The following is a 144,179-nucleotide window of genomic DNA, read 5'->3' on the forward strand; positions in this document are numbered from 1 at the left end:
CTGGGTGTGTACTATCACTTCCTAAAATTTTTCCCATCTTTTTAGAATCACCCTGTATAAGGATGCGAAATATTCGAGAATTTACAAGAAGTTCGGTGACTTTACCACAACAAAAATGGTACGTGATGGGCTATTTTGTTTTTAATATGATGAATCAAGAACTTTTGATACAGAATCACATAAGTTCATCTAGAAGGCTGAAATACATTCTAATTTGTTGAACAATGTAGTCTATTTGCTAATAACTATTTTAACAGCTGATTAATTGAAATAGAATTTTAGTTATTCTCTACCAATTTAGGGACATTAAATTGTTTTAATAATTGAGTAAAATACCTGCAATGGTTTCATTAGTTACAGAAAGTAAAAATTTTATTAATTTGAAGTATTAAAGGTAGAAAATAAATTATTAAATTATATTTTTTAAAGTAATAGTAATGCTTGCAAGGTGAACAAAAATATCAAGGTGCTGCAGAGAACAGTAAATTATTGAAGTAATAATCTATTTACTAATAAATTTTTCTTTAACCACCAATAAATTACAATAAACATTGGCTACAACTTGAAAATAAAACCAAGCATAAAACGAATTATTATACTTTTTATTTAACTGTACACAAATACATTAAAAAAATTATCTTGTTTAAATTTATACACCCTTAAATAACATATATTACATGAAAATATCACAAACATAAAACACTTTATGCAGAAATTTTATTCTTTACATAAAGCAAAAACAATAACAGGTTAGGTTTCTTTTATACAAATGTAACCCAAATGTCTTAAGAAAATTTTTTTATTTCACCAAAATAACAGAAAAAAAAGTAAAGCAAAGATGAAAATCTATGGATTTTAAATCCAAATAAACGAATAATATTTGATAACCCAAGAACATGAAACATGAATGCTATTTTTAAATTTAAAAAATAAATGAAAAATAATTAATAAAAATTCATTTCATTTAAGAACAACTTTCAACAAGGCTACACAAACAAAAAATACTTAGAACACAGTGTCATATTTTAAAAGGTATTAACTTCTAACAAACTTTATTTATTTTAATAAAACACACTGATTGGTTCTTAGTTAGATTTCATCTATTTAAAAAAAAAAAAGAATTTTTTTTTTTATTTTCATCTTTTTTTTTACAATCAATAACTTCAAAACACTTTTGTCTCTAAATTTCACTTAAGAAACTTTGAATATAAAAATTATGTACAATCTAACATATTTAAAGACAAGTTATGTATGCACGTTTAATAAGGCACAAGTGTGCTTACAGCTTCTTTCTTTTTTCTTTCATTAAGAAAAAAAAAGTATTTCTAACTTTTCACTGATAAATTAATTATTTCTATAATTGGTCTGGATACAGATGTCAGTTAATTTTTTTTTAAACAAGAGGGTTCTATTAAAAGGCAGAGAAAAGAACAGTCAATGATTGATTTTTATGAGTTTCAAAATTACAAATTCATTTGTTTTTACTCCTAAACAGCAAAGAAATAGAATTAAAGCATTCCCTTTTTTAACTTTTCATTCTCAGTTTCTTTTCATTTATGAGCTAATGATCCCTTTTTGAAAATTTAAGTTTTCATAAAGTGAATATTAAAATACGTTTCATTTTATACTCTTATCCTCAGTTCTCTTAATTTTTAAAATTTTTTTTTAAAATATGTTTCTGCACAAACAACTTCACACTGATTTTAATATGTTGGATTCCTTATATTTATTGCACTGCCAAAAAAACAAATATGAAGATGATAATAAACGAATGCTGAAGGACTGTCTTTTTTCGATATTAACAGTAACATAAAGCGGGCAAAAGAGCTAACTGGTGAAGAAATTATTACTTAAGTACAACAAAGCTATGCTAAGAAAATCAGAATACATGCAGTATATGGCAAAAAATATACTTAAAACATTTTATGAATGAAAGTTACTCAAGTTTGCCCCAATTTTTTAATTAGACAACAACAATAAAAGGCTACATTTCATAAATTTTATAGGGTGTTATTCGTACAGGAATGACACATGGGTGGTTATTTTCCTTAAAACTTATAATAAATTTTAAAAACCTTAGCATCATTTTATCCTATTGCTTACTTATAAGTTAATAGTTGCAGTCATTCTGAGTTCAATCAATCATAAGATAAATTAGACTTTACATATTCAAATCTGATTTATCAACTTCTGTACACCTTGCAGGAAAAAATAATTTTAACACAAATATTTAAGGCTGTCTCTCAATAAAAATTATAAATTAATAAAAAATATTTCTTTTCATTTAAATTTGGATATTTATTTTTTTGAAAAAAAGAAAACTGAGATTTGTGATTGTCTTATCACTTTAGTGTTCAAGAATGCTGGCAAATTTGGAAGAAAGCTTTACTGTGACTATGCAGCTTAAATCAGGGATGAGATTAGCCAAAAGGCAAAAAAGCTGAATTTCCACGATAGTAAATTTTACGCAAGCGCAACCCTTTAATAATAAATTCCAGACAGTTTAAGGTAATAAATAATGTGTTGACATACAAGTGCGTACTAATCTATTATTATAAAAACGATTACATTGATACTTAACATTTAGTGAAAATAAAAATTACCAATTGAAAAAATAAAGCTGGAAATTATATTTTTCCTCAGTTCACATAAGAGACAATTCTTACTTGAAAAACTACCTGGTTTAGCAAATTAAAACTACTGAGAATATACATTAATATTTCATATCTTTTAATAAATACTGTTATGTGATTTATAGCAAATATATCAGTAATATTACTTTTTAAATTATATTGGGAAAAAAAAACTTTAACAATGGACCAAATCATTATGTTCATGTTATAGTTTAATCTAACTAGAGCCCTTTGAAACATATCAATAACAGTGAAGTAGAAATATATAGTACTAACTCCATAACATACAAAAATTGCTATTTTAGTTTGAAAAATTACATGACCATCAGCAACTGTTTAGATAATTGTTTTTTATTTCATAAGAATTTTGTTAATTAACTCCTTAATTGAGTTAATTAACTCTTTTCCAAAAAAAAAAAATTAAATTAAATCCCTTTTTAAGTTATTGCTTTTGTTTCCTATATCTTTTATGTTTGCTATATTTAGTCGTTAGTCCATCTTCAAACATCTTGTGACAAATCCTATTTTTTCTTCTTTGCAAGCACAGAATGTAAGTTTTGAATATATTCCCTTCCAGTTTCTCTGATGTTGTAACACTTACATATACTAATAATCGTCGTTAGAAAAACAGTCACCTTTATAGTATCTAATCAAAAAAAAAAAATTTACTTCTTACAAGAATCGCGATAGTTGATCTTAAAATTGCATGAATATGAATAACAATTATGGATTTTGAAATCACATGAATATGAAACTAGATATACGGTTTTGAAAATGAGAAAATACAAACTGGGATATAGAATTTTTAAAACGCGTAAATACAAATCACGATTCATAATTTATAGATCGCGTAAATACGAATCATGATGCATAATTTTTAGATTGCATAAATAAGAATTATGATGCATAATTTTTAGAATGCGTGAATGCGAATCCCAATGCCTTATTTTAAAATCACGTATAAATACGAAAATCAATGTTTGATATTATAAACAGCATGAGCAAATCAAGACATTGAATTTTAAACTTGCGTGAATACGAATCGCTTCATAGGTTTTTAAAAAGGCGTAAATACGAATCACAACGTACAATATTCAAATCGCGTGAATAAGAATCTCAACACACAAATATGAAAAGCTATGTTAGATACTAAAATCGTGTGAATAAGAATCGAGATATTAGCAGATTCCAGGCATGGAACCTCTAAAAGGCTTGTCAGAAACAGCGTCGTTTGAACTACAAAAATCGGATCTATCTGGAGGGCGGGTAAAAAATTCGGAAAATCTTATCTGCTGCGAGTAAAAGGGGAGAAAATAGCTAAAATAAGTAAAAATTAGAAAGGATTGGTAACTATGTAGTTTGAATTTTCTGTTTTTCTTTGAAAATGGGTGAATTTTCTGAAAAAGCAGAATACTTATAAAAAAAAAGTGAAATTCTTAGAAAAATCTGAATTTTTGATAAAAAAGCTGAAATTCAAGAGATAAAAGGGAAAAAAGCGGAAATCAGCTAAAAAATCTCATCCCTGTTAAATGTGACTTTATATGAACATGACTACTTGAAGATTAGGTAAGATTTCACAGACAGATATTTCAGTTTTTAAGTAAATAAAAGTACTTCAATTAAAACTGGAAACTTGCTGTAAAATTTTAGTAAAAAAAAATTAATAATTACATGTCTAATTTTAATGAGCAAGCTGCATTTTTTTACAAAAATATTTTCATAACAAAAAAGTTGAAGAAATTTTTCAATCGGCATTTATATTTTGCTCCTAAAATAATGAATTTTAATACTGATATATTTTTTGTTTCTGAAATGCCAAGTTTGATAAGCGAAAAATAAAGATGGGAAAGAGATATTTTTTCACTTATCAGACATAAATTTAAAAAAAATAACTTTGAAATATAAAGCAGCGTGAGTTGATTTTTTAAAGAAAACTCGTTAAATAAAAATTAGGTCATGATTATCTTATGAGGAAACTTATTTCAAGCTTGAACACAAATTTTTTAAATTTTGCCCTAAGGCAATAAGAGAAATGTATTTCTTTTAAGAGCTTATCCTGCTTTTAAACACTTACCATCAGAAACTTGATATGACTGCTAGAGTAAAAATGGAGAGGGAAAGAGTAAATGCAATTTTTGGCACCATTTTTTTTTTAGTTATACATATTGAAGCAATTAAAATATTCAAATTATTACACATACCTTTGAAATCATACATCTTAAAGAAAATAGTAAAATAAATCATGCATATATGAAAATTCATAATTTGTTAAAAAAATACATATATAACTACCATTTTGTGTCTGATTTATAATACTAGAAGTACCAAAGTGATCCTCGTGTACTATTTTTTAGATAGTAGGAATTTAGAATAGCATACAATCGGACCCCGATTTAACGAACCTCTATTTAACGAATTTCGCGATTTAAAAATTTTTTTTCAGCCCCAGCAAAAACAGAGTCAAAAACCCCTAATTAACGAATAATTAACCCCGAATTAACGAATTATTTCAGCATCCGGAAAAATATTTTTCATTAATTTTGATCAGAAAAATATTGCATTTTTTTTGTAATTGGCAGATTCTAAAGGAAAAAAATCTTTCTTGGGAGGAATAAAATAGAAAAAGTGCATATTCATCTCAAACAAAAGCCCACAACAGGGAAAAACAAAATTCGTCGTGGGTAGGTAGGCGGAGTCAATAACACATTACACTTGCAAGGTCATGTTCCGGGTGTTTGTCACGTGGGCTATGAGTCAAACAGGAAATTCCTTTCTTATCTTATCTCTAGTTGCCGCATAATGCAAAGGGGAGAATTTTGAAACTCGTTACTCCAATTTAAAAAGCGAGCTGTACGGAACGATTAGAATTTTCAAATCATTGTCCATTATGGCAGATGCCAGTAGAAAACGAAAACGTTTTTCATTAAGTGAAAAGATTTCAATTTCAAGAGAATTTGATAATAACGTCGGACCGCAAAATGCTTTAGCAGAGCGTCTTGGGACCTCAGCGTCGACATTAGCAACAATTGTGAAACAGCGCAAAGAAATCGAAAAAGGATCAGCTGAAGTCGGGAAAAAGTCGTCGAAAATCATTGAAAGATACCCCTCTTACTGCTCTTGAATCGGAACTGGTAGAATGGTTTAGTATCGTTCGTTCCAAGAATATTGCTGTCAGCGGTCCTTTAATGAAAGAAAAGGCTCTTCAATTAGCCAAAAAGTAAGGAGTGACAAACTTTACTGCATCGAATGGTTGAATTGACCGATTTAAGAACCGACATAATTTATGTCAGAAGAAGATATGCGGCGAAAAGGCAGATGTGGACGAAAATGTTGTAAAGGAATGGAAAGAAAAGCTGCAAAAGTTGATTGAAGGATATTCACCATCAGACATCTACAATGCAGACGAAACTGGACTGTTTTATGATTTACAACCAGACAAGACGCTTTGCTATAAAAATGAAAAATGCTTTGGAGGATAGAAAAGCAAAATGAGAGTAACTGTTTTGCTTACAGCCAATGCAGATGGAACTGACAAGTTAAAACCACTCGTCATTGGCAGATCGGCAAAACCGCGTTGCTTCAAAAACGTCAAGAGTTCACCTACCACTTATGCTGCTAACAAAAAGTCGTGGATGACTTCCTCTCTATTCACGGAATATTTGAGGGCCCTTCACAAATCTAAGAGGATGCAGAAGAAAAAAATTATTTTGTTTATCGATCGTTGTCCTGCTCATCCTCTAGTTTCCAACTTAACTAACATCAAGGTGCTGTTTTTCCCAGCGAATTGCACGAGTGTTCTGCAACCACTAGACCTTGGCATTATTTGATCTGTTAAGGTTAATTACAGAAAGTTACTCATGAGAAAGATAACAGAATCTTTAGATGAAAGTGAGGATAAAAAATACAGGATCAATGTTTTGGATGTACTCTGTCTAGTGCGACAATCTTGGGATCAAGTTCCTAAGAGTACGATAGAAAAGTGTTTTCGGAATGAGGGATTTTTCGGCTCTCAAGTAGAAAATGGTGAAGTCGACGTTGATGTCCCCATTTCAGAAGTAGTTGCTCCTGGGATAGACTTCAATGATTACGCTACATGCTATGACGAATTGGTTGTCTGTGCAACTGAAGTTATCGAAAGTGTTGACTCGTCGGAAACTATGAACAGTGATTCGGATGAAAACGATGATGAAGCTCCTGCTAAAATTGTTCCATTTTCTCAAGCCTTAAGTAGCTTAGAAACTGTTAAAACATACCTTATGCAGCAGGAAGTGAACGATGTAGTTTTTGATAATCTTCATAAAGTTGAAAAGGAACTTTTTCGGGTAAAAGATCAGGGAAGTCATCAAACTGCCATAACTCAGTTTTTTGTCAAAATGTAACCAATAATTGTAATAATATTTTCATCTGAGGAATAAAAGTTCATGATTTATAGATTATATTTAGATAGTCGTTTATTACTAGTAATTTTTAATAATACATATGTTCAAAAAAAATGTTTTTGAGCCCCGATTTTACGAATAAAATTTCCGGTCCCGATGAATTCGTTAAATCGGGGTCCGACTGTATATACTGGTACTTTAAATAATAAAATAACAAGTTTTGAGACAGTAATAAGACAACATTACCCTTAACAACTAATACTGTGTGGGGTTGAAGTTACGGTCCACCACAACTGTTTAAAAAGACTGAGTATTACATTTATTATGTCTCTATTATATAATCATTATTTTAGTAAGAATATAAAAATATATCACAGTGAAAAATAGTGTCTCAATAAAAGAGTTATCTTAAATTAGTGGCCACTTTTAATTTCTTAATTGATAACACATAGAATTCATACTTAGACAAAGTTAATTTTAAATAGAAAAGACACAAAAAAACTTTTTTTGTTTTTCCATAGATAAATAAGTCTAATAAACCTAAGAAACTAATGTATAGAAATTAGTAATTACTATAGATCTAATAAAAAGCAGTTTATATAAATGAAAGATACATATTTGTTCACATGGGTATAAAATTAAAAAAAAAAAAAAAAGAATAGTTAAATATTGATCACAAGAGATACTTATGTTAGAAAATGATCATGGGTAGATATGGAAAACATTTCAAACATAAATATTAAGATTTATAAATCTGTGATGATACATAGTTGAAAAATATTAAATACATTTTGCTTTAACATATCAAACTTGTGTATAAAATTATAATTAATGTTTAACCCACTGGCGGTTTAACAAAAAGGCAAGATTAGGAGAATGTTTCTCCCCAATTAATCCCCCTATCTAATAACATAGAGAAACCGGTTTTCCGATGCGGTGAAGACTGCAGGTTAAAATACGACTTTTTACATGCAGATGTCAGTGGGTTAAGACACTCATATATTCAGTTGTTAAACATGCGGGGTTCATATGTCATAATTTCTTTTTCAATTAACTAAAGTTTTTTTTTTTATTGCAATAACTAAACATTGTAAAGAAATGTAATTTTTTTCTTTCTATTTTTACACTAAAGTATTTAAAAATACATTTAACTATATTTTCAGAAATGTCTTATAATAACTAAATAACTATTTTATAACATTATAATTACAAAATAACTATTTTATAACATTTTATTACCACGTTTAATTAATAATGAGTGGGGTTTGGTAAATGGGAAGTTTAAGTGGTCACAGTGAAAAAGAAAATGAACCTAAAATCTTTTTTGCTTGAAGACAATATTTTATTAAATTACATTTAAAAATAATAAATCCAACTATCTATCATCTAACTTTAGTTGATTACTGAGCAATAAAGTTAATAGTACTTTTCCTTTATCTTTATATTTCAAAGAAAAAAATAGAATGGACAATATATTTCTTAATTAAATAATGCATTTTTTAATCACTAAATATCTTCTTAGTATCATACTTCTTAAATTTAACTTTTAAATTTATAACTATTATAAGAAAATATTTAAATTAGCTTTTGAATTCTATTTTATTACAAATATTAATATCAAAATTGAGAAAAAGAGTGAATTTCTATAAATTGGTTGACAGTTCTTTTAGATTTTCTTTATTTATTTAATATCTAAACTAGTTTGAGTTCATGTGTTTAAGATTTAAAATTAAAATCTGCCTAAGAAATTATTTTTTTAATGTATTCAGTGGGCAAAAATTTTGTGTATGATTTAATATGTACTAGTGAAAAAATGATGAAATGCCATTTCAATATTTAAAGATATTTTATATTACTGCTCAATTCTAAATAACTCCATTTGTTTAAAAATTATACATTTTAGTAATAAATATAAATTAACTAACACAAAATGATTAAATGACATCGGGCTTAAAAATCAAGCTGAAGTATCATTGAAACACGTTTTCGTAATAAGTCTAACACTAAAACCACTTAACTCAACCTTTCCACCTTATATATTAAAAAACTGATAATAGCTAAAAGTCAGAAGATAATAAGAAAACATTCTTGATCAATGTATGAAACTATCTGTATAATTATTGTAATGAAAATTTGATTAAACAAAATGTTTGAGAAAAGTTTTATGAGATGTTACATTATGAGACTGTAGCATAAACAAATACAAAATCTGTTTTGGGTTTGAAAAAGGTTGTTTTAAGTTTTACCACAAGAGCAGTTAAAAATTTTGATTCTTATGACCAATTAATATTTATTATTTATAGCTTTAAGATATGTTCAGAAGCCACAGTTGATATAATGAAGACTTTTAAAGCTAAAAAACATTCATTTTTTTACATGTTTACTTTGAGAACAAAAAAAAAACACGATCAACAAAGAATACTTTAAAAAATGATACTTTTGATATTCCTTGAAAGATACATATCTAACTATTTTCATTTTAACCCTCAAATCCTCCTTTTAGTTGAAAACAGTCAGTCTTCTTACCTAAATACTTTCTCACAGAGCAAACCAATATGTCACTTTTTATTCTTTATATGGAACAGCGCGCAATTGAAAACATTCTTTATGTGCCATTTGAGAAAAGCATCAGACGGTAAAAAGATTTTAAAGCATTAACATAACAAAAAAATGAATTGAAAATCACAAAGGTATATATTTGAGACATTTCATGTTTGAAATGGTATTTAATATTTTGTGCATTGTATTTTGATTCTAAGGTCCAAAAAAATATTTCAGATGTGCTAGTAAAAAATATTAAATACTTCATTTATAAAACAATAAATTAAAAAAGTAATATGAAATTAACTCAAGTTTTACATTTGGTAACCAAATTCTGCTCTCCTGAGATTTTGAACTAGGGTTAAAAAGTGATGTACAATTATAACATTTTAAAAATGAAAATCCTATGAAAAAAAAAAGAAGAGTCAAATGCAAACTGACATGAAACAAAAATTAAACAAATAAATGAAAATAAAATATTTAAATGTTACAAGAAAAAAAAAGAAAGATCAGAAAACAATCTTATGTTTTAAATAATTTTTGCTTAAAATAAGTTTATTTTCAGAACATTTTAAAAATATTCATAATAATTTAATATTTAATAAAAAGATAATTCTAAAAAAATATTATAGTATTATCTTAATAAAAAAATTACAAAGAGAGAGCAAAAGCTTGAGGACAAAAATTCAGCATATTCTTGTTTATATTAATCCTTAGTAAAAAAAATATTAATTAAGCTCCATAAATCTTTAAAAAAAAGTATGAAAAAAAAAAAGCTTTGAAGAGTTTTTCTTAGAATTGCATGCTTAGAAATCAAAGCAAAATCCATCATTTCACGATCACAGAAAAAGCTTTTCAAGTTCATAGTTATACTTAAAAGAATCATTTGCTGTTATTCATCCATTTAGTTACAATTTCCACAAACATAAAATAGCAAAAGCAATTTCTCTTCTTATTATCACATTAACCAAATAAAACTGCTTTATAGACCGTTGTATGAAAAGAGGTGAAAGGCGTGTGTTTTGGAACAAAAATAGTGTATTTTCAGCAAAAATTTGGCTATTGGGTGAAGAATGACAAAAGTATTTTTAATTGCCATTTTTTACATTGAGTCGCCCTTTGGCTCTTGGAGGATCATTAATTTTGCCTTATAGTAATGCCCTCAAGTCCTTTTGCGACCATGATTTTTCCATCTCCAGCAATAACAACGCATTGCCTGGTAAAGTAAGTTGCACAATTTTAACAACATTGGTACATTAGTTCTGAGAAATTGTGTCCACTGCTTTAAAAGTAGTGTATGAGGAAACTTTATTTTTCTATTTTAGTTTTAGACCAGTTAAATCCTATGAGAGAATTCTTAAGTATATTTTAAATAAATTCATTCAATTTAATTTAAAACTTTGAAAAAGTATTCTTGATAGTTAGTACATTCAATAAAAAGTTTAAAACTGAATTTTTTTGAAATTTGTATAACCTTTTAACGAGTATGAATTATGAAATATATAAATATATAGTTATAGCAAGTATCACTTACAAATATCAAACATTTACCAAACAAATCAAGTTTTTATGTTTTTTATTTCCGAAAGAGATCCGAAATTCAGAAAATTCCGAAATATGGAATTCCGTCGGTCCCGTGAGTGCCGGATTTTGGGTCCTACACTGTATAATAACTTATACATCAGAAAGTTTTCAGCAAAATTTGTTTCATCATAAAAAAATTTTAAGGTATTTTTACTGAAAATTTATATTAAAAAGATAGTTCTTGCCTCTAAATTTAATTTTAATCTTGACGATATCTAAAACTTCTTCATGTGTTCCCCTCCTCGTACAAAACATTTTAATATGAACTAGAATACAATGAAATTCTTTTAAAAATGCATAGATCAAATTTAAAAAAAAAAAAAAAAAAAAAAAAAAAAAAAAAAAAAAAACTTCTTGCAAACAATTATGAAATTAACATTGGAATATACATGCAAAACTAAAAGCAAAGAATAAATTCTAACAATGGAAATAAGTGAAACAAACATATTCTTGATATATATATATGACATTTGAATAAAAAATTGCAAAATTGACTAATTAGAATAAATTTGGGTTTGTTTTGATAAAGTAAAATTGTATTCTGAGAACAAAAATGAACAGAAAAGTGAATATAATACGATTATAAAAAATCTTTGATATTTTTTCAAATAACTTAGCACAAAAGCAATTACCAACATTGGTTAAATTGAAATATTGTAAAAGACAAGGGGAAATTTTTTTATAGGAATTCTTTTAGCATGTATAAAAATAAATCAGTAAAGATTAATAGCATACATTGGTAAATAGTTTTCTTAGGATATATTTTAAAAGTTGCAGTATTGAATCCTTTTTTGTAAAGAAATCTTATTTTATTGAGTAACACAGTATTAAATACATTCACAAATTTTAATGGATATTTATTTTTTTTAATTTTTAACAAAGAGCCTTTAAAACAACCTCTCAAATTACATGCAAAATTTTAATAAGATTAAATAACAATTTAAATATGGTAGTAAAGACTATAAAACAAAGCTAATAAAATAATGAATGCTATTTAAAATGGAAATTCATTTCTGAATAAGAAATAATTTATGAAATGGAGTACAATAAAAAAAATGAGTTAACATAACTTTTATGATGTGTATGAAACACAAACCAAAAAATGAAAAGTTAATAAATAATTTATGAAGAATTCAGAACAATTCATTTAAAGGTTACATAGAAACATTTCACAAAAAAATGTATTATTGAGCACCACCAACTGTAAAATTTGATTTTATACTATGGCATGGAACTGGAACAACTTTAACAGAGAAATGGAACCAACACAATTTATTCCCCCTAAAAAATTAAGAAAAATTGTGACAAATGCATTTTTAATAAAATATATAGGGTTTGTCCAGAAATGCCAGTGGAGTTACACTGCAGCAAATACATATCACTACAGTCTCAGATCCGGTTCAGATTATATGTGCACAGTCACTAAGTCTTCTTCAATCATCCTGTTAGTAAGAATGCTATTTGCAGAATATGTTATTCAAGCTCCCATGCAGAACTTAATGAGTCAAAATTATTACTATCAACTGTTATGGCAATCTTGGTAAGTTCACAGAAAATTTTCACAGGATATAAATGACATTTGATGATGATTGCTATAAGAATGGCAGGTCCATAGTGCCACACAAAGGGCATAAAGATGTCAGCAGTGGATTGTGCTCTGGAAAGCTTTCAGTGACAACTGCTAACAAAAACGTTATACAAGCAACTGAACATGATTTCGAACAAAGACAATTGTTTAAGTGTTTCAGAGACAAAAAACATTACAAAAAGGACTTTTAACTAGAATTTGCAGATAAATAAAGTGTGTGAAGAAAAGCTTCGCTACTCCGCCTTTTTTGTGATTAGCTTTCTAGCTGATTCAAAGAAGCTAACGGTCTAAGTAAAAAAGGTTTGCTCTGAATAACATTCAGTTAAAAGTCTACCATACCAATTGTGATGCCTAGAAATTTGGTAGCATTTTAATGATGCAGGATGAGCCTATTTGAAACTTTTTTACTTGCTGTACTCATCAGATCAATAAATGTTTTTTAACTGACTCATTGACATTACTGTGACAAACCCTTTATACATACATATTTCTGCTATAGCTAACAATTAAAATTTTCAGAAAGCATTACTGAACAATTTTCATATGTATATTAGTAAGTTTAAAAGTAAATAGCCTTTAAACATTTTTCTGGGATGACAAATTTGGCATATTTTTTGCTTAAATAACAAAGTTGTCCTTCTCAACAAATTATTCTTTTCTTCAAGAAAAAATTTTGAAGCTATCAAAATCCTATAAAGAATAGCACTGCTTTAATAGATAAGTTCCTTAACAAGAGTTTCTACCCTGGAGATAATTACTCCATATAGAATAATATAGTTTTAAGAAAGGAATGATGCCAGTCTGATTACATTCTTTTCGGCAGGCTTCACTACAGTGAAAGCTTTTATGAGTAAACAAAAAAAGTTGAACAGAAAAGATAAAATAAAAAACGTTGCAATGTTTGATATGGTTTCTCACGAGAACAAGAAAGGGAAAACCAACACAAAATATAATATTTTATAACAAGTGTGATTAAAATTTATTTTGGTTTTAATGTTAGTGTGTGAATATAGATAAAATAATTAAGACGTTAGTATTCACTACAGCTTTCTGCACTTTTGTTGCTTAAATTCTAAAATATGTTAAGATATGATCTAAATATTTATACAGTGAAACCTCCTGTTATGGACACTCCTGCAAAACAGACGTCTCTCAATATAGACACATTTTTAATTCCTTGTGAATCCTCTATGAATAAACCATTATGTACATTCTCCGCAGAGCAGACAATCATTTTTGCCCTGAAAAGTTATTTTCGATCTCTTCAAACCAGATGCTAATTTTTCTAAATTTGAAAAAAAGAAAAAAAAAGAAAAGGAAAAAACTATATCTGCTTTGAGTTGCAAGGAAAAAAATGCAACTCTTCACCATTTTTAAAGCATGTAAATTTTTTGCCTTATCCATAACTAATAATATTTTTAAGCTATTTCACTACTACAGAATCAATCTTTCTCCTGTCACCTCGCCTTATCTTTGCAAAGAAAGGGGAGAAAATGATACTACTCTTGTGAAACAATTTGGACAGCGGCATCTTTTGATCTTTTCATCAGGACAACAGTCATGAGACCCCTCAATTTGAAATGATGTCTTCAATGCTCTAAATGCCTCTTTGCCACTGAAAATTTCTTTCATTTTCTTACCAATTTGAAGACTGTATTTTACACAGCTGGGGTAAAAAAAGAGAACAGAAACATAATCTTTGAGTTGCTCATATAATTGAAACACCCATTCAGACACTTGATAGATGATCAGTTGTGAATACTCAACTCCATAGGTCCTCATGCCTCTCAGGTATGCAGTGTTTTTTTCCTGTGCATCGAGGGAGGTATATTTTCAAGGAGGTATTAACATTTCCTATCAAGTCATAGATAGGTGTTAGGGGGTGTAAATCTAAAAAGTGAAACCAACTGAGAACTAAAAGCTCCCATTCCGTATCATATGACTAACTTGAATGTCTGTATAAATTGGAAAATTATATTTGTTTATCTGTAGCTACATCTAGAATTATGTATTTATATCAAACTTTTTCAAATATTCCTTTTTCGTATATAAAAGAATATTTTTTAAAGTTTAAATAAATATCCATGTAGATAGTTATTGCAGATTATTTAATTATTTATATATCCTTTAAAATATTCTAAATAATTTTACGGTGTTAAACTTTGTTATCGGGGTACCCTTCCTGTAAATAGACAATTTTTATGGTTCCAAGAATGCCCACCTAAACAAGGTTTCACTGTAATACTGTGAAACCTTGGTTAAGCGCACACTTTTGGGATCGAAAAAACGGACTGCTTAGGAGAGTTGTCGTTTACAGGAAGGGTACACTAATAACAAAGTATATTGTTAATTACTTTTAGAATAATTGCAGGAGAATAATAGATTTTTCAGTAGTGAAATAGCTAAACAATATTTATAGCTATGGATAAAGCAAAAATATTTTTTTTTTCTTCGAAATTTAGAAAAATTGTCCAGTTGAAAAGATAGAAAATCACCTTTTGCAGCATAATTGATGTTTGGTAAGAGAGTGTCCACTCTGTGGAAAGGCTACATAATGGTTTATTCATAGAAGATTTACAGGAAATAAAAAATATGTCTATAATGAGAGGTGTCCATTTTGTAGGAGTGTCTGTAACATAAGGTTTTACTGTATACAGTTTTGGAAGGATAGGAATGAACTTTGAGCAATAGTAAAAATGGGAAATAAACTTTAGCAATAGTGAAGAAAGGAAATGGGTTGAAATAGATTAGTAACTGCTGTTCTAAGATTTTATTTGTTTATGTTAGGTTTTTAAATTTAGGACTCAGTTTAAGATAAGCTTTTGAAATTTTAAAGAAAGATAACCAGTGACACTAAAATCACTTAAAAGTTATGCTACTTATTATATTGATGGTTACAACTGAATATGATGTTATGTATGATATAAATTTTAAACTGCAGTATATAAATAATAAACTTTATAAAAGAAAAGCAACCATTGCATTAATGGTTTTAAAAAAATCATACACAAAAAGGAAAGAAAAATTCAAGAGAGAAGTTCGAAAAATGTCTTAATTACTTAGTATATACAAGAAATATAAAATACGAATATGAAATTTGAAATCAAAAAAGTAAGAAAAAGTTTTAAAAACAAACAATAACAAAAAAAAATTTGCTGCATTCAAGCCTCTAATATAGTTAGTTGGATTCAATTACTTAAATACCATTGGAGCAAAAAAAAGTTTAAAATTTTATAAAAGAGTTCCTAACTTAATTTCATATTCTAAATGTCCAAACTAAAGCTATATTTTGTTTTATTCCTCAACAACATTCAACATTTGTCAAAGCACATTGCACTTTCTTTTATTCACTTGCACTGCAATGCACCTTCTCAAAAATATCAACATTTCGCTAGCAAGAAGCTACTCATAAATTAAATTATCAATATGAATGCAATTGCTATGCATTGCATCAAAGTCACTATGTTACACCCAGTAAAATTAATGTTTCTAAGGTTGCCACAAAACTTCAACAATGTATTATTTTAAAAACATTTTGTATGAAGGAATGAAACTCACTTTTGGCCTGGCCTTAGTAAAACTATACTTTAAAAAATAATTTAATTTAAAGAGAAGAGTGAGTTTATTACATGTTGATTCAACTACATTACTATATCTACGTTTCACTTTACAAACTATGTTAAATTTTACACACTTTATGTTTCATATAAACCATACATCTAGTTATTTAGGTGGCTACAGTCTGGTTAATTTTGAATTTTCAGATTTTTTGAGCCATCTAATCTAGAAAATTATACCAGCGTTAAATGTGGCTCACACCAACTTAGAGAGTTAATATAAATATTAAAAGTAAAATCACACAAAAATATAAGAGCAGAAAATAGTCTATTGACTTTTACATACCAGTATTAGAGAAGAATTTTATCTACTTGATAGGCTCAATTTCCACCAACACCCAAGTGTAAAGCTTTTTAAATACTATTTCTAATCGTTTATATTTTAAATTACTCAGGCCATCTTTAGTATATCGATATTTTCCTTTATAAAGTTTATTGTACCTGCGAAAAAAACATTTTATTAAAATATTAACAATGAAATTAACAATTACAAATACATTGAATTAAAATACAATAAAGGTAGTTAAAAAAGCTTTATATGTTTAACCAAGTCAACATTGAACTCTTTCTTTTAGAAAATAAAAGAGTTCTCTCTTCTAAAAATGATATTAACTATTTTGAGCACCTGCTATTTCCTTCTCCACAGTATAACCAGACCTATTAAATTAGTTTAATTTTCAGTCCAGAAATATTTTAGCCACAACACGGTGCGCCTTAACCAAAGTTAAATAAAATGTTCTTACACCTGGAAAATTAGAAGAGATTCTGAATTTACAATGTTAACAGATAATAAAAATCAAAATAATCTGTGGAGAGATACTTAAAAAAATCCACTTTGAACATTCTTGCGCACGAAGTATGATATTTTGGAAAATCTGGCGTTGTTTTATAGCAATAGAAAGGAAAAAAAATGATATAATAATGATTTTTTAGTTGTAATTATATTGAACTTTTATTATTTAAACATTTTACTGCTGATAAAATATGAAAATGTAACATAATTTAATTATAATTACATCAATTTAAACATGTGAAGCATTATATCTACAAACAGCTCTCGAAAGGTGTTTAGAATAATCCGAGTGATTTGCAGCAACCTTATTAATTTCCCAGGAAGACTTTAAGAAATCAAAATGTACGGACTCCATCGCCTACTCCCCAAAAAATGCGAATCTTTCACCGTTTTTGTCACGTTTTGTTCAATGTGGAAAAAAACTGCATGAACCTTTGGTGTAACACTGACACCTAAGTCCATGTAGCTCTTTTTGAATACTTTTATACATGCTTTGGAATTTTGGTCAAGATTATTTCCGAAGCATGCAGAAACCACTTTTTTTAAGTCGTCAAATACTTTAACGTACTTCAATATTGCTACATTTTTAAACTGGTGCAGAAGTTCTTCTTTATCCAAAAGTGTTTTGCATGCATTTCCTTTAAACACAGAACATCCTCGTCTGATTTCACGCTAAACATTACAAGCTTTTGTCCATGTTAGCGATTCATTTTCACACTCTTTCAACATATGCGTGAAAACAGTGTTAACAACACCAAGCATAAGGTGTAATTCTGGCGGTGGAATAATGTCCAGGAATGTTTTGCCTCCAACAGTTGCAATTAGCGGTGGATGAATGCAATTGAAATAATCTTTCGCTTTGTTTTTTTAACCTTTTTCTTCAGTTAGCCAACTTGTATAATACGATGAAACATTTTCGGGGGATCTCAATTCGCCACAGCTGCTTAGCTCATCTTTCTTGGCATAACAATAAGTGCATGGGTATGCGCTGCTGTGTGACTACCTGCTAAGATATTCGCTAACTTCAAATCGGTTGCAATTGTGCCGTGGAAAGGACTTATATTCAGTGTTGAAATGAGTTGATCTACATTCTTATAATTTTCTTGTGCACTCAGAACGGCTGCTAGAATGAATAGTCGTTTAACTCCAGAATCCTTAAATTTCCTTGCAGCTATCCCCTCATCATACTTAGCACACTTACAGCTGCACTCGAAGTCCAACTCATTTGATTGTACAGAAAGACATATTTTTAAAAATCCACCTCCTCCATTAATATCCAAGTGAACATCCAGTAAATCTCGTTTATTTTTCACATACTGAACAAAAGCAGGAACATCTTTGCAGTTAACTCCAAGCGCAGGAGCATTCGAGACTTCATCGCCTTTTATACAAACGAAAGGAAATTCCTTAAAATCAAAATAATCGTCGAAATAATGAGCTGTGGTATTAAGTTTTGTTTTTTATCCTGGTTCAATTGCTTTTCTACTTCATGTGCACACACGAATGGAAGCTGCCATTTTTAAGGTCACAGTGCTAGTGCTACTTTCACAGTGCTTGTGTCGCTAAAGTTGATTTAAGTTTTTATTATTTGTTTTTAAAATAGTGGTTCATCGACTATTTAATACAAATATGTTATTTTTTTTCTATTTATAAGCATAAAATGATGCTAACATTTTTGAAATATCGTACTTCGTGAACAAAGATGTTCAAAGTGGATTTTTTTAAAAATCTCTCCACAGATTATTTTAATTTTTAGATTTTTATTATCTAAGAACATTGTAAATTCAGAATCTCTTCTAATTTTCTAGGTGTAAGAGCATTTTTATTTAATTTTAGTTAAGGTGTACCGTGATAATTGAAAATTTTTACAATTTTCTCTTTAAAATCTGAACTTAACTATTGAACAAAACATTTTTACTTATACATTCTAGTATAACATAATAAAAGTTTCACATGGCAACTATTGAGCTTGTTAATTTATAGAGATCTCCAGCCACGGCAGTTTTGTATTATATTATGCAACCCCCTATGTACTCTTTACACAATGCTATATCAGCATACCCTCCAACTTTGCCCACCTAGCCACCAGTAGCACTCACGCAACTCACATTTACAGCATCCCGCAATATTTGCTATGCTCATATTGATACTTAATTATATTCACTTATAATTTCAAAAAGCAGCTGAAGCATATAAGAAAAGATTTTGAAACGCGTAAAATGCTATTTCACATTGAGAAATTTTTAAAAAAATTAAAATGCTATAGACATTTAAAAAATCATGTTATTTAGATACAATTTTAATTCACATACAGGAAGGTACACTTTTCTAAGGACATAAAATTAATAAATTGCAAATGAAAGTAAAAGTTTTATTGTATATTTATAAAAATTTCAAAGAAAAATAAGATGTCTAAGATGTTTCCTATTAAATATTTTTTACACCAAGTTTTAAAGCAATTAAATCAAGAAAACAATACCAATTTATTGAAAGAAAAATGGATTATATAAATGAGTTTCTTCCTAATAAAGCTTTCAGAATTAGAAAACAATATTTAAAAACTTATATCATATAAAGCTTACACATTAAAATTTATTCTTTAAGAGGAATGAATTTGTATAGACATTAACCAATAGCTAAATTGTTTCAAATCTTTGAATTATCTATTATAATTAAGGAGTAAAAGCATTAATTAAGAAATCTAATCTATAAGCAAATCTGATTTTAATTAAAAATACCCTTAATTACAGAAACATAGTATTTAAACCGCCATATGCTCAGACTCAGACTTGATATGCTCGTACTCAGACTTGAGCGATTATCAGTTTGATTTTTAGGAATCATGTTAAAAATTCTCTTAGATCCAGCATTACTATTTGGAACTGAGAAAATTGAAAGCATTATTTTTGGCAAGCCACATATCTCTTTATTCCATTGTTATCCTTTAACTGGCTAATTTTATGCCATGCCTCATCTACTCTGGTATGATTTAAAATTTCAGAAGGAAAATTGCCTGCCTGATAAAAGGCAAATTCTAACTCAGGTTGATCAATGTCAATACCACAATTAAACAAATCATACAAATATTTAAGAGATGCAAAATTTGTATTCTGCCTCTTCAAAATGTTTGCCACAGAAGCATGCTTAAGAAAATCGTCCTCTAAAGGAAACTTTTTGAGAACATATTTACATGCATGAAAAAAAACTCAGTTATATCTTCTGGCGTCAGATCACTCAAAATAGATCTAGCACTTGATCCTATTATAAGAGACTCATCAAGTTTTTGATATTTATGTTTCTGAAATTTCACTTGAAACAGAGAAGACTCGGATTTGCGTATGGTAGAAGGCGAAACAAATCGTACAAGAAGTTCATAATATAAGCTCATTAAATCATCATACAAAGTATGGATAGAAGGTTGCTCTTTTTGCAGGGCAACATTTAACTTGGTGACTACAGGCAATATCGATGTAACAAAAACACAATATATCTTTATTTTGCTTGATTTAAGTAACTTGTTTATTTTTTCTGAGCTAGCATTCTCCTTAACATCGGACTATGAAAAAAAATTAGCAACAGGTCCCACTGCTCAACTAGTCTCTTTAGAGAATTTTCCAAACTTAACCACAGAGTTGAAACATGCTTTAAAATCTTGTGAAGTTTTACATCACATTCTATCTGACAGATTTTAAATTCATACTTACTTTTATTACTCTTTTCAAGTTAGTAAAAAACGTTTATCACCAAATTCTCCACATCAAGGGGCAATTATGCTGTAGCTTTTTGAGCCGCTAGATGAACCAAATGACAAGGGCATTCAATGAATTTTATATTTGGTTGCTTTTGTTTTATATAGCTCAAAACATCTTTATTACATCCAGTCAATGTGCTAGCATTATCAGAACTGAATACTATGCAACTCTCTCACTTCAGTAGATATTTTTTAAACTCTCCATCAAGAAGTTGAAAAATTCCCTCACCAGTGTTGTTAGTTGATTCACATAAAGAAACCAGTGATGATACGATTTGTCCCTTTTCTTCATCATAATAATTAAAAATTAAAGGATACAGCTTTTTATCAAATATGCATTGCTTCCATCAGTTGAAAGAGAAAATAAGGATGTTCTGAGCTTACTTACAGTACTCTCTCTTATCCCCTCAGCAGTGGAAACAGTTATTGCCTGCATCTTGGTATGTCCACACCCATACTTCTTTGCAATGTCGGAATCGGGGAACATTTTTCTAAATAGGGCGCCAGAATGATCGGAAGCAGATAGTTAAATATTGTGCTCAATTAAAAACCATATGAACAATACTTCAGCTTTAATCACACCATTTTCTTCTAATTTTGAAGAATAAAAATTGTCAATAAGATGCTGATGCACCTGTGCTTTTGCAGTAGCACAATCTTTAGGACCGATCACATGTCAGCAACAATCATCCAATCCACCGTGGACAATAGAGAATTCCGAATTACAAATAGTGCATTTTGCAAAGCTTTCTTTTCCTGATACTAAACAAGGAAACTTTTTAGTATATTCCTCTCTAAACGTTTGATTATTCTTCCTCTTCTTTCGTAATCCATCGTCATTAGAAATCTCCCGATTCTGATTAGACCTTTTCAAATAACGATCCATCACAATAAAATTTCATAATACATGATAAAATACACTACTTAAAAATTAACGTGATAAGATCTGGAAGGAAAATAATTTAAAATTTTAAACAAAAACGTATCATTCTTTTAACACCGGAGCAGCAAAGTTCAAAGTTGTTTTCAAAATTTTTTATTGAAGTCCCTTCACTTCACACGGTGTAAAACAAAAAACTAACGCAGTATCTCAAAGAACAGCTGCATTCAGGCAGATTACAATGGTGCTGCCGATGAGTAACCCTTCATATTCACGTGGTTTCTCCCGACCAAGGCTGTCCGCTCATGACGTCATTTTTGGCGATACACAATCAGTGACGTCACCATGCTTGAAAGATGACAACAGTGGATAGATCGAACAGGCGCTTTCGTTTAGTCCGTAGCATTTTACTATTCACCCGTAGCTCCGTAGTTTACCTCCAATTTCCGTAGCAGTTGGAGGGTATGTATCAGTAAAAGTTGTTGAAAGAATAACAAATGTCTTTACAATTAAAGTCAAGAATTTATCCTAGTTAAACTCAATGGTTAAGTTAAAATGTATATAAATGAAATGCTAAAAAACTAGGACCATTCATGAAAATTGCACTTTTTAAATTAATACTTTTAACATATATTTTATCATTAGGTATCAAATTATATTTATAATTCTTAGAAAATAAGACAAATAATGTAACTGGTAATTAAGGACATTAACCAATTTTCTATTGCTCTACACACTCTGAATACAAATCACAGGTTTGAAGAGAGTTTTTTTCTAATAAAATTATTCATAACTGCTCTTCACCTTCCTAACTTGATTGTTGGGAGCCATTATATATTTTGAAAAATTCTAATAATTTAGTTAGTGATCTTTTTAATATCCACCATTTACTGATATTAGGAAGTCCATTTTAATTTAAATCTTTTGCACTCTAAAGTTTATGCCAAATACCTTTACATTCCTTATCTCACCATTGTTATTTCCTTATTCAAACTTGTTCCTTTGTCTCTATTGAGTAAACTACTTACATATTTTTTTTTTACTTCTTTACTTTAATTTGTTTTTTTTTAGACATAGAGGAAGTTTCTTGTCTATAAAACTGATACTATAGTATGTCAGAATATTTACTTTCATTTGTGCTTTCTTTTAGTTTCCTGCTTTACTATTAAAAAACTGGTATTTGTATATTGCTGTTAATCATGTAAACATTCCCATATAGTAATTATTCCGGCAAAATCCTGTAATGAGGAAGTGGTTGAGGTCTACATTATCATGATTGATGCATTATCATGATGTGGTCAGCATTGCACACAAGGCATATAAACTTCTATTTATCCGTTAAAAGCTGGGTAGATTTCAAGCTGACACTAAGTATTGAACCTCAGCATTGTTAAAAATTAATGAGATAAAAAACCTTCTATAAGAAAAAGGTCCTTTTCACCTACAATCAATCTCATAATAACAAAGAATTTTAAATCTGATAATCTTCCCAGGGTTCATACCCAAATAGAAAATTTTATCCCTTGACCAGCTTTTCCAGGTCAATTTACATAAAATTACATTCTTACTTTTTTTTAAAAAAAGAGAAACATTTTAAAAACATTTGTGTTTAATTAAAATGTAAATTATATTTAATACAAAAAATAAACAAATGCAAAATAAATAAATGTAAGTTATAAAAAAAAAAGTTAATTTAAAATGTACCACAGTGTCAATGATTAAAACTATTGATTTAAATAACCTGATTATCTGAAAAATAAAATAACAGATTTAAAAAATCAATGCAAAAATCAAAGATTAAAATTTGTTATGCTTTAGATTTTGAGTAGTGAGAACAAAATACATAATCTTTTTAACATAATAATTTCAAGTTTTTAAAGAAATTTAAATAGCATTTTCAAATATGCATCAATCACTGTAAGCGCAAGGCTACTTAGAATTATAAATTTAAAAATCATAAAACCACTAATAATTCAAGAAAGAGAAAAAAATATATGAAGTATAATATGAAATAAATATTGTATATTATTTCGTACTACAATGGTTTTATTTTAATGTTTTGTGTTAAAAAAAAGAGAAAATATTTTTCATAAAAAGTATCAGTTTTTTCATTTTTTAATGAATTCTAATAATTAAAAGCACAGTAGAACTCCAATTATCCAAATCAATTGGGACCGGACCCCATTCGGATAATCAAACATTCAGATAATTGGATTTTTTTGAAAAAAATGCTTATTTTAAATAATTACTGTATGTATAGTGGAAATGAGGGAAAAGAACTGTTTTTAAGGAAAGAGATCTTTTTATGAATAATGTGTACATACCTTGCAGTAAATGAAAGTTATTACATGCTAAACATCTCAGTTAAAGTAAGCTGTTTAACAGTCTTTATCCGTTTTCGGGCAGCTAAGTCGCGCATCCGTTTGACAGTGAGAAGTTGCATATGATCACACTCGGGTTGGTGCTCCATCCACTTCAATTCAGTTTCAAGGCCAGCAAATGCTTCACTAGCTGATGGTCCTGTGTCTTCCTCAATTTCAGCATTAGGGTCATCTTCTTCATCGACACTTTCCTCCATCACACTTTCAATAAGTTCATCATCATTTAAAATTTGAAATCCACAGTCTGATGAATCACACGTCATCCACTCTCCTATATCCTCAGCACTGACATCTGAACATCCAGGAATTTTCAAAAATATGTTTCTGAACTCCTCAAGAGATACAGCATCCTCATCTTCTATCTCTTCCCTTTTTTTTTCTTTAACTTCTTTTTCCCTTTTCTCTTTTTCCTTCTCTTCCTTAGTTGATACGCCTTTTAACTTGTTCCATGCACGTCTTAATCAGACATCTTTAACCAAATTCCAAGCTTCCGCAACCATGTACACGCAATCTTTCAAATTTATCTTTTTGTGGTTATCCAACACACCTTCTTCATCCTTTCCCTCTACTAAAAGCTTCCTTAAAAGTTGTCTTCGGTAAAGCGCCTGACAAGTGCAAATTGGCACAAGCAAGCTTAAAAGTGGGTCTAGCGTTCACATTTCTTTGTCAACAAACAACATTCCTAAGATAACATTCCACAACTAACATCCTTATTCATAAGGTCTCCCATGTGCTCTTTTGTCACTGGATTCCCCCTCCTTTGTTATTCCTTTTATTTATCTTTGTCCTATCCTGTAAACTTTCTCTGCATAAATCTTTCCTTGGCTTTACTAACATTTTATTTTATTCATATAAAAAAAGAAAAAAAAAGAGAAACTTATCTTTTTACTATATTTCCATAGGAATTCTGAAAGCAATTCGGATAGTTGGAGTTCGGATAATTGGAGTTCTACTGTATAAAAGTTTCTGCAAATAAGTTAAGTTAACTGTTAAGAAAATGTATGGCTCAGAACATTAATGTTCACTTAAAAAGTATCATATTTGGCACTAACATGACTAAATATGCCAACGGCTCTTCGTGAGTCAACCTGTCTAGAGGCCCTTCACTCAAAAAGGTTTTGCACCCCTATAGGTAAGTTGACAATAAGGGCATCTACAAATTATGAATAATATCATGTTTACTATATATATTTTTTTTTTTTTTTGGAAATGCTAATAACAACTAAGCATCTGAATAATCTCAGATTTTAAAAAGAAAAACATACATCAAACAAAATATCTCTCTGCCACCTCAAAACCAAGTGGATTTAGAATTTAAACTTTCCATTAAAAGTTATAGAATTTACAACATTGAGAGAAAAGGTAATTTTCCTTGAAGAAACAGAATTGAACATTAGAAGGAGGAAGTGACTTATCACTGCATACTGAATGGCGGTAGTAACAAAGAAAATTCGATTCAGCCTACTTCATTTTGAGAAAGATGCAAATTTCCCGTGTAATTCTCAAAGCCACTTATTGTATGAATCATGCTCTGAAAGTGACTGACTCTGATTCTAAAATTACACCAAAATAAAATAGATAAGACTAATAGTTCAGAAGTTAAAGGGGATTTAGTAAGTTTAAAGTTAAAAAAAATATGATTACTATTTATGATCATACCTATTTTTGCTTCTGAAATGCCTATTTAGATGAATGAAATATTATTTCATTCCATATTCATGGAACATGTAACGTCCATAAAAAATATTTAATAATTTATTTTATTAAATATTTAAAAAAATATTTTTCATTTGCCTTATGCATTTTTGCTTTAACTGAAAATGTATTCAATAAAATTAAACAAAATGTTGGCAGTAGTTTTTAATTCCCAGCAAAATTATCATTTAAAAAAAGAATTGTTAAAAATTGGACAAGGTCCGAGTAAAATGATTCGCATTTAAATAAGTCTTTTTATACTGCACAAGCAGGGAAAACATTAAAAAAAAATTTCATAATTGTTTTGTTAATGTTGTTTGTTAAGTTCAAAAAGTCCAATTTGAATACCTTGAAAATTTAAAGTTTCCAGCAGCTTTCCAAGAAGTTTTTGAACTTTTTAAAATAAAATTCTAAATGATAAGGGGTTTTCACAGATTTCATTTTGAACTTTAGTTCAAAATGAAATAATCAAAATGAAATAATAAGTCAAGATTTATAAAAATTGACACCAGAAATAAATAACATTTTAGATGTAAGCTGATATGCATAAAATTCAACTGCAAGTCAGAACTTACATAAATCCAGTGTTCTAAAATAACTTATATTAAAGATAAATAGTCATAAGTAAAGATATTAGAGTCATTAGTTGAGTCACATGTGCCAAAACAAAAGCTTAGTTATTTTGAAAAAGGTGCTATGGTTGGTTGTTACATCACTGTCAAGTTTATTGACACCATTGCCATAGATTTATCATATCTATGGACAATACAATCGGTGGAAACCATATGAAAAAGTTAAAGTCTACAGAAGTTGGAACATGAACTGCACACATTGACAGTCTCCATAAACTTAACAAAATGGATCACCCTCTCCTGAAGTGGAAGCTTTGTATGAATCGCATAAAACCACTCAATATCACCAATAGCGAGTTTCACCAGGCTACAGGTGTTACAATACACTCTAATATTTTTGAAAAAGTTGCCATAAACCAAATATCATTCTATCTAACAAAGATGCCAGATAGGCTTGGTCTTTGCAACATTACTACTTAGCTGTGGATCACTATAAAACTGTGTATGGAGCGACGAGTCTCACTATACAATCTTCCACACTGATGGACATGTTTAGATAAGGTAAATGTAAAGTTAACAACTTTTACCAGAGTACATCATTCCAACTATCAGGTTTCATTGTGGTAAGGTACTTGCTTGTGAGCGTTTTTCGTGGTATGGCCTTGGAACTGTGGATGTTTTTTCTAGTATTTAATTGTCAAGGTATTATATGGACAATTGGGCTTTTCCTATCCCTAATAATTTTACGGAAATGATAGAAGTTACTTCCAGGACAAAAACCACTTAGAAAATTGCCAGACACATTTTAAATTTTCAAGATATTTAAATCAGACTTTTACATAAGCTACCAAATATGTCTTTAACATAAAAATTATGATTTTTTTTAAAAATGTTTTCCATTTATGCACAGTATGTAAAAACTACTTTAAATGCACAGCTTTTATTAGGCCCAAATCATAGTCGTATTATCCTGCATATCATATCTTCATATATCATATTAACATATCTAGCACAGTTTATAATGATTTTTTTTAAAATTTTAAAATATTTTCTTACCTAATGAAACATTGCACACTACAAGTAACAAGTCGGTTACTAAATTTTCTAGCATAGTGCATTTAAAAACACTATTTTCAGTCATAATCCTTAAATGTCTGAAATTTTAAACTTAATTGACAGGTCTAAGTAACCACATTATTTAAACAACTCAAAATTACAAAATAAATTTCTGAGTATTTCTTGAGTAATTTGAAAAAATGACAAAAACTGAACTCTGTCTCTGTTAGGACTCACTGCTCATGCCAAACCAACTTGCGATGTGCATAGTCACGTAATATCGTTACGAAGATTACAAAACACTTAGAAATTTAAAAATATTTAAGTTAAAGTGTGTTCTTTTCGGAGTGAACGCTTCACCATTTCTGTCATCAACCACCATTAAACACCACATTGAGAATTTTAGAGATGAATATCCCAAAACTGTTCAGCTATTTGACCAGCATATTTACGTAGATGATTTTATCTCAGGCGATATGGTGATGAATGATATAACTCTAAAGAAATATAGGAAAGAAGAAGGTTTTGATATTCCAGAGGAATGTGCAACCATTAGCTTGGGAAGCAATTTGACGAAGTAAAGGATTTCCTAGAATTTACTTATATTTCCTCTCCTGAAAACTCTAAGCGTCGCTTCTTACAACAAGCAGCTGGTAAAATATTTTGACCCACTAGGAATGTTGACACCATTTACCATTTGTGCCATATGTTTATTTCAAGAGATATGGATGAAGAAGGTACCGTGGGATGGACAGTTACCACCCGATGTTCACAAACAATGGCTAAAATGGTGTAAAGAACTACCGACTTTCACAGAATTGAAAATTTCAAGTAAGATTTTAGGCTGCACAAATCAAGAAATAGTCATCAAAATACACGCCTTTTCCGACGCCAGTAAATCAGCATTAGGCGCTGTAGTTTTTTTCCAAGTAAGAAGAGAACAGGAAGTAGAAGTCAACCTCGCAGCTTCCAAGAGTCAAGTAACTCCGATAAAGGAGATCACTCTACTGAGATTAGAACTACTGGGAGCTTTACTAAGTGCAAGGCTAATTGATAAGATAAAACACATTCTAGATAAGAAAACTCCATCGACAGTTTACTTCTAGACTGATTCAAAAATCATTGTTTATTAGATTAGAGGCTCTACCAAGCAATGGAAGTAGTTTGTGGCAAATCTTGTTTCAGAAATTAAGAGACTCACAGATTCAACTTCTTGGCATCATTGTTCAAGTAAGGACAATCCTGATCTCTTGAGTAGAGGGTCTAGTGTCCAGTCCATTATAGACAATTCTATGTGGTTCCAGGGACCTGATTTCTTAATGGAAACTGACTTATTTACCACAGAAGACAATGTTGATGTTCCTGAAATAGACTATCTTTCAGAGAGAAAGGCAAAATACAAGGATAATATAGATTAGACTTAGAGGTTGGGCAGCTCCAAAGACCAGGGCACATCGACCAGAGGTATATTGTACCTGTTGTTGATGCGGGGTAACAAAAGTGGGGTAATTTATCCATGAATCATCACTTCTAATTATCGTGGATTGTATTATCGCTGGTAAGACCAAAAATTAGTAATTTTTCTAAATCTGGTAAATGCTAGCATTGGAATACGACAAGTGAGAGAGCACCACCACAACCTCATGACAGCTTGTTTATTACTACTCTGAGTGTTACAAAAACGTTACGGTAGATGGCGCTGGAGTAAAGATACAACATACTCCCTTCCCTGCGTTGGAATACAGTACTGTATTTCAAATATATCAGCAAAGAAATAATATCAAATATAAGTAATATGCAAAAACAAACAATAGGGAAATGACATCACTTTTTAAAAAAATATATATACATATAAAATTGACACACAATGAAATGATTTAATCAAACTTCAACTGGTACTGGTAAAATGGCTAGCTTAGTGATAGGACGTTTGAAAATACCACGTTTGGTTTTCACACTGCAAACTCTAACACATTTGTCTTTTCCTGGAAACAATTCGACAACAACTCCCATGAGCCATTCATTAATGGGCAAATTATCGTCTTTCACAATAACTACCAGTGGCCCCTATCCCCCCCCCCAAAAAAAAAAATTTGCTAACTTCCCCCTTCCATGTTAGCTTGTTCAAAATAGTGCTACTTTGCTTACACTCTACTCATAATATGACAAATGCAGACCTTGATCCTGATTGTGAATGCTGAAAATATGTTTAAAGCAAAAATAAATAAATTAAAAAAGACGGCACAAAAAATAATTGAAAATGGGCTGACTAAAACTATTACAATAAATGATCAGTTACTGATGGCACCTGTAGATTAATGAGCTCAGAAGTTTTAAACTAATAATTAAAAAAAATAAGTTTATTGAAGTTACCAAACAATGCAGCAAATGGCAAGCAGCAATCATCACAAGAGTTGGGAATTTTAGCACAATTAATCCTTCCAGGCAAATGTGCATTATAATGGATATGATTTTGAGATTTTTCTTAGCCCTGTCGATCGCCGTTTTTTAACAAAAAAATTATGCAAATGGTTCTTTATACTGTTAAAAATGTAAACACATTTTTTAAAACAAATTTTCATTACCCATTTAAAAAAAAAAAATTTTTTTTAACAATAAAAAAATTCAAGATTTATTGATTCACTGCAAACGACATTTTTATTAAACAAAAAAGTTGATATTTATTGTTTTTTTTTCAAACTATAAAAAATTCTTAGGCATATGTAAGTCTCATTCATAAACAATATACAAAAGTAACCAAAGCAAATAATGCATTTGTTGCATATATTTGTCAATTAATAAATAAACATGCACATTATATTTTACAAAATTGTTTCATTATATAGATACGAATATTTATTTTTTTTTAACATTTTTCACTTAATTTGGTAAAAAGTAGCACAGAACACACAAAAATATTTGACTTTGATCGCTGAATAAAGATAGTGACTGTAAGGGTTAAAACGTACACGATACATCTAAAAAAGTCTCAACAAATCATATTATTGATGCTTTAGTCAAGAGAACTGGCTGGTAATAATAATTTCTTTAAAACTTCAGAGCTCATGGCAAAAGTATCAATAATATGATCTGTCGACACTTTCTGCAATATATCCTTTTCTGCAGCAATTATCAGAAAGCTGTTAAGACGCTTTGTGCCAGTGGTGGACCGCAATCTATTTTTGATGATTTTAAGCCTGCTAAACGCTCTTTCGGCGGAACAACTTGTGACTGACTGGTAGAATGGCCAAGATCTTATAAATGCATGTTATTCTAGGAAATGCAGAAATTTCGAAAGCTGCTTTCAGTGGGGAAAAAAATCAACACTTCCTCCAATCCTTTTAAAGAACAGCCATATCTGATTCGTCAATTTCAGACTCTGAGCTTTCTTCCTCTGTGTCCAGTGATGCTGCATTTTGATATTCCTTATGAATTTCACTGTCATCTTCTCCCAATTCAAGATAAAGAGCTCTAAAGTTCTCCAGTTCATTAACGGTTTCGTCAGCATTGAGACCGTACTTATTGCATAGAAAGCCTATGTCATCTTTTGTAGCTTTGAATGTCGAAGATCTTAAACTTTTTTTACTAAAAAAACTCATTTGACGGTACAAGGTCAAATTTTTTTCCAGAAAAAGATCTTCAAGTTGAATGCTCGAACTATCCAAAGCCACAATATATAAGCTCGTTTTTAGTAATTCTTCTCCATGAAGTCTTTCATCCTGGCAATTTTCATCAAACATGTGGGGAACTCTCCTTTGTCTCCGATTGATCTCGGTATCAATGCCATGAGTTTCGGAAAATGTGCATGACAACTCCCATATTTTTTTCCATGATGTGTCAACATTTTCTCTTAATTTCCTGATGCCAGTTTTGCAAATTTCAAGCAACTGGGCTGCTTGGGCCAGGTCGACTGCAACTCCCTGCATTAATATTGTCACAGGGGATGTAATGGTAAAAATTTTATCCAGTATAAGGAGAGACACAACTAAGTTGATATCTTGTACTCTGTGCAGCAAACCAGTTGCTTTAGCAATGGTTTCATGTTCTATGTGCGGATCTCCAATTATTCTCTTCAATGTTGAAATTACAGTAGTAAAAGTCTTTAGAATAGTAGTTACAGCATCTTTAGTACTGCTAAATCTCGTTGTCTGGACTCGCTTTAACGACCGACATTGTCCATTTCTTTGCTCTTCCACGAAAACTGCATTCCGTTTGAAGCCAGACATAAGCACGTATAAGTCTTCTAGCATATCAATGGCTCTTTTCATTTCAATCAACGATTTACCGACTGTGTTTATCGCTAAATTAAAACGGTGACTACTGCACCAAATATATTCAGCATTTGGTGCAACTTCCTGGCTCAGTGTTTTCAAACCCTTGATATCGCCACGCATATTGAGAGCACCATCGTAGCTCTGCCTAATGAGGGTTTCTAGCGGAATTTTGGATTCTTTGAGAGTCTGAAGAACTATTTCTTTCATAGCCGCTCCTGTGGACGATTTGAGTGTTAATACTTTCAGTAGATGCTCAACTACTTTTGGTGGTTCATTTTAATTTGATGAATTCTCTAGGTAGCGAACAATGATAGCCATCACCTCTTTCTTGCTGACGTCTTTAGTGCAATCAATAATGAGTGACCATACCTTGCGTAGTTTAGGACTCGGAACAATTTCATTGATGATGCATAACTCCAATGCCTGGATAAGTCTGCTTTGATTGTGCCAACTCAGGAGGTTTGACACAATGCGTTTCTTGTTTTCGCAATCAGCGTCTGGTTTATCCAAATAACTTTGTGCATAATGATTATGCTTCGCTATAACCCTGAACAAGTTCTAAAATTTACCTGATTTTGAATCATGTCCTTGAAATGCCATTATTTCTCTTGCAAGATATTTCGCGCAATCAATCATGCAACTCACAACATGGCGATTTTGCTCAACTATAGTGTTAAAATTTTTGCATTCCTTCTATCTATGCGCTCCCCTCGTAACCAGCAGATAACTGCCTTTTCAGCATCAACATGTTCAATGTTTTTTTCATGCCTCGTGATATCTCACAGCCCATGGTCCATATCACAAAATCCTCTTTCAGTTCATACATTGGATGCTTTGGGGCCACTAAACATTATGCAATATATGCATTAAGCCTTATGTGTGGTGGGGCCATAGGATAGCCACTTTCTACATTTTTCGGTTCCATCTGGTAGTTTTGTACTATACCAGTTTTGCTCTATACCAGGTAGTTGAAAATTGTGGCCCACTTACTCCGGAGTCTAAATGTAACTCTGTTGGTTGACATGCACCAATTTTCAACAAATGCGTTATTGAAAATGAGTTCAAGTTATGTATGCCTGAAAATGGCCAGTTGCTTCTTTAATTTATGTACTTAAAAAAAAAATTCTCTCTTCTAAATTCTCCCCCCCCCAAAAAAAACTATTTGCTTTATTTAGTGCTAAAATTCCCCCCCCAAGCTTTAAGTGGGCACATCGTGTGCCCTGGGGGCCCCTGATAACTACAGTGCCAATAGAAACGTAATCCTTTTCAAAGAGCCATTTCGATCGCTGTTGTAAATGGCACAAATAACTATTTAACCATTTTTTCCAAATTGCTTGGGTAATTTTTTTAGTCAATTGCCACCTACTTAACCTATTATCTGAATGATCAATTAATTCTAGTTCAGGAATGCTTTTTATAGATTTTCCTTTTAAAAAATGAGCTGGTGTTAAAACATCCAGATCATCAGCATAACTGGAAAGTGGCATTAAAGGCCTTGAATTTAAAATACCTTCGATTTGATTAATAATAGTAAGAAATTCTTCGTATGTTAAAGTACCAATTGTTCGTTTCAAGTGAAATTTAAATGATTTTACACTACTTTCGCATATTCCACCAAAATTTGGATTTCTAGGGGGAATAAACTTCCAATTAACTCTCTCAGAAACAAGAAATTTAGATAGAGTTTCATCAGGTTTACTAACTAGATTATACAAACGTTTAATTTCTCTATTTGCTTCTAAGTAGGTTTTGGCATTGTCACTATATAATATGAAACATTTGCCTCTACGGGCAATGAATCTTTTTAGGGTTGCAATAAAAGAGTCAGAAGTTAGATTAGAAACAAGGTCCTGCGAAATCAGTACCAGAATTTAAGAAAGGAAAAGTTGGTTTACATTGAACACTAGGCAAATCTCCCATTTTTTGAACTAAAAATCTAGGTTTGAATTTAGTGCAAATGACACAATCATGAACAATTTTTCGAGCCAAATTCCTACCATTTATTATCCAAACTGTTAGTCTTGACAAATTTAATAGTGCATGTGCACCTATGTGACAATTTGATTTATGTAAATTTAATAAAATAAGCTCAGAAATTTTATGATTTTTAGGCAAAACTGATGTTTACTTTCATAGGGCAAATCAGAATTTGTTAGACGCCCTCCAACTCTTATAAGATTTGCTAAATTATCAAAAAATGGAAACAAAAATTTCAGTTTGCTAGTAACATGCACTGGTTTACCTGATTTCAATAATTTAAATTCGTCTGCTAAAGATTCCTGCTGCACAAATGAACATAACTTTAATTCTCCTTCACTTACCTCACAGGATGTAAGATTTCCACTTCTCTTAATTTGATTCTTACAGTTGTAAATAAACCTATATACATAAGACTTTACATTAATAAATTTTGAATAAGAATTTACTATAGAAAATATTTGGTTTAAAAAACAGAAATGAGAAATTAATAGATTAATGTCTTGCGATGGCTTGAGTTCAGATTGATACATCTCTGAGAGTCTCTTTCGGAAAATTGTTCACTTTCAGACTCTGAGTTCTTCTTTTCATTTATGGTGTAAGAACCCTGCCACCATAATGAGTGATGTAAAAGTTCCTTTGCTTCACAACCATGGGACAATATATCCGCTGGATTGGATATCAATGGAACATAGTTCCAAACACAATTTTGTGATAGTTGTTGGATTTCTTTCACTCGATTGGCGACATATTGTTTTAACTTTAAACAGTCAGTTTTTATCCATGCGAGAACTATTTTTGAGTCTGAATATATATAGCACTGTTCGTTGGGGACATTCAGAGTTCCGTACTTTGTCCAGTAGCCTGCATGCCAATAGAGATGATAACAGTTCAAAATGTGGAATAGTGAGTTGTTTTATAGGAGCAACTCTTGACTTAGAACATAATAGTTCTGATGTAAGCTGGCCGTCTACATTTCGAGTTTGTGCGTAAATTGCTGCTCCGTAAGCAAGGACACTGCCGTCGGCAAAAACATGTGGTTCCATTCCTGATGCATTGTCTGACACTTTGCGTTTCACATGTAACTCGCGTATGGCCGGAAGAGTGTGGACAAACAATTCCCATTCTTTGGCTAAATCTGGAGGAAGCACATCGTCCCACGTTAACTTGATTGTCCAGAGTCTCTGAAGGAAGATTTTTGCTTTTGTGATAATTGGGCCCAAAAGTCCAAGCGGATCAAAGATATGTGCTATGACGCTAAGCACATCTCTCTTTGTATAGGTTTTTTGCCTCTTTAACGAAGTGAGTTGAAACCGGAATTCATCTGTTCTGGCATTCCAGATGACACCCAATGTTTTTGTAGTCTCGTCAGAGTTGGTAAGTCTGTGCTCTACGACATCAGTTGACTCGTCTAATTCAGCTGCATTGGATCTCCACTTATGTAACTTCATGCCACAAGATCTTAGAAGACCAGACAACTCAGATTTAAGATGCACAGCTGTAAGTACGTTATCCACTCTACTGACTACATCATCCATGTAACTATCCCTCTCGAGAGCCTCGGTCGCAAGAGGAAATCTTTCAGACTCATATCTGGCTGCCTGGAGGATTGTTCGAGTGGCCAAAAAAGGAGCTGATGTTGTGCCGTATGTTACGGTTTTAAATCGGTATGTTTTGCATGGTTGATACTCGCTTGTTTTCCAAAGTGTGCGAAGAAGGTTTCTTTGGGAAGGTTCAACCAATATTTGACGGAACAATTTTTGAATATCTGTCGTAAAGACAATGTGATGTTTACAGAAGCGCACCAAAATGTCGAAAATGTCCTCTTTTACCTGCCTTTTCATTTGTAGATCATTTAAGCTTACACCAGTTGAAGTAGGTGCTGAGGCATTGAAGACTACTCTGAGAGGAGTTGTAGTCATTTCAGGGCGGTAGACTCCATGATGCTGCAGATAGCAGTGAGGATAATTGCTTTTATCCATTGGTTCTTGATCATCCTCTGTTTCTATGGGCTCCATGTGACCCAAATCTAGGTATTCTTACATGAACTTAGAATAATGACTCCTCATAGTGTAATTTTTAGAAAGCCGTCTCCAAAGCTGATTAAGTTTTTGCTCTGCTAAATGTTTGGATTCTCCCAACTTATGGAGATCTTTGATTGGCATTTGAACTATGTATCTACCAGTGTGGTCTCTCTTGTCCGTATTTTGATAATGCTGCTCGCATAAAATATCTTCAAGACTCATGTAATGTTCCTTTGAGCTTAAGCACTCCTCAACTTCCCAAAACTTTCTCAGGGTTTGCTCGCAAGTGTTAGTAGATTGGCTGATTTACCCACAGAAGTCTTTAGCTTTATCCTGACTATTTGTACCTATTGCCCCCGTAAAGTTAAACCCAAAAACAGAATTTCTTATAACTATTTCAGTACCTGGGGCCCTATTACCAGCTTCACGGAATCTGATTCCGATCGAAATGAAACTCTCGTGACGTCATAAATCCGTGAATGTCAGTTAAGTCGTATTACGAGCTCTTGATTCCGCTCGGAACTAAATTCCGATGCGAAATTATTACGAATCCCATTCCGGCAGGTTTAAGAGTAAGCGAAATCTAGATTCCGATGAGAGTTTGTATATTTCAGTGAACAAAATGGCGCTGTTTTCCGTCATACAGCCAGCTATTGCTGAAGAGAGTGATCGAAACACTATTAAGAGAAAGATCTATCGGCTTAAAAGATTTTGGGTATTCCAATATCCCGACAACAAAATTTAGAAATTAATTTAGATTGGAAATTAGTTTTTTTTAAATGGCGTTACTCATAGGCGAAATTCAGTAGTGGAAATGAATAATATCGGATTGTGGAAATTAATAGCAAAAGCTACATAAAAAAAAATATGTACAAAAAACAATAGAATCTTAGCTAAGAAAAGGAATTACCAAAGTTAGCTATTAGAATTTCCTATATTGTTTGAAATATGCATGTGTGAAGATTTTACTATCGACTGCATTATCCTTCAACTATCTTATGGTACTTGAAGATGGATGCAAGTTAACATGTTTTATATAGTAGTGATTTGGTATTTAATATTTATAGTGGTAATTACGCCAGATATGCCGGTAAGGCTTCCTTTATTTTAATCTGGATTGTTTTATAGGTATTCCACAATCATTGTTTGCAGGCGAATATTAATTTTTGTATGTGAAGCCATTTGAAAATACTACGTTGTAATTTCACTCTACACTACTCTCTGTACTTCAAATAAACACAAACTTGGCTTTTAGAACACAAAATTGTTGAAAATGTATGAATTTTTAATCTTTCAGTTCAAAGTTAATGCGATTTTAACTCACATAGAAGTAGAGAATACAAACATATCGTTGCCAGATTAATAAATTAGAATTATAATAATTTTCTAATTGGTCAAAGTTAGACCCGCCTACAAACTTCAATTTCACCGGAATCGTACGGAATGGTGATTTCGATTCCGGATTCCGATATGCTCATGTTGCGGCACAGTGGATTTTACGAAATTGGCAATCCGATGAAAGCTAGTTTCCGATCGGAATCGTTTCCGAGCGAAATAAATTTTGATGAGTTGGTAATAGGGCCCCTGGTACGTTAATATTGCCTGTCCTCATAATTTCAAAAAATGCTTCCGCTCCTACGAGCATGTCTATGTTAGCTGAATTTGCGAAATTATTAGGTTCTGCTGAATGTATGTTTTTAGGTAACTCAAGTTTCTTTAATGAAAATGGTGCTGTTGGAATAAAATCTTATCTTTTTTACAACTAAGAAATCTAATGTTTTAAAATAAGTCCCATCCCTGTTAGCAATATCAGATTGTAATTTCCCTTTTACAAAAGTTTTATTATTACCTAACCCAGCAATGGGGTTGTTTACTTTTCGCAATGGGACCTCTAATACATTAGCAAGCGCTACGGTTAAAACGTTAGAAGTTGAACCACTGTCTAAAATACACCTAGCTTTAATAAGAGTACGGGTTTTGGGACTCCTAATAAATACCTCACATGTTGGCAAAATACCACTTTTATTTAAATAACGAGTATTTTTACTTATTAGTGATAAAATTTGAGCATTAAATTCGGCAGCATTAATATTCGGAAATGTATTTTCCAAAGCCCTAGAATTATCAACATTTGAAATAAGAGATTGCTGAAGCGACGGATCATTTACATTTTCCCCTTAAGGCCTATGAATTAATGTGTTATGTCTGCGACCACAACTCGAACAAGAATTTTTCAATTTGCAGTTTCCCACAGAGTGCGATTTCGATAAACAATTATAACATAATTTATTTTTTGATACTATTTTTTGATACGTTTATTTTTGTATCGCTCCTCCAACGCTTTGAATAATGACTGAAATGTATCGTCAAGCCTTTGAAGGTTTTTTGCCTCTCCAATTAGAGAAGAATTTAAGTAATACAACTTTTGTAAATCAGTTAACTGCTCATTTGAAGTAATAATGTTGTCAAATTGTATTTCAAATAATCTCCACTCATCGTATCTTCCTGAGAATTTTGGCATGGGTATTTCAGGAAGAGTTATGCTATGTTTACTTGCAGTTTTATCTTTTAAATTTTGCGGGTTTTGCATTAATGTATTTTCAAAATTTGATTGATTTAGAGTTTTGAAACAAGCTTTTATGTGGTTTTTGCATACAGTAATTTGTCATTGTACTCTTTGCTTGTTGCGATTTCTGGTTTGTATTGCATTGCATTTGTTATAAGCTCTTCAACTTCTGAATTTAAGTTTTTAATGTCTAATTCTTTACTAATTAAAATTTCCTGCAACTGGTTTAGTTCCGCTTCATTTGTTTCATAAGTTTGTTTACCTTTCTTTTGCATAAACGTGTCTAATCGAGTTATTGCTTTTGAAATACTTGTTCGAATTGTGGTACATTTCCTTTTTAATTTGTCAATTTTTTCCATTGTTAATTGTTTTTAATTTAAAAATTCCTCAACAGTAATAAATTTTAATATGAATAAGTAAGATGAATAATTTAAAACAAAACAATACAAATGTATTTGTGATTACCAAAATCTATACAGAATGTTTTAATAGTCAGTATCCAAACCTTAAATCATGATTAGCATGAAAGCCCTATTGCTGAAATAAAATTCAGCAAACACCTCACAGGAACATCCTGCAATTCCCAGGTTTTAATGCAATGCTGCCCAAAATGCTCAACTCTCTGAGCAGAATAGACCTCACAATCACAAAGCATATGTCGATGTCTCTTCTTCAAGATGACAACCTCGACAAAGAGAATTGGATTCAATTCCCATTATGTATAGGTGTCTCCTGAGGATGCAGTGTCCAGTAAAAAGACCAATGATCTTCCTCAAACTGTTTCTATTAAGCTTTAAAAGCTATTTTTGACGTACACTAGGACAGTCATGATTCAGCTCCTTAGCTTGTCTCTGACTGTCAGCGGCGAGCCATTGCTCATGAGCAATTTTGCCATAGAGCTGGAATATAAATGTCCTAAAAGAGTTGGGAAATTCCCAATGCAGGTTCAGGGCCCCAGAAATTTGCACTAGAGCCAGTCTGTGCTACTTCATCAGCTAGCTTATTTCCAAGAATACCCATATGCCCAGGTACCCAATGCAGGTATACCCTGTTATGAGTAGATAGGTCACAGAGGACCGAAAAGCATTCCCATACTAGCAAAGAGGTGAATTTACACTTTGACAGTGATAGGAGAACAGCCTGACTGTCGGAACAGATGCGGATAGTCATATTTTGATATCCCCTGTATAAGCATATCTTGCAGCACAAGATAATGGCATAGACCTCAGCCTGAAAAACAGTGGCATAGCTTCCCAAGGGAAAGTGAAGTTTGGTACCATCATTGGAGCAAAAAATTTCTGCTCCTGATTTCAGACCAATCTTTGAACCATCAGTGAACCATATCAGACATTTGCCCTTAAGCCACCGAGGAGAATTAAACCATTCATCTCTAGTAGGAAAATGGATAAGGCGTGTGAAAAGCATATCCTAGTGACATAAAGTCACTAGGCATAATAAAAGAGGGTATATCCATCACTTGTGAAACAAGATAACCCCATGACATGTGTTTGGAATACTCTTTCAATAGGCCAAGGTACATAAGACGCTTTATGCCTGTCGGAGTTTCAAGCAGCTGTGGGAATGGTCCTAAGATAGCCTGACAGGGCTACACAGACCATTCTTTAATATAGATTAACCTAGAATTCTTTTTCTTCACAGCAATTCGGAACTCATAAACAGTTTACTTCAACGTTCTAACAATCATAATAATATTCTCCGTATTTTAGCTTTTATTTCAGGTTTTCAAAAAATTGTAGACTCAGTTCAGCTGTCAGGCATCAAAGTTGCCTTTTATTGACAGAAATAAAGGAAGTAGAACTATATCTGATAAAGGCTGGCCAATCCTCGAACTTTGAAGAGGGCAATTAGGTATTTAAAAAGGGAGTTGATGGTCCCTCCCTTAAGTAAGATTAAAAATTTGTCTCCATTTTCAGATGAAAATGCCCCAAATCAAATTGGTGGTCAAAGAAAGTTCTTCAATTTCTTATGGAAGTAAACATCCCATTCTATTAGCTTCTAAATGTAAATTAACTTCTCTGATCATTTCATATTATAAAAAATACCTCCATTCTGACCCTCAAAATTTACTTTACCAAGTTAGGCAAAAATATTGGCCCCTCAAAGGCCGAAATTTTTGCAGAAAGATAGTACATAATTGCATTTGTATGAAAGCAAATCCAAGAGTGTTACCAGAAAATGGGCGATTTGCCCAAATGCAGAATAAATCCTGACTTTATATTCAATTCAGTGAGACTTGACCTTTGTGGTCCACTTTTATCAAAATCAAGGGAAGAAAAGGGTGCCTAATCAAAATTTATGTACGCATATTTATCTGTCTGGTGACAAAAGCAATTCATCTGGAAATAGTTTCTGACTTCACTTCTGAATGTATGATTACTTTGAAGCGTTTCATCGCGCGAAGAGGACGATGCTCCAAACTTTTTTCTGATAACAGAACAATCGTTGTTGGAGCAAGTCGGGAGTTAAGACGACTATTTAAGTTAGCTCGTAATCAAAATGAAAGTATTATGGGATTTTTGTCGGAAGAAAACCTCCTCCCAGGGCTCCATGATTTGGGGGTATCTGAGAGGCAGGGGTGAAATTGTTCAAGTATTATTTAAGGCGTGTTGCATGTCCTTCAACCCGAAGTTATGAGGAATTCCCGATAGGTTTTTAATCAAATAGTCTATGCTAAATTCTCAGCCTCTGACACCCCTTACTTCAGATCTAGGTATTAACTCTTGCTCAGTTCATTATTGGTAGGTCTTTTACTGCCTTTCCTGAGCCCTTTTTAACATCCAATAATTGATTGAGCTTATGGCAAAGGACAACCAAATTAGTGCAGACAATTCAGAAAAAATGGAGCTTAAGTCATCTTAACAACTTGCAACAACGGACTAAATGGATGTTCCAAAAGGAACATATCAAAATCGGGGATATGGTGTTAATAAGGGAAGACAATTTGCCAATTAACAAATGGATGTTAGGCAGAATGATTCAAATGTACCCAGGAAAGGACAACATTGTTCGTGTTGTAGATGTAAAACTAAATCGGGAATATTGAAAAGGGCAAATTCAATTTTCAAATTGTCTGTACCTTCATTGGAAACTTAAAATCATAATATATCGATGTGTAACTTTTAGTTGTTTTCAAGTTGTATTTTAATTAATTGCTGTATGTCACTGCTTCAATTTTAATTTTTGTAAGAACTTTGAAATGTGCCTCTAAGAATTGTACACTGTAAAATTTTGTTAAAATTTGCAATAATGCTTCATATCAATTTAATAATTTTGAATGTATATGTACATTGCAACGCAGGGCGGCATGTTTGAGCTCAATGCACACGCCGAACCAACTTGCGAAATGCATAGTCATGTGATATCGTTAGAAGTTTATCTGTTGAAGAGAGCAGTTACGATTCTCTCAGCAGAAATTTACCCCCCATATCTATCTTTATTATTTCATGTTTGTGTCTGTAAATAAATAATTAAAAAGACACATGGTCCGTCATTTCTTATAAAAGACAAAAATAGTTTATCTTTTATATATTTGTATTTCCTTACACTATCCTTATTGTAGTGTAGTGTGTGAAAATAAATATTGATGAAGCTATTTTTTATAAGATGAGCATATTAAAAAGATTTTCTGGAGGAATGCATTGTTTTACAGTACATATAAACATAAAACTAAATAATATTTATTTAAATAAGAAACAATAAAATACTAAAACAGCATGGTGATACTAGTTTGTAAGCATATATTTTAAGATTCAAATCACTTTACACTAAAGTTCTTGCATCCATATATTTTTTATGAAGAAAAAAAATCTTTTGTTCCTCCAAAATTATGCAATTCAGTCAATATATTAGAAAATCATGTCTTAAAATATTTTGTAGCTGTTTTATTTCTTTAAAAAAATATTTTAGGTCTCTTAAAAAGTAACTCTTAGTATTTACTTTAATGATTTATGACATTTTAATACCTGATTTTACTTGTTCAAAACAACTAGCCCTAAACTGCTACGGTTCTTAATTAAGAAAATTTATGCAATGTATTCCTCAATGAGCATTATTTTCCCATTGAATATTAGTTTGTGATGTAGCAAAAAAAAAAAAAAACATACCTCAGTTTGGCGTCAACAGTAAAAGAATCAAATATAGTTAGTAATTGTATTATACTCACTAGTAATCAATCTGACCTAACTAAAAATAGTACTTTTTCATGAGAAAAATACTATATCCTCAATTGAAATAGTATTTTGTGCACGCATGCTAAAATGTAATCAAATGTATCTTCTAGACTAGTATCATTATGATGTCTTTCAAATAAACAAAAATTATTTTACTTACTATAATTTTTATTAAAAAAAAGTTTATAAAATTTGAAAATCAATATTCAAATATCATAAGCACATTTAAACACAAAAATTTTAGTATATTCCTTTATAATAACGCAGTTCTAACCAAGTATTTCAAAACTTACCTATCAGGATTTGGTTCATCTTTTTTATGTTTAAGCATAGTATATCTGGCTATTTTTGAAGAATATCTAGAAATTTTAAGTCCATGATGTTTAATCCTAAAAAAATTATAAATTATAAATAAGAATAAATTTAGGGTATAAAAAAATTTTATGCAAATTATTAAAACACAAACCTTAAAGGAAATATTAAATTATAATAAAGTAAAGGCCAGCAAGATTATCAATTAAACAAAAAATCTTCTTAAGCAAGAAATTTGATAAAATTAAAAATTTTATTATCTTTCAAATACTTTGTGTATCCTAATACAAAAGTAATTATTTTTGATGAGATTTTAAGTCAAGAACACAACATTTAATGAGAACAAACTTATTTTATACAGACCTTATCTCTGTTACCTGTTAATTCTTTAATATTACTCAAAATTTAAAAAAATATTTTTCAAAATGTAAATAGGAACAAAATCTCATACAAAAAATGCACTTTAACATTTTTAGAAAAAAGAAACCAATGAAACATGGATATAGAAAGGACATCCTCTATTTAAAAGACAATTCTGTTGGTCCCCTTGAATAGAAGCATTAATGTATTTACCGCTTGAAAATGGACCATCTGTTTAAGGGACACTAAAAAGTTTTAAAACACAGATAGACAAATTTACATATTAGGTTAAAATATATTAAAAACATAACATTTAATATTGCCTAATGCCCTTCCCTCTTAATTGAACAGCCCGCTTATTTGAAATGAGATCGCTAGAACCAATGGTATTCCGTTAAGAGGGGAATTTTGCATTAAAAAATAACACAGTTTCTGCTAACACGTATAACAGTTTAAAATAGTCAAAAATAACACGTCCCAGCAAAAACAAATCTGTAGGTCCAGCTCCACAAAACTGCTGTTTGCCACCAGCTAAAGCGACGGGTCTGTGTCGGCAAAAGTCACTTTCAACTGTACTAAAGTGAATGGCTGGCCTCCTGTCGAGCCAACAATACCGGCCTATCGATGGCCGGTAGTACTTAACCCAGCAATTACTGTCTAAAACGCGCTGGGTGAGTGATTGCCCGACATTTTCCAGTAGAGGGTAATCAATGAATCAATAATTGAGGGCCAGCAATTTATATACACCCAGCAGCATCCCTTTAGTTTACAGAGGTTTACGAGAGGTCATTGACCTAGTTACAGGAGTAATTAAAACCCACAAATCTAATTTTTATTCAATTCAATTAGCTAAATAAATATCTAGCTATCTAATACATTTCTGAATAAATTATTAATATATGAACTAAGAAAATATTTCTAGGTTATTTTTTTCATTTAAATTGTTTTATGCAAATATTTTTTACACAGTTCAACCCCTTAGTCCTAAAGATGCTGTGCACAATCTATGTTTCCACTTATCAATACATTTTTAAACTAGGTAAACATACGTAATAATTTTTTCTTTACAGTGATATTCTACTTAAAAGCAGAATAATAAAACTGCTGTCCAGAATTATGAAAATTCTGTATCTTACAAGTAATTTTTCAAGTTTTAACTTGAAGTCAATATATATGTCTATAATAACTTGTAGTCAGTATATATATGTCTTAAAATAAAAGCTGTGTTCTTAAGGAATCTAGTGATACTATTGCACCCTAAATAAATACAACCTACAGCCGATAATACTAAGAGGCTGTCCAGAGATGATCATTTAGTGCGATATTGATCATGAATTCATGTTTTACTAATTATATTTAGTCTTGCAGCAAATTTAAACAAAAAATAGGTGTATTGGACAAAAATGTACCAATGTAGTCAGTCATGTAATGAATTGAATGTACCCTGAAATTAGTTAAATGCATAATCAACATTGTCTCTTGCAAACACTTTATTATACAAAGACATATAAATACAAAGACATAACCTTAATCAATACAAATATTACACAAATTTCAATTTAATTTTAAAAATAATAAAAACAACAGAGAAATCATATCTTTGTCTACATAGAATCACTTGGAATAGCACAGAAGAGTTCTGAAAAACTGCAATAAAACTGCAACAAAAAATGCTTGACATTTTTCGAAATCCTGAAAGAGAGGATAATAAAATAAAAATTATGCAAATCATATATTTTAAAAACATAAGTATTTTTGTGAAAATGAGCTTTTAAAACTAAAATTTTTATCGAAAAGTTTTTGCTTTTATCATTTTATCGATAAATTTTGACTCATCAAATTAGTCTTCAATCTAGTAACACCATGCAAACATACACCTGTCTTATAATTTAGAAAGATTTTGAACATAAAATTCCTTTCTGAATGAAATTATTGAATATTGACTCACGAACCCATTAAGATTGACACCTAGTACATGAAAATCTGACTGTTAAATGAAAAGTTATTCAGGGTGTTCACTTTTTAATTTTGTGCTCACCTTTTCTCAGAAAATATTTAATTTTAAAAAACATGCAGTTTTTTCTTCTTTATTAATTTTATGGTGCTCAATTTTATTGCATTTAATATTTAAAACAATTATGATATTCTAATGTAAATTATTGTTTCAAGGAAAGGTATAGAAGAAAAATTACTTTTAAGTATATATTACTTACATGCACGAATGTATCAATAGTATTTCTTTTTCGCTTTACTTTTATGATTAAATTTTTAATTGTATACCCTTGACAAAAAAAATTTCAAAATTTACAACATTTTTCATATTAAAATAGGCATCAAAACAATAATATGTATTGAATTGAAACCAGAATTGAAACCATATGAAAAAAGGTTGCTCAAAATTTGCTAGTTAAAAAGGCAGATAATTTTACAATTCTGTAATAACTTTATAAATCAATAAATTCTTAAATTACTTCAATGGTGATGCTTTGTGAAATTAATGTTTTCCTTATATAAAAAACACAAGAACTAGATAAGAATAACAACAGATTTGACCAATGTCACGATTTCCGTAATGTCTTTATATAACTGGTATAGATGTAAGACAAAAAATGAAAAGTTTACATAAATATTAATAACATTGTTTACATCTCTGATGAAATTTCTTTACTTCAATTTTTTTTTATTAATTTAGTTTCTTCTTTTAACAAAAAATATTTGTTAAATACTCCATTACTATGCCTAGGAATAAAAAAGGGAAAGGTGCTTCCTAAAAAAAAAAGGGTACACTGAGTCTTTAAAGGGCTTTTAATTAACACCGTAAATATTTAACAAAATGTGTACTATTATGTAATAGCTGAATTCGATTCTTAACGACTGTAAAATTACCATCCTATACCTACTATTTTACATGTATATTTCAAAAAGTAGTTCTCACCCATTATCAAAATGAGAAAAATTTGTAGCTTATAAAGAAAAAGAAACATGCTAATAGAAAATCATTGTGCAATAGAAAAAAATATTGTTAAACTTGAAGGCTTTTTCCATAATTTAAACTATTAACTAATAAACGATTAATTAAAAATAAATATTGAAAGGTACATTTTTAAAAAAAAATATTCATTTCAAATTTTTTTTAAAAATCTTTTAATAAACTTATTGATACTAAAAAAATCTTTTAAAAATTTAACCAGTTGAGAATTAACAAAGTAAATATTTGTAATGGTATCTGAATCAAACTTATTAACACGAATAATTTTAAAAGTGCGTAATTATCATTTACACATTAATTTTTTTAAAAGGAATATTATCAGACAGTGTCGTCAAAGGGCAGTGAGGACGGTTGGCCCTTCTCGAGGATGTACACTGCATTTTCATTTGATACAGAAAAATTAGTTGTCATTTCTGTAAATTAGAATAGCAGGAGTTGCACATTAACCACTTTCAACATATACTTTTCGAATTCTAGCAAATAAACTTTGTAATAGGATACACACATTATGGGCCACAAATAAAAAGAAACAAAACTTGAAAACATTTAAACCTGTTTGACTGCCAAAGGACAGGAGCGTTACAATGGACGTTTCCTCATTATAGACTTTTTTCTTTTTTTTAAATTGCGGGCATTGGAGGGTTGTCCCATTGACCACAGGAATGCCAGAACTACTACTCTCTTCTCGTTACCCAGTGGGCACCTGTGGTGAAGCAGCGTCGCCCACGTCACACAACCACAACCCGTTTATAGGGCGGAAAGTTAAAAAAAAATCTTTAAAAACTTCAACATTTGAATATGCAACATTTCAATATGCAACTGGTTCTGATGTTTTTCATCTCGTTTAACTCATAAGAAAATCGTAAGATTTCTATAACTTTTTTGCTTCTGTCCCACTTAAATGTTAGTTCAGAGATTCCTAATGTGTTTACATTTTAAACTTCTGTTTCAAGAAAACTTTTTTGTTTTTAAAAAGGTAGGTGTATATATTTTTGCCAAATAAAAATACTTTCTACTATTTAAAAATAGATAAATAAGTGAAATGTAGGTGTTATTAACATTATTTCTAAGTTACCATAAATTAAATTTACTTACACATTTTATTTGCTTGGAGTAAAAAATTGTTCTTATCATAAAAAATTGTTCTACCAAATAATGTCTTAGAAAACATTCAATATTGTACAGGTTAGTTTCAAGATGCTTCAAATCAGTACTTTGTCGTTACTTTTTTTCTCTCTTTAACCTACACGTTTTTAAGCTATGTTAACAAGGTAGGATTTTAAATATGATTGTGTTTTCACAATCAAAACCTTACTGTACTTAATAAAATTTAAAAAAAAATATTTTATATACATCAATAAAATTTATAAATATAACACTTTTTTTCATTGAATTGAATAGGGAAGTGAACGATTAAAATGAAAATTAATAACCATTATTAAAATATAAAACTACATACAGTGACCTATCACTTCTGCGCCACCTCTTTTTTGTGCCTTTTGCATATATACAAAGGTTTTCAAAGGCCCTTGATCATTATATAGGAAAATAATGATAATGATAATTCTTTATGCATCATTCAGAAAATAAATATTTCAATTCAGCACACAATTTTTTCTAAAAGACTAAAATTTTGATTTTATTTTTTGTTTAAATAGAAAAAAATAATCACATTTTTTAGAAAAAGTTTTCAGATTAAAGCAAATAAACTATCTTCGTTACAGATAAAAGGAAATAAGTTACTGGATCTAGTAATACAGTTCATTTTTCTTCCCTATGGGATATTTTTCACCTTTATTGTTTCTAGGAAGACATTTTTTTATATGAATTTGAGTAAGGTGTCTTATCTATCACACCACCCACATTGAAACCACCATATATACCACCCATATGCTTTCAAAATTTATCTAGCAGTTTCTTTCCCACCACCAATTAAAACGTTAGTTTTTGGTCAAGGAATGTAAAGCTATAGCGATTACTATTACTCAGTTTCAGCGAAAACAGAGATGACAAAAACCTTACTCGAAATCATTAAAAACAATTAGAAGGTTTAGCCGCTATTCACGACTATTTATAGTTTTATTCAGCTATTGAAACTCTTCTATCTAGCTTTTCTTATTTGTATGAACTTACTGTTTTTAAAATCTTATGGACTTTTTCTCTTGGTCCCAAAGACTGAAGCATAATGAGAATTCACTGTATTTTATAAATGAATTCGCTTAATACATTAAAATGTCCCTAATCCTTCTTTAAAATCATAATTCAAATAATAATAATTAAAATAATACTTCTCAAAATAATAAATTATTTATGCACATCAAAGATTCTGCAGATGATAAAAGTAATAAAACTTACAGAAATTCATGGTGGACTGGCACAGGTTTACCAACATTTGAAGAGCTAAAAGGGAAAAAAAAGGTCTTATTTTTATGTAAATATTAACTTGAGATATACAGTAAAAATATTTTTCAGTAAACTTTTAGCAGAAATTAAAAAAAAAACATTATACAAAGGACACCCAGAAAGATTAAGTAAAAATTAGAATAATATTTTTTAGAAATTTGAATGAGAAAAATAACTTGTAGGCTACGAAATTTTATTAACAGAATCGTCAACAATAAAACAACAAAATTTTCTAAGTTCGGCTCTAGGATCACAAAATATAACGTCAGCGTTTAAAATCTTCCAAAGAGTTAATTGAAATTTATTTTTTTATTTCCACTAAAAGATTCTCCACAAAAAATTATTGTAAATTTAGCTTTCGCTGAATCTGAAGCTTTTCTTATTTGCATGAACTTACTGCTTTTAAAATCTTATACACTTTTTCTCTTGGTCCCAAAAACTGGTGCATAAGGGAGAATTCACCGTACTTTATAAATAAATTTGCTTAATACATTAAAATGCTACTTCTCAAAGTAATATTAAATTATTTATGTACATCCAAGATTCTACATATGATAAAAGTAAAAAAACTTACAGAAATTCATGGTGGACTGGCACAGGTTGAAAAGCTAAAAGGAAAAAAAAGGTCATATTTTTATGTAAATATTACCTTGTATACAGTAAAAAATATTTTACGGTAAACTCGTAGCAGAAATTTAAAAAGTATTACCCAATGGACACCCAGAAAGATTAAATAAAAATTAGAATATTTTTTAGAAATTAGAATGAGAAAAGTAACTTGTAGGCCAGGAAATTTTATTAACAGAATTGTCAACAATAAAAAAAACACAAAATATAAGGTTAGCATTGAAAATCTTCCTAAGAGTTAATTGAAATTTTTTTTATTCCCACTAAAAGATTCTTGGCAAAAAATTATTGTAAATTTAGCTTTCGCTGAATCTGAAGCTTTTCTTATTTGCATGAACTTACTGTTTTTTAAAATCTTATACGCTTTTTCTCTTGGTCCCAAAGACTGGTACATAAGTGAGAATTCACCGTACTTTATAAATGAATTCGCTTAATACATTAAAATGTCCCTAATCCTTCTTTAAAATCATAATTCAAATAATAATAATTAAAATATTACTTCTCAAAATAATATTAAATTATTCATGCACATCAAAGATTCTGCAGATGATAAAAAAAAAAAAAGTTAATTGATAAATCATTTTAACTATTAATAAATTTAAAAATTTGTCTGTATCAGCAGAATTGGTTGGTAATAGTTGCTTTTCTCAATTTAATTTATTTAAAATAGAGCAGTTTCACATAAAAGCCATTTTTGAAATTTAATTTATTTTGAAGAAAACTTTTCAAAGTGATTATAATCAAATTTTTGTCGTTTCCATATGGTTCGCCCCCTAGTACAATAATTTAAAATATGTGCGTTTAAACCCTAACTTTGCTGTGGTCAGACTGACAGGCAAACAACAACTATTTTGCTCAAGCCAAAACAGATTATGAAAATAAAATAAGAAAATTATCAATAAAAAAAAGCGGCTAGATTTTTTCGTTAAGCTGTGTTTCAAACTACTCGTAAATTTACGTTTAAATTAGTGTTCAATGGAATCCAATATTAAAGCATATTGTGTCTAATAAACTATTATTAATAATTATATTAGTCTAGCACTTTTATACAAAACTCAATATAAGGATTTGATATTTAGTTTAAGAAAAAAAAATTCCTTTAAGTGATAAGATATAAGTTGTCAATGGAATAAGAGTTGAATTTGGAGCACTTCAGCTACTTGGAAAGTGAAGTTGATGAGAACAGAGACGTAGTACTTCACTCAGTTGGAAAATAGTAGAAATCTCAATTGCAAGTTACCATTGTTACAAACATGAAAGCGAGAAAATTCAATAAATAATAAACACATTAAGTAATAAAACTTACAGAAATTCATGGAGGACTGGCACAGGTTTTCAAACATTTAAAGAGGTAAAAGAAAAAAAAAAGGTCTCACTTTCATGTGAATATTAACTTGAGATATACAGTAAAAAAAATTTTCGCTTAACTTTCAGCAAAAATTTAAAAAGCATTACACAACGGGCACCCAAAATGTTTGAATGAAAATTAGAATAATATTTTTTAGAAATTAGAATGAGAAAAATAACTTGTAGGTCAGGAAATTTTCTTAACAGAATTGTCAACAATAAAACAACAAAATTTTCTAAGTTCGGCTCTAGGATCACAAAATATAAGGTTAGCATTGAAAATCTTTCAAGGAGTTAATTGAAAAACTTTTATTTCCACTGGAAGATTCTATGCAAAACATTATTATAAATTTAGCTTTCAGTGATTCGGAAGCAGTTATAACTTGTTTTCTCAATAGAATACAAGTTAAATTTGAAGCACCTCGGCTACTTCGAAAGTGGTCAAACATCCTTTTAAGAAGTTGCACTTGTCAATAAAATGGTATTGTATTCTGTCTATAGCGGTCAGGAAATGATTGTAATTTAAATTGTCAACAAGCACAGAGCTCCTGTAGATTTTAGTACTCTAACTAGTCGAAAAGTAGAAATTTTGATCACACGTTACCAATACGAGAGCGAGTTCATTAAATTAATAATAATAAACACAGTAGGCAATAAGAAAACCTATAGAAATTCATGGAGAGCTGTCACAGGTTTTCTAACATTTTTAAAGCTAATAGAAAAAGAATTGTTTGTTATTTTTATTGATTATTAATTTTGTTTTCATATTGTATTGAACTTTTATATATTTTTGTAATCTCTATAAAAATCGGGCATTTTTTTTATATGAATATTAACTTGAAATTCACAATAAAAACATTATTCACCTAACTCTTAACAAAAATTATGAAGTAACTTAACATTGATTTCAAAATATAAAAGAATTTTGTAATATTTTTTTTTTTTTTTTTGTGTAAGTGGGGTTAGCCAGTGTTTTTACTACAGCGCGAGAACGCGAGAATCTCGCATATTTTTTTCTTTTCTCGCATTAAAAAATTATTACCGCGAGAAATTTGCGCATTCTATAAATCAATTTCAAAAATCGCGAATTTCTCGCATTTTCAAACAAAGCTTAGAATTACGCCATTTAGAATAAAATCCGTTTCACTTTTCTGGCTGTATCTTTCATTATTTTCAACATCTGCCCTGTTATCTAGCTTCCCTATTTACCAGTATTGTTAAAAACCTTTTCGAACAACAGAACACAACCACAGAACCCCTTTCAGAACACTTTTCTCTGCAACCACGTGTTTACCGTAGGTTAGGTTTCTTCATGTAAGACGTTCAAATTTTTTATGTGCTAATGTAAGATGGACAAATACCTTATAAAGGCAAAATCTTCTATGATGATGCACCAAAAATATCCAATGCTTTAAAAAACAGAAGACGTTAGAAATGTATTATAATTAAAAAAAAATTTTTTTCCTAGAGTTTTTGTGTTTTTTTAGTTTTTAGAAATCTCACTTAAGTTTTTGAAATCTCACTCTGTTTTTGAGAAAGGGTGAGAAATTCTCACCCATTTTTTTTCTATGATGAAAACACTGGGTTAGCCAATATACAATTAAGTATGAGCAACTGCATGCTAAAAAACTTTCCATAATCTATATTTTTTTAGGTTGTTTAACAATTCACAGCACGATTCTTCGTAATTATTTATATTAACATGTACAAATAAATTTTTCATCTTAATTTAAACTATTTAGTATAAATTATTAGACCTTTACCTATTTTTACACTTGAATTTAGCTCAAAAATTTCATTAAAATGAAATACATATAACAGAAAACATTTTTCATATTACTAACAGCAATTAGTTAACTAAAATCTAAATATTATTTAACATAAAGAAATAAGTTTTAATGAAAATTCTTGATTATTATACAAACCTATTTTCATAATATACTTAGATAAACCTGATTTATATCATATGCTACAACATATTATAAATTGCACTTAAAGAGTCATCATACAACAGAATTTATATTTGTTTTTGGCGTGCTACTGCTCGATTGTCGTCAAAAATTTGGCGGCGATCTTGGTGTTGATAAAACATTTGTCTGTAGCTTTTCATTGAATTAAATTTAATATTTTTTATTATTCTATCTTAGAAAGGTGTTAATTATGATGTATTAATTGAATAAAGATGATTGCCTATCTAAAACAAAATGCTAAAACAGCACTTCAAATGCTGTTCCTTGTAAACCGAAATCTGCACGTCGTAAACATATTTGAACAATAGTAAATCAAAAATGATTAAAATAATAACTTCAATGTAATAGAAAAAAATAAAACCTTACCTTTTTTGAAAATTATAAGAATCTTTAAGACAAGTTAAATATCAGGAACATCATGCATCGTGCTTCTTTTTCTAAACAATAAATTCACAGTTACAGTTAATCGCTCGACCGCTTCACTGGCGGCAGCAGACAACTTTAACTCGGTGGCCCATTGGGTAGGGTAGATTTAGACTGACGGGATAGGGCTGTTTGTGAAGTACGGGCCCAACTCTTCCTACAATGTTGGCAAAAGTTCATAGGGCGGCCCAGCAATCAACCCAGCTGACAGTAATTTGCACCGTCACTTTTTAATCAGTACCGTCAGTAATTTTGAAGATGGCCAGAACTTATGTTTTTGCTGGGGTATAACAGTTTTTAACAAGCCCAAGTTCAGTTACATCACAGTTTTGATATATAAATTACCATAGAGCTTATACACAGGATGTGGAAAAATATTTCAATAGAACCGAGTAGGCACGTTTTTGACAAGTATAAATTTTTGATGTTTTTAACCATGGATAAAATCATCATGTGAGAAACTTCAAGTCAAAAAACTAGAAACTGTGTTTATATATTAGTAGAAATACTACTATTCATATCCTAAGTAGTAGATAGCATTTAATTTTTAATGTTAAACATTAAATTTTTTTATAAAAAAGACATATGTTGAAAAGAAAATGTCTTGAAATAATAACTCTTTTATTATATAAATATATTTAAAATCTAGACCAATAAATACGAATGAAAAATTGTTAGAACCACTTTAATTTGTAAAGTTGCTGTAAAGATGACAAGCCAATAACAGATAAAGAACTTTAAACATTCTAATAAATATTTACGACATTCTCTTTCCAAAGACACAATAATATGAAACTTTAAAAGCAAAATTACTATAATTGAGATTGCTCAGAATCCTTTGTTAATTTTATTAAAATGTATTCTTCTGTTAACTTCTATATTACTTTTATCACTTCTGTTTATAAGCTAACTAAACTTATATTTTGAACTTAATTAGGCTTTGCTAAAACCTTAAACCGAACAAAAAGGATAAATATTATCAATAAAGGATAAATATCACAATAATTATTATCAATAATATATTTATATATAATAACATGCAAATATTTGTATGTTAGTATACATTTTTAAATTAGGACATAATAATATATAGGGGAGAGTCGGGTAGCCCCGCCCACTTAAAGAGTATTGCTTATATTTCTGTATAATATTGAGTAATAATCAATATTTTTATATGTTTCTATTGTTTTATCATCTAATTAAATAATGCAAAAAGAATAAACCAAAAAAAAGAATAGTTGAACTTAAAAAAATAGAAATTTTAAAAAACATGTTTTTCAGCTCTTTTCAAAATGTGTCGGGTAGCCTCGCCCAGTTACAAAAATTATGTTTTTTGACTGTTTTTTCAGGTGTAAATGAAAATGACCAATGTATTGACAATAGATAAACCTCAATTATCATTTTTATCACAAAATTATTTTATTTATTGCATATTTATATAGTTTTAGTGAATTCTATCATTTAATAACAACAATATTTGTTGTTAAAAATGCATATAACATTCAAATTTGAAGCAATAAAATAATAATCTTTGCAACCGTACATTTATCGACGAAATAAAATTGGGCGGTGATACCCGACATTCATGTGAGTGGGGCTACCCGGAATCCAATTTTTTTTATACATTTGTAATTACTCTAACAATTTTTCACATACAAACTTCTTTCTTTGTGCAAATTAAACTTAAGACTACATACTTTAATGCTGCATGTATAGAAAAAATTGTTTTTTTAGTATTAATATGAAGGTTAATCGAAACATTCAACCAATTTTTCTTAATTTCATGACTACTGTAGTCAACATATTTTCAAAACTATTGTTTACCATGTTACCAGCTGCATAGATACTTGAAACTTTGAAAATAATCTTTCTTTAATATAACAATTAATGCCCGATGGCTCATTGATTTGAAAAAATATTCTATACACATGAAATTGACAGTGGGTGGGGGTACCCGACACTCCCCTATCAGTATTTTAAACTAATAGGTTGAATATACCTAAAAATTTTTGCATGCATTATGTCTATCATCCCAGGTTTTTCCAAGTTTTCGACAGTTTAAAACAGCCTGTCAGGTCAAAAACCCCACCCTGTCATAGAGTAAAAACCTTTAACAAGTTAATATACCATAAAATACTGAATAAGCCCTCCCCGATAATTTCATATAAACACTGACAAGCAATCAAAACAGAATAAGCTCCCAGCCAGATACAGTTAGATATTACAGAGATGCATGCTATGCATGCATACCCTCCAACTTTGCCCACCTAGACATCAGTAGCACTCGCGCAACACACATTTACGGCATCCCGCAATATTTGCTATGCTCATATTGATACTTAATTATATTCACTTATACAGTGCAACCTCGAAAATCCGGACTGCTGGGGGGTTTGGAAGGTCCGGATTTCCGAAATTTCCGGATTTTAGATACCTTACTTAAATTGATAGAATTATCGAACTTTCGAAGTTGCCAGGTCGATTTCGCGATTAAACGCGCGTGTGTAGACCATCGACGTCAATTTTAACATAAACGTAGTCTTTAAATAATCAATAAAAGACATTAAAAATCAAACTTTCGTCATTTTTCTCGGTAATCGATCGTTTAGATAACATAATATTAGCAATTAAAACAAAAAATATAGGCTTAAAACGTGAGCTGAATTTCAACCTGTCGCTGAAACAGATGCTTCTAGACTAGACTGTACCAGCTGATACTAATCCTTTTCTTGTTGGGGGATGAAAGAACTTGGCCCCGCCTCCTAAACTTCAAGGTTAAGAAAGAACTAGTTTTCTTTCTTCACAAGGAGGAAAAACAAAGTAGTAGAAGAATTCCTCCTCCTGAGGGGTTCCCCTTCATATTCTTTGTTAACTATACAGAGCTGATAAGATTGACTGGAATTTCCTTATCAGCTATGAGCTTTCATTCACTCCTCACCCCTACCTCTTCATCTACTGCTTCATTGTTGGAGAAGAGTTGTGGGATTCCCCTTTATTTTCTTTGTTATCTATACAGAGCTGATAAGAATGACTAGAATTTCCTTATCAGCTATGAGCTTTCATTCACTCCCAACCCCTACCTCTTCATCTACTGCTTCATCGTTGGAGAAGAGTTGTGGTTTTGCACTCTTGCATGAAAAAATATTTTTAAGCGATTTTTTTAAACTTTTTCGTTCGAAAATTTTTTCTGACGAACTGGACGTATGAGTCCGGATTTTCGAGATTTCCGGATTTTCGAGGTCGTACTGTAATTTCAAAAAGCAGTTGATAAATATAACAAAATAGATTTTGAAACAAGCGTAAAATGTTATTTCACATTGAGAAATTTTTTAAAAAATTAAAATGCCATAGACTTTTAAAAAATCATGTTATTTAGATAGTACAATTTTAATTCACATACAGGAAGGTACACTTTTCTAAGGATATAAGATTATTAAATTGCAAATGAAAGTTACAGTTTTATTGCACATTTATACAAATTTCAAAGAAAAATAATATAACATCTCAGTTAAATGCAAAAAGTGAACTCTCCACAACTTTTTCTTTACATTCATTCAATTGTTACCAAAAAAAATTTTACTTATTTTATTTAGGAAGGTCAGATTCTAAGATGATTCCTATTAAATATTTTTTACACCAAATTTTAAAGCTATTAAATCAAGAAAACAATTTAATACCAATTTATTGAAAGAAAAATGGATTATATAAATGAGTTTCTTCCTAATAAAACTTTCAGAATTAGAAAACAATATTTAAAAACTTATATCATCTAAAGCTTACACATTAAAATTTATTCTTTAAGAGGAATGAATTTGTATAGACATTAACCAATAGCTAAATTGTTTCAAATCTTTGAATTATATCTATTATAATTAAGGAGTAAAAGCATTAATTAAGAAATCTAATCTATAAGCAAATCTGATTTTAATTAAAAATACCCTTCATTACAGAAACACAGTATCTAAACCGCCCTATGCTTTTTGAGTGATGAATAACAAGCATTTTTTGCTCTTTTTAACTCATCCTCTGTAAATTTTGCATTGTAACAAACTCCCATGCTTAATTTAGTGATTAGAATCGATTCTAATGTTTTGGTACTCAGACTCGAGCGATTATCAGTTTGATTTTTACGAATCATGCTAAAAATTATCTCAGATCCAGCATTACTATGGGGAATTGAGAGAATTGAAAGCATTATTTTTGGCAAAGCCACATATCTCTTTATTCTATTGTAATCCTTTAACTGGCTAATTTTATGCCATGCCTCATCTACTCTGGTACGATTTAAAATTTCAGAAGGAAAATTGTCTGCCTGATAAAAGGCAAATTCTAACTCAAGTTGATCAATGCCAATACCACAATTAAACAAATAATAAAAATACTTAAGAGATGCAAAATTTGCATTCTGCCTCTTCAAAATGTTTGCCACAGAAGCATGCTTAAGAAAATCGTCCTCTAAAGGAAACTTTTTGAGAACATATTTACATGCATGAAAAAAAACTCAGTTTTATCTTCTGGCATCAGATCACTCAAAATAGATCTAGCACTTGATCCTATTATAAGAGACTCATCAGGTTTTTGATATTTAGGTTTCCGAAATTTCACTTGTAACAGAGAAGATTTGGATTTGCTTATGGTAGAAGGCGAAACAAATCGTACAAGAAGTTCATAATATAAGCTCATTAAATCATCATACAAAGTATGGATAGAAGGTTGCTCTTTTTGCAGGGCAACATTTACCATGGTGAATACAGGCAATATCGATGTAACAAAAACATAATATATCTTTGTTTTGTTTGATTTAAGTAACTCTTTTATTTTTTCTGATTAGCATTCTCTTTAACATCGGACTGTGAAAAAAAAATTAGCAATGTGTCCCACTGCTCAACTAGTTTCTTTAGAGAATTTTCCAAACTTAACCACCGAGTTGAAACATGTTTTAAAATCTTGTGAAGTTTCACATCACATTCTATCTGACAGTTTTTAAATTCATACTTTCTTTTACTACTCTTTTCAAGGTAGTAAAAAACTTTTATTACCAAATTCTCCACATCAACGGGCAATGATGCTGTAGCTTTTTGAGCTGCTAGATGAACCAAATGACAAGGGCATCCAATGAACTTTATATTTGGTTGCTTCTGTTTTATATAGCTCAAAACACCTTTATTACATCCAGCCATTGTGTTAGAATTATCAGAGCTGAATGCTATGCAACTCTCCCACTTCAGTAGATATTTTTTAAACTCTCCATCAAGAAGTTGAAAAATTCCCTCACCAGTGTTGTTAGTTGATTCAGATAAAGAAACCAGTGATGATACAATTTGTCCCTTTTCATCATCATAATACAGTGGGTGATCGGTTAACGAACATAATCCGTTCCAAGACTATGTTCGCTAACCGATCATCGATTCACCATAGACTTCTATGTGAAATCGATTAATTCGTTCTGGAGACCCTAAAAATTAAATTAAAAATAATGTATAATTTCTTATTAAGTTTTTTAAAAAATAATACATACATATAGTCTTGCATATTAATCAGTCCTTTTCATTTTTTGCTATGGGGCGTTGAGGAACATGTCCAATGTCGATTGCTTTTCTCTCTCTTTCAGGATTTTCCGGAAGTAATTAATAGCATTGTCGTCGTAAAAATCCCCAACCCTACTGACATCAGCTTAGTTTGGGTGCCATTCTAAGACCATTGCTCTGACATCCTCCTACTTTTTCAAAAGATCTTTAACGGCAGTTGTCGGCATTGGTATCCTCTTTCGTCTTCCTTTTGTTCAGAAGGAGACACATTTCGCTGTGTTTCTTGGTGTTCTTCATTCAAAATTTCTTGGAGTTCTTCTGTCGTCAGTTAATCTACATGTCCCATTATGAGCTCTTCTATGTCATCCTCGTTCACCTCCAATTCCAGATCTCTAGCAGTTGTCAAAATTTCATCCATAATTTCAAGGGTGTCTCCCTGATCACACCTCCGTCACCTTGATAACGAAGGATGGACACAGCTTCCACCAAGCAGAAATCAACTGTCGCCGTGTGACTTCTGACCACGCCTTTTGAATGATACGAATAGCTTCAAGAATGCCAAATTTTTCTTTCCTAAACTTTTTTGAAGTCATTGCTGAGGAGAATTGGCTTGCTTCAAAACACCGACGAAACAGCGCGCGAGTGTACAATTTCTTGAAAGCCGCAATAACTTCCAGATCCATCGGCTGAATCAGCGAAGTCGTATTCAGAGGTAAAAACTGAACTGTCAGCCAGGGAAAGTCTGTCAACAAATTATCTTCAAGATCTTTTGGATGTCCTGGTGCATTGTCCAATAGCAGCAGTGCTTTCAATGGCAAGTCATTGGTATCATGGTTGTCCTTGATGCTCGGGGCACAAACTTCAAATAGCCATTCTTTGAAAAGATACTGCGTGACCCATGCCCTCTGATTCGATCTCCACATTACTGGCAGTTTGTTCTTAATTATGGAATTTTTTTTAATGCTCTGGGATTCTCAGAGTGGTAAACGAGAAGTGTTTTAAGCTTTATAATAATAATTATTGAATGACCTATAAATTTAAATTCATTGTTAATTCAAGTTTCATTTAGTAATTATCAATACTAAACATGCTTTAAACATTTCTCCTTTCAGTGATCTTATTTTGTATGAAAATGATAACAAAGGTTTAATAGTACTTCTTTTTCAGGCCGAGAAGTGTTCGTTAGAATTCATTTTGTTCATTATCCGAACATGTGTTCGTTGTCCAAACACAAAAAATCTTTCTTGAAAGTGTTCGTTATCCGAATATGTGTTCGTTAACCGAACACAAAAATCTTTCGTGAAAGTGTTCGTTAACCGATTTGTTCGTTAACCGATCTGTTCGTTAACCGATCACCCACTGTAATTAAAAATTAAAGGATATAGCTTTTTATCTAATGTGTCATTGCTTCCGTCAGTTGAAAGAGAAAATAAGGATGTTCTGAGCTTACTTACAGTACTCTCTCTTATCCCCTCAGCAGTGGAAACAGTTATTGCCTGGGTCTTGGTACGTCCACACCCATACTTTTTTGCAATGTCGTAATCTGGGAGCATTTTTCCAAATAAGGCGCCAGAATGATCGGAAGCAGATAGTGAAATATTGTGCTCAATTAAAAATCGTACGAACAATACTTCAGCTTTAATCACAATATTTTCTTCTAATTTTGAAGAATAAAAATTGTTAATAGGATGCTGATGCACCTGTGCTTTTGCAGTAGCACATTGTTTAGGACCGATCACATGTCGGCGACAATCATCCAGTCCACCGTGGACAATAGAGAATTCTGAATTACAAATAGTGCATCTCGCAAAGCCTTCTTTTCCCGATACTAAACAAGGAAACTTTTTAGTATATTCCTCTCTAAACGTTTGATTATTCTTCCTCTTCTTTCGTAATCCATCATCATTAGTAACCTCCCGATCCTGATTAGATCTTTTCAAATAACGATCCATCACAATAAAATTTAATAATACTTGATAAAATACACAACTTAAAAACTAACGCGATAAAAGCTGGATGAAAAATAATCTAAAATTTCAAACAAAAACGTATCATTCTTTTAACATCGGAGCAGCAAAATTCAAAGTTGTTTTCAAAAATTTTTATTGAAGTCACTTCACACGGTGTAAAGCAAAAAACTAACACAGTTTCTCAAAGAACAGCTGCATTCAGGCAGATTACAATGGCACCGCCGATGAGTAACCCTTCATAATCACGTGGTTTCTCCCGACCAAGGCTAACAGCTCATGACGTCATTTTCGGCGATACGCAATCAGTGACGTCACCAAGCTTGAAAGACGACAACAGCGGAAGCGGAGAGATTGAACAGGCGCTTTCCTTTAATCTGTAGTATTTTACTAGCACCCGTAGCTCCGTAGTTTACCTCCAATTTCCCTAGCAGGGGTCTGTCTAGGTTTTTCTGACAGGTACCTATTTTGTGAAAATTTAGACGTAATTTGTGAAAAATTAAAAATTATATTAAAAAATCAACACAAAAATATGGATTTATCGTTTCTTAAGGGATACAAAAATGACATTTTAAGAAAAAGTATTTTGTGAAACTACTGTTTTTCCTAAAATTGAATTTGTGAAACTACCGTTTTTCCTAAAGTTGAATTTGTGAAGGTACCGCTAAACGGTAGTAAATTCGGCCTGGACAGACCCCTGCGTAGCAACTACGGAAATTCTGTAGCAGTTGGAGGGTATGTATGTATGGATGCATCCGAGAAAATTCTTAAATTTTACAGATGTTTTTTCAAAAAAATCAACAGGAGTTTTTACACAATTTAAAAAATCAAACATTGTGAATAGAATTCCAGCAATTTGAAAATTACATATCAGGATTCAAATTTGAGAGCTTTAAAAATCAAATGTCATGATTCACATTCACGCCGTTAAATAATCACACCTCACAATTCGAATTCCAACTATTCAAGCACTCAAAAAATATTTTTTAACTATATACATTAGCAAAATGCAAAATAGTTTTCAAAGACTTTACATGATCATTATAAAGAAACTAGTTTCAGACATAGAGTTCTCTTCTTGATTATATTAGCCACGATAAAAAGATCAAGATTTTTCGGTTCGATTTCAGAGGGTGGAAAATGAAGTCTGAAATTGAGAATATCTTGCAAAATGCAGCAGAGTTGCACATGAGAGTGCAAGAATCTCACCGAACTCATCTCAGTAAACGCTCATGCAGACTCCCAAGTATTTCATCAAACGTGTAACATGATTGGAGTGCTATCATACGTCACGGGCCGGCGGTAAGCCGAAATGGATTGGGGTTGGATGATTTGTGAAAACGTTGAATAGAACAAAGTAAAAAACCACGCTTTTGCATAATACGCAGCGAAAATCGACACAGTAACGAAAAAAAAATCTAATTTTCGAAAAGGAAAAATTAAGCACTTTTTAAAAACACCCTATTAAAAAAGGACCTTTAAGGGCTTTAAGAAATGAAAATCAAAAATAAGCACCCTTAAGCGCTTCTTCGCTACGCACCATGAAAATTCATTATTGCAATTTGTAGCCACACCTCTTCAAAATTCAATATCACGATTCCTATTCCATAAAATACCAAAAAATAAAAGATTTTAAAATGAAACATTCCATTTAGTATTCAGACACATCAGTTGAAGGCTTTTTCTATTCTGATTGGAACTGTTACTTTCTCACTAATTACTTTTGAAGATGCAATTCTAATGAGAAACAATTATAATACAGTAGGGAACCGATTATCCGGAACGATCGGGACCATCGATATTCCGGATAACTGATTTTTCCGGTTTTCTGAATCGCTACAAAAACCCGTTTTTTTTATAGTTAAACCCAACTAAAAAAAAAAAAAAGTTGGAAATAATCTTAAAAAGAAGAAAAAACGATGAAGTAATACACTAATGATTATTTCCAAAATGATGGTAAGGTAAACATCTTTCAAATAAGAACGAAAAATCCTAAAATCCTATGAGGAAAAAAAAATTTTTTTTTTTTATAATGGCGGGAAAACTAATCGAATTTCGTTCCGGTTTTTTGGTTTTCCGGTTTTCTGATTTCCGGATAACGGGTTCTGTACTGTATCATAAAAAGAGGAGTAAAGATGAAAGGTAAGTTATTTAAAATACAATTTATTTATTTTAATTTTTTACTTTTACTCGCTTTATAATAAAATCAATCAAGTAACATTTCTACTACGCTTTATATGATTGATTTTCTTAAAAAATCTGCATTCTTCCCTTGTTACTGTTTATCTCCTCTCCTTACTTAGTCAAAATTCAGGTGGGGGCTTAACCAATATTTTACAAACCTAAGTTATAGGACATTAGTTACTGTACCAAACTTTAGACGATAGAGTAGGGGTGCAAAACCTTTTTGAGTGAAGGGTAACATGTACAGTAGGTTCACCAATGAAGGGCGGCATGCCAAGTATTTAAGTATGTTGACTATAAGTAAGGTAATTTTTATGTGAACATCATTGTTTTAGATACTAAATTTTTTAATCAGTCAACTTAGTAATATATTTGCAAAAATTAAATGTTTTAAATAGTAAAATTCATTCAATCTTGAAAAATTCTCAAACTGATAATTTTTAAAATATAATAATTTTTCCTTACAGTCAAAAATCATACTTATCGAAAAAAATAAAAAGATGGGGAAATTTTATCACATAATAATAAGGTTTATTTAAAAATAAATAAACTGTAATATAAAATAATATAATATAAAAATAAGATAAATAAATATTTGAGTGAGCAATATAAATGCAAATTAAACATTTTAGTTAAATAAAATTTTATAGTTGTCTAAAATGTTTTAAAATAAAACAAATATATCATAGCTCAAAATAAATTGCACTTTCATAGTAATTTTAATACATTTATATTTAGAGATTTATTAAATATTTTCTGGATGTTAAATTTTAAACAGTATTTTTAAGCTACAAAAAATTATAAGTTAAAAAAAAATTTTTTTTACCCATGTTGTAATAATACTGTATTAAAAATATCGAGGTCTTCAAAAGCCTTGCAGGAATGAGTAGCAATAACTGCCAGAAAAGAATCATACAATATATATTGATGATGATATCCGCACAAATAAAGTAAGTATTAAAAAAAGTGATTATTAAAATGCGTAATTTGAAAAACACGAATCATAATATTGTATTCAAAATATTGGGATTTTCAAAATGATGAAGAAAGTTGTAATAACTGCAACAACAAAAAAAAAAAAGAAAAGTAAATCATTTGGATTGGCGATGGAATCAACACAAATAAAGCATGTCGAAAAATGATTATTAAAATGGGCGATTTGAAGCTCGATAATTGTAAGAATATTTTCATTCATATCAGGAGTTTCAAAACCATGAGGAAATGTGAAGCAATAACTATCGAGAGAACAATAGAAAAAAATCCCCTTAGCTATGTGATGAAATCAGCGCGAATAAAGCACTCATTTTAATGCATGATTCGAGTCTCGTAGTACATATTAAAAATATTGGGATTTTCAAAATCATCTGGAAATGTGGAGCATTAACTGCCAAAAAAATTATGGGAAAATAGCTTGGATTTATGAGGAAATCGGCACAAATAAAGCACATAAAAAATAATGGTATCTCTATTTTAAAATTTGTGTATCAGAATAATATAACAAAAAACAGGATGAATTTTAAAACTGTGGAAATGCGTAGCAATATTTGCCTAAAAACCTAACAGATTTATGAAGAAATCAGTGCAATTTGAATACGCAATTCAAAATTTGAGTTTAATATTGAGTCAGTAAAGAGGAAAAAAATCATATTTCTTCCATTATGTTCAGGAGCTTCTTCAACCGGGCCGCATTTCAACAACTGACGAGCCACAGGTTGTGCACCTCTAGGATAAATTGTATAAAAATTCTTTCTAATAATGATTAGCAAAATCGCAATCATTAAATTAAATTTACATGATAATAATTTCATTTTAATAATACAAATTCTTGATGTCTTTCAGAAATTCTTATTTTGTGCTTTGATATCTATTTTAAGAAATTTTCGAACCTAGGAAAATTGGTAAATGAATTGTTAAATAATTGATAAATAAATTTATTATTTTACATTAAAGTAACAAATACCTGTTGGACATATCATCATCTTCACCACCCCATCCCCAAAACTCATTTGAAAAACCATTGACTATTTTCATATGCTTTTTGCTCAAGGCACTTACTCCTCCAAAGATGTCTTTGTAAGGTAATCTAATAAATAAACATAAAATTACAGTTTGATATAATTAAGACTATTTTCATCATTAAAAAATTATCTAAAGAATATTTACCTATAATTCATTGTGTTGATTGCCACAGACATGTGGCGTGGTTGTTCGGGACAGTTATATAAGTTGCGATCATCTTCTGGAATGAGGTCAACATCATGAAAAATAAAACAATCATATGGATATTGTTTCGAAGCTTCTACGTATCCTATATTCATTAACATTGCTCTATTGAACTTCATATTAGCTGTCTGGAAAAAAATAAAATTATATTTTAGATTCAGAAATACATGAATGATTTTATAATTAACCTTTAACTTTTCAGGTGTATTTCAATATTTATTTTCAAAAATAACCTTTTATTTATTATATTTTTTATGTACATAGGTGACATTGTTCCTATAAAGTAAAATTGTAATGATGGTTATAATGTGGCAATGCTTAATCAGGGGTCTGTTTAGGAGAAATATGGGTTCATTAATGGACCCTTCACAAAATATCTTTTCATAAAAACGGACCCTTCACAAAATATTTTAACTTAAAAACGGACCCTTCACAAAATAATTTATCTTTTAATCTGAACCTTCACAAATTTGTTTATCTTCATTATTGTTTGCTAATCGAATAAACCCTTCCCAGGAAGGGGGGTGGGGAGAAAGACAGATGTAAACGAACTAAGTTTTGTCATCGGACCCTTCACAAAATAATTTATCTTTTAATCGGAACCTTCACAAATTTGTTTACCTTCATTATTGTTTTGTTAATCGAATAAACCTTTTTCAAGAAGGGGGGGAGAAAGACAGATGTAAACGAACTAAGTTTTGTCTTCGGCAGACGCTTTTTCCTTTATTCGTTCGAGATGAATACTCTGTTACGAGCAGTATAGGCTAAATACCAAATATTTATATGTTGTATCTCGAATTTAGTAGCAGCAATTGCTGTTTATTCTTGAAAATTTAATTTTTTTAATTATAATTTTACATTGTTGAACATAATCTTGTATCTATTTACAATTTAAAAACTCCTTGAAAAAGTTTTTTCCAATAACAGGACCCTATTTGCACAAATTCACAAAAACCGGACCCTGGTTGGAAGAATGTGACTTAACTCGTATTTTATATTCACAAATTACGAGTAATTTTTTCACAATTTTACAAAAACAGACCTTTCACAAAATATCTGGACAGACCCCTGCTAATTAAAGCCTTGGCTCTTCATAACGAGCAATTTTGTTCATCCTAAGCGTTTCGTTAACACCCTACATTGACGTCAGGGGAAAGATTATATTAAGATATCACCTTTGAGCTTGAGTATCAGCAGAAATACTGAGATAAACATCATGAAGAAAGGAAAAATATTTTATTGCTTTAAACAAATATCTTCTTTTTTTACATAAAAAAAACATATATTTTAAAATAAACTATCATAATACAAAACAAATAGTGCAATGAGTTCGTATGCAAGTTTTTCATATTATTTAATAATTTTTTTTTAAACTAAAAAGTTAAAAAAAGTAGTTTCTTTCCAAATTTTGAATAGTAATTAAAAGAAAGTTTTTTTTTTTTTTTACCAATTTTCATTTTATCTTAAATATTATATATTTCTGATAATTATACAGTGCAACCTCGAAAATCCGGACTGCTGGGGGGTTCGGAAGGTCCGGATTTCCGAAATTTCCAGATTTTAGATACCTTACTTGAATTGATAGAATTATCGAAGTTTCGAATTCGCCAGGCCGATTTCGCGATTAATCACGTGTGAGTATTCCACCGACATCAATTTTAACATAAATATACTCCTTAAATAATAAATAAAAGACATTAAAAATCAAACTTTCATCATTTTTCCCCGCAATCGATTGTTTAGATACCATAACATTAGCAATTAAAACTAAAAATATAGGCTTAAAACGCGAGCTGAATTTCAACTTATAACCGAAACAGATGCTTCTAGACTAGACTGTACCAGCTGATAGTAATCCTTTTTTTGTTGGGGGATGAAAGAACTTGTCCCCGCCTCCTAAGCTTCAAGGTTAAGAAAGAACCAGTTTTTTTTCATCACAAGGGGGAAAAATAAGGAGATGGAAGAATTCCTCCTTCTGAGGGGATTCCCCTCCAGGAGGAGGGGGATTCCCTTTTATATTCTTTATTATCTATACAGAACTGATAAGAATGACTGGAATTTCCTTATCAGCTATGAGCTTTCATTCACACCCCACCTCTACCTCTTTATCTACTGCTTCATTGTTGGAGAAGAGTTGTGGTTTTGCATTAAAATTTTTATTCTGAGCGATTTTTTTAAAATATTTTCTTTTGAAAATTTTTTCTGAGGAACTGGACGTATGAGTCCGGATTTTAGGGATTTCCGGATTTTAGGGATTTCCGGATTTCAGAAGTCCGGATTTTCGAGGTCGTACTGTACCTAAATTTATTCTAATATGGAAGAAAAACAATATAAAATTTATAATTACCAGTTGTTTTAAAAAAAAATAATTATTATTTTTTATTTAAAAATAATGAAATAAAAGTTATTTACTAATTTTTATATAAAACTACAATTCATAATATTTTTTTTTTACAATATTTAATTGCAGAAAATATTGGTTTAAAATTAAACCAATTATTCCCACTCAACAAATAAATAAGTCAAAGTATACAAACTTTTATATTCAATGTTAAGTTATAATTAGCTTAAGTTTATTAAAAATACTGATTCTTTTTAACCTTTAGTAGGTAATTAAAAAAAATTAGTTAAAAAAGCCATAAGCAATGTGACCACTCTTTGATCATCCATGGGGGAGTGATTAGCTTTATCTTTTAATGTTTCAAAGTTTGTAGTGGTTCGGTGGCGCACATAAACTTAGGGGAAGAATTCTACTGAAAGAATTTTAAATGCGCCCATCTTAGACAAAACAGTTATTTTTAAAATTATAATATGAGACAAGAACACCATGAAGAGACATTGGGGAGTTTATAATAACTTATTTTAATTCATATTAATTTGGAAATTTTAATTTAAATTATTTTAGGATGAATTAATTAATTTATTTTTTCCATTTAACTTAGTAATATATTTGTATAAAATTATATTCTTTTAAACACTAAAAACTGAAGAAAACCAAACTGATACTTTTCAAAATAGAAATATTTCCTTTTTATCAAAAAAAAAATTAATAAATAAATAAATTTATTGAAAAATATAAAGATGGGTAAAATATGACTGTTTCTTATCACATCATGTAACACAAAAGTGTATTTTAAAATAAATTAACTGTTATGTTCTTGAATGAAAGTAAAAATAAAAAAAAAGATGAATATTTTATTGAGCAACATAACTGCAAATTAAATATTTAAATAAAAGAAATAATACTGAGTCTAAAATGTTTTAAAATAAAACAAATCATTTTAACTCAAAATAAGATTCAGAATTCAGTTGGGATAAAGTTCAATACATTTTTAACCTTAAGACATTAATATTTAGTGGATTATAAAAGATTTTATGAATGTTAAATTAGGTTTTATCTAACGGTTTATTTAATTACTTTTTTAAATTACCAAAATTAAGAAACAAAACTAAAAATTATAGTATACAGGTTAAAACTCACAGTCGAATTTTGCGTTTTGTAATAAATTTGTTCTGTTAAAAAAAAAAAATCAAGATATAAAAAAAGGGATACTAAAATAACAGGGTTTGACGATGAAATCAACAGAAATAAAGCACGTCAAAACTATTGATTAGAATGTTTGATTAAAAAATCACAAATCCTTTTAATATCGAATTAAAAATATCAAGATTTTTGAAACCACATGGAAAAGTCAAGCAATAACTGTTGAAAGAACGATAAAAAAAATCGCTTGGATTTACGATGAAATTGGCACATATTAAGCACATACATTTAAATACACAATTCCAGTAGTGCCGTATCAATACGTACTAAAAATATTCGTATTTTCAAAATCATGTGGAAGTGCCTAGTGCCATAAAACAATAGAAAAATAGCCTAGATTTCAGATAAAATTGACACAAATAAAGCACGTCTAAGGTGATTACAACTTCCAAGATTCTAAAGGCGGGAGTTGTTATGATATTGTATTAAAAAGATCAGAACTTTAAGAACTGTGTGAAAATCTGACAATAAGTGAGATCAAAAAGTCACTTGGATTAATCATGAAATGGACTTAAAGAGCTTTAAAAGTGATTACTAAAATTTGAAATTCATGCATCATAATTTTGACATATAAAAATTGTCGAGATTTTTACAATTTTGGAAATTTGCAGTGATAACCACCGAAAAAAAGAGTTAAAAAAATTATAATAGTTTTTTTATTATGTTCAGGTCCTAATGCAGGTCATAGGCTGAGCACCCCTATCATGTATTCGATTATTTCTAGATCGTGCACGCTCAAACCACATGCCCTCCCTGCGTTGCGGGGGTGTTATTTACCCCCACTGTAGTGGTTGATTAAATATCGAGTAGTTTAAGAGGTAAAAACTTTTAGTGGTTTATATTATTATTTTAAAAAAATGTGACAGATTTTAACCCACTGCCGTTGATAGGTTTAATGTACGAAAAGAAAATTATGATTTTAAAATAATATCGTGTCATAATATTTATTTACAATGAATATTTAATATATTTTTCTAATTTTAGGGCATTAAAAGTATTAGATATGTAAACATTTGTTTGCCATTATATGAACATTTTCAAAGAATAAATGTATAATATATTATTTCGTCAGTTTTATAGTTTCAGAACAGATATAGTTGAAAAATTACAAGAATTTAAGAAAAATAATAAATTTATTTTTCTTAAACACAAAATCACGGTAAATAGATCATTTAAAGGGCATCTGTCTATTGATCACTATATGAACCACTAGTTAAAATTATATATATAAAAAAAAAATATTTGCACATTTAGTTTAAAGTGCACAATAACAACATACACAAGATTTCATGAGCAAATATACAAGTTAATTTAAGTTACAAATGTTGTTTTCCCTCATTAAATTTAGCATTACAAAACTTTTTAACAACTTTTGCCATCTTAAGGCAGAGCTTACTGCATGTTAAAATTAAAGCTATATAGATTCGAGTGGCAGCTAACACTAACTTTTGGAGTCTGATGACATATGTTGATTGTTAGCCCTTAGTTCCTGCTCACTTGCACAAACAAACCATATCATAAGGGTCAATTAAGAGAGAGATTGAAGCAACTGAATACAATAACCATAAAAGAAAAAATATGATTGAAATAAAAAACAATAAAAAGATAAAAGATAACAGCCAAAAACAGGGAAGGGGATGATCCTAAGGACACTTAAACAATGAGAAATATATTACCAAGAGGAAAAAACTTAAAAAATCTTTAATCTGTTTAACAAATACAGCCAAATAAGAATGTAATTATCTATCTCAGGGGTTTCCAACTTACATGAGGCTGGGGACCACAATTAAAAACACAAGTCAAATGACGGGTCGCAACTTTATCAAAATTTTATATAGGACTCTTTTATGTTTGAAGAAACATTAAATATTACTGTCAGATTTTTACCAAGTTGTTCAAAACAAAAGTATTGAATTACAAATTAAAATAAGAAGTAGATTTTTAAAAATATTTAATTGCATATTCAAAAATTCGGGCTACAATAACTTTAATGTGCACCCATGTATTAAACAATTAAGGTGCAACAGATATCTAATTGTTAAGATATAAAACTTTAAAAAGGTTGGTATTAAAACTCACATAGTAGCACACAAAATGTTCAATGACAAAATTGAGGTTTGTCTGCTGCAACCACCAGAGAATAGATATTTACATTTTAAATTTACAAATGTGTGTGTAAATATTTTCGTCCAAAATGAGTGGTTTCAAAAAGTTAAATTCGGAGAATTTCTTCGAGAAAATTTCTGATACACTCATGCTAAATTATATTCACAAATTACAAAAAAATTAAATAAAAAAGAGCAACATACACGATTATTTTTGCACTTGAATAAATATTTTCTTGGATGCAAAACCTGAGAAATAATTTTTTGTGCATTGTTGGTATGATAAATTTCACAGAAATGAAGAAATTAGGTTTTTATTAAGGAGAAAAGTATTTTAATCCCATTTAGATTTTTTTCGGAAATTGTCCGCAAAAAATTAACAACTAATATGTTTTAGTACACAGGCCACAAAAAAGGCTTCGCGGGCCGCCAGTTGGAAACCACTCAATCCATCTCAACAGATAATTATTTTAAAATATATTAGTCTGATAAAAGAAAATCGTAATGCTTTGAGCATTTCTCAAGATAGCATTTAAATTAAGGATTGAAGAGACTTAAGTCTCTTATTCTATAGGATTAAAGATACATATAATTAGTTTACACAATATAAAAAAATGCAGGCAGAAAGATACTTAAAATTTAAATTAATTTGACAGATTTTGCAGAAATTCACTTAAATGTTCAATATCAACAATTTTAAAGGAACTCAAAGCATATTCTGAATCAATAAGACAGATGGTGGATCGATGGAACAAGTTAGGAATAGGATCCTAGCTCTATCTCAAATTCTAACCACTCTTTTAGTTACATTTTCACTCATAGATGAATGAATTTGTGATATTTCCCTGCTCCTAAAAAGTTGAAATACATCACGCCTAAACTATGCACCACCAAATTTTTAATTGATGTATTTCAATCCCCCTATTTAATTATGTGCTCAATGCTTTATATTGCATTAATGCTATAACACTCAGCTCTGATAATCTAGTATTAAACTTGCATTCATAGTGTTCAAACTTTACAAAATGGCAAAGGGAGCAAACCACTTTACTGTGGCTTTGGGAGTTGAACGGAGAGATTGTTTCAGCATGTTAGTGAAGCATTATTTTTTCATTTTTTGTGGTTGGTTATCAAAACTTTTGTTTGAATTTTTTTATGTGCGTGACTGCCAATATCTGCATATTGTGCTTATTATTTGTAAATATTTTCAGTATTGTTTCATAAATGGTACTACATATACTTGAATGGTATTCCGTTTTATTCCTTTTAAGCTGCTATTTTATGCAATATGCCAGTAATTTCTGAGAATATTGATCAGACGCACTGGAGCGTCAGTGGCACTCACGAAGACAGGTTGAGTCGGTGTGCCACTGACGCTCCAGAGCGTCGGAAAGAAAACGCTCTCTAAACAGGAAAATAATATGTCTCTTCATTTTTCTGGTTTGCCTAGTAAAATATAAGGAACAATTAAACCATTGAAACCCAGTTTGTAATCCGGCTTCTGAGGATGGAAATATTATTTTTAGTGGCAGCGAATGTGTTAAATCTTGGCATAAAATGAAATTTATATTATTTTAAGTCATTTGAACTAAATTTTTATTTATTAAGTCATAAGAGAAAGTGAACTTAATAATATTTCCAATCAGCTAATTTTTGAATAAAGCTATTTTAACCAATATAACATCATGGCTATGTCCAGTGAAATAATTTAGTGAAAAAGCACCACATTCAGCAATTTTGCTACCACTATGCTTGACCAAAGTGCTTCTTCAAAAAGAGGGGGAAACTTTTAGTTCATTTTCTAAAAGAGGGTGCAACACAGAATTGATAAAAATAGATCAATAATAGTATTTTTAAATTTATTTCATAACTAGCGTTTTATAGGGAATTTTATATCCTGTTGCCAGACATAAAATACATTTCTTTATTTCAACTAAAAAATAATACCCAATATTTTAAAATTTCTTGTATTTTTAAATTAAGAGTGATCCCTCACTTGGTTTGGGTGCAGCAAGCAACGAAACACGTGTACAGTTGAGAGACCCACAATGAGTGTAAAATTAAAAATGAATAAATAAAAGTGGAACATCAATATCATTATTATTTAATACCGTGCATGTACTACTGAAAATTTTTAAAATGCAGCAAATTTTTCTGCTCTTTAGAAGAAAAAAAATTTCATATATATCGACATATTGTTTGACTCCTAATACAACTTTCTGCTAACTTATTTAATTGACTGTGACTTTTACTGACCTCAACCCCTGTGTATAAGTGTACGTGTTCCTGGAATTTAAACAATAGGGAAAGAACAATGAGGAGAGCCCGGCAAAGAAAGGGGAAAAAAAGGTACAATTCTTGTAATAAATATTTGATTGTTTGAGGAACTAATTTTTAAACTAAAAAAAGTTTGCAATGTGCATAAGCGAGTGCTTTCTTAGTGTGCACATAAAGGAGCAATTGTTTTTCTACATCTGCAGTCAGAACCATAAAAAAACATGCATAAATGAGAAAAACACATAAGATAGAAATTATTGCATTTCTAAAAATTGCAAATTAAAGACCTTTAATGTGAAATTTCATATCAAAGAATGCCAACTGCGTAATATCTGCTTTAAAAGTTAAATAATTTTGAAAGGATACTATTCAAAATAATAGATAGTAAATACTTATAAACATACTTTTTTGTATCAACTTTTTTATTATCAAAATTGTATTCATCATACACTCGAGTACCCTTTAAAAAATTCCAGTCATCTAAAGCTAGGCACTAATTAAAATGCATGATATAAATTTGTAATTAGAATGAAAAATAAATTTTATTTATAAAAGAAGTTCATTAAATGTGCCATCACAGGACTTTTAAAAATGAGTGTCAACAGTATTCAAATTTATTAAGGAATTCAATATGCATAAATTAAAACACCATTTTTTTTTAAAATTGAACAATAGAATTTTTATTAAACCAAGTAATTGTTGAAACTAATTTACCTCTTCTATTATATATATTCCATAATCTAATTGTTGTCTTTGTAGTATTGGATGCACATTGTGTAGAAAAATGCGCAAATGTTCTTCTCTATCTCTATAAGGAATGATTAAGGCAACCTTACTTCTGGACAAACAGTCATTTGGCTTGAATCTACCACCAGGATTTAAATCTGTAAACATCTGTTCTAAAGCAACAAATGGTGGGGACTCAGTCAAAACTTTGAGCCGTCCAACTGCAATTTTTATAAAAAAAATATTAATACAAAACATACATCAAATAAAGATTAAAATGTTGAAGCCACGTTTAAAAAAAATTATGCAGATAACAAATAAAATTTGTGTGTTTGAACTTGGCCACTTGATTAAACATTGTAAACAAACAGGGTGATCGGTTTCAAAATCAACTCTACAATAAATCTGCTTCCTACAAATCAACATTTTTTCAAAAAATAATTATTAAAATAAAAATATCACCTTTAGGTCAAAATTGAACAGCACTTTTTTGTTTCTGTAAAGGACAAAAATTTATAACTTTCAGAAGAATAACATTTTGAATTAAAAGAGATTTAATATGAAGCGATTTTTATTTGCTGATTCTAGTTCATCTTGTTAGTTTAAATTTTTCAAACAAGAAAAAATACATGCTTTTCATCAGTCATTTTTTTAGACAACATATTCTGTTGGTAATATTTCTTATAAAAAATTTTTTTAATAAAAATTTGAGGCTCGAGCACCTTAGTCTACCTCATAGGATCATGCAACACAAATATATTTAGAAGCAAAAATCCCAATGAAGGATAAATGATATCTAATTTAGTAATTACAGCATTTTCTTAGATATATGAAATAAATGCATAATTCAAGATTAAAGTTTTACAAAATAAGATTTCAAATAAATAAAAAAAACATGATTATTTCAACTACACACAATTAATTTTAATGAATATTGTAAATACATTTTGGGCACTTATCAGTGATTTTACATAATGAAAAAAAAAAAAAAAAAAACGTAATATCAGCAATTGAAGTTATCAATTATTTCAAATTAAAGTTATCAAAAGTACATCAAACTATAGCTGTGCAATGAATAGCCTGTTATTCCCTGAACAAAATCCAAGAAAAATAACAATTATGTATGTTTTCATGCATTATTGCTGCATCAACACTTGTTGGATACTAGAAATATTGATTGCAATTTCATAACAAAAACTTAATTCACTATAGAATATTGCAACATTAAAAATATAAAAATACAATTTAAAAATATTATGCCAATAAAAATATTGTTCTTAATCAAAATTTCTTATAAGAATGTAATGTTTCATAAGATTTAATTATTTTTGAATGTCTAAATAAGCAGAATTTCTTGAGTAATTTTGAAGAGTGTGCAAAATATTCTTTTTAAAATGTCCTTTTACCAAATCTTCCTTGGTACTTTATTCTAAATCTTGTCTCTGTTTAACAAAGATAAAAAGTAATATTGATGGTCAATTTTATTATGTAAACAAAATTAGAAAGTAAATTTTGTAAAGAAAATGTACAATTGTTGACAAAAGGATTATAATGTAATTTTTGTTTGCTAATTTTTATTAAATATTTGTTAACTTTTATTTATCGAAATTCTGCATTCTTCCTTTCTGACTTGAGTAACTTAAAATTTTGTTATGAAAAAAATTGATTTCTAAAAAATTCTTTGACTTCTAAAAATATGTATAAAAATAGGGGTCTGTCCAATCCGAATTTACTACCCTTTAGCGGTAGGCCTTCACAAATTCAACTTTAGGAAAAACGGCAGTTTCACAAATTTCAACTTCAGGAAAAACAGTAGTTTTACAAAATACTTTTTCCTAAAATTTTAATTTTGTATCCCTTAAGAAACGATAAATCCATGTTTGTGTTGATTTTTTTAATATAATTTTTAATTTTTCACAAATTATGTCTAAATTTTCACAAAATAGGTATCTCTCAGAAAGACAAACCCCTGAAAAAAATAAGTTTAATTAAAATTAAAAATTCTTAACCGTATAATTTTTTTAAAAAATTATTTTATCTTATTACATTTTCTTGATAGAAATCATTACTAAGATCTCTTCACGTTCAAAAAACAACTTATCTTAAGACTTAACAACTGCTTTTAAAACTAAATAACTGCTAATTTTTTTCTTTTTTCTAAACCATATAAGAGCATTGATTATTGAAAAACTCTGCAATGAAAAATAAGAATGCAATGATTTTTGATATTGGAATTTCTTTCTTTTTTTTTTGGCAGATCATTTTAACGCTAATGTTTACAAATCCTGTGAGATATATAAACTTTGAATTTTTGCATCTTACTTTTCAATTTCTCTGTATTTGACATGCAAATCAGTAACAGTTTATTACAAATCAGTGTTAATCCTTGAAACCTTTGTTTGGTTTTTGTTTACACTGAACATTTCCTTCCTAAATATCCTTTATTCACTTTAACGATTTTAATTCGAAAAAAGTTTCCATGTGTTCTAAACAGAGTGGCTATCTTCAGTGTTTTCATTATGGCATATGGAAATTCTCTGGAAAAATCTGGTGATATGAAAAGCTAAAATTTTTAGAACTCAAATAATCAAAATTGGTCAATTCTGACATATTCTGAATAAATGAGCTTATGCAGTTGGTTAATATAATCATTTTCTTTTCTCAAATATTATTATAATTTAATCTAAGTAAGTAAAAATTATACATAGTAATATATATACAACAAAATAAATACAAGAAAACACAAAGAAAGTTAAGAAAAACAATAAGTTTCATTAGCGGATATATTGTGTGAGCTGATGAAAAGATTATATCTTTTATTTTCCGGTTTTTTAAAAAAAAAATTTCATCCTTTTTTCTTTTAATCAGTCATTTCCCCCCCCCCTTTTCATATGTCTATAATTTTCCTTTGTTTTATCTTTATTTTGAACTTATATATATATATATATATATATATATATAAATACAATAATAATGAAGAATTGAAGAGGAAAAGAACAAAATATAAAATTCCAAATAGAGACAGAGCCAAATTACTAATGTAATAACTGGAAGAATATTTGAAGAAAAATATTGCCCTCTCCCGGCAAAACTGCCATGTATGATGTATGTCAGTGCTTTCACTTTAAGGCCATTCGCTCGCTCGATCGGGAGAAAAGCAACCCCCATGTTATTCTATGGACAGTTCAGTACTGCATAAAATCGTCAATTTTCAAGACAATAACTTTCTGTTTTTTGGAAACAAAAGAAAATAAAAATATCTTTATTATCCTGTCTGGAATTAAATTAAAAAAATTTTTTACTATTTTTTAAATTCGAAAAACTTATTCCAACTTCCAACAGTTTTTATCCATAGTAGTTTTTCTCTCATCTAGTTTTTAAGAAGGGAAAATTAAGGTTAAATTCTTATCTTTCATTTAAATAAAAAAAGAACAGAATTATTTTTAAATTTGACCGAGAAAAATGGTACAAAGACTTCACGAAATTTGAACTTTAAATCTAAGCTAACTGAGTTATTGTGCTGCCACCTACAATGAAGGCGTTGATTTACCTAATTATGCGAAGTGAAAAAAGAGAACCCCCTTAGTCGGCTGGTCACTGATTGGTTTAAGGAATGGCGGTTCATTCGAAAAAAGTAGCCAAATTTTAGCCTCTCCTTACTGGTAGAATAAGTAATTTTCTTTACTTGTAGAAATTTCTTAATGTTTTGCGAATTTTATTTTGGAAAACGCTTTACGTCTTTGATCCTTCCTTCGATTCTTAAAGTTCCGGGATAAAAGATAAGAATCAATATTATGGGTATGCATTGAAATCTGGTATTATACAAATAGAAAGACACTATACTTTATTATTATTATTATTATTTAGTCAGCAGTTACTAACCCCTCACCGAGCCTCGATAGCGAACTAGGCAGCGTGTCCATCTCATAATCAACCACCTTCCCCTGAATGAATGATTCTGTATTTCTTTCATTAAAATATAGAAATCTACAAATCGGAAAATTTGCAAAAGTTTTTAATAAATTATTTTTGAGTTACCGGTAAAAAAATTTCACAAATTTAAAAACATTAACTATGAAATTTTCTGATTTACTCTCAATAAATTTTATTTAAATTGAGTTTACAAAATATACATTTACCCATACATTAAAAACAGGAATTCAGGGGAAAAGTTATATGAAGCTTTATTTGGAATAAATTGATTCTGCGATTTTTACAACTTTCTGGTTATTAGCAAAATACAATTTTTTTTTTATTTCAACGAATAGTAAACATTATTTTCTTCTGAAAAGTAAAATTATGTACTGTTATTAATTTTTTTATTATTCGCAATTTTTATAGCAAACTCACAAAAAAATTCAGAAAAAATATAAATTTTCTAATGGGAAATTGTGCTGATTATTTAATGGAATAATCTAATTTCGATGGAATGAGAAATTACATTATTTAATAATTCTAAATTAAACTTTTGAAACTAGATACATGAATTTATATTCAGAAAATAACACATGATTTACCCCTTCAGTAAATAATACATTTTCTTATAAATAATAAATAATACATTCAATAAATAATACATTTGTTACCGGGGTAAAGTATAAAACACCGGCATTCCATGACATTGCATAGAATGCCAGTTTTTTTTTTTTCTTCTTCTTTTTTTTGCCAAGCACGAAATATGAGAATTATTACATACTTTCCCTAGACACTATATGTAATAGCTACACATTCTATAGAATGACAAATGATATTTAGGCAAAGTAAGAAAAAAGATCCTGATAAGGCTATTCTGTTAAGGCAATAATTTAAATGTTATTCGTAAAAAATAATGAGAGTGCCATTAAATAAATGTATTCAAGATGCGTAGAGAAAATGAAAGTTGGATAAAACAAAATTTATGCTTTGAAGAATCCATGCCATATGAAGGGAAACAAAATTTTCATATACAAATGAAGAAATTAAAATTAATCTACTTGCTCTGATATGGTAAGCTTCAAAGACGATTGAATTACATTTCATTACATTCGAAACGAATCATAGACATATTTTATACTTTGCAGGTTTTTCATTACATTGAATGCTTAGAAAATGTGAGAAATAAGAGTCCTTTCAGGCACTGGCTAGTTTAGGTATAACAACGGCTTGACATTCCACAGAATGTTGACTTACAAACTTTGCCGGTAACATACATATCAAAATGGAAGAGCCGTGGTTGTTTAGGGGATAGAGTGCTCTCCTCTAAATGAGGTGATTCGAGTTCGAATCCAAGTGATAGTTGGTCATACGAAATCCGCCCACGGCTCACACCGAGCGCAATGCTAATAAAAAATCAGACGGATCATGGATCCGTTAGGACTATCCGTGATAGGTTTTCGTGGTTTTCATGTCCACCTAACGCAAAGACGTGTTAGTTCTTTCAAAACGTTCTCCACGAAGGCAAATTTTCTCCCACTACTTGATTGAAGAGTTACTTTGTCTTCTGGATTGTGTTCAAAAATACAAGGCTACGGAGTTGGTAGTCATAAACTGGAAATTGGGTTGGCTGTTCAACGACAATTACTAAAAAAAAAAGAAGAAGTAAAAGAAGGGAGGAAAAAAAATGGAAATATTGGAAACCGGTAAGAAAATCATTTCTTATTTTTAATCCATAAATATCAATATATTTTCGGACAGTTATAATAAAGATACGGGACAGTTCTTTTATCTGAAAAAAATAAATGTTGATGAATATTTTGTAATCACAAATAGTAAAATCTTATTTTATTCCTTACGATAATAATTTTTTTCCTGACAGTTGCCAGTTTTTTCAAAGAAAATAATAAATATAGTAAATCATTATTGATAAGATTTCGGAAATAAATAATTTATACTAATACAATTTCCAGCTGTATACAATCTTTATGTCCCCTCCCCATGTATTCGCATCTCGCCTCCCTCGCGCGTCTACTTTATATTTTCGAAACAGCGTAAACAGTATAAGAAACGAAAACTAAAAAGAAAAAAAAAGAAAATAAGCTAAATAATGAATATAAGAAAAACAAGAAACTGTATCCATCTCTTCCTGTTACTATGGGGTATATGCATAAAACCGGTTTTTTTCTGGCTATTCAAATGTGTAGTTGTACTAGCAGGGACTAATATAGGGGAGAAGATGATCTTTCAACTAAAATGAGATGGTGGACTACTGTGAACTAAGATACCTTGCTTGCTTAGCTTTTATGTATAATAAAACTAAAATAAAACTTTCTGATGCATAATAAAACAACTTTTCAAAATATTAAAAAAATCAGATTGTTTTATAACAGAAGTTTAATTATATTAGTATGTATACGATTGTTATTTCATATGATAATCAACGTTATCGACATGATACACAAGCTTTTCGCTTATTGTTTTCGAATAAGGTATTCAAAAACATTATTCTTGGTTCCTAATTTTTTACCGGTCCCTCAAATCTCTAAATGCTTTAAACTTTATTAAGATATATGGGAAAACGCATGACTTTAACACTTCAAAAGTTCTAAAATAATTTTCTAAGTATTCCTTGAAAAATATGAAAAAATGCATTAGTAGTGGATTGTTTCGATTATTTTGACCGATTATTATACATACATACATACATAATATATGTATGTATGTATGTATATATATATACTTATATATATATATATATATATATATATATATATATATATATATATATATATATATATATATATATATATATATATAGCTCTCCTTATCACAAAAACATTTCAATGTATTTGTTTTATCGGAATCTTCCATAAAAAATGGAACCATATCTATCAGCAACTGAAATGTCGATAAACTAATACCCCTGCTTCGTTTTCTAATAACCATTTAATTTCTAGTAAATCCTTTTTTCATACAATAACTTTAAACTACCAAGGATTGCCAAATATTTTGATAACATATTCATATTTTTAAATATTGTGAGCACATTTCTTACAATAAAGATTTTAAATTTGAAGAAATTTTAAATGAGCATGCCGAAAATATTTATATGCCATTTACTACACTCAACGATTTATTTTCAATTTATATAACAGACATTCAATACTTTTACAAGTAGTGAAGAATCGACTAATATTAAGTTAATCATGATAGATTAAATTAGTTTGTAAATACGCATTTTAATCAGAAATTATACAGCAAATTTCTTATAAAATCAATGTTAGACCTATTTTAATTAGTTATAACTCTTAAAGTCTCTTATCATTTCGAAGCTGATTAATCTAAAACAATAAACCAGAATTCAATGAAACTCCTGAATCCAGCATTGAAACAAACAAACCTTCGTAGCTTCATTAAACTAATAACCGGCATTCACATTACATGGCGAAGAAAACCACAAAAATCTCCCACATTTCGCTCAACTGAAAATGGAATTCTAACCCTGATGGAATTCTAACTTCGTATCAACCAGTCACCTCTGGGCTCGAACCTGGGTCTCCAAATTCGAAAGCGTATGCCTTATCCCCTGGGCCTCCGTAGCTCTCTTTATAATTATTTCATTTAATTTTATAACCGGTGTTGAAAAGCCGACCTAGTTCTCAGTCTGCAACTATCATTGTTCAATTTAATAGTCTTGTAATTTTGAACCCAACCCAGAAGACAAGAGAACTCTTGGATCAAGCATTGGGAGAAACTAGTCTCCGTGAAAGGTGTTTTGATGGTACTAACTTACGCTTGCTGTACATAGAGAGAAAAACCACGGAAACTTCCTACGGTTAGCTCAACTGCAAAGGGACTCTAACCCAGGGTCCGTCCACCGCTGGATATATTTTAAAACAGTACTGCGGTTGGGGAGTCGCCAGGTGCAAAATTCATATCTACCAGCCATCGCTGAGATTCGAAATTGGTTCTCCTCATTTGGGAGGCGAGCTTTTTATCCTGAGCTACCACTGATCTTTTATAATTATATTTTATAACCATCGTTGAACAATTGACCCAATTTTAAATTTACGACTACTAATGTTTAACTCCATAGCCTTGTAATTTGAACCAATCCAAAAGACAAGGAAACTCCTGAAGGACTTCACGAATTGACAGATTTAACGTGCATCAGTCACCATGTAAACACAGGGAATGTTCGGCCGGTTGGGGTCGAACACACGACCTTTTGGACATGAGCTCAGTGCCCTACCAACCAGGCTATCCTTGCCCCTTTAATCATTCTGGGAATTTTTCTGATTCAATTACTTATGTATTTGCTTTTAAGAAAAATGCGTTTCTGAGTTATGTCTAAAGAATAAAGTACTCACAGCATCCCTTGTGCACAATATATATATATATATATATATATATATATATATAGTATTTTTTATTACCATTTAGGATTATCATGTTTAAGGTATTTACCCAGATCCCCTGTTTTAATTATATTAATCAAAAACTTTAAAAACTAAATTCAATATAATAGCTTTAAGTGATTTATTTTTAAGAGTGAAAAGTTAAACATAATATAATTCATGTTTTTCACTCTTTGAAGCAGAATAAATTAAACTACCATTGAAAATAGTTAGCTTCTTCACAGATTCTACAATGTATTTTTAGAAAATTGGGAGTACATTCTTCTGTTTGCAGTCGCTCTCCATATACTCGCACTCCGGAACTACTCAATTACTCGTGATATTGTTCTAATTCACTTTTTTCACTAATACCCCAGTTTTTATAGTTTAATTTCTTTTGCACTAAATTTTAAATGTATTGTTGGCTGTTGTTATCGGAAATAAACGCTGCTGATAGTCTATATATAGGATATTATCACATATCGAGCAATATATTATATATTAACACATATCGAGCAATACATTATATATTGTGATAATATGAATTACTAGAAGGTTTTGTTTCATACTCGATTCATTCTCCAATCCTCGCAATTGCCTGTTATTTTTAACACCATATAACGAAATTAAATACTTAATATCCCCTCAATATATATTGAGGGGATAGTATACTATTTTTTGAGGGGTAGTATACTATTTTTTTATACTTATTTAATTTCCTTAGGATGATATCGAATTAGGAATACTTCAGTGACCCAATCTGTCATCTTGATTAAATAATATAACTAAAGATGAAAAGGGACAATGACTTGATTTAAGAACTTCACTTAGATATTATCCGAGATTTTGATTTCAAATACTCTATAACGCATTTATTGGATTTTATTAGTTAAAACACTATGGCATAATAAACACGTAGTTGAGATAAATATCTTCGTTTGTTTTCAACTCTTTCATCCCTTTTCTACATCTTATACATTTTTGTAATTAAATGGATTGTAATTAAATATCAAGAGCAGATTAGCTTGTTTTATTGTAAATGTCTACTAGTTTTAATGTTTATTAGGTGAGAGTAATTGCATTAATCATGGAATTTCTTTATGTATGTCATATATTTGGATTAAAAAGTAAATTAAGTTAGATTTTAATTTTTAAATTTTTTTAAAAAATTTGAAGAAATAAATATTAAAAATTAATTTTAATAAGTATGCTTTTCATGCTAAAGCATTGAGGCGAAAATAAAAATAATAATTTAAACAAATTATAATGTAAAATAAACTGAAAATAATAAAATATTAATAATAAAATAAACTAATTTTATAAAAATAATATTATAAATTATGAAAGCATTAAAAAATTAAAAAAAAATTACTATGGATAATCATTAAAATAATTATTTTTATTCCCTACAAACTCATGGTTCTGATTGAGGCTGGTTTCCAAAAGCCTTCTTGGCATTTGTTTGGAGACAATTCTTAGGGGTTGGGGGGTCGGGGCTCAAGAACCAGTTTTACTCTCCCCTAAACTAGAAGGAGGAGGGAGTGTTACTTCCGCGTCATTGTAAATAGTCTGAGAATAAAATAATAAAGAAAAGAGGATACCCTTTTACTACCCGCTAAACATTTTTATTTGGAAAAGTATGCATGGAATACGTAGAGTTTGTTTAAAATACATTATTATCAAAATGATAATATTATATCTAATAAAAAGAGATAATTATGATTAAAAGAGATAATTAAATTTAAGAAATTAGTTGAATGTTTCTCATCTAGTTTTTATGATATATTTTACTTTGTATAAACTGCTTTACTTATTCTTTTGCTTTGTAAAGTACTTAAATCAAACACTTTTTAACCCAACTCATCAAAAATTCTTTAATTTGTACAAAGATTTATGTTTTATTTGAAAACTATGTAGGCTCAGTGGTTCTTACTTCTTCTGTGTCGCGAATTATGGGATGCGTTAAAATTTTTGTAATAAAAATAAAATTAAAAAAATGAAAATGAAAGAAAATTTTTAATTTTCGGTTTAAGGTTGACTACCGCAATAGTGAACTCGTTTTAGTAAATAAATGTTCGGCTTTTTCCTAATGAAACGAAGCAATGTGTTATAAAAAGTGAGACTCGCTTAACAGTTTTGTTTGTTTATTTCATCTATTTTCATCTACAAAATTAAAGTATCTATACCTGAATGCAGAAAAGTTTATAAAATTATTAATTTAAAGTTAAAGGAAATTAATTGTACTTAAGTTTGAAATGATATATTAAAATATATTTTTTACTACTATTTTTTAAGACCCAGCAGATAATAAAATTAAGATAACTCTCATGTTAAAACATCATCCTCTAACTCGTTGTTACAAGTATTTTTGAAGAATCCAATTCAAAAGCTAGAGTAAGTATATAATTTTGTTAGGCAGGACCTCTCGAACCAGTTAGATATATAGATTTTTTTTCTTTTACTTGCTTTTTGTTTTGCTCGTAAACTTATTAATGTTTACATTTGAAAGTATGTGCTACCTTTTATTAATTTACTTAAGTACCACCTGTGATTGTTAAAAATTGTAGAGGTCTCTGATAAAATGCTTGTTCTTTGATTTTTGTCAATTGTAATTTAATGGTAACTATACGTTAGTTCTGTTTAAAAAATTTTAAAACAAAATTCTTGTCTTAGAATTGCAGCACTATTTCAAATGATAAAGATAGCTTTAACAAAAAAAAAAAATCTAGTATAACGGTTTATAACTGATAACATGTAAAAAACTAGTCTATAGTATTGTTATTACACATTGTTTTATAAAATATACGAAGCACACATTTAAGAAATTACGCTATTTATCTTTTATATTTTATTTAAACTTGAATTTTATGAATTATTATTTTGTTTAGACATTGTAAAAATATTAATTTCACATTATGTTGTATTTTCTTTTAATCCTTAAATGACTACTGTGTTATTTTAAAGTTACTTACTTTTTTTTTTCAAATAAAAAATTTTGCATACATTAAAATTAAATTTTTGAAAGTTTATAATTTAATTTTTCAGTTGTATTTTTTTAGATCTATTGAAACTCCAAGAGAATGTAGAAAAAGACATTAAGATTTATTCGTCGTGAATCATGAAAAATACAGTTTTCACATTTTTCAATAACATCAGAAATATAAAATAAACCTTTGAATATACCTTTAGGATCACCATAAAATGCAAGTTAATTGTTCCCGGTTTAGTAAAACCCTTGCGCACTTTAATTCTTAAATAAAATATGGTCTGAAATATTCGGAGATGTAATGACTATATACACGCTATATTACATAGTTACGTGAGTGAAAGAAAATTCAAAATGATATCGAGGCTGTAATATTTATTTACTGTTGGGGATACACAGAAAGAAGATTGAAAGACCCAAAACAATTTATACAAAATTATTGTTAGTTAGACTATTAATATTTATAATATAAATCTTTTTCTAGAGCAGAGTAAATGTTTTAAGGCATTCCTAATATGAAGGAATAAAAGACAGTGTCATACATTATTTTAAATTTTATTTGATATTACCAATATTTGGAATGATGAGGAAATATGAATAGTGTAAAAATAATTAAATAAATAAGAGGAGTAACAAGGAATCACACTACCTCCGTTTTATACACCAAAAATAGTGAAAAAGTAATAAGTGTAGTTGCATGATCTATTTTTGGCGCACCCTTTAAATATTGAGTTTTGCCAAAAAATGTAACCCGGACTTCCATGGTCGCTCAGTATATCTCCACCCCCTATGTCCACACCTATTCCTCCCATTCTCCCACTCATAGCTCTTTCAATTTGACTTGTCTTTCAGCGTAGAAAGGGCCTTAATTCCTTTTTAGTATTTTTCCGTTTGAGAGTTAGGCTGTTATTTCCTCTATTGCTTTTTACAAGATGATATTTAGCATCTTATTTTGTGTTTTCGTTTAGTATGTTTTCCGTTTTTTCCTGATGTGTTGGTCCCTTCAGCTCTCTTATGAGGTAATAACTTATTTTATACCTTTCTTCAAATAATATTCATACAATAAGGGATACATAAGTAAAATAATGAACAGGTTACAAAATGTTAGTGTCTAACATTTTGTAACCTGTCAATAATAGTTTTCTCTTACCTAACTTGGGCGGTATTAATGGACATTCTGTGGATGGCTCCAAATGACTAGAATTTATGAAATTCAGAGAAATGTTTTTATTTTCTACCTTAGAAGAATAAAGTTTTGAACTATTTGATGACTCTGAAACTAAAGAACGATTTAATAAAATATTATGAGGTTTTAAAGGAAGAAAACTATTATTTGAAAGTGCTTTAGTATCACTTAATTTTTGATTTAGATGAGAAATCCATGCTAATCCAGGAGCCACTATCTTATTTATGGGCTTCCGATCAGAAAAAAGGTAGTAACTATAATCCAGGAGCATAACTGTAAACACCAACAAAATCACAGCTTTGCATATGAGAGTACGTGAAAAAGTTATACGAGAATAGCTATGTTGAGCCATCCCACTTCGGTATAACTCTGTCTGGCGTTCTGACAGATTTTAAAACTTTCATGAATTTAGCTTGATATACAACTTGAATACATCATAAGATTTTTACATAGCCAAAGATTTCAAATAAATGGCTTTATTTTTTTCCATTAAGCTTTTTTCTGGTGCTAAATCCCATTTTAAGATGATGAGCATAGTTGGCAATTTAAACCAAAATCTGAAATGAAAAATTAAAATTATTAGAATTCACGCCAGTGCAAAAAACTACAGACACTGAATTGTTAGAAACACATTAAAATATATAGTGATTTGTGTGTGTCAGTTTTAACAATGATTTTTATTAATAAGCATACATATTGCCCTGTATCTAATACAGTAAGGAACCGATTATCTGGAGCGATCGGGACCATTGCTATTCCGGATAACTGATTTTTCCGGTTTTCTGAATCGCTACAAAAAGCCGTTTTTTTTATTGTCAAACTCAACTAAAAAAATATATATTTGGAAATAATCTTAAAAAGAAGAAAAAACGATGAAGTAATGCACTAATAATTGTTTCCAAAATGATGGTAAGGTAAACATCTTTCAAAAAAGAAAGAAAAATCTTGAAATCTTATGACGAAAAAAACTTTTTTTTTTTAAAAAAATGGCGGGAAAATTTATTGATTTTCGTTCCGGTTTTTTGGTTTTCCGGATAAAGGGTTCTGTACTGTATTTATTTATTTACAGAAATAAGATGATGTTGTGAATTAGCGGTGGTAAATAGCTACTCAGACAGTGATATGCTATGTTCTTCCAGGGTCCAGTGCTAAGGACCATTAGCCAGTAAAAGGCATTAGCCAGTAAAATAGCCGATTTTAAAAAATTCTTAGCCAAAGGCAGATTTTAACAATTTTTTGTAGATTTAAATATTTAATACATAACAAAATAAAATGATTTTCCTAATGATGGATAGATATTTTTTGATGAATTAGATTCATGAAAACACTGAATTCTTTTAATGCAACACATAATACTTAAATTGTCAACCCTATATGCAAATGTATGCTATTTCTATCCAATCTGCCACTAATAGTAATTAGGCTGAAATTGAACATTATTTTAACTGAAAAATAAGTGAAATAAGATCATTTTTCCTTTTAATCTCTTCTTGATTTCAGCCAAAAAGATATGCTGATTCTCTGTGATGAGCTGCATAATCATTTCTTTGACTATTTTAGTAATAAATTAAAAGCCTGAAATTTTAAAAATCTTACTTCTATTTGTCTCACACTCTCAAAAAAGTAAATTTAATTCACGAAATTTGTAATTCATAGCATACGAGGAATAATCATACAATGTAAGTGATATCAAACTATAAGAGCGAATGGATGAGGGATGATTCAGTTCAACACATGCAACATTAGCAATCAGATATTGTTTTTGATGACATCAATTACTGGAGTTTTATAGGGTAATTTAATTGTTTAATAATTAAGTAAAACATTTGTGGGGAAAAACAATTAGATAATCTGATTCAGTAGAGAATTTCCAATAAATTAAAATTGATAATACAAAATTTTAAGAGAAGGATGTTATTTTAGAGACTATTTATAACAACCAAATTTAATGTACCTACTTATTTCAACGTAGTGATTGGAATTGAGTTTAATTTTCCTTAATACTTTAAAAATATGTAAGGCTTTTGAAACAAAAGATGATTTCATTAAAAAGGCCTTTGACATAAAATTTAAGAATCACTATTTTGAGTTAAGTAAACCCAGTATGAATTCTCTTTAAATGAAACTCTTAGTGAAACATCCCTAAACTCTTGGTCTAGATAGATCAAGAAGGAGAAGAATTATCTAACACTTAGATCATACAAAATTAACAATGAATTAAAATAAATTACGGCACAGGACATTGTACTTGTTTTTAACGAGAAAAACAATTCTTAATTTAAAATAACAATAGCTCAATAAAAACGAAAATATTCAAATGCCAAAATAATTATACGATGTTATATATTTAATAAATGAGTACTTTTTCTGAATTTTACAATAAAAAAATTTAGAAACAAATAAGAAGTAAACACTGGTTTCTTTCAATAAGACGGGAATGCTTTAAAATAAATTTACTCATAATATATATGACACAACATAGTAACTTACAACAATAAGGCTTTTCATGGAAAAAACTTCAGCGATTAAATATAAAAAAAGACACTTTATTATTTTCATGACTATTTAATCTTGCAATCGGACACTTCTGTTAACTTATTTGGATGGGTTCATGTCACTATATCTTGAATAGAAAAATACATCATATCCACAAATAAACTTGATATATATATCTATTGATTGATTGATAGTTTTAGTTAGCGGCTATTCTCACTGTATCCTATTCGAACGCATGAGGGTTAGTCTCAATGCATGTAGTCAACTACATGCAATGAGATTATTGAGTGGCAATGTCAACTACTCGCACTTCCGATCTCCGTCAAGAAAAATGGAGAACCTGATTTATGAATTTTTTTAGGGAATATATTTTTTACCATTCAAATTCTCATTCTTCTTTGACACTGATCTGAAGTGTGTGAGAAACATGCAGTGAAAGCTTTTTGAAGCACCGTTCACAGTGCATTTGATTCACGCATCCTCGATCGTGGTGCAGAGAACTTACAGTGACTCAAAATCCAGCAGTGGACTGATCGTTGAGACACGGTTCCCAACAGATCACCGAAGTCACGCATCACTGGCTGCGGTCAGTGTACAGCTGGGTAACGATTTGGTTCAGTCTGCGTTGGGACAGAGGATGGGTGGTAACCCTTATGAAAATTTAAGGTTGATTTGAGGTATTTTTGAGGTATTAAGGTTGTTTTGAGGTATATTTAAGGTTGCAGAGAAAACAGCAATAAAAATTATACCTCGTAAACGTTGTAATTAAGGTGTACGAGGTTGATTTATATATGTACTTCAGCTTGTTTTGAGGTTGTTTAAAATTCACTTCAAATCATCCAGACTGATAAGATGATTTTTAAGGTATACAAGGTCGTTTCTCTTACACTTGTAACACAAGAGGTATTTATGAGGTATAAAAAAATTTACCTTAGTTCGACTAAAGAGATTTTTTTTTATTTTATTTTATAACCGTCGTTGAACAGCCGACCCAATTTCATGGGTTTACGACTACTTACGTTCAACTCCGTAGCCTTGTAATTTTGAACCAATCCAGAAGACAGGGAAACTCCTGGATCAGTACCCCCAGAGGTATTAATTTGTTGTGGGAACATGGAGGACTTTGAGACTCGACAGATTTAACGTGCATCTGTCACCATTTACTACACGGGGAGTCTTCGGCCGGGGAGGATCGAACCCACGACCTCTTGGATATGGGCCCAGCGCCCTACCGACCAGGCTATCCCGGCCCCGACTAAAGAGATTGAGGTATTTATTGAGGTGCATAAAGTCATTTTATTTATACCTAAGCTTGTTTTAAGATTGTTTAAAGTACACTTCATATTAACTCGCTCACTTCCCAGAGTTCCGTGCGAGCCGGCAAATGACGTGTGTGTTGAAAATCGAAAGTCTATTCGAAATTCGGTAAGTGTACTTGATATTTATTAATTTAGTTTTATCACTTTTAATTAAATATGCTTCAATTTTCAAACTTAAATTTTATTACTTTTGTTTTAAAGACGCTTCCTGATCTTAAATAATGTAAGTTGGAGGATATTTTTAGAGGCTAATGTTGTAGGCTTAGCAATAAGAAAGAACAATTGAAATATTTCTGGTCGCTGTTTACGGTAACGTTACTGGTGAATTGTTACAGCAGGTTACGCACAGTATGTTTTATTGTTTGTAATTTATTCAAATATAACTATTCTTTTTATTTTGCTTAAATGTATGTATTTTAAAGTAGCAGTATGCAAGCTGATTAATTGAGTAAAGTGTTCGTAATTTCTCTTATAATCATTGAAAATGGAAAGATTTTAAAATAGAAATTTTGCTTTGAAATTCTACTATAACTGTATGCTTATCGTTGTTTATGAGTAAAAATATGTATAATCACACGCACGCACGCACACACACAGGTACAGGCATGAGTATGCAAATAAAGGGGTATGGAGCCAATCAAAGCTCAGCGCTGCGGTCGGCAACGCGTATATAAGACAACGAGTGTCTAGCACAGTTCTTAGATCGGTTACTGCTGCTACAATGACAGGTTATACAGATTTAAGTGAGTTTGAACGTGGTGTTATAGTCGGCGCACAGGAGATGGAACACAGCATCTCCGAGATAGAAATGAAATTTGGATTTTCACGTTCGACCATTTCACGAGTATACCGTGAGTATCGGAAATCCGGTAAGACATCAAATCTACGACATCGCTGCGATCGGAAAAAGATCATACAAGAACGGGATCAACGACGTTTGACGAGAATCATTAAACGTGACAGACGTGCAACCCCTTATGAAAATTTAAGGTATATTTAAGGTTGATTTGAGGTATTTTTGAGGTATTAAGGTTGTTTTGAGGTATATTTAAGGTTGCAGAGAAAACAGCAATAAAAATTATACCTCGTAAAGGTTGTAATTAAGGTGTACGAGGTTGATTTATATATACTTCAGCTTGTTTTGAGGTTGTTTAAAATTCACTTCAAATCAACCAGACTGATAAGGAGATTTTTAAGGTATACCAGGTTTATTTTCTTACACTTGTAACAAAAGAGGTATTTTTGAGGAATGAAAATTTTTACCTTATTTCAACTAACGATAAAAAGGTATTTATTGAGGCATATGAAGTCATTTTATTTATACCTAAGCTTATTTTGAGGTTGTTTTAAATTCACTTCAAATCATCCAGACTGATAAGATGATTTTTAAGGTATACGAGGTTGTTTCTCTTACACTTGTAACAAAAGAGGTATTTATGAGGTATAAAAAAATCAACCTTATTTCAACTGACGAGAGTGAGGTAATTACGAGGTATAAAAAATATACCTTTTTTCTACTAACGATATTGAGGTATTTATGAGGTATAAAACTAAAACTATACTAAAGAGAGTGAGGTATTTATTGAAGAGTTGAAGTCGTTTTATTTATACCTAAGCTTGTTTTAAGGTTGCTTAAAGTACACTTCATATTAACTAACTCACTTCCCAGAGTTCCATGCGAGCCGGCAAATGGCGTGTGTGTTGACAATCGAAAGTCTATTCGAAATTCGGTAAGTGTGCTTGACATTTATTAATTTAGTTTTATCACTTTTAATCAAATATGCTTCAATTTTGAAACTTAAATTTTATTATTTTTGTTTCAACGACGTGTCCTGATCTTAAATAATTTAAGTTGGAGGATATTCTTAGAAGCTATCGTTGTAGGCTTAGCAATAAGAGAGAATAACCGAAATATTTCTCGTCACTGTTTTGGGTAACATTACTGGTGAATCGTTACAGCAGGTTATATACAGTATATTTTATTGTTTATAGTTCAGTCAAATAGAACTATTCTTTTTATTTTGCTTAAATGTATATGTTTTAACGTAACAGTATGCACGCTGATTAATTGAGAAAAATGTTCACAATTTCTCTTATAAATAAATCATTGAAAATTGAAAGATTTTTAAAATAGCAATTTTGCTTTGAAATTCTACTATAGCTGTATGCTTATCGTTTGGATATTTGTTGCAAAGTTTATATTATTGTTTATGTATATATATATATATATATATATATATATATATATATATATATATATATATATATATATATTTACAGAGCTTATCCACAGTTCCGTGATATTACTGAGATGGCCTAGGCTTTAAATAGCACATGCGCGGCGGCGCAGAAGAAGAGACAAGCAAGCTACTGCTCAGCCTTCCCCTAGGATATAGTTCTGAATTTATACCTAAAAGAAAAAGTAATCTCTCCTAATAAACTACAGAATTTATGTAATTGTTGATAACAATAGTTTGCTAGATATTTGATAATTGAAAACTAGTAACTGTACTAGCTCACTTTTTCATGTTTGATCACAAAACTGCTATTTTCACTACATGCTATTTTCTCGCATTTTATCCACGTTAATTATTTACTAAGCAGATTTACTTATTAGAATATTGGGCAGAATGAAATTAAATCCGATTTCAAGTTTATATGACAATTTGTTTCAAGGTTATGAGCTTTTTCATGCAGCTGTTTATGGTTCACTACTTCAAAAATGTGCGAATTTCGGAAATCTTAAATATTTTAGAAATAAGTCAGTATAGTATGCAATTTTAATCCTGAATTGAATAAAATCAATTGCAAATAAAAACATTTATTGTTGAAAGTAATATGCATTATTTAGAGTTTCTTCCAATGGGATGTGTATTTATATTTAAACAAGTGTTTGTAACAACTAACTATTAGTTTTATTCTGCTCGGTATTATAAGTTATATAGGAGATATTATACTCAACTTATTTTAAAAGTATTATTTCAAATCATTCTCTCTTAGACATTTTCTTCACATAAAATTACTCACAACTTTAAAATAAATGCTCCTTATCAGCTTGTAATTTGTTCTATTCGATTGAGTGTAAAAAAAGAATACTTTAAAATTTTACATAACTTTACATAACTGTACATAACTTTGAAATTTTAATTTATTAAACGATTGTAGATTCTTGATTACATTGATTAAAAATGATTAAAATAACTATTGTTAAAGAAACTCTGATGTGATTGACAATAACATAAGTCCTTTTCAGAATCAGCGTCAAAAATTTAAAAAAAAGCTGCTAGTTTCATGAAGTCTGACAAAAAGTTGAAAAATATAGACTAGGTTTATTGAGTTTAAAGATTTTTAAAAAAGAAAGATAAGGAAATCTAATTATTAAACTTACAAGTACCATAATGTTACAGATGTATAGAAAAATAAAAAGTGTTAAAATTGCATAATAAGATTGGAATTATACAGGGTGTTTATAAAGTCCCGGACCCATTTTGATGTTTAATAACTCATAAAATAATAAAGATAGATTAAAATTAATAACATTAATGGTTAGATAGACTCAAAAAGTTTCATGACCCTTGTCAATGAACTTCCACGTGTGCCCCCTTCGTCGCACAGAGAATATCAAGTCGATAGTCAATTTCACGAGAGGTAGCTTTCTTTTTTACAGAAAAGACAATCTCATCAGTCGTATACTTAGACATGTTGGAAAACTTCGTATTTCCACAACTAGAAGAGCTTCAGCCACATGTCTTTTTGCAACAAGATGGTGCACCACCTCATTGGGGTATCATCGTTCGTAGTTCTTTGAATGACCATTTTACAGGAAGATGGATTGGGCGAGGAGGTCCAATTCCTTGGCCACCCAGATCACCTGATATAACGCCGCTGGACTTTTTTCTTTGGGGATTTATAAAGGACAATGTTTACAGGAGGATCGTGTCGAACATTGATGGCCTAAAAGCCAGAATTACAACCACAATAGCCTCTGTGGATGCCGACATGCTTGCCGCTACCTGGCGTGAAATTGACTATCGACTTGATATTCTCCGTGCGACGAAGGTGGCACACGTGGAAGTTCATTGACAAGGTTCATGAAAGTTTTTGAGTCTATCTAACCATTTATGTTATTAATTTTAATCTATCATTATTATTTTATGAGTTATTAAACATCAAAATGGGTCCGAGACTTTATAAACACCCTGTATATTTGAATTTCTGTAAATGTTGTTAATGGTAATACTGTCTTCAGTGTATTTTATTTTGTGGCTGTGATACATGTCATGCTTTTTAGCTACGAGGATTGAATAGAAATGGCAGAAGATATTTATCTGAAAAGGAAAGCTTAACAAAAAAAGCAATTACTGCCGAAGGTTTAATATTAAAAATTTCAGGTGGATAAATGATCTCTACTAGTGAAAGAAAATGTAATGTATATTATATTTTTTATATAGTGAGTCTAAAAATTAATAAACTAGGTGGTCCGTATAACACCTCACCTTCGTAAGTGCTAAAAAAAAACGTCTTTGGTTGATAAATTGATACTTCTAAAAATACAAAAATATATACTTGAGGTTACGAAATAATAACTTAAGGTAGAACATGGAACACATGGCGCTAATTAAAAATAACCTTTCCAATTGTTGAAAATACCCTTCAGGTTGATTTATAACAACCAGAAGTGTAAAATGGCCCACCTTAGGTTGAAAAATATATACCTCTACAAGCATAAAATTATATACCTGAGGTTGAAGAATAATTACCTGAGGTAGAACAAAATACATTTGAGGTTGATTTATAACAACCAGAAGTGTAAAACGACACACCACAGGTTGATAAATATATACCTCTACAAGCATAAAATTAGATACCTGAGGTTGAAAAATAATTACCTGAAGTCGAACAAAATACACCTGAGGTTGATTTATAATAACCTGAAGTGTAAAATGACACACCTTAGGTTGTTGAATAAATACTTCCACAAGTGTACAAAAATATACTTCAGGCTGAAACATATATACCTCTGGAGGTATATTTAAGGTATATTTGAGGTTGATTTTGAGGTATTCATTTGCACCCTTTTCAACCTTTACGACGTATTTAAACAACAACCTCCTTTATACCTTTAAAATATACCTCGTTTATACCTCATTTATACCTCGATTTTTTCATAAGGGACCCTTCCACAAATTGCAGCAGATTTCAATGCTGGGCCATCAACAAGTGTCAGTGCGCGAACCATTCAACGAAACATCATCGATATGGGCTTTCAGAGCCGAAGGCCCACTCGTGTACCCTTGTTGGCTTCACGACGCAAAGCTTTGCGCCTTGCCTGGGACCGTCAACACCGTCAATGGACAGTTGACGATTGGAAAAACGTTGCCTGGTCTGACGAGTCTCGTTTCCAGTTGTATCGAGCTGATGGACGTGTATGGGTATGGAGACAACCTCATGAATCCATGGACCCTACATGTCAATAAGGGACTGTTAAAGCTGGTGGGGGCTCTGTGATGGTATTAGGTGCGTGCAATTGGCGTGATATAGGACCCCTGATACGTCTAGATAAGAATCTGACAGGTGGCGGGTACGTAAGAATCTTGTCTGATCATCTGCACCTATTCATGTCCATTGTGCATTCCGACGGACTTGAGCAATTTCAGCAGGACAATGCGAAAACCCCTCACATCCACAGTTGCTACAGAGTGGATCCAAGAGCACTCTTCTGAATTTAGACACTTCCGCTGGCCACCAAAATCCCCAGACATGAACATTATTGAGCATATTTGGGATGCCTTGCAACGTGATGTTCAGAAGATATCCCCACCCTCTCTTACTCCCACTGGTTTATGGACAGCCCTGAAGGATTCATGGTGTCAATTATCTCCAGCACTACTTCACACATTGATCGAATCCATGCCACGTCGTGCTGCGGCACTTCTGCGTGCTCGCGGGGGTCCTACACGATACTAGGCAGGTATACCAGTTTTTTTGGCTCTTCAGTATATATATATATATATATATATATATATATATATATATATATATATATATATATATATATATATATATATATATATATATATATATATATATATATATATATATATATATATATATATATATATACACACAGAGCTTATTCACAGTTCCCTGATTTTGCTGAGATGATGAGACAGTAAATAGCACATGTGCAGCAGCGACGAAGCGACTAGCAAGCTACTGCTCAGCCTTCCCCTCGGAAATAGTTATGAATTTATACCAAAAAGAAAAAGTAATCCACTCTCCTAGTTCTCTCCTAATTCAAATCAAGAATATATGTAATCAAGTATCAAGAATATATGCAAGAACGCATGTTCAATACGGAATTTAAGTAATTGTTGATAACAATAGTTCGCTAGATATTTGATAATTGAAAAATAGTAACTGTACTAGCTCACTTTTTCATGTTTGATCACAAAACTGCGATTTTCACTACATGTTATTTTTTTGCAATTTACCCACGTTAATTATTTACTAAGCAGATTGTTATTACTTATTAGTATATTAAACAGAATTAAATTAAACCCGATTTCAAGTTTACATAACAGTTCGTTTCAAGGTTATGGGAGTTTTTATGCAGCTGTTTATGGTTCACTACTTCAAAAATTAGTGAATTTCGGAAATATTAAATTTTTTAGAAATAAGTCAGTATAGATTCTTGTGCAATAATCAGTTATATAATGTGCAATAACCTGCAAATAAAAGCATTTATAGTTGAAAGTAATATGCAATTTTTTGAATTTCATCCAATGGGATGTGTTTTTATATTTAAACAAATGTTTGTAACAACTAACTATTAGTTTAATTCTACTCGGTATTATAAGTTATATAGGAGATATTATGCTCAACTTATTTTAAAAGCATTATTTCAAATCATTCTCTCTTAGACATTTCCCTCACATAAAATTACTCACAACTTTAAAATAAATGCTTCTTATCAGCTTGTAATTAGTTCTATTCGATTGAGTGTAAAAAATGCATGAAAATTGGTACATAATTTTAAAATTTTATTTTATTAAACGATTGTTTATTCTTGATTACATTGATTAAAAAATATTAAAATAACTATTTTTTAGGAAACTCTGATACGAATGACAATAACGGAAGTCCTTTTCAGAATCAGCGTCAAAAATTTATAAAAAAGCTATTAGTTTCATGAAATTTGACAAAAAGTTTAAAAATATAGACTAGGTTTATTGAGTTTAAAGATTTGTAAGAAAAAAGAAAAAAAATCTAATTATCAAACCTACAAGTATCATAATGATATCTGATGTATAGGAAAATAAAAAGTGTTCAAATTGCATAATAAGATTAGAATTATGTATTTGAATTTCTGTAAATGTTGTTAATGGTAGTACTTTCTTCAGTGTGTATTATTTTGTGGCTGTGGAACCTGTCTTGCTTTTTAGCTACGAGGATTGAATAGAAATGGCAGATGAGTAATACTATTTATCTGAAAAAGAAAATTAATTTCAGCCAGTTAATTTAAATCATAAAAAAACAATTTCTAATATTTTAATACTTTAAAACTTGCCGCTATTATTGTAAATATGACTTTCTTACTAATTCATATTTTTTTTCTTTTAGGTTCCAATAATTACAAGTTTCAACAGGTAGATGGAAACAGTATTTAAAGTAATTTTGTTGGTTTTTAAAAAAAATGAAATTTTAGTTTTAAATAAAAGTAATATGATTTTCAGCTGACTAATTATTTAAATTTGTAGTTTTATAGCTTTAAAAATTCAAGCACCTTAGACAACTATCTTCTAAAAATATGAGTTCCCATAAATAATTTTTACGAACTGTAGAATTTGAATAAGTGTTATTTCAAGATGATTTATCTCAATCTATTAAAATTACGGAAGAATAATGCATTTGAAACTTTCTTTTATTGCTTAACAATAGAAGCAATTACTGCCGAAGGTTTAATATTAAAAACTTCAGGTTGATAAATGAAGATCTCTACTAGTGGAAAAATGTAATGATATACATTATTCTTCATATAATATATATAATATCTTTATATACATTATATTTTTTATATAGTGAGGTTAAAAATTAATAAACTAGGTGGTCCGTATAGCACCTCACCTTCGTAAGTACAAAAAAAAACAGCTTTTGGATGAGCTACATTAGCCTGAAGTGTAAAATGTCGCATCTTTGGTTGATAAATTAATACTTCTAAAAATACAAAAATATATACTTGAGGTTACGAAATGATAACTTAAGGTAGAACATGGAACACATGACGTTAATGAAAAATAACCTTTCCAAGTGTTGAAAATACACTTCAGGTTGATTTATAACAACAACCAGAAGTATAAAATGGCACACCTTAGGTTGAAAAATAAATACCTCAACAAGCTTAAAATTAGATACCTGAGGATGGAAAATAATTATCTGATGTAGAACAAAATACACCTGAGGTTGATTTATGTTAACCTGAAATGTAAAATGACACACCATAGGTTGAAAAATATATATACCTCTACAAGCATAAAATTATACACCTGAGGTTGAGACATATATACCTCTGGAGGTATATTTAAGGTATATTAGAGGTTGATTTTGAGGTATTCATTTGCACCCTTTTCAATCTAACGACGTATTTAAATAACAACCTCCTTCATACCTTTAAAATACACCTGGTTTACACCTCATTTATGCCTCAATTTTTTCATAAGGGGTAGCATTAGTTGCTGTGCATAAGAGCGAGCGTATTGCATGGAGGGTTGTTTGTAACACCAGCTGCCATTGTCTGATGACTAAACCTCTTGATTTAAGTGCCAGTTCAATTGTTTTCCATATTAAACCATTGTATCTCTGCACCTGCCCATTACCAGCATGATTATATGCTGTAATACGACTGGTGGCTATACCTTGTGAAGTTAGGTATGTCTTTAGTTCACGCGACATAAATGAAGGTCAGAGTGTATGTAAGTGGGCATGCCAAACAGAGAAAAAACATTTTGTAGGCTGGAAATAACAGTAGATGAAGATATATCTTGACAGGGTATAGCAAATAGGTATCTCGAAAACTCATCAATGATGGTTAAACGAAAGTTGTTGTCCATTATCAGTCTTGTGTGGTATCCACAGGACTTGAATGTATCACTCCAAGAAGTTATTAAATTGAATCATGGACATCCCCACGTTCCAATGTCCTCAAAGGGTATACTACGGTTTTGCAATATAAATGCAGTATACGAGCACCCTTTGATCTCCAGATGGCTACCAGCAGGATATAATCTCAGCATTTTTATACACAATGTCGAGCAATATAGGTTTCGCATCTTTTTGTCCTTGAGGAATCTCTGTCAGTTTTGAAAAAAGTGCCAGTACATGCACGTTTTCACATACAAACTTGGCAGACTGAATATCATTTGAGTTGTCGGGGTGGCTCACTGAGAATTTGATGTTGATGGGCTCCTCCTGCTCCAACACGGAAATGCCAGACATTTCACGTGCTTGGAATTTTTCATCGATGACAAATCCAGAGAGTTGGAGGATTCCACGAATGTTTCGACTGTTGATAATGATTGTTGAAAAAGACAATAGCTTTCTTCAAGAAATGATTTGAAGAACAAGATGTTCTGGCTCTGAGTCGCTGCTCCATATATACTGCTGGAGCAGGATATTGCACATTCTGATGCAAGAAAAACCAGTTCTCCCCAGGACATTCCAAGAACTTTTTATATGTTTACACGCCATGAATGACGTACATCATGTTCAAACTTTAACGAAATCTTGCAATTGTACAAGTCGCAATTTCATGATGCGCAATCAAAGATGCATTGGGTTGTTCATGCTGTTAGATATTATTGAGATTATGATACTATCGATGCGATGGGTTCGTCCTGTTTCAAGATTCATTTGTGATACTCTCAGATTCTTTAGGTTGGTGATATTTTGAAAATCGAGTCCTGTTCTTCTGTAACAATCTTCTCAATACATTCTAAATACAGCATTCACAAGTTGTGAAAGCTCCAGAAAATATTCAGGAGTTGAAGCCAGTAAGACTTGATGCTTGCATTAAACCAACAACGTCAAGTATTTTTATTTTATTTATTTACTTATTTTACAGAGTTGTATAATCATTAACTTGTCTTGGGTTGTATCGAGTTCAACAAGAAATTTTCCAAACCAAAACTTTTTAAATTCTCCTTAGTACATTCTCAAAACGACATTCACAAGTTGTGAGAGCATTAAAAGATATTCAGGAGCTTATGCCAGTAAGACTCGACACTTGCATTAAACTAACAATGTAAAAAAGAATTGCCGTGTTTTATTAATGTGAGCTTGTAAAATTTTTCTCCGTGCAATTTTCTCAAGCGATACTTGGATCATTCGAGAAGCATATATTTGTAAGCATGTCTGAAATGGATTCCAAGTTGGATTTCGAACTCCCTTCCTCTTCTAACGAAGAAAGAGATTTGTCCGATTTGAAAATTATTGATGCTCCATCCCCAGCACCTCCGAGTGATCCAATGCCAAATCCAATTTTTCCACTGCTTCCTTCGCAAACGGTTCATTTATTCATTCCCATCTCACCTCCAATATTGCCTCTTGCCAAATCACCAATGCCAGTGAAACCAAAGTCACGCTCAACCATCACTAGTTCTCCTCAACGAATGAAACCATTACGAATTCTATTGGTTTCGGCTCAAGTGTTTCGTACCCGGTTGAAGCCAAAGTTGGCTTTTCTCCAGGCACTCAAGTCAAACGCTTTGTGAGGGAAGAGACCAAAGATGAACCACCTGACAAACGTTCAAGGGATCACCCAAAAAATTCCATTTCGAAAGAATCTCAATTTCACAACTCATCAAAGAATTCCCATAATCCTTTAACTGCTTCAAGTGGTTGTGACAAACCTACAAGGAAATGTGCCAAACTTACAAGCATGTCAAGGAAATGTGACAAACCTTCAACTGTTTCAAGAGAGTATGACAAACCCTCAAGCGTTTCAAGGCATTGTGACAAACCTGTGAGTGCTCCAAGCGATTGTGATAAATCTGTGAGTGCTTCGAGTCATTCAAGAGAATGCATCTCTTTAATGATTGCATCTCTTGAATTGCTTAGAAAAACCAATATTGAATAGAATGGCACAGCACTATGGGAAAGCAACTTTCAAACTGGTTATGTCAGATGTGCATTGAAATATGTTTTAATAACTTACTTTAATAGTGTGACGAAATAATTCAGACCTTTTGAATTTTTTTAATTTGTTACACCCTTATCTTTTTAATTTAATTATTTTAATTAGCTTCTTGGTTTTGAAAAATATTTAATCTGAGGATTGCAATTGGTTAGCACCTCATTTTTTTAAAAATTTTGCGTATCTTACAAATGCTTTATTTCATGTATGAAGTTTTTTAGTACGATTTTAAACAGCATGATATGTTTTAGGGGCATGAAACATTTCTGTTCTCAGAGCCCCTGCTTGTTCTTAAGACTGACTTGTGCATAAGATACAATACGAGGCGAATTTAAGGAAGAGAGCTTTCTAATTTAATGCTTCGGAATCTTGTGTTAAAGAGTCTAGGTCTCTCGGAGCAAAGGGCCACTAATGGCCCTGCTAATTTGCTCTTTCTCCGCTGATCAACCTTTCAAATCTGCAAAGTCGCGGCTTTCGCATGCAGTTGGCAGCGACTTTATTGCACCCCGCAATATAAAATACTTAGCAGTTCTATTGGTAATATAAAAAACTTACCACTAAATGAAATTTTACAGAAATTTAGAGTTCTCTGATGGTAAATGGAACTTTTTTATTTTGCACGAGAATATAGCCGTGCAAATAAAATAACAACGCATCTCTGCAGATTTCGAGAAAATTGGCATGGCATCTATTTTCTATTGCTATGAACGCTAAAGTAAAATTTCAGAAACAGATAAAACGAAATTTAATTTTGGAGAGAATCTTTTGCAATAAGTGGCTCAGCATTTAAAGTTCGCTACAAGCGTAGCACGCTCGGATAGCAAATAAAGCACGCTGCATTCGCTACAATATTTTGTGCTATTTTAGCTATATACTGATAACAACGAAAGAATTTAAAAAAAAAATCATTTTGTTCTTTTTGATACCGAAGAACAAAAAATAGCAATAGTAGTTGCATATGACATCGATAATTTTCTACTTCCAGTTTGAGTTCCTGATTAGTCATCTTTCGGAATAACAATTAAAATTATTTACTTCTTGAAAAATATGTATCAATGATAACGAAACCGAATTCACAAAAATCATAACGAGAATTCAAATGCACGATCAACTGCTATCGCCATTATAAATAGTTTTACTTACTCAGTGTATACTAAAAACATGATTGCGATCTGAAATATTTTGTTACGAGAGCAATAACAGTACTATTATTTATGTTACAACAATACTATTTTCACTCCAAGAGTGAAAACGTTAACTTTCATGTTATTTTAGAATTATTATTACTATTTTGGTAAAAAACTGAATGCGTATTCATTTGCCTCAGTTTTTTACCGCAAACTCAAATATTAATCTCCAACTACCATAAAGCAGAATGCATATGTTTAATTTTAGAAGCTATGAATTTTATTTAGAGTACTAGTTGACGTAAAGAAAAGAAAATATATTTGGCATGTTTTCATCTGCAATAAAAATACATGTCGAATCTATCCTATACTGTAAAAATATCCTATACTATAGAAAAAAAAAGTTTAAAATTCATTATAAGTATAGTATAACTTAAGCAGATTTTATAATCTCTAAGTTTAGTTTTTAAGAGAAATCAGAGCATGGATCACAAATATATTTAGTAAATTTTATATTTTAGTTATTTATTTAAATTTTTTTTATTTATTTACTTTTTTTGAAAAAAATATCTAGTTGTAAAAACACCTAAATTCTTATTGCAAAAACAACAAGTTAAAGACCCCAATACATATGCAGTGTATCTACAAATACAAAAATATAATTCTAGTACGTAAGATATTTTAACTCAATTCTATGCTACTGAAGTCCAGACATACGTTACCTCAAGTTGACAATCAAACTACAGCCATCCACAGTTTACAGCAACTTGCTCCTTATTATTTTCATTTTCTTTCAGTTATTTAAGCAAGGTGCTTGTTTTCCAGTAACAGCCATCCCATAGACAGCTGAACTCAAACTGGTTTTTATTTTAACTTTTTAAAATATTTCATGATGTGTGGCATATGGGTCTTCTGCGCGGCCCAAATGTCCAGTTCTTGTAAATAAAGTAAGTCAATTCTATGATGGGGTACCTTTTCATAGATGAATGTTGCTGGCAGAGTTCAGTGCGTTGTGGAAAATGCTTAGCAAGCATAATGAAAAAGTCATCTTTTAACTAATCAGAAATTTTATTTAGTAAGAAAAATCATAACTTAACTGAAACATCATAAAGGAAAACAATCCTCTCCATAACATGAGGTAACGAATTCAATAACATACAGTCATGAAAATCAAACGAAACAAAACTCCAAATCCAATCTTGATTTGTTATATATATATACAAAGTAACACTTGCATAATGAGGGTACTTACACACTCAAAATTAATACTATGCAAATTCTGTCTTTGAATTATTTTTAAATGTTCGAACTCCCTCCTTCAGAGGTTTTTCGAACTCGTGATCTCTGACTCTTACTCGGACCTTGTTCATTGAAATTCATAGTCTAACAAATGTTGGCAATGTCTATAATTTCCCTCCCCACATTGGTGACCTTCGGACGTGATGTTAGCATGTCTACCATGGCAGAAACTACTACTTCGATATGAACACGCCTCTCGTGGCAGAAACGCCCACTTCGATTTCAACACGCCTACTTTGATAGGCGGTTCACATTGAACAGTTGACTTGCTACTTGCGACTGTGAAATTGTCCTCCTCACGCTGTTGCTTCTCAGTTTCGATCACACACAATGCACAACGCATACACTCGACTGCTAAAGGCAACACAGGAGCGACCGCGACAATGAACTTAAGACAGCTCTCACGATCAGCACTCAAAAGTACGGTGTATCATAGTATTATAGTATATTTGTATCATAGTTCTCTTTTGAACCAAAAAATTAATAAAGTGTCCTCCAAATTCTTCCCTCAAAACCAGCTATTAATAATAATTGGAAAGAAAGGGAGAGGAATACCTATAGTCGAAGTAGACAATTGTAAACATTAAATGTAGGCTATACATGATTTTTTAGCCTCGCTTAGATCGTCTTTTCCTACATCATCGATTTTAGCGCTAACCATTATATATAGAGCGACAGGGACAAAGTAAAATATTTTTAAAAATATTTAATGCGTATTTCTTAGTAAAATTATATGTTTTTTTTAAAATTTTGACACCTATCCTTTGACTTGGTATTAGTATCAAAGTTGTCATTTTCAGCAAAAAATTATAAAAAATTATCAAAGTGTCCACCAAATAATCCCCTCAAAACAAGTTTTTAATCATAATAAGTAAGTAATGGAGAGGAATGACTGTAATTGAAGTAGACAATAGTATATATTAAATGTAGGCTACATATAATTTGTTAACCTGCCTCGTATTGTATTTTTCAAAGTAATCGATTTCAGCAACCCCTATGCTAGCTATTATACATAGAGTGACGAAGACAAGATAAAATAGAAATATTTTATCCATATTTTTTAGAATAATTATATGTTTTTCGAAATTTTGACACCTATCCTTTGACTTGGCATTCGTATCAAAGTGTCCACCAAATGATGCACTCAAATCCAACAATTAATTATAACTAAAAAGCAATGGAGAAGAATGTCTATAGTCATAGTCGAAGAAGACAATAGTATAGATTAAATGTAGGAGACACATAATTTTTTAAACTCTCTCATATCGTCTTTTGCAACATCATCGATTTTAACGACACCTGAGCTAGCTATTATATATAGAGCGACAAAGATGAAATATTTTTAAAAAATATTTTATACGCATTTCTTAGTATAACTATATGTTTTTTGAAATTTTGACACCTATCCTTTGACTTGGCATTCGTATCAAAGTGTCCACCAAATGATACACTCAAATCCAGCAATTAATTATAACTAAAAAGCAATGGAGAAGAATGTCTACAGTCATAGTCGAAGAAGACAATAGTATAGATTAAATGTAGGAGACACATAATTTTTTAAACTCTCTCATATCGTCTTTTGCAACATCATCGATTTAACGACACCTGAGCTAACTATTATATATAGAGCGACAAAGATGAAATATTTTAAAAAAATGTTTTATACGCATTTCTTAGTATAACTATATGTTTTTTGAAATTTTGACACCTATCCTTTGACTTGGTGTTAGTATTAAAGTTGTCATTTGAGCCAGAAAATTATAAAAAATTATCAAAGTGTCCACCAAATTATCCCCTCTAAATCAGCTATTAATAATAACTAAAAAGCAATGGAGAGAAATGCCTACAGTCATAGTCGAAGAAGACAATAGTATGGATTAAATGTAGGCGATACATAATTTTTCAACCTCTCTCATATCGTCTTTTGCAACATCATCAATTTTAGCGACCCCTGTATTAACTATTATACATGGAATCACAAGGACAAAATAAAAATTAAAAAAAGATTTTTTTGATACAAATTTCTAAGCATTATACGTTTTTCAAAATTTTGACGCAGATCCTTTGACTAGATATTAGTTTCAAAGTTGTCATTTTCACCGAAAAATTATAAAAAACTATCAAAGTGCCCACCAAATAATCTCCTCAAAACCAGCCACTAATAATAATTAGAAAGCAATGGAAAAGAATGCCTATAGTCGAAGTAGACAATAGTATACATTAAATGTAGGCTACACATAATTTTTTTACCTGCCTCATATCGTAATTAGCAACATCATCGTTTTTAGCGACCCCTTTGCTGACTGTTATATAAGAAGTGAAAAGGACAAAGTAAAATATTTTTTAAAAATATTTTATGCATATATTTCTTAGCATAATTATATGCTTTTCGAAATTTTGACACCTATCCTTTGACTTGGTATTTGTATCATAGTTCTCATTTGAACCAAAAAAGTATAAAAAATCATTAAAGTGTCCACCAAATTATTCCCTCAGAACCAGCTATTAATAATAATTCGAAAGAAACGGAGAGGAATACTTATAGTCGAAGTGGACAATAGTGTAAATTAAATGTAGGCGATACATAATTTTTTAATCTCTCTCATATCGTCTTTTGAAACATCATCGATTTAAGCGACCCCTGTGCTAACTAGAATGACAAGGATGCTATATATAGAATGACAAGGACAAACAAAATTAAAAAAAATTCTTTTATACATAATTCTTAGCATAATTATATGTTTTTCAAAATTTTGACACCTATCCTTTGACTTGGTATTAGTTTCAAAGTTGTTATTTTAACCAAAATTATATTAAAAAATAATCAAAATGTTCACCGAATTATCCACTCAAAACCAGAAAAATTTAAAGAAATACACTATTATTTATATTATATAAAGAATATTGTATATCATAAAATTTTTTCACTAGATATTTAGTTATCAAATTGAAATTTTTAATATTACACCTTCGGCAGTAATTGCTTCCTTTGTTAAGTTATAAAAAAAGTTTCTAATACATAATTCTACTATAATTTTAATAGATTCTATTTAATAATCATGAAATGATAATTAAATTGAATGCATTTTTAGTAAGCATTTCTTTCATGGATGATATCGGGTTTCTCTCCAAATCAAGTAATGCCAACTATCGCTTTGGAGGCTAAACCTGGATTCATCTGAGCAGAAAACAGCTCTCCATTGGTCAGCCGTCCAGTGAATATGTTGCTGCTTCCACCTTCTACGTTTTCTTTTATGACGTGATGAAACACCAAAGGCTGGTCTCTTAATCAAAAAATCACGTTCGTTAAACTTTCTACGCACAAAAGACGCCAATCTTCCGGTGACTGCACTAAGAGAGAACTGACTCAGAGTTACGGTTCTATTCCTTCGTACTCATAAGTTACATTTGGCCGTCTTTGCCTCAATCTTCTGGATTCAGAACATGTGGTTAGAAATTGTTGTCTATGAACCAAAGAAGGTCTCACATATAAGGCCACTTCTGACTTTGTCCGGTCTTTAGTCTTTCAATAGATCTCCAATGCCTCTGGAGTTCATCATTACAAATTGGCTATCTCAAATTTCTAATTTCAGAAACACAGAGAAATTTGCAGGATTGTGATCAAACATTCAATTTTATGCTCATTGCAGGCGGCACTGTTTCATTGAGCGCTTCTAATTTACAGATTGCAGTTTTACTTAGAAACTCTTAATTGACAACATATTCAAATTTTATTTGGATTGGCTTATTTTTCGGACTGTTATCGCTATTTTTGTCAGTTTTCTTAATTTATGATAGTCAGTATGTAGGTGCAAATAAGGGAAAGATACCGTTTTTCCGTAGAAATGTTTTGATGTGTCGTGAGTTGTAAAAGGAGTGTTAGAATGCATGAAGCATGTAATTAAGAGGTGAAAAAGGAAGATAAGTAAACTGAGAAACCGTCAGTGTAAAAAGGTTATTACCCTAGAGCATATCAAAGCTTATTTTAAGCCCCATTTCATAATGTTGTTCTTTTGAAAAATATAATTAATTATTAGAAATTGATTTATACTTCTGTTTTATAGATTCCTTATAACATTTGGGTAGCATTAATAAAAGATTTGCTCAAAACTATTCTAACTTTTAAAAGTGTATCTAGGAATAGCTCTTAACTGTATAATGTCCATAATTAAACGGAACACATGAATAATGTTTTGTCTAGAGCACTATCATATGTAATCTTTCAATGGTGTGAGAGTCTAACATGTTACCTAGATTTGTGGTTGATATTTTAAATTCAGAAATCACAGCTATATACTCTTATTCTTTCAATAAATAGACATCATCATATCACATCATGCTCACAACAGTTCGGAGAGTTATTGAATTTTTGCCACTTCCCTAATATTCATTTCACTTTTTGCGTATTTCGTCATACCTTTGGAATTATTTAAAGGAATCGCATACAATTTTCGCCTATTTAAAGATGATTTTACGCAAAATATAACTTATTAGGATTACTTATTTTTCATTATTTTATTTAATAAGGATAAAACTACTCTTATATTATAAGGTCTATAAAGTTTTTCATTATTTTTAAGCGATTTAATTTCAAATAACCAAATCCAAAGTCAAAGCTAATTTAGCCGAATAACTTGATAAGAAGATTTAAGATTTAATAGATTTAAAAAGTTTCATTTCTCTGGAGTGATTTGGTTGATTCTATTCAATTTTTTTTAAAAGAACCAAATTTTTGATCACCCTTAGTAGTGGAAAAATGGGGGTTCTGCCTCACTTTGGAATCGGATACTGCCACACATAAGGTCTATGACCTCCCGACTTCAGTTACTACCTTGAGATACTGTCTCACTTGGGGATTTTACCTAACTTAGAGATTTTTTCTGAAATTGAGGGAGATTGTGAGATCCCCTCTTTAGATAAGGTTTTATCAAAAGGAAGATTTTTATTATCTCTTCTTTGGAAAGTGGAAGAATTGTTTTTATTTTCGGGACAAAGAAATATTTTGCAAGCTAGAATATTTCATTATGCTTTCAATATTTAAATTAATGTGTGAATTATTATTTTCTCAATAAAGCGTTATAATTTTATTGATTTAATTTTAAAAATGAACCGTCAGAGATTACATTTTCTTCAGAGATTACCTTTTTATTAATTTTATACTATATGACTAAAAATTCTGAACTGATTAAATAGTTTCATAATCAGAATGTTTATATTTAATTAGTTTTCTCAGTGAGTTGATCGCTAATGTGATGAGGAACGTTTTTTTTTCTTTCCGGGACTTGGAAATTTTTCGCAAACTAGTACATTTTTATTATTTGAATTAATGTTCGAATTATTATTTTCCCATTAAAGCATTATAGTAACATTGGTTTAATTTCTAAATGAACCCTTCTTTGGAGATTACATTTTTACTAATTTTAAATGATATGTCTAATAATTCTAAACTGATGAAATTGTTTATTAGTCAGAATGTTTGCATTTAATTAGTCGAGATATAGTAAATATGTAAAAATCATTCTAAGAGATAACTATACATAATCAGCTGAATAAAATGGTTTATGAGTTCGAAAAAACATGATGAATTTGTCTACTCATCATCAGTAATATAGTGTAATTATTATTCATTAATATTTTAATGAAAACTCGTTTAATTAACTCGTTAAAACTCGTAACTCATATTTTAATGAAAATCCGTTAAAACTCGTTTGTTTAAAACAGCTTTCTGAAATATCGATAAAATACTAGCGTCTCTGACATTAACCTAAGAAAGTAAACTAAACTCATATCGTCACTCTGTAACTAAAGTTTTCAATAACTATGTCTCGTTTTTAATCACCTGTGCTCCAAAACTCTTCAGATTGGTTGTTAATTTGAAGTTAGAAAATTTTTCAAAATGTTTGTACTTTGAAAATTTCTGATGTCATTGGTACTTAGAAAATTTCTGTAGTTCTTTGTACTCTGTTTCTAAAACCAGCAGATTAAGAATTTTTCAGAGTATAAATAATTTGAAAATTTTTCGAAGTCAAAACAATTTTAAAATTTTTCAAGGAACAAACAACCTGAGAAGTTTTCTAAATTCCAACATCATCAGAATTCTTCAAAGTACAAACAGACAACAGTATTACTTGAAACATCTGCGATTCTTTGTATACCCGTTTTTAAAATACCAACAACTTCAGAATACAACTTCAGAATTCAGAATTCAACAACTTTCAAAGTACAAATAATTAGAAAATTTTTCAAAACCGTAATAGTTTTGAAATTTTTCTAACTTCAGACTTCTGAGATTCTTTATACACCCGTTATTAAGAACTTCGGAATTTTTCAAAATACCAACAACTTCTGAATATTCCTAATTCTAAGCAATATCAGAATTTTTCGAAAACAAACCTATTCTGAATTTTTCAAACTACTGATTTTAAGAAGATTTTACAACTCCGAAACAGTTTCAAATTTTTTTCGTGACTCAACTTCTGAGACTTTATATAAACCCGTTTCTTTTCGACTAAAATACTTTTCTATGTTCAAAGAACTTTCAATTACATATAATTTTTACAATTACATATAATTGTAAAATTTTTCAAAGTAAGAGCAAGTTTAAAATTACTTAAAATATAAACTTCTGTTACTTCTTAAATACATTTTTACACATACTAGCTTGCAAAAAATTTCTAAGTCCCGAAAATAAAAATAATTCTTCCACTTTCCAAAGAAGAGATAATAAAAATCTTCCTTTTGATAAAACCTTATCTAAAGAGGGGATCTCACAATCTCCCTCAATTTCAGAAAAAATCTCTAAGTGAGGTAGAAACCCCAAGTGAGACAGTATCTCAAGGTACCCTTATGAAAAAAATCGAGGTATAAATGAGATATAAACGAGGTATATTTTAAAGGTATAAAGGAGGTTGTTGTTTAAATACGTCGTAAAGGTTGAAAAGGGTGCAAATGAATACCTCAAAATCAACCTCAAATATACCTTAAATATATCTCCAGAGGTATATATGTTTCAGCCTGAAGTATATTTTTTTACACTTGTGGAAGTATTTATTCAACAACCTAAGGTGTGTCATTTTACACTTCAGGTTATTATAAATCAACCTCAGGTGTATTTTGTTCGACTTCAGGTAATTATTTTTCAACCTCAGGTATCTAATTTTATGCTTGTAGAGGTAGATATTTTTCAACCTATGGTGTGTCATTTTACATTTCAGCTGATTATAAATCTACCTCAGGTGTATTTTGTTCGACATCAGGTAATTGTTTTTCAACCTCAGGTATATAATTTTATGCTTGTAGAGGTATATATTTATCAACCTGTGGTGTGTCGTTTTACACTTCTGGTTGTTATAAATCAACCTCAAATGTATTTTGTTCTACCTCAGGTAATTATTCTTCAACCTCAGGTATATAATTTTATGCTTGTAGAGGTATATATTTTTCAACCTAAGGTGGGCTATTTTACACTTCTGGTTGTTATAAATCAACCTGAAGTGTATTTTCAACAATTGGAAAGGTTATTTTTAATTAGCGCCATGTGTTCCATGTTCTACCTTAAGTTATTATTTCGTAACCTCAAGTATATATTTTTGTATTTTTAGAAGTATTAATTTATCAATCAAAGACGTTTTTTTTATCACTTACGAAGGTGAGGTGTTATACGGACCACCTAGTTTATTAATTTTTAGACTCACTATATAAAAAATATAATATATATATATATATAAAGATATTATATATATTATATGAAGAATAATGTACATTACATTTTTTTTTTACTAGTAGAGATCATTTATCAACCTGAAATTTTTAATATTAAACCTTCGGCAGTAATTGCTTCTTTTGTTAAGCTATAAAAGAAAGTTTCAAATGCATAATTCTTCTATAATTTTAATAGATTGATTTAAATCATCTTAAAATAACACTTATCCAAATTCTACAGTTAGTAAAAATTATTTATGGGAACTCATACTCGTATTTTTAGAAGATAGTTGTCTAAGCTGCTTGAATTTTTAAAGCTATAAAACTACAAATTTAAATAATTAGTCAGCTGAAATTCAAAGTACTTTTATTTAAAACTAAAATTTCCCTTTTTTTACAAACCAACAAAATTATTTGAAATACTGTTTCCGTCTACTTGTTGAAACTTGTAATTATTAGAACCTAAGAGGAAAAAAAATATAAATTAGTAAGAAAGTCATATTTACAATAATAGTGGCAGGTCTTAAAATATTAGAAAGTATTTTTTTATCATTTAAATTAACTGGATGAAATTAATTTTCCCTTTCAGATAAATATCTTTTGCCATTTCTATTCAATCCTCGTAGCTGAAAAGCATGACATGTATCACAGCCACAAAATAAAATACACTCAGGTAGCGGCAAGTAGCGGCAAGCATGTCGGCATCCACAGAGGCTATTGCGGTTGTAATTCTGACTTTTAGGCCATCAATGTTCGACACGATCCTCCTGTAAACATTGTCCTTTATAAATCCCCAAAGAAAAAAGTCCAGCGGCGTTATATCAGGTGATCTGGGTGGCCAAGGAATTGGACCTCCTCGCCCAATCCATCTTCCTGTAAAATGGTCATTCAAAGAACTACGAACGATGATACCCCAATGAAGTGGTGCACCATCTTGTTGCAAAAAGATATGTGGCTGAAGCTCTTCTAGTTGTGGAAATACGAAGTTTTCCAACATGTCTAAGTATACGACTGATGAGATTGTCTTTTCTGTAAAAAAGAAAGCTACCTCTCGTAAAATTGACTATCGACTTGATATTCTCCGTGCGACGAAGGGGGGCACACGTGGAAGTTCATTGACAAGGGTCATGAAACTTTTTGAGTCTATCTAACCATTAATGTTATTAATTTTAATCTATCTTTATTATTTTATGAGTTATTAAACATCAAAATGGGTCCGGGACTTTATAAACACCCTGTATAATTCCAATCTTATTATGCAATTTTAACACTTTTTATTTTTCTATACATCTGTAACATTATGGTACTTGTAAGTTTAATAATTAGATTTCCTTCCCTTTCTTTTTTAAAAATCTTTAAACTCAATAAACCTAGTCTGTATTTTTCAACTTTTTGTCAGACTTCATGAAACTAGCAGCTTTTTTTAAAATTTTTGACGCTGATTCTGAAAAGGACTTATGTTATTGTCAATCATATCAGAGTTTCTTAAAAAATAGTTATTTTAATAATTTTTAATCAATGTAATCAAGAATCTACAATCGTTTAATAAATTAAAATTTTAAAGTTATGTACCAATTTTTACCCTTTTTTTACACTCAATCGAATAGAACAAATTACAAGCTGATAAGGAGCATTTATTTTAAAGTTGTGAGTAATTTTATGTGAGGAAAATGTCTAAGAGAGAATGATTTGAAATAATACTTTTAAAATAAGTTGAGTATAATATCTCCTATATAACTTATAATACCGAGCAGAATAAAACTAATAGTTAGTTGTTACAAACACTTGTTTAAATATAAATACACATCCCATACGATGAAACTCTAAATAATGCATATTACTTTCAACAATAAATGTTTTTATTTGCAATTGATTTTATTCAATTCAGGATTAAAATTGCATACTATACTGACTTATTTCTAAAATATTTAAGATTTCCGAAATTCGCACATTTTTGAAGTAGTGAACCATAAACAGCTGCATGAAAAAGCTCATAACCTTGAAACAAATTGTCATATAAACTTGAAATCGGATTTAATTTCATTCTGCCCAATATTCTAATAAGTAAATCTGCTTAGTAAATAATTAACGTGGGTAAAATGCGAGAAAATAACATGTAGTGAAAATAGCAGTTTTGTGATCAAACATGAAGAAGTGAGCTAGTACAGTTACTAGTTTTCAACTATCAAATATCTAGCAAACTATTGTTATCAACAATTACATAAATTCTGTAGTTTATTAGGAGAGATTACTTTTTCTTTTAGGTATAAATTCAGAACTATATCCTAGGGGAAGGCTGAGCAGTAGCTTGCTTGTCTCTTCTTCTGCGCCGCTGCGCATGTGCTATTTACAGTCTAGGCCATCTCAGTAATATCAGGGAACTGTGGATAAGCTCTGTATATATATATATATATATATATATATATATATATATATATATATATATATATATATATATATATATATATATATATATATATATATATATATATATATATATATATAAACAATAATATAAACTTTGCAACAAATATCCAAACGATAAGCATACAGCTATAGAAGAATTTCAAAGCAAAATTGCTATTTTAAAAATCTTTCAATTTTCAATGATTTATTTATAAGAGAAATTGTGAACATTTTTCTCAATTAATCAGCGTGCATACTGCTACGTTAAAACATATACATTTAAGCAAAATAAAAAGAATAGTTCTATTTGACTGAACTATAAACAATAAAATATACTGTATATAACCTGCTGTAACGATTCACCAGTAATGTTACCCAAAACAGTGACGAGAAATATTTCGGTTATTCTCTCTTATTGCTAAGCCTACAACGATAGCCTCTAAGAATATCCTCCAACTTAAATTATTTAAGATCAGGACGCGTCGTTAAAACAAAAATAATAAAATTTAAGTTTCAAAATTGAAGCATATTTGATTAAAAGTGATAAAACTAAATTAATAAATGTCAAGCACACTTACCGAATTTCGAATAGACTTTCGATTGTCAACACACACGCCATTTGCCGGCTCGCATGGAACTCTGGGAAGTGAGTTAGTTAATATGAAGTGTACTTTAAGCAACCTTAAAACAAGCTTAGGTATAAATAAAATGACTTCAATACCTCAATAAATACCTCACTCCCTTTAGTTGAAATAAGGTATATTTTTTTATACCTCATAAATACCTCAATATCGTTAGTAGAAAAAAGGTATATTTTTTATACCTCGTAATTACCTCACCCTCGTTAGTTGAAATAAGGTTGATTTTTTTATATCTCATAAATACCTCTTTTGTTACAAGTGTAAGAGAAACAACCTCGTATACCTTAAAAATCATCTTATCAGTCTGGATGATTTGAAGTGAATTTAAAACAACCTCAAAATAAGCTTAGGTGTAAATAAAATGACTTCATATACCTCAATAAATATCTTTTTATCGTTAGTTGAAATAAGGTAAAAATTTTTATACCTCAAAAATACCTCTTTTGTTACAAGTGTAAGAAAATAAACCTGGTATACCTTAAAAATTTCCTTATCAGTCTGGTTGATTTGAAGTGAATTTTAAACAACCTCAAAACAAGCTGAAGTATATCTAAATCAACCTCGTACACCTTAATTACAACCTTTACGAGGTATAATTTTTATTGCTGTTTTCCCTGCAACCTTAAATATACCTCAAAACAACCTTAATACCTCAAAAATACCTCAAATCAACCTTAAATATACCTTAAATTTTCATAAGGGTAGTGACTGAAGTCGGGAGGTCATAGATCTTAAGTGAGGCAATATCCGATTCCAAAGTGAGGCAGAACCCCCATTTTTCCACTACTACCCTCATCTCTAAATTATTAAAACCATTTTTTCTAGATTGTGGGCACAAACTATTATTTGAATGAATGTATAAAGCCCAAATCTGACGAAAACTTACGCTTTTGTAAAGTTTTTTTTAACTTGAACTATAATTCCTATGAACTAATTATCATATTAGGAGTTATCCTCTGAAGCCATTTAGATTGCATCTTAGTACGAGGAAATTTAATCATTAGATCTCAAGTTACCCCTCTGTTCCATTTTTCTTCATTTCCGCACTATATGCAAAATCTAAAAAATGTAGCAACTTTCCTAACTAAACAATTGCGACCATATTTTTCGGATTGGGCACACAATCTTCACAATATCACTAATTGTTATACGCACAGCGCGCAAAATAAAAAATGGACCACCCTAAATAACCTTTTATCCTAATAACCGGATCTTCACGTTCTAGGACTGAATCTTCATGATTTGAGTTGTAACCTTAAATATGCTAATAATTAATTTGAGCAGACGATATTAATTACGAAATCAGACACAAAAACGTACTTTCTCTGAATAAACATACCTTTTTTTCAACGAATTCAGATATCTGACCCCTAGAGTATAGGGGGTAGCAGTTATCTGGGAAATCAATATCCTCATAGTTTGATTAGGAGGCCGATCCAAAGTTCGTACCACTTAATGCTAATTTTACTTCTTACGTATTTCACCATATCTCGAGAGCTTTTTAAGCGAATTGAAAAAATTTTTTACGAGATTATAAAACATTATAAAATTCATCTGTCTAAAGATGATTCCAAGCAAAAAATAAGTTTTAGTAAATATGTATTATTTTTTGTTATTTTATTTAATAATAGTCGAAAAACATTTGGATTCAAAGGTGTTAGATTTTTTACATCATTTTAAAGTAAATAATTTTCGATGGAAAAGTACGAAATTTGAGTGAAATTGGTATAATAGTCCCTGAGAAATCAAATTTAAAAAAAAAGTCGCATATTTAAAATTGGATTTCTCAGGAACTATTCAATCGATTTCTCTCCGAATTTGCATTTATCCATGAAAATTACTTACTTTAGAATGACGTAAAAAATCTTAAATTTCAAAACTTTTTCGAATATTATTAAATAAAATAATAAAAAATAATAAATGTATACTAAAATGCATTGTTTACATGGAGTTATCTTTGGGCAAACAAACCTAATAATTGTGGGCAATAATTTCTCATATTCGCTTAAAAAGTTCTCGAGATATGGCAAAATACGCGAAAAATAAATTTAACACTAAAGGGTTCAAACTTTGGATCGCTCTCCTAACCAAACTATGGGGACCATAATTCCGAGGATGCGGTTACCCCCTATATTTTGGGGGTCAGAAATGTTAAAAAAAAATGTATGTTTATTGAGAGAAAATACATTGTTTCGTCTGATTTCATAACTTAAGATATCGTTTGCTCTAATTAATATTAGTAAATATGGGTCGAACCGTGAAGATTCAGTTCACGAACTTGAAGAGCTAATCATTAGATCAAAAGTTATTCAGAGCGGTCGGTTTTTTGCAGCAGTTACCTCTCCTTTCGAGGCGATCCTGGACCTCCTCCGTTTCATATCGCTACTAAACTGCATTGCCTATGAAGAATCGTTTTCTTGCGAGGTAGCAGCATTTATATCTTCATGTATAAGTTTCTTAAAACATAGTTTACTCGCCATCACAAATCTATGATTCAAATTTATTAGTTGGGATGGTTAATTTTTAGGCATTGACAAAGTAATTTATTTTTATTTTTACTTTTGTTTTATTATTACACTGTAAAAAATTCCGGATCAAATTACGGTACAGAATACTAGCACTTTAGGTGCATCATTCGTGAAATAAATTTTTAACGTAAAATATTATTACGAAAATTTTAAAGAAATAATTATTTAATTAGAGTGATTCAATGATTTTACGGTAATTATTACAGTCAAAATTATGGCATTGACTGTATTACTTTTTCGTAATTTAATACTGAATTTTTTACCGTGTACTTTGTAAAACTTTTCTCAACGACCCTACAAATTGGTATATTTGCGTTATAAATATTTCTTTTTCGATTCTGTAATCATTGATTCATATTTTTCAATCAAACGAGTGTTACGTATGATCATACGAGTGTATCATGTTTTGGTTGTTTTGTTTATAAGTATCAACCTATCTTCAAACTAAAGTTCGTATGAATTGCTTGATCTCTTTGTATCATATCAACCTATGTTCAAACAAAATTTCATTTAAATTAGTTCATTGGTTGAGATAATTGACAAAACGGAAAAGTTTTCTTGATTTTTAACACCAGTATATATTATTTATATAAGACAACAGTTTTAAACCATGCTCTGATACTAGTATATTTCTTGAAGTATCATAATAAGTTTACCCTATGTTTCGTTACCATTAATATATATTATATTAAAATGATAGCACCAAGTATTAATAATTTTAACGTTTAACTGACTCAAAATTTTGCCATTATTTTCATTTAATGAACAATAAAATGTGTTTTTTTTTCATATATCTTAGACAATTTTCTAAAAAAAAGAGAAAAAATATTAAACCCATGCCAGTGGTTTGAAGAGGTGTGTGAACGCTTGGGGCTAATTTTTCGATTAGATGTCACTGAAAAAAGTAATGTAATTTTTGAAGGGTGCAACGAAAGAAGAAAATATAAAAACTATTGTAATTAAATAAAAAAAATGATTAAAATGCCCAAGAGTCAAAATCCCTGTTTAAGCTTATTTTTATGTAGATGTTTGAGGAAATTCTTTTATGGTAAAAAATTTATTTTTTTCGAATAAAGTAATCATAAGTTTTTCTAAAATGTATAGCATATTTAAATTTTAAAGATCCAAAATTTTGTAAGTATTTTTTTAAAAGACGTACTTTCTTCCATATAAAATATTTTGCTCGATTTAAATGATTAAAAAATTAAATTTATTGATAAAATAAAAAATTTATTTTTGTTAAAAAAATTAAATTCATATCAATAGTAAATATAGTATTGGTATCAATAGTACCGTATTAATAGTACCGTATTAATAGTATCGTAAAAAAAATATCAATAGGTTTAAAGTTTCCAAAGGAGTTAAATAAAAAGCCAAAATGTAAAAATCGCTTCTCTCGTCAACCTATGAATTTGGTTTTGCAGTTTCTTTTGGATTGCTTCGTAATTCGAGATCACTGGATACTTTAATCTAGCTTTGAATACATACTCAGCTTTGACTGTTGTCACTTCTCTACATTAACTGACTTTCTCACATGAAAAAATAAAATCCAACTCAAATTTGATAAATTTTCATACATGCAGAAAATTTGCTCAAATTTATGGTTCAACGTTAAATGGATTTTATTGATTCTAAGGAAAGATTTAAGTCTACCAGTTAAATTTTCTTGGTTCAAAAAGAATATACTTGACTTCGAAATTGTATAAAGAGTAAAAGTTTCAAATTCAGGAATATTTTTTCAATTTAAATTTTCAGATTTAGCTATAAAAAACTTTTGACTAGAATAATTATCAATGAACAGCTTAACTAAACCACAGAACATTTATTTCCGTCACAGTAGATATCACGAAACTGATTTCCGTACACTTATTTTAATTCATAGTATAAGAAAAGTGCCATTTCTATAAAATAAAAATTCTATTACGTTTGGAGCTTGTTTTTGAGGTGAAGCTGAAAATTAAATTTTATTGCAAGCATATCAAAATAAATTAAACAGCTTTTTTAACTTTAGGGTATGATTATGTACTACCTAGACCGGAAGATAGTTAATGATATTTGGAAAGCTGTATACGAAGTAATTAAGTTAGGATAACAAATTACGCCTTTGTCTCGCCATATATATTCTGTTGGGAAGCGCATTTGATTTGATAGCTGTTAAAAAATGAGCTGTTTACTGGAAAATTAGTATTCTCTTATGAACAATATTTAAAGCAATTATCGGTTTAGAATTTTTAAATTCAATTTTCATTTCCCGTTCCCTAGTTCCCATTTACATTGTGAAAAGAGCAATTTATATATGAAATCACGTAAATACTAAGTAGGAAAATATTGTAAATGATAAAATTTTTTTAATAATTAATTAGTTTAGCAAAAATGACAAAGAAATGATTTTCCGTGATATATAATTATCTGAAACAACTTTGAATAATCGATATATTCATATTTTAGAATACCTATTTTCATCAATAAACCTTGAAAGTAGAGTTTTTTTGAAAAAATAATAGTATTATATAATAGTTAATTCTATTATGACGATTTAATGAATTTTTTTTTGTCGAATAGGTTTAAAGATATTTTATTTTAAAATTCCCTTGCACTAGAGGCATATGCTCGATCCTTTATTGGATAAACTGTTTGTACAAAGCAGAGTTTAATATTGTTTAATATTCATTTGTAAGAGATTTTGCCGATACTTTGCGCTATTCATTTCTTTTCCACAGACAACATTACTTTAAATAGATTTAGGAGCTATGGTCAAACAAAACTGAATTAGATGCAATAAAACAAAAGAAAAATTTAACCAACATATTACTTTCGCAAAACCAAAGCAGAGTATGTCATGAAATATAAATACTTATTATTTATTGGCCATATGAAATGGTCAATTCTATGAAGGCATTCTACACAAAAAGTGTTTTTTGTTTTGAACGTTCCTTTGCTGAATTAAGACAGTATATTTATTAAACTATTCGCGCGTGCACAAAAGAGGGAATGGATTTTGGTAAAAATAAGTAATTTGATGGTTCGGAAAATGGGGTTCGGGAAACCGACGTTCAAAAAAAAGAAGGAAAACTTATAAAATTTTTGAAGTTGGAGTCTTATGCTATATTTTACATCATCAATCAGTATTCAGAATGTGCAATTCAATTCTGAAATATATAATTAGATAGGAAATATTTTTGACACGTTTTTTCTTTTTGTAAAATTAATGTATTGAAATTAAGATTTAGAAAAGAGCAATTAGAAAATGAAGTTTATGAAAAACCTCATTCGAACCAATTTTTAGTATTTTTTTCTATAAAACTAGAAGTTTGGTCATATGAAAGTCACAAGTTGCAAAACATTAGTGTCCTCACCAAATACCAAACTTAAAAAATAGTTTAAATCTAATTTATTTGTTGTTGCTGTCATCAGCCATTAAGGCAGAGGGGGTGAGATAGCTCATGTGTTTCAGTGGCGCCATCTGCGGCAAATAATTTTACTTCTACTACAACCATACGTCTCACCCGTTTATAGGGCGGACCCATTCATACATCCACTGATCGCAATTTTGACCTGAACCAGGGAACGAACAATCTCCAATTCAGTACCCCCAGAGGTTTAATTTGCTATGAGAACACAGAGAACTTTGTGACCCAACAGATTTAACGTGCACCAGTCACCATTTACTAGACGGGGAGTTTGCGGCAAGCTGGATTCGAACTCCAGAGTCCAGCTCCCTGCCAACCGAGCTATCCCAGCCACTGTAATTTATTTAAATTGTGTTCACGAATTATACTACTACTCTATGCATCCCAACACCAAAAATAGTGGCAACTAGTTTGCTTCAACTTGGTGTAGTGAACCACCATAGAAAACTAACTCATGGATTGAGGTGTATTGCGACACCAAGAATTAAGAACAGTTTCTGAGGGTTGAAACAACAAGAATGCTCTTTTACACTATTAGGTCTAAAATTGCCATTTTTGTTATTCAGTTACACTAAACTTTAGATTTACACACGGAGAAAAATTTCTGGTAAAATTAACGTACTGTATGGTAATGATATTTCTGGTGAAAACACCCCATAGTTCTGATTAATAAAACTACAATATGCGGTATTTAAATCATTCATATTATTGTTAATTTTTTATTCATATGGTAGCGGTTTACCGGATATTCTGGAATATTCTGCAAAATTATGGTATATTTATATATATATATATATATATTACGTTGAGTAAAAAGTTCTCCACCCAAAAAAAGAATCCTATAGAATGATAAATACATACAAAATCAGCAATGATAATGATGATAGTAATCTCCATTCAAATCAACAATAGTCTGCCAACGTTTTGGTAACTTTTCAATCCCTTCTGCGAAGAACTGGGTGGGGGGTGCGTGAGTCCAGAAAGCGATTAACCTCATTTATCACCTCGTCATTTGAACGGAAGATTGTGTCATCAAGATGCAACTGCAGATGTAAAAACAGATAGCAATCCGAGGGTACCATGTCTGGTCTGTATGGTGGATGTTGCATCAAATCTCACTCCAGCATGCAGAGCGTCCAGCCGGTCATTGCACTAACATGTGGCCGGGCGTTATCTTAATGAAAGAGAACCACCTTCCTTCTGAACTCGTTTTTTCGTTTTTCACGAATGGCATCGCTAACTTTGATTAGCATATTGCTGTATATTGTACTGTTGATTGACTGCCCGCTTTTCAGGTACTCTTTGTAGATAATTCCGCGACAATCCCACCAGATACGGGGAAGGACCTTCTTCTTAGTTAGCGTTCGTCTTGCAACCGAACCTGCTGGTTCCCCGTGTGCAGACCTTTACGGCTAGTATTGTTGCAGCATACCCATTTTTCATCACAGGTCACAATTCTGTCCAGAATGTTTTCTTTTCTTTGATCTCTGAGCAGAACCAAATAGGCCGCTTTTCTCTTGCTCTTGTCTGCATCTGTCAATTCGTGAGACACCCAGCGGTTAAACTTAAATGTTAGATTTATGTGTTTGAGAGCATTTGCTATTGTTTTTTGGCATACGTCAAGCTCTAACGCAATGGTTCGTTTTGAAACATTTCTGTCTTGATCAATAATTTGGTTTACCTGGTCACAATACTGTTGTACTGTTTGTGCAAACTGTTTGCACTTTAAAAATTCTGATGTTGTTGGAACTTAGAAAATCTCTCAAGTTGTTTGGTCTTTAAAAAATTTTAAAATTGTCTTGACTTTGAAAATTATCAGATTTTTCGCACTTTGAAAAATTTTGATTGAAAGTTCTGATTTCTTGAAAGTCCTGAATTCTTGTTGTTTTGTATTTAAAATTATTTCTAAATTCTTTGAACCCAGAAAATTATTTTAGCTGGGAAGAACTGGTATATAAGTGGTCGCAGGAGTTTTTTTCAAATTGTTTTGAGTTAGAAGAATTTTCAAATTATTTATATTCTTAAAAATTCGTAATCTGTTGGTTTTAGAAAGATTCTGAAATTGTTTGAACATAGAAAACTTTTTTTAGTTGAAAAAAAAAACCCGGATATATAAAGAGTCACAAAAGTTTGAAGTCAGAAAAATTTTGAAGTTGCTTAGACTGTGAAAAATTTTCTAATTGTTTATACTTAGGAAGAATTCTAAAGTTCAGTGACGTCGAGAAAAGGTTTCAAATTTTTGTACTTAAAAATATTCGTAAGTTGTTTGAATATAGAATTTTATATAGGAAAAAAGCGGGATATAGGAAAAAAGCGGATTTATAAGGAGTAGCTGGTGTTTGGACGAAGAAAAATGTTTGAGCTGATTCGACTTTTAAAAGTTGTCAAATTTTTCGGACTTTGATAAATTCTGAAACTGTTGGTTTTATAAAAACTTTTAAGATGTTTAGAATTAGGAAAGTCCTGAAGTTCTTAAAAAACGGGTAAATAAGGAGTCGCAGAAGTTGGAAGTTCTAAAGTTGTTGGCACTTGAAACAATTTTAAAATTGCTTTAAGTTCAAAGATTTTAAAAATTTTCTTTACCTAAAATGATAATGAAATTGTTTGTACTTTGAATATTTTCAAATTGCCTTGGCTAAGAAAAACTTTAGAATATTTTTTTCTCAGAAATATTCTAAAATTGCTTGAAGATAACACAATTTTTGAAGTTGGAAAAATGGGTATATAACGAGTCATAGATGTTTGATCAAGGAAAAATTTTCAAATTGTTGCGATTTTTTAAACTTTTTTGAATTGTATGTCTTTGATAAATTATGAAATTGCTGGCAGTCAACCCCGCTTAAAGGAGTATCATCGGTTCCAACCAAATCTATGCAATTAAGCGGGTTATTCGATTATAAGGGGAATGCAATACTCAAACTTAAATTCTTAAATTTTGCGAAATTTTATTTCTTAATGGTATTTAATGCATAGTTTAGCGTTTTGATTAAATAAACTCAGTTTTATGATCAATAGACAATTATCATTAAAACTGTCTGCGTTAGTATCATAAAATATAAAGTCATTTAAAGTTACAAAAAAAATAAATCAATGCTAGTGAAAAGTATAATGTAGGTACTAAAATATTATTTGATCCCTTCCCAGAAAATCTATAATTGAAGACTGTTTTTTATACCCGTTTAATTCGTCGATTTATCAAAATTAGATATTCCTTTTCAGTTTCTACTAAAATTTTCATGACTTGTGCGTATTCCTTTCAAACACATTCAGATTTTTTTTTTTTTTTTTTACTTATTCATTTTTTTAATCTTCGAAACTTGAGAAATTCCAAATTAACGCGTTATTTTAGTTAAGACTTCTTTGAAATTTATTGTTTCCAAGATTCATTGTTCTTTTTTTCTTGATTAATTTAAATCATTCCTCAACATCCTACCAACTCAAAGTTATTCACTGGATTATGCAATTATTCTACTTAAGAGAAAGACACTCTGTACACTAGTGTGCTAGGTTTTTGAAACTTTTTTCTTATTAAAGCTAATAGTGCATCAGTAGGGGACCACAAGTCTTGACCACAAGACAAATCACTCCATCCCCTTTTTTATCCCATCGAAATGATGTGTGAGTGAAGTAAGTGAAAGAGTAGTAAAACCCCCTCCATTTACTTCAATGTATAACTGGCAGCAAAATTTTATTAAATTTTCAATTTTACTCCAAACACCAATTAATAAATAAGAAGTCCCTATTGAAGTGACCTCCTATTGTATCCTTATCTTAACTGAAGAAGGGAAACTCCATTTTAGCTGGTGAAACATTTCTAAAAAATAAATTTCTGTTTTCATTCCAGTACCGCTTTTTTATGCAATTCGGCGGGGGCGAAAAACGACAAATAACCGTTTAAACGGGGAAGTTTAATATTAGTTTCATATGAAACGATTTGGTTCCATTAAATTTTATTCGTATAAGCGGGTTATTCGATTATCCGATATGCTATTAAGTGGGGACGACTGTATTGTGAAAAATTCTGAACTGATTAGGTCTGATTAGGTCTCACTGATTAGGTCTCAGTAGATCTTAAAATATTTCAAGTACAATAACAATTTGAAAATCATTCAAAGTTCAATCAACTTCAGAGTTTTTAAATGTCGTATCAATAACATCAGAATTTTTCTATGTACAAACAGTTTAAAACAGTTTAGTCTAAAATATTAGAAAAAAATTTCAACTCCAGTCATCTGCAAATCTTTATGTATACGTTTATTATTTTTTTTTAAAAGAACTTCAAAAATTTCCTAAGTACAAATAACTTTAGAATCATTTTGGGAATGAAAGTACTAAATCTTTTTTTAATCAAGACAAATTTAAAAAAATTTTGGATGGAAACAATTTTCAGAATTTATCTAAATACCAGCAGCTTCATAATTTTTCGAAGTATATACATTTCGAAAATTTTTCAAAAATCGAAACAATTTGAAAGTTTTTCCTAGACCAAACATCTATGAGTCGTCATATGCTAATTTTTTCAACTTCAAAATTTGTGCAAGGTCAAAAAATTTCAGAATATTTCGAAGAACAATAAATTTTAAAGTTTTTCCAAGTCAAAAACAATTTGAAATAATTCAAAGCATAAACAACTTCAGAGTTTTTAAAAGTACCAACAATATTAAAAGTATCAACAAAAAACAAATCAACAGAAACAAATTAAAAAAATTTCTAGGTACAAATAACTTTAGAATTTATCACAATACAGTCGTCCCCACTTAATAACATATCGGATAATCGAATAACCCGCTTATACGAATAAAATTTAATGGAACCAAATCATTTCATATGAAACTAATGTTTAACGGTTATTTTATACCCGTTTAAGCGGTTATTTGATGTTTTTGCCCCCGCCTAATTGCATAAAAAAGCGGTACTGGAATGAAAAAAGAAATTTATTTTTTAGAAATGTTTCACCAGCTAAAATGGAGTAAGGTAAGATAAGGATACAATAGGTAGTCACTTCAATAGGGACTTCTTATTTATTAATAGGTGTTTGTAGTGAAGTTGAAAAATTAATAAAATCTTGCTGCCAGTTATACATTGAAGTAAATGTTGGGGGTTTTACTACTCTTTATCTTCACTCACGCATCATTTCGATGGGATAAAAAAAGGGGATGGAGTGATTTGTCTTGTGGTCCCCTCCTGATGCACTATTAGCTTTTGATAACAAAAAGTTTCAAAAACCTAACACACTAGCGTACATAGTGTCTTCTCTTAAGTAGAATAATTTCTCAATCCAGTGAATAACTTTGAGTTGGTTGCTTGTTGAGAGCGAAAAGGAATGATTTAAATTAATCAAGAAGAAAAGAACAATGAATCTTGGAAACAATAAGTTTCAAAAAATCCTTAACTAAAATAACGCATTAATTTGGAATTTCTCAAGTTTCGAAGATTGAAAAAAATAAATAAGTAAAAGAAAAAAAAGAAAAATTCTGAATGTGTTTGAAAGGAATACGCAAAAGTCATGAAAATTTTAGTAGAAACTGAAAAGGAATATCTAATTTTGATAAATTGACGAATTAAACGGGTATAAAAAACAGTCTTCAATTATAGATTTTTTGGATCAAATAATATTTTAGTACCTACATTATACTTTTCACTAACATTGATTTATTTTTTGTAACCTTAAATGACATTTATATTTTATGATACTCACGCAGACAGTTTTAATGATAATTGTTTAATGATCATAATACTGAGTTTATTTAATCAGAACGCTAAACTATGCATTAAAGACCATTAAAAAGGAAAATTTCGCAAAAATTTTGAATTTAAGATTGAGTACTGCACTCCCCTTATAATCGAATAACCCGCTTAATTTCATTGATTTGGCTGGTACCCATGATATTCTTCTAAGCGGGATTGACTGCCAGCAGTTTCATAATTTCTCAAAGTACAATTCAAAAAATTTTGAAAAATCGCAACAATTTGAAAATTTTTCCTAGACCAAAAATCTATGACTCGTTATATACCCATTTTTCCAACTTCAAAAATTGTGTTATATTCAAGCAACTTTAGAATAATTCTGAGAAGAAAATATTTTAAAGTTTTTCTAAGCCAAGGCAATTTGAAATTATTCGAAGTACAAACAACTTCATTATCATTTTAGGCAAAGAAAATTTTTAAATGTTTGAACCCAAAGCAATTTAAAAATTTTCTCAAGTGCAAGCAACTTTAGAATTTTTCTAAGTAATAAACATCCGAGTTTTTCTAATTAGGAAACATTTGAAAATTTTTCTAAGAACAAACTTCTGCTATATGTTATATAGCCGTTCTTCTCACATTCAAAAAATTTTCTATATTCAAACAATATCAGAATTTTTCTATAAGCAACAGATTAAAAATTGTTCAAAGTACGAAGAATTTGAAAATTTATCAAAGTCGAAACACGTTAAAAAAGTTTCGAACTTTAAAATTCTGCAACTCCTTATTTACCTTTTTTTCCCCAACTTAAAAAATTTTCTAATTCCCATATCGTCAGAATTTTTCAAAGTACAAAGAGAAATGAAAATTATTCAAAGTACAAACAACTTCGGAATTTTCTAAATACCAAAAACATCAGAATTTTCAAAGTATAAAGAGATTGAAATCTTTCTAACTTCCAACTTCTGCGACTCCTTATTTACCCGCTTTTTAAGAACTTCAGAATTTTCCAAATTCTAAACGTCTTAAAAGTTTTTATAAAACCAACAATTTCAGAATTTATCAAGGCCCGAAAAATTTGACAACTTTTATAGGTTGAAACAGTTCAAAAATGTTTCCTCGTCCAAACACCTGCTACTCCTTATAAATCCGTTTTTCACCAACTTAAAAAAAAGAAATCGATATTTAAACAACTTACGAATATTTTTAAGTACAAAAATTTGAAACCTTTTCTAGACATCACTGAACTTAAGAATTCTTCCTAAGCATAAACAATGTGAAAATTTTTCACAGTCTAAGCAAGTTGAAAATTTTTCTGATTTCAAAATTTTGTGACTCTTTATATATCCGTTTTTCTTCAACTAAAAAAAGTTTTCCATGTTCAAACAATTTCAGAATATTTCTAAAACCAACAGACTAAGAATTTTTCAGAGCATAAGTAATTCAAAAATTTTACGAAGTCAAAACATTTTGAAAGAAACTCCTGCGACTTCTTATATACCAGTTTTTCCCAGCTAAAGTAATTTTCTGTGTTCAAAGATTTTAGAAATAATTTTAATTACAAAACAATAAGAACTCAGAATTTTCAAGAAATCGCAATTTTCAATTAAAATTTTTCAAAGTCAGTACAATTTTAAAATTTTTCAAAGAACAAACAACTTGAGAAATTTTCTAAGTTCCAACAATATCAGAATTTTAAAAGTACAAACAGTTTGTACAAACAGTACAACAGTATTACTTAGATCTGCGATTTTTGATATGCCCGTTTTTTAAAAACTTCAAAAATTTTAAAAGTACCAACAACTTCAGAATTTTTCTAATTCTGAACATTTTCAGCATTTTTTTAAAACCAACAAATTAAAAATTTTCTAAATTACAAAAAATTTGAAAATTTTTCATGTCCAAACACCTGCTACTAGATCTATACCCATTTTTTCGTACAAAAAATGACTTTATGTACATAGAACTCCAGAATATTTCTAACACAAACAGATTTAAAATTTTTTCAAAGTATAAATAATTTTAAAAATTTTCAAAGTCGAAACAATTTGAAAAAAATATATTCTGTTACTTCTGATATACTTGTTTTTTCCAACTAAAATAATTTTCTATGTTCAAAGAACTTCGGAATTTTTTCAAAGTGCAAATTATTTGAAAAATATTTAAAATCGAAACAAATCTAAAATTTTTCTAACACAAAACTTCTACAACTCATTAAATAACTTTATTTTTTCCCAACTACGAAAATCTTTTAATTGGCATAGCTTTAAAATATTTATAAGTAGAAAAATTTGGAAAATTTTTCCAAGTCAGAGCAATTTGATAGCTACTCCAAGTACAAGCAAATTTAAAAATTTTCTAAGTACCAATAGCATCAGACATTTTCTAAGCACAAACTGTTTTAAAATTTATCTAACTTCGAACTTCCGCGCTTTTTTACATACTCGTTTTTGAAAGCTTCAGAATTTTTCAAAGTGCAAAACAACTTTATAATTTTCCTAATTCTATGCACTTTCAGAATTTTTCGAAAACAAACTGATTCGGAATTCTTTCAAAGTATAAATAATTGGAAAATTTTACAAATCCGAAGCAGTTTCGAATTTTTTCCGCGACTAAACTTTTGCGACTTGATATAAAACCATTTTTTTCCACTAAAATACTTTTCTATGTTCAAACAACTTCAGAATTTTTCAAATTACATATAATTGTAAAATTTTTACACGTCGGAGCAAGTTGAAAATTGCTCAAAATATAAACTTCTGCTACTCCTTAAATACAATTTTGCCAACCTCAGAAATTTACATGTTTACAAAACTTCAAAATATTTCTAAGGACAAAAATTTCGAAAATATTTTAAAATAAAACAATTTAAAAATAATTCAAAGTACAAACAACTTCGGAAATTTTTTACCAACAACACATCCGAATTTTTCGAAGTTTCTTCAAATTCCAATCAAGTTAAAAAATTTATAACAATTAGGGTAATTTATTAAGCAACTAAAAACATTTTCTGCGTTCACACAACTTCAGGGTATTTCTAAGTACAAAAAATATGTAAATTTTTCTAACTCAAAACAATTTGAAAGTTATTCAAAGTGCAAAGAACTTCAGAAATTTTCTCTAAGTACCAATCTGAAGAGTTTTGGAGCACAGGTTATTCAAAACGAGACATAGTTATCGAAAACTTTAGTTACAGTTATCGAAAACTACAAAAACTGTTTTAATCCAACGAGTTTCAACGGAAAAATATTAATGAATAATAATTACGCTATATTACTTATAATGAGTAGACAAATTCATCAAGTTTTTTCGAACTCATAAACCATTTTATTAAACTGATTATGTATAGTTATCTCTTAGAATGATTATTACATATTTATTATATCGACTAATTAAATACAAACATTCTGACTATGAAACTATTTCATCAGTTTAGAATTATTAGACATATCATTTAAAATTGGTGAAAAATGCAATCTCTAAAGAAGGGTTCGTTTAGAAATTAAATCAATGTTTTTATAATACTTTAATGAGAAAATAATAATTCGCACATTAATTTAAATAATAAAAACATAATCAAGATATTCTAGCTTGCGAAAAATTTCTAAGTCCAGAAAATAAAAATAATTCTTCCACTTTCTAAGGAAGAGATAAAAAAACATCTTTCCTCTGATAAAACCTTATCTAAACAGGGGATTTCACAATCTCTGAAAAACCTCTGTCTTCATAGTTTGTGGAGTTGTATTTCTCCTACTGCGGTAGTAGCCGAATCTGAAATGTTGAGTTGTACACCTCCTGCTGCGGCAGAACCCTTATTTTTCCCCTACTAATGTTGAAATTCCCAGTACTAAACTTTCGAAACCAAACTTTTACTGTATCATAAGAAACAGTATTTTTTTTTTTAATTTAAACGACTTAAAACTCCTCATGCACCACAAAGTATAGCATGAGGCTTACAGTTGTAAGTAAAAAACAAAAGGAGAAAAATTTACAAATTTACACTAAAAACAAAATTCCGCAAGGCCGCAAGACTTTCAATACTTTTGACCAGTTCTGATAAGACAGGTGGCCAACAAATAAGAAACAGTATTGAAACCTAAACTTTCGCACAATTTCTTGTGGCATTCAATTGCACTGAGTTTACTTCGAAACTCATAGTACATAATCGTTCTGATCTGCTTACGTGATAGCTCCATTTTAAACACTTTATTGGTGCACTAAAAGGTAAAGTTTTGACAAACAAATTACACAGTTGTGTAGTTCCAACTTTCAGCTTTAAAATGCAAAAGCCCGCTACTACGGGAATGGCTGCTGCTGGCACGGAGTATCTCCCCCTGGCGGAAAATGTTTTACTCAACCTGATATATATACAGTACCGATCAAAAGTTTAGACTCACTTGTATTTATTTCAAAACTTTCAAAAATAGTTAAATATTTCTGACTTAAAAGTATAATTTAGCAAACACAACATCAACAAAATTCTCAAAATACTGTTTCCATTTAAAACTATTCATTGTTTTTTTTTTTATTTTGGGTTTATTCTGTAGCTGATTACGAAATGAACGAAAGTACATGTAAATACCCGTTCTAAAAAAATGTTATTTATTTAAAAGAATTCACTAATTTTTAGTTTATAAAAAATTTACTATTCATCTTCTTTTGTATGGTTCATTATAACTTAAGTTCATGTACATAACACATTTAAAATATTTATATAATAGCCTTATTTTGCCAGAATAACTTGGGAATATTAAAAATAAAAGTTTAAATTTTTTAATGCGATTTATTACAGAAATATGGGTGAAAGACCAGAAATAACTGTGTAAACACGTGCAGTTATTATTTCAATTCATGGAGAAGGCTATTCAAGTAGATAAATTGCCTCTAAAACCCATGTTTCCCGGACCACTGTTGTCGGAACTTTACAAAGGATGAAAGAAACTGGCCAAAATAAGAGCCGGTAGCGATCAGGAAGACTTAGAATAACGTCCAAATGTGTGGATAAGTTTATCTGCATTCAAAGTAAGTATTCGTGAACTCAAACAGCACCAGAAATCCTTGAAAAATTGAAAGATCTTGGGCAGAAAACAGTGTCAGTAACTACTGTACAACGTCAACTTTGTGCGTATAATTTGAATGGTTGTGTAGCTACTAAAAATCCTCTTTTGAAAAAACAAAACATAGTTAAATGACTACAATGTGCTAACAAACAATTTTACTGGTCTTTAGTACCGTAGTCAAACGTTTTTTTCTGATGAGACATATTTGAGTTATTTGGAAGCAAACGTAGCCAGTATGTTCGTCGTTTAGTAGTTGAACATATGACAAGTCAATGTTTACAACCAATAGTGAAGCATGGTAGAGGTTGAGTCATGGTTTGGGGATGTTTTGCTGGGGACTAAGCTGGAGTTCTTGTAAGAATAGAGTGAATTATGGATTTAAAAAATATTATCACAGAATATTGCAGTTTTACACTTCTCCATGTGGACAGAGAATTGTTGGACACGGATTTGTTTTTCAGCAAGATAACGATGTCTGACACATTCATCGAAATTGTGTAAAAACTGCATTGCATCAAAGGAAAAGAAAAAGCACTGAAATACAAGGATTGGTCCCCACAACCCCCCCATATTAATGAGGTATTGTGGGATGAATTCGATAGAAATGTTAGAAAAATGCGATGCACCGTTCAAAACGAACTTTGGGAATCTTCAATTAGTTGCTTGAACCAGATCTCAACTAAAACATTGCAAAAACTAATAGAAAGAATGCCAAAATTATACACTGCTGTAATTACGGCTAAAGGAGGATATTTCGAAGAATCTACGTTTGGGCAAAATTCATAAATTATACATAAAATTATAGTTCTTACCGAATAAGTGTGTACCTATATTTTCTTAAATAAAGTTAATTTGTTGTGAATTTTACTTTAAAAAACTTGTTATTATATATATATATATATATATATATATATATATATATATATAAGTGTGCGTGTGCGTTTAAGCAAAACCATCGGAAAAATCTACTGACTGACAAAGAAGCCTGTTTATTTAGCAAGACATTATAAACAGGAATGACTGGTGCTTTGGTGCCTTTACAGTTTCAAATCGAAAAGACAGGTCATAAATTTTATCCTTTTGTACTATTATTCATCTCTGAACATTACTTTTTGTCTTTTCGTGTGATATATATTCTTAAAAGCAAATGCATTAGGAGATTTTTTCCATTTATGACTTCTTTGTAAAGAGAAAGTGTAAATAATGTATCTTTCTTTGTTTAATAAAGCATTCCTACTTTTGCTGCTTCTGTAATCGATTTTATACAATGGATCCATGATTAAGTTATTCCAAAAGTATGCATGCTTATATAAGAAAGTTAAAATATGATAAATTGATAATTTAAAAATTAAGCTATTTCATTTGTACTGCTTAAATACTCCAAGTATTAAAATGGCTATAAAATTTTACACACATCAATTTGCATATTAACTGTTACATAGGAAAGAGGGAGCTATTGCTGACATAGGGCAAATGTGAACAGATAGATTTTTTTTTATTTATCAATCAAAATTTGATTTTTTCATTAAAAAGTTATATAATTTCAGTTGTAAACAATATTTTTATGATAACTAAGTTAATTTGGAATTTGCTACTTTACAGTCCCTGGAGAAATTATTAGTCGCATTATAAGATTCTATGTAAAATCTTATTTATCAGGTGATACTATACAGCTTTATTGTTTTTACGTGTCTGAAACCGGTTTGCACTTGTTTACGTTAGTGAATCGAATAGTTAAATTAGACGATATATAATATAAATTCAACGGTAGGATAAATTAGACAATATATTACTATATAAATATAAAATATTTATTATATGAAGCATTATATTAGTATATTATAATAATTAGATCAAATTATTAGACTCACTATAGTTTTTTAATAATGACATGATTTGCACGAGTTTATACGCAATACTTTTATATTTATACATACATGTGATTGGTTTTTATTCAGGAGATTTTTTATATACTTATATAATTCCTATTTGTATTTGTTTTTAACGTATTGAACTACAATATTAACCAATTGATAAAGGATCGTGAACAAATGCAAACCGGTTTCATGCGAGTAAAAACAATACAATTGTATAGTATCACCTGATATTATAATTTCACATAGAATCTTATAGTGCGTCTAATAATAAGGCCAGGGACTGTATGAGAATCACTCAATCGTGATATTCATTAGAATAAATCTTTAAGAATAGTTAAAAATAGATGTGTAACTGAAAATGGGTAATGTTTTATTTGAATTTAATGTATGCTTTTGACAGATAAAATAAACAAATATTAATTGAAAAGGAATTAAATGATAAATATTCAGGCATAGGAATAAAATGTATCGAGTAAAGAGTCAAGTATTTTAAGCAAAAGTAACGAGTAAAGAGGAAAAATTTTTGATTTTAAAAAGTGCAAGTATAAAACAAAGAAAACGATAATTTTACAGTACATTTCGATTAAATCAAAAATTCAGGGTAACCTTTAATTTTATTAAAAAAAATGTATGAAAAAATACAATTCTTTTTTAGTTAAAAATTCAATGAATTTTAATTTAATTGTATTAAACTGTAAAATGCAAGGAAATGTTTCAAAATTCATTGAATAAGTGAACGTTGAAAATATTTAGAAACCGAACCAAAAAACAAAACTCAATATTTGCATGTAAAAAGAAGTTTGATTAATGTTAATTTTAAAACTACTAAATCTTCAGAAATTTTGTTTTTACTTTCGGAATTTGTAGTAATAAATTAATTTTTTGATCAAATTCAATAAACATTCCAAATTTTTTAAAGAATAAAGGAGATAAATTCTATCTTTCACAGGTAACCCTTTTAAATCCATTAAATTAAAAATTATATTTATGTTTATTACCTTTAAAAAATAATTTCAGAATTTTAAAAGATGCAATATAGATATAGATATTCCGTATTGAGTTTATCATAATGAAAAATTAAACACGAAAATTTAATTTTTAAATTTATTCTAAATATGTAACTGGAAAAATTCGAAAAATAAAGAAATATTTACTATGTTATGCCAACGATATGTTACACATAGACGACAGGTCTGTGTAGGGGTAAGGGAACTGCCCTTGCATCAGAAAGGCTCTGGGTTCGAATCCCGGGCAAGGAATGGGTGTTCTTTCCTTCTCTGTACTATCTGTCCTTACTGTGGATGCAACGTTGGTCCACCTAATATGGTGCCCTTGAAAGAGTGGTCGGCAAGTCTGCCCTTCAGATGCCTGTATGAAGCTCAGGTGGGTCATTCTAAAAGGTGAGCATTGGAAAAAAAAATATTTTTGCAATTTTAAATTGATTTTGTGAAGTAATATATATATATATATACTATTTGAGTAAAGAGAGAATATCATTCAAGATTTTAAAATCAATATAAAAAGGGACAAATTAGTTTTTCATAAGGATTTCATTTTTAACTCTGTTCTAAAACAAGATATTAAAAAAAAAGTCTAAATAAATTTTGTATTGCCACTGTTGATAAAGTTATTAATAATTTTGCATTATTTGAAAATTTTTCTATAAACAATTTCTTTCTAATGAACTTAATAGGAATATAACATGTAAAAAACTTAACACCAACAGTGATATTATTGTTAAAGAAATTAATGCTATTTATAAAGGACTTAAAATTAAATCAAATTATAGTAACAATTTTCCTTTTCTTTTTGCCCATCCAAAATTCCATAAGACTAGAACCAAATTCAGGTTTATTGCTAGTGGCGTTAATAGTAACATGAAAAAAAATCGGTATTTACTTTGAGAACATTCTCAAAAAAATTTATAACAAAATTAATAAGCATACTAAAAATAATAATCATTTAAATTGGAATATTAAAAATAGTATTCAGGTTTTAACTACACTAAATACTTTAAATAACGTTGATTCAATTCGCTGGTTTGTTTTCGAAAACCTATATACTTCCCTTCCAACAAATAAAATTCATAATGACCTTCTTCAAATTCATAGCATGTTTAATCTCAGTGACATTATTAATGAAAATAACTGGAATTTCCTAGTACATATTACCTCAGCAACAATTATATACTTTTTTGACCACCAAATTAATGGTATTCCCATGGGTAATAATTTTAGTACTAACATCTGCAATATTTTTCTTTTTCTACAAGAATATAGGTTTATAAAATCATATGTTAATCTTCCAATTAATTCCTTCCTTCTCAGATTCATTGATGATCTATTAGTTATTAATTTTAGCGATTTCGATATTCTAGCCAAGCAAATTTAACAAGATGAATTAATTCTTAATAAAACAAATAATACTAATTCTTCAGCAAATTTTTTAGATTTAACTCTTAATATTAATGAAGATAAAAAAAATTACATTTATACTTTCTGACAAAAGAAGTGATTTTAAATTTCCAATTAAAATATGCATTGATTTTAACTCTAACTTAGCCAATAAGGTTTTTTCTAATATTATTACCAATCAAATTCACAGATTTTATAGAAATAATTCTAACTATTACGAGTTTTTAATAGATACTGATAAATATAAAAACGATTTAATAAATAGCCATTTTCCTAGTTCATTTCTTAAATTCTACTTTAACAATATTTTAAAAAACTTGATACATTAACTTTTGGTTTTTAATTAATTTTTCTGCTTTTAGAATAAGCTCTGATTTTTTTAAGGTCGGAACTAACTATGATAAACTATTCCTGAAGCCACTGGACGGAATAATTCGGATGTATGACCTTTTAAACTGGATCAGTTAAATACTTTTCTAAGTAACTTATCAATTATTTGTAGCCTCTTAAAATAACTTTAATTATTTTAATTGGCCAGTATAATAAGCAGTTTAATACTTTATTTACTTATTAATTTTCACTATTATTTTTTTTCAGAATGGAATGGGCTCTGGTTCATAAACAACAACCTCAGATGGATGCAGGTGATACGTGTAGATTTTAAAATTATGTAAGGATGCATGAGTGAAGGATAAAGTCTATAAACAGCTGTCTATCCATATATGCAGGCTCTGACATTAAAATAAGTCACCCTATGAAAGGTGAGACTGCGTAAACTTTAAAATTTTGTAAGGATGTATGAATGAAAGATAATGTCTGAAAACGGCTTTCTATCCACATGTGCAGGCTCTGACTTTTAAATAAATCACCTTATGAATGATGGGATGGGAATGAATGATTTTTCCTTATTTTAGTCTCTTAATTAAATTACTACGTTTACCACTTTTTTTATTGTATCAAATTTAATAATATTTTCTTCTTTTTTTGGGTTTCATAAAATTATTTTTCCGAATAAAATTTTTTTAATAGTTTTTCTCGTAGATGGCAGCACTAATATGTAAGTTGCTCAAAATTTTTTTCTACCAAATATATATATATATATATATATATATATATATATATATATATATATATATATATATATATATATATATATATATATATATATATATATATATATAAGTTTGAGAATCGTTCTTTTACATCATAAAAAGGTCAGCCTTTACGAAGCCAACAATAACAATTTTCCGCGAGTATTTCGAAAGGATTTTTTCGAAACGTGGGAAACTTATATAATCTTAAATATACATCATTTTGATAGTTCATACACCGTTTTGATAACATTTCGGAATGAGTCTCATTTTAAGTTTAAAAATCAGTAAAAAAATTATATTCCCTTCTTATATTCTGTAAGTTATATAAAATTTATGGAGTTTTCCTATAGTTCTCAACATGGTATACTAAGGTTTAAGTCTTAATACTATTTTAAAATATCTCAGACAAATAATAAATGATACACTGTGAAAAAAATATGGTCAAAACTACTAGAATATGGAAAAATTTGCCGTGCTTCTTGCTCTGTCGGAACATCAAAAAATCGGTAATTTTAACCGTCGCGCTTTTGTAGTGGTTTCGATAAAATTAAAAATTAAATATGGCTTTATAATATGTGATAAAATTTGGCAAATGTTGTAAAATACAGTAATTTTATCATGATACATGGCATTAGAACAAAAATTTAATTCTCAGTTTTGTGCTTTTTACTAAATTTGTAGTAAAAAGAACGATGATTTTGAAAACCATAATTTCCGGTATGTACTTCTGTCCTAAAATTCATGCAAAATTTAATTTTGGTAGAAAACACAAGTTCTTAGTTATTAATTCGTTTAGTCATTCATAAAGTATACAGCTTAAAGTTAGCATCATATCAAGTTATGGAAAGGAAGGGTTTTGTCGACAGTGTTACTCAAATATGATTAAATTCTCTAGTGCGGATGATTAGTGTTTCATTAGTATAAATCTTACACAACTCCAACAGGAAAAAAAAAGTCCTACAGCCTTAAATCGTAGAACATGGGCTGCTAATTCAGATCACGGGAACAGGAAGTCGCACGATCCGGAAATGATACTACAGTGTTCAAAATATTGATACAATAATGAAAATGCTACATTCTTTCATGCATCACTTAAATTTTGATAACCCTGAACTAACAGCTTTTGTTTCCGTTGTAAGCATTTAACAACATAAATCGCGCAAAATTCAAATCTTGAAAATTTATGAAGATATTTAATTTTTTACTTTTCTTTAGTGACTTAGTTTCATATTTTATTAGGTAACTAAAAACACTCTTAAAATTTAAGAGAAACTATATATTTCATATTCAGTTATACGCAGTTCTTATGATGTTCTAGAACTATTTTTTCATATCTTTGTTTTAACTTTAACTAAAGCAGTGTTTTATACTTGTATATCCAAAGTTTAAATAATCTAGTATCTATTCAAATATATTTATTCAGATTAAAGTTTTTGAAACATTTCATACTCTTTAAAGTAAGGAAGCTTCAAGCACAAAAGTGCAATATAAAAATAATTGAAAAGAATCAGAGTTTATTTAAAAAGAAAAAGAAAGAACGAGAAAATAAAGATAAATTACAATTGCTTCAACAACAAATAAAGATTTAGGAATGCGTATCTTATAAGATTGAACTTATAAGATTGTAATACAATTGAAAAAAGTATTTTTGAGATTTTAGAACAATCTTTTATTTAGAATTAATGGTGATGAACAAATAAATTACTTTTATCTTTTAAAATGTATATTAAGCTCAGAAATGCAAATTTGTATTTGAAAATTTCCTATATTTGAGTTTATGCTCTATAGAAAAAATAAATCTTATATTTTTTATTGCTGCTCAGAAAATCCGTTATAGTTCCTCAAGGAAAGATAAGAAAATCTACTGACTTTTTTTGTTACTGAAACAACTTTGAAATATTGATGTTTCCGTGAATGTTACCGAATAGTTTAAATAGGGAAACGCTATAAAAAAAAAGTAAATGTTTCTTGAGAAAAAAGAATCGTGGTTTTGGAGAAATCTGAGGTGTTATTTATTGTAATATGCAGTCTTGCTTGTTCCTTTCAAATGACGGCTTTTAAGTCCTGGTTAAGTTATAGAGCATAAGTTAGAAAAGGATTTCGCAAAAATACATCCGGAGTTACGGCGGGATTCACTACCTGCATACCATAAAGTAATAAATAAAGACTGAGGTGTTTTTAATTATTTATGTTATTATGTATTAGTACTAAGTTTTCATAAAAAAAGCATATTGCATCATATCTTTTCAGTTTTTTAAAATTTACGATGATAAGCTTAAAAATTTATGTGTCAACTTGCTAATCGGGCAGGGTAGAGTTGTTATAGCAGTTCTGTTGTCATACTAACTATTTACAAAATATTGAATAACGATAAGACTCAATGTGATATACAGTCTCGATATCTTGAACTTCTATAACTCGAAAACCTCTTTATGTCAAAAAAATATTGTTCCGATTGGCATTGTATATCTAATCCTAATGTTAATTTTAATTTCTATGTCCCAAAACCTTATCTCGAATTTTGATCGAAATAGAAAAGTAATTTTTCTTGGAATTCCATTTAATGTCTTACTTTTAAAATAAAATTATCATTTAGACATCATTGCAGACATATTTATTAGTATTTATTCTTATGTTTCTACTTTTTAGAGCAATATTTTAAAATAAATTCATAACATACTTAGTTCTGAACTCGAAACCTTTGAGATATCCAGAGTATACTGTGTAAACTATTCTATTACATAAATAATTAGATTTTTTGAGAATTTTTTAAAATAAAGATGAAAAAGAGAATTTCAGAAGTGAAGATAAATGAAATAAGAAAATAAAAAGACTTGACGGAACTATTTAATAATTTTTCAATGGATATCTCAAAATGAGAGCAGATAATTCTGTTGATGTTGTATGCAGTCATTACTTATAAAATATAATTTTCTATTTAAACAACTTTTCACTAGAATAATTTATGTCATCGAATTTTCGGACATCTTAAACATTAAATTTATAAGCAAAACTGTGCGTATGTTATAACAGTCCTATATTTCATGAGCAATAAAATGAATTTTGTTAAAGAAATATTTCAAAAAATATAATTATCTTGAGAATGAATATACAAGATTAAATTACAAGCTTTAATCTATTTTTTGATAAAGCAATAGCTCGGTTTCTTAAGTTACTTTTTGGTACACGCATTAAAACACTAAACTGTTCTTTCAAAAAATCTTACTTACACTGATATAATTTATATATTTCTGCTTTTTTTAGAAAAATAATGTGAAGTTACCATCTTATTTAAAGTTTATATTTTATTTCGAAAACATTTAAACACTATAAAGTGTTTTTTTCCGTGTTATATTGTTTCAGCTTTTTGGTTAGAAAAATTATTCTTTAAAGTATTCGTAGAAAAATTTCGCTATAATTTATGTCAATTCCTGACACTTGATAGAATTCCAAACTAACTTTAAATTTTACTGAAAACATTACTGCGAATTTAAACGACTGGAATTTAAACGAGAAGAAAGCAATTGAAAAATTTAATATCTCCTGTTTAACCAAATAGTATAAAATAACTGATAATCAGGTTCATACCAGAGTTGGCCAAAAATGTAATCGATTACATTTTTTGAATACAGTAATCAATTACTTGCATTCATGATTACAATTTTCAAAAATTTTGATTACAGCTGTAATCATGATTACAATATTAATTATAGTAATCAATTACTTGTAATCGTGATTACAAAGTTTGATTACAGCTGTAATCATGATTACATAGTCGATTACAGTAATCAATTACTTGTAATCGTGATTACAACTTTCAAAAAATTTTGATTACAGCTGTAATCATGATTACAATTTTGATTACAGTAATCAATTACTTGTAATCATGATTCCAAGTAATTGCGATTACAAGTAATCACAACGAAAGCGATTACGGGTAATTATGATTACAAGTAATCAAAATATATGATTACATGTAATCATGATTACATATAATCATGATTACATGTAATTTGATTACATGTAATTGTGATTACTTGTGATCAAACTATACGATTACAAGTTATTACGACTGTATGCTATATGCAAATTCATTATGTAAGTGTGCAAGAGTTTACATATTATTATGTACATAGAATGTACGCACGCATGAACGTACAATTTGCGATTCCTATATATACAATGTATGCACAAACGTCGTTTGTACGTACTATATTCATAATTATATTGTAATATACTTAATGCAATACGCATATGCTTAGTACATATAATTATGCATTTATGATACATGTACGCATGTATGTTAGTTTGTACAGAAAGGCAGTGTTTTGTATCTTTGTATACATGGAAAATATATGTATGAACGTAAATGAAAATAATGTTTATGCGCTTGCATGCTTTTATGTACTTAAGTACAACATTGTATAAATTTACGATAATAGCACGTATATACAATGTACGCATGTATATAAAATTGTACGTATTTTCGTACAATATGCAAGAATGTTATTTAAAGGTGCAATATATGCACATAGTTTCGCAAATAAAATGCATACATGTATGCATGCACATTTATATGTACATCGATATATGCACACGCAAAGTATGTACTTATGTACAACGTACGTATGTACTTGTATAACTACATACTTTGTTAATACTTATGCGCATGCAACGTATGCATGTACAAAAAAATAGTTATATGCACAATGTACGCATGTACGTGCAACGTATACATGTACATAATTACAAGTAATGCATAAATACATGCGTACATTTAAATATATGTAATTACAATATACACTTACATTGTGCATACATTAAAAAAATTTTAAATTAAATTAAATTAAAGTTTGTTTTAAAATTTATTCTAAGGCATATAAAACTCGACCTCATATTTTTTAGAAAGCAAACGATAATTTTATTTTAAATTTCTAAGTATTATTTCCACACATAAAATTTACCGTTTTTATAACCATTTAAAAATTTCTATGAATCATGCATTATGTTATAAAAAAAATAAATCTGCATTGTCAAACATTTCATAAAAATACCTGAAAATAATTTTTTATTCAAAGAGTTTCAAAATGATATAGAACAATTAAAGCTGAAAACTAAATTTAAATATCGTTTGATTTTGTCATTTAACTTGCTTGAGTCATTAAAAGTTAACTTACATGCATTTTATTTACTGCATTGTACACGTATTTAGACATAAATGTAATGTACATATGTATACGGGTAATGTATATACGCATGTACAATGTATGTACATACATTAATGTATTGTACATGTATATATAGTACATATGGATATGCATACATGGAACATACGTGCATTGTACATGTGTGGATACATTCATTGGACATATATACATTACACCACATGCATAGATAGGGATAGCATGCATGTAGACATGTAAAATTTGTACGAAAGAATTATGCCCAATATATTTCTGCACATATATACTGTATATGTACACACATATGTACATTGTATGAACATTATATGTTCTTTTCATCATATGTACATTATATGAATATACATCTGTACGTTATATGTATATACATCTGTACAATATATGCATCTCAAATGTGTGTATGTACATACGTTATGCATGTCAAATGTATGTATGAATATATGTAAAATATAAATACGCCCAATGTACGTACAATCGTACACAAGTGTATTATGCATTTTTGGATATATACATTGAACATGATCATATTGTGTATATGTACATAAATACATTGGACATGCATATCATGTTCATGTATACATACCGTCATTCGGGGCTACTTTGTGCAGGATTTCGCAATTTTTGAACTTTGACATGTAAAAAAACTATGTTAATTCTAACTTTAGTAAAATTTATCGATATTATATTCATAACTGGACTCAGACGAGTGAATTTGATCAATATTGGCATTATTTGTATATATTATTTGCAAATAATAAGTCAAAATATACCTTGCACAAAGTATCCCCCAAATGGGGCTACTTTGTGCAGCGATAGGAATTCAGTTTAATAATCATGTTTTTAGTAAAATATTGATATAAAATTGTTAAAAAAGTTAATTGTTGACATTTTTAAAGACAAAAACATCAAGATATGAAAAGATATTAGTTTGAAAATAATTTTCAGCTTTAAAAAAACATTTTTTTTAAAGAATTTTTTCTTAGAAAGAATGTTTATTTCAAAACATTTGAGTTTAAACAAAAGGAAACCATATACATTTTTGAACATTGAAATGGATAAAATTTAAAAAATAATAATTATTACACATTCATTAACATTTATAATATTGATAAATTTGAACATAACATGCTTGAGTGAACATGACAGAACATGCTCTTCAGTTTCTGTCAAAATCACCTGATGTCCTATAAAATATATTTTTATGTGTTAAATAGTTTAATTAATTCATTAGAAAAATCTTGGTAGAAGAAAAATAATAGTTTACCAGGAAGTTTCTTGTGAATTTTATTAGAGATAGTATTTCTGTGGATTTTGTACTTCCGAGAAGCTTCTGCAATCGACATACCACCAGCAACTGCTTGCAAACATTGTTGCAGCTTTTCTAAAGTGTAATCATGGTAGTTTCTCATTCCAGGTATTTTTTTATAACGTCTGACCATTTTTCTGTCGAAAAAGAGACGAATGAAACTTTGCACAAAGTAGCCCCAAAGTGCATTTTTTTTCATTTTCCTTTTATTTGTTATTAATTTTCAAATTTTTTTAACGCTAACATGATATAATTGTTTATTAATATATAAATAAAAATTTTTGCACTTATGACAATTGTTTTATCAACGTCTTTGCATTTCACAGCTAAAGTTTCCACGCACACTTTTCGACATTCGACGTCCTCGGAAAGTTGTTGACATTGGATGAACGAAACACACTCTGAGATTGTTTTAAAATTCGAAAAATGTTTCTAGTAATAGAAGAGACTTCTATCTTCAAATTCCACACATTTTTAACGTGAAATAAACATAATACTGAATAGCAGCACTTGAAAAATGCCAAATTCGAATTTGCACAAAGTAGCCCCCGCTGCACAAAGTAGCCCCGAATGACGGTACATATATTGTGCATACTACATATATACCTATATTGTACACGCATACATATATTATACTGTTCATGAATAAATTGCACATGCATGCATGGGATATGCATTGTACAGACAATGTATGTATGTTCGTACAAAGAACAAGTACTTGTATATACATGCGTACATGAACATAGATATACATTTTACATACACAAATATTTGCATAAAATGCATAGATTCAATGTGCATAAATGTACATGTCTACATTGTTTGCAAATACATACGTAATTATTAGCTATATACATACGTGCATATATTTTATACTTACAATATAAGTGTATGTACATGTGTGTGAAACTAAAATGTCTGAACATATGCACTAGATAAAATCATATGTACATACATTTTAGTTACATTCATTTCTACGTATAGAAATACGTACAAAATGCAGTACATGTAAATACGTGCAAAATGTATCATTATAAAATACATTATACCATCTACTGTAAAATATAATCAATTATAAGAATATAATAGTCTTGTAATTGTGTATTTAGATTACATGTAATCGTAATTACATGTAATCAAATTACATGTAATCATGATTGCATGTAATCATATATTTTGATTACTTGTAATCATAATTACCCGTAATCGTTTTCGTTGTGATTACTTGTAATCGCAATTACTTGGAATCATGATTACAAGTAATTGATTACTGTAATCAAAATTGTAATCATGATTGCAGCTGTAATCAAAATGTTTTGAAAGTTGTAATCACGATTACAAGTAATTGATTACTGTAATCAACTATGTAATCATGATTACAGCTGTAATCAAACTTTGTAATCATGATTACAAGTAATTGATTACTGTAATTTAAAAATGTAATCGATTAAATT

At 29.8% G+C, this 144,179-nt stretch overlaps 1 protein-coding gene across 2 annotated transcripts; it reads right to left on the reverse strand.

The window, feature by feature from the left end:
* Window positions 1-583: 583 nt before the first annotated feature.
* LOC107456484 (beta-1,4-N-acetylgalactosaminyltransferase bre-4) lies at window positions 584-88,711 on the reverse strand. Of its 2 annotated transcripts, none has more exons than XM_087154859.1 (8): window positions 88,461-88,711; window positions 85,935-86,527; window positions 73,475-73,707; window positions 64,775-64,962; window positions 64,572-64,694; window positions 42,795-42,890; window positions 16,629-16,783; window positions 584-12,418 (listed from the first exon to the last, which is right to left on the reverse strand). In XM_087154859.1, the coding sequence occupies exons 2-7, from the start codon at window positions 86,320-86,322 to the stop codon at window positions 16,651-16,653; spliced, it is 1,161 nt and encodes a 386-aa protein (XP_087010985.1). In that variant the 5' UTR covers window positions 86,323-86,527; window positions 88,461-88,711; the 3' UTR covers window positions 584-12,418; window positions 16,629-16,650. The 2 variants fall into 2 exon arrangements, with proteins under 2 accessions (XP_087010985.1, XP_087010986.1); XM_087154860.1 differs by having other exon boundaries at window positions 12,382-12,815; window positions 88,461-88,672.
* Window positions 88,712-144,179: the final 55,468 nt, after the last annotated feature.

Source organism: Parasteatoda tepidariorum, chromosome 11 (genome assembly GCF_982258835.1).
Source record: "Parasteatoda tepidariorum strain Cologne lab strain chromosome 11, Ptep-v5.0, whole genome shotgun sequence".
Classification (NCBI taxonomy): Eukaryota; Metazoa; Arthropoda; class Arachnida; order Araneae; family Theridiidae; genus Parasteatoda; species Parasteatoda tepidariorum.

Coding starts and splice junctions, on each gene's coding strand:
- LOC107456484 (XM_087154859.1), bottom strand. CDS start 86,322: ATGGCTCAACATAGCTATTCTCGTATAACTTTTTCACGTACTCTCATA. Junction 73,708..85,934: donor ATTAATACCGCCCAAGTTAG/GTAAGAGAAAAC, acceptor TAAAAATTGCAG/TTGGACGGCTCAAAGTTTTG. Junction 64,695..64,774: donor ATCAACACAATGAATTATAG/GTAAATATTCTT, acceptor TTTATTTATTAG/ATTACCTTACAAAGACATCT.